General features: G+C 44.1%; 3 protein-coding genes across 7 annotated transcripts in view; 2 read left to right on the top strand and 1 right to left on the bottom strand.

The window, feature by feature from the left end:
* Positions 1-41,461: 41,461 nt before the first annotated feature.
* SUSD3 (sushi domain containing 3) lies at positions 41,462-84,826 on the top strand. 4 transcript variants are annotated; one of them, XM_080625244.1, is made up of 7 exons: positions 57,985-58,138; positions 59,877-59,953; positions 60,945-61,133; positions 62,649-62,796; positions 65,691-65,855; positions 79,246-79,431; positions 84,021-84,826. In XM_080625244.1, exons 1-6 carry the CDS (start codon positions 58,098-58,100, stop codon positions 79,403-79,405), a joined length of 780 nt encoding a protein of 259 aa, XP_080481370.1. In that variant the 5' UTR covers positions 57,985-58,097; the 3' UTR covers positions 79,406-79,431; positions 84,021-84,826. The 4 variants fall into 4 exon arrangements, 3 of the variants coding, with proteins under 3 accessions (XP_080481369.1, XP_080481370.1, XP_080481368.1); XR_013957614.1 differs by lacking the exon at positions 84,021-84,826 and adding an exon at positions 76,750-78,216 and having other exon boundaries at positions 58,083-58,138; positions 79,246-79,378; XM_080625242.1 differs by lacking the exons at positions 79,246-79,431; positions 84,021-84,826 and adding an exon at positions 76,750-78,930 and having other exon boundaries at positions 58,083-58,138.
* A 563-nt stretch (positions 84,827-85,389) lies between these two features.
* On the top strand, positions 85,390-107,625 carry CARD19 (caspase recruitment domain family member 19). Of its 2 annotated transcripts, XM_080625245.1 has the most exons (7): positions 85,390-85,645; positions 89,958-90,229; positions 96,794-96,936; positions 98,850-99,003; positions 102,929-102,988; positions 104,807-104,878; positions 107,249-107,625. In XM_080625245.1, exons 2-7 carry the CDS (start codon positions 90,067-90,069, stop codon positions 107,359-107,361), a joined length of 705 nt encoding a protein of 234 aa, XP_080481371.1. In that variant the 5' UTR covers positions 85,390-85,645; positions 89,958-90,066; the 3' UTR covers positions 107,362-107,625. The 2 variants fall into 2 exon arrangements, with proteins under 2 accessions (XP_080481371.1, XP_080481372.1); XM_080625246.1 differs by lacking the exon at positions 102,929-102,988.
* A 10,902-nt stretch (positions 107,626-118,527) lies between these two features.
* Positions 118,528-132,102, bottom strand: part of NINJ1 (ninjurin 1) — a 21,520-nt gene continuing 7,945 nt past the window's right edge. The window contains exons 2-4 of the mRNA XM_080625247.1: positions 129,268-129,502; positions 124,525-124,686; positions 118,528-121,603 (exon numbers count right to left, since the gene is read on the bottom strand). Of these exons, the coding sequence (XP_080481373.1) occupies positions 124,532-124,686; positions 129,268-129,502 (390 nt within the window). The 3' untranslated portion in view covers positions 118,528-121,603; positions 124,525-124,531. The remainder of the gene's footprint in view (positions 121,604-124,524; positions 124,687-129,267; positions 129,503-132,102) is intronic.

The following is a 132,102-nucleotide window of genomic DNA, read 5'->3' as shown; positions in this document are numbered from 1 at the left end:
GTGGCACAGCTCTCCTGCAGCCGCTTTGTTTCCAGCACATCTCCACTTTGGGGGACATGGAAAGGAACCTGCCTGGGGAACCTCTGCTTTATGACTGATCGAGAACTTTTATAGCTTCAAGACAGCAACTTAAACCTTGTCAAACACTAGCACAAGTTGCAGTGTGAAAATGCTCAGCCTAGAGACTAAACTGAAGCAGTTAATGGTGTGACAGACTGGGATCTGGGTCCCTCAGTCATGGTCAGGAATATGACTGTTGTCCGCATCAGTGGCACTTCTTCGATAGAGACTATTATCTTCTTTCAAAGCCTGATTTAGGTCCTGGTGAAGCTGAAGGAAGAGCCTCTGTTGACCACAGTGGCAGCTGCATTGTGTAGGATTGAGAGAACTCTCATCCTTTTTGAGGCGTGATTCAGGCTTCGGGTTATTCTTTCCTGTTCTTGGGGCATGTGTGTTTCTTTTACATAAACGAATTCAGTGATAACGAAGGTCAAGAACATGATCCTGGAGATTACCGGGAATAATCACTTCATACTTGCTTCAGTCCCAATTAATTCACGTATCCTGTGGCCTCAAGGAATTAAGCTGCTTTTTTCTTCCCTTTTTTCCCTAAATTTATAAACACAAAACAAGGCCTGAGGTGATGTCAGTCTAATTCACATGAACACAAACAGGCATGCCAGTATTGCAGTCAGCTGAGCCAAGCAGGATCCCTGAGCTTCTAAAATCTGCATTCTCCCCATTTAGTTCTGTAGCTGTGCACTCAAAGTATAAACCTCAGTTGATCCCTGGCTGGCAAATGGATGGGGCTTAGAAGTGCTCTGGGAAAAGCATCAGTAAATGTTTCCTCTTATGCATGCTTTTCCCTGCACATGAGTTTGATTACTGTCAGAATTGGGATGCTGGTTATATGAAGCTGCAGTCAGCCTCATTCTTATTCTCTGTTGATGAAACAAGAATATTTTATCTAAACGACTTGTCAAATCACAGAATCACAGAACCACAGAATCCCAAGGGTTGGAAGGGACCTCAAAAGATCATCTAGTCCAACCCCCCTGCAAGAGCAGGGTAACCTAGAGTACATCACACAGGAACTTGTTCAGCCGGGCCTTGAATATCTCCAGCGTAGGAGACTCCACAACCCCCCTGGGCAACCTGTTCCAGTGCTCTGTCACTTTCACAGTAAAGAAGTTTTTCCTGATGTTCACATGGAACCTCTTATGCTCCAGTTTACACCCATTACCCCTTGTCCTATCACTGAACATCACTGAGAAAAACCTAGCTCCATCATCCTGACACTCACCCTTTACATATTTGTAAACATTGATGAGGTCACCCCTCAGTCTCCTGTTCTCCAAGCTAAAGAGACCCAGCTCCCTCAGCCTCTCCTCATAAGGGAGATGTTCCACTCCCTTCATCATCTTTGTGGCTCTGCGCTGGACTCTTTCAAGCAATTCCCTGTCCTTGAACTGAATGAAGAGTTGCAACTGAGAAACTCGTATTGGTCAGTGGGATGAGGGAGATGGTGATCAGTCTTCAGTGTTGGAAAGCAAAAGATCCTGCAAAGACAGATGCATATGCTACCTTAGTGGGATATCTCCATTGCTGTCCACAGACCAGTGCAAAGCATGGGTAAAATCCTCTGCAGTATTGGAACTAGTATAAGACATGATTCAAATAAGCTTCACAGGCATTTGGCTCTAACAAGCTTAATTCTTAGTTTTAACCATTACTTTTGGTACTATCTTTTCTGTCTGTAGTATCTCACAGATCTATGAGATGCGTACTCACTACCACAAATAATTGCGTATGCAGAAGAGGGGGAGTTGTGTTGTAGCTATTGTATTCATATAGAACAGACAAATATAGCACAGAAACCTCCCAGCACTTTCTCTGATCATTGCATGGGCGTTTTGTTGGCTTTGCAGAGTACTTGAAAATAACATGTCAATTCAGACCAACAAATGGCATTTGCAGGAACCCAGAGGTGTATCTGGCATGTTTGTCTCCAAGAGCCACATGAGATATAAAGAAAAGTTTCTTAGAAATCAGTGACTCGAATGGCTCAGTCGTATGTAACAGTCACTCAGAGGAGAGTGATGTAAATGTCAGGATTTTTTCTGATGGTTTCAGATAGGAGAAGGAGATCTCCTATTTCTTGTAGAGGACACTGGATTTCCAGCATTGCGGCTGTTAATGGAAAAGAACTTATGTCAAATTATAAAGCTAAAAGTGTTATTTTATTCTGAAAGAACTATGTTACATCAGTTTGGATCCAGCTCTGAAACTAACAGAATATCTTTCTTCATATATTCGGTTTGCCTAAAGAAAAAAGACAATCAGGTTATCTGTTTATCAGGCACGACGTGAGCTCCAAGACAAGAAGAGATAAACATTATTTTTAGTGGCTCTTACCCACAGGAAGGGCAGCATTAGTTGTTTCTTGTTCTTTGGGGTGACATAACAAAAGATGAGGGTGTTTGTCTGGTTTGCATTCTAACACAGTTCCCAGAAAGAGCTGCCCAGCAATACTGAAACTGTAGATTTAAAGTCGGTGGTTAACCTCTCTGACAGCTGCTTCACTTCCCTCCTTGCCTTTCACCAGCAGCATGGAACATTTAGCTGCTAAATATAAGTGACTGCACATCCTGTAAACAAGCACCTTCCCTTTTTACTTACCTACCATTTCTCTTTATCTGTGCTTCAGTCCATATGGGGCATGGCAAGGCTTATCTCTAGCTTGTGCTTTTATCTGGGTTTTCACTTGGCGGAGTTGAATGAGTGCATTTTGCTGTAAAATGAAATAGTGATAAAACAGGCTTTTCAGAAAGCAGTTGCTGGCTGTCCTCACAGGTGCTGTGTGATTTGTGATCACAGGAGATTAAACTAGAGGAAGAATTCTGTTTGGTATCTCTAAAACAAAGTTTTGAGGAGCTGTAACAAGCTTATGTAGATGACTCCCTCAAATGCAGCAAAATAAACTCAGTCCTCTTTAGAACTGCTGCTAGCATCAACAGTGTGAAAGACTGTTACCTGGACATGGCTCGCCGCCCTCACAGGGAAGAACTTTTTCCTAAGATCTCATCTAAATCTACGTATCTGTCTAATGCAGCCATGTTCAGTGTGAAACTGGTGACAGCAAGTACCAGCTGACTTCTGGATTGGGCTGGAATAATTAAATACTGTCTATGGGACCTGGGCAGGCATTTTTAACTTCACTGTCCGCGTTTGACAGCACATTTTTGTTTTGACAACAGATCCAGCATTGACTCAGATTATACTGAACCTGTAAAGGGGTCTCAGGAAGTTTTAATTTTCAACACTAAGAAGTTGCTTGTGATGTTAAGTTGTAAGTAGTCTGGGTGCTTTGGGCAAATCTGGAAGCATTGGCTTGTTTTCACAGGTAGCCATGGGTAGGAAAGTGTCTTAGGAACTCCAGGAAAGTCGTACATTGGAGATTTAGAAGTCCTTTTTAAAATTACAATAAATACTGTTGAAACCACTCCATGGAGGAGGGGAGTAACTTAGTGACAGAATTAGAATAGGAAAGCCTTTGAGCTGCAAGCAATGTGAAAGGGAAATAAACTCACTGTGTGTTTTGTACAACCCTTAGCGCTAGGTAGGACTTCAGGGATGGTGTTTCAACAGCTGGGTATGGGGAGCAATGATGTATTAGTTATGAGAGAAAAAAATTGTATTACAGAAGAGAGAAAATCTGAAGCCTATTCCTTAGGCTGTGCCAGAGACTCTTTATTTTATTGCTGAAATAATGTTGGGGCCTGTGCACATCTTCACCTGGGAAGAGCAAGGCCTATTCCAGAACTTGAGTGCCCAGAGAGAGGGTATGGACCACGCGCTCTTTAATTTATGTGAGGAAATCCATTCTGATAACCAAGCTCCAAATCCCTCTGTTACCCAGTGTCAAGAAGCATCGAATTCTGGAGTTGTGTGACAGAAGATCTCTCTAAGATCATGTTAAGTGACAGTGTGACATCGGGTTGATTTTATCCCCCACAACAGGCATGTCTGTCTGCATTTGTCAGTAGTTTATGATGCAGTGCTGTGTCCATTTGTGCTGTTGTGTGTCAGCAGAAGGGGATTTGCTGCATTGCTCTTGTTCATAAAAGCAAAGATTAAAGGTAAGGGGATGGTGCTCTCCTGTGAGTGAGGGAGGTGGTGGGACTTCTGATTGCATTTTATACAGAAGGAATCAGTCTGTTGTATCTGTTAATGGAAAAGTTTCTGGCAAAAGGGAGATAGGGCATACCTGTAATCATCTTACAGCCATTGCATGAAATGAGGCAGTAGAAAATAAGTTCCTTGGTTATGTGGATCTGAATCCTCCCTGGAGCAGCTTCATGCTGTGACTGAATGCGTTCTGCAATGCTTGCAGAGAAGGAGATCAAATTGAGCATCTCCAGACAGTGGGTATTCTGCACATGGCCCGATTCTTAAGTCTTTAGTTTTGCCGTGTAATCTTTTCCAAGCAGGAGAACAGTTGCTTTGGTAACTGCAGTAGCAGCCCTCCTTCTCCTCTCTTTACCCTGCCCAGTTATCATGCTGCATCCAGAGCTGTTGCAGTAGCTGGTGACTTTATAAATAAATCAGAGCAGAAGAGCCCTCATGGGGCTGTTGTGTCCATAGCTGGGGCTTAAGGCAGTCAGATGGGAGAGGATGTTAGAGCTGGTGATAATACATGGCACCAGCACCCAGACAGATGTTTAGCATAACATTAGGGAATATATGGCAAAGTAATAAACCATGACCTGACTATGTTTTTTTCTACGGTCTGGTGATCATCCACAATTACTAGAGGCTTGCCTCAGTTTTAAAGCAGCAAGTTCTGGGGGTGTGAAAGTAGAGTCAATAATTAATACACACAGAGAGAAATGAGTTAAACTGAGTTAAACAGGGGCAAAAGAGATCCTGAGGGCAGAGGAAAAAATCAGAATGTACTTGCCCTGCAAAGAAGCTTTTCCCCTTGCTGCAGCCACTGCAAAGAGCCACTTCAGCCCAGTCACGCCCTGAGTAGGTCTGGCCCCAGGCAAGTTGTAAATCCCAGAGCAATCTCCTGCGGAGGTGTGTAGTACCAGGTGTTTTCAGGCAGTGGTAGGCACTGATTAATGCAGCTGAAAGTTAATTAAACACACAATCATTTAGAGGAACATGGCATTGCCTGAAGAACTCCCCATTTTCTGCCACCTTCTTTACTGTCCCAACCTTTGGATGTACCAAATAGCTTTTGTGTTTTTCTAGCTCCTTCTTTTCCTATCCCTGTGGATCACCTACACGTAGTGTAGCCTTATTTGTATGTTCAGTTGAAGGGAAAAATACCATCTGGAAGTGGGAGCAGGAAGTGTTTACTCTGAGCTGGGGATGAATTTAAGTCTCCAGAATCATACCACATTAAAACACTCATTTTCTTACAAAGTGGGTACACAAAATTACATTAAAGTGTGCCTAGACTGTGACTGGAGGATACTGCAGGGAGATGCAAACTGTCTTCAGGTGGAGCAGCATTATTTTAACCACCTCCTAAATACAGTGCTATTGATTGAGGTGGAGTTTGCAGCTGGTCCTACGATCTGTTTGATTTCTCTGCTCAGGAGCAGCTTTCAGGAGCTGGTGCTCATTGGGTTCCTCAAAAGCAGGTTCTGCTCTTACTCCTACTTCACTCTTTTCCATATGCCTTTTCTGTCCTTTGCTGTTGCTTGCTATTGTTGCTCAAACGGAGACCACGTGTGGTGATGGTGACTGGCTGTTGCAGATGGGTGATGTAGACTGCTCAAACAATCACCCTTACAGGTATTTGCAAAACTGCTTTTAATATTGGTTTGTAAAGGTTTGACTTCACGTTCAATAGCAAGGTTCACTCTATTACCTATTACATGAATGAAACACACAAAGGAAAATCATCTTAGAATCAATTTAGAATGAGGGTGTCCCTGCCTGTGGCAGGGAGTTGGAACCAGATGATCTTTAAGGTCCCTCCTAACTCAAACCAGTTTGTGCTTCTGTGATTTGCTCAGAGAACGAAGACACAAAAGGCTAAGGGAGACCCTCCTGCTGAGCTACGAGGTTCAGGGTCGCTTTCTAAGCTGATGGATCTTAGGTGCGGCTAGGACCAATCTTAGTCTCAGACTTGGACAATGGTTTATGTCTAATGGAATTAGCTACACAGATTCATGAGTACTAATTCAGCCTGCTATCCGTCCCTTGGCGGGGATCTGTTACAAATAAGGGTCTCTCTGCCTTGGATGAGAAAGGATCTCTTGGTCTCAGGTAAGATATCTCAAGCCTTGAAAGAACCCTGCTCAAGGGGAGGGTCACTGGCCTGCAGTCCAGTTGCCTTTTAGAGAGAGCTCAAATTGGACTCATCTAAAGATCTGTCATTAGTAGAAAGTTTCTGCGTCCGAGGTGTCTCAGCTCAAGGCGGATCACCACAGCTCTCAGCAGGACCACTTAGGCTGTCATTTATTCATGGGATAAAGTGGTTGTTTCATAGTCAAATCGCATGTGATGGGGAAAGTACATGAGACTCCTTGTATGTACAACTTTCTTTGTTCCTTGATAAATGAGTCTTGGAAAACCCACCTGCTATCCCACTGTTAATCAGATGATTGGTGTTCCAAGCTCCTATGCAGTAATGCTCACTGAGTCATTGCTCCTTTGTGTGTTTCCCAGAGGAGTTCTTGGCCTGGCTATGGCTTGGGCCTTTCCCTCCTTTGAAGCCTGTACCAAACCTATCCAGTTTGGTTAAGGGGGTCAGATGCATCTGTCACACTGAGTTTAAAAAGTCTTTCTAAATATAAGAGGAAGACAAAGAGGAAGATTGAGCCTTGCTGAGCTTAAGAGCTAGAGCCCTCTCAGGAGGGAAAGATCTTCTGTGCAGGGACTTGATAAAACTGTGATGCTCCCCTAGGCAAAACTTGGTTTCTTTAAAAATGAAGTCAGTCACAGCAATCCAAGCAAAGTGAAACATATGTGAATTTGCTGATGAGACAAAGCTGGAAACAGAGATGATGACAAGAGGTCTCTAAACATGCCACATTCTTGCTGGGCTGCCAAGTATGGAAGAAAATGGCATTCTAGCAACAAAACAATAAACATCTGCAGGATGAGCAGGAGCCCAAAGAAAAAGAAGAACGCTTCCAACTCCTTCGGGCTTTTATTTTCTGTCTGCTTTGTCTTTCCTGCATCACTGCAAATTGTTTACTCCCCAGATCTCCTTTCTTGTCGTTTGTCCTGTCCCTGTCCATGAGTTGTTGGTGTACACTCTTGTGCTTGCTGACAAGTGACTGTTCTCATGGGCCTTCCAAAGCTCCCTTGCACAAGGCAGTGACTCCTCCTCAGGTTGACTGGTTCAAATGGTAATGTGTTATGTGGCTCTGGTTTAGTGTCTTTAATGAAAAATAAGCTCTTGTTCATGAAAGGTCTCAAATCCACATCGTGGTGGTGAGTATCTGCTGCTGCTCCCCACCTCATGCCAGCACAAGTGCTTATGCCTGTTGTAAAATGGGAATTCTTCAGGCTGAACAATAACTTTCTTCTCTTTTAACCTGGGTTACTTCGTACCTGATGCTACCACCTCAACAGTGGCGCAACTTGAGTACCTGTGGCCAAAACTGGCGGCTTCTAACTGGTGGTAACTGGTACACCCAGTCTCAGTGCTGTGATATTCATACCCTTAATTACAATAGAATTTCTACTGGATGCCTGGAAGTCATTTATTATTCAGCAGTGTCATCCTTGAAGAGGAGTAGTTGCTGGATTTGGGGGTTTGTGTTTTGACAGTGGATTTACATTTTCAAACTTACGGATTTATCCTACTTAGATCTAGTGAGAAGCAGCAACACATTGTTTGGATATTAATCACAACTATCCCACTGTGCAAACTGACAGGCTGTTTAAGCTCACTCCCTTTTATTTTTATGTTTCAATCACCAACATCTATAAAAATACATCCTGGGCGTGCCATTTCTGCATAGCAATGCTGGAAGTAACTGGCTGCAGTTCAGCTACTTACTAAACTGTGGAGGGGGCTGGAGGGACCATGAATGAAAATGAGAAGCCCTGCCTGCAACTGGGGATGGAGTGGGAGACAGTGGAATGTGTAGGGGTGTGTGCAGCTCCCTTCTGTCTGCATGGAGCATCTCCTGGGGCTCCTGCAAATTCACATGCCTGTTCAGTGGCATTTTCCTTACACTGTATACATCGATTTCTATATGTCTATAGACCCATTACTGTCTATATTCACCCACTCATCTCAGCTCATGTCCTAAAATTGTACCCAGTTTGATTTGTTAACTAAGCCTGCCTGTGGTGCAGCTTGCGATGCTGTGCCGGGTACCACAAGCGCCATCAATAGAGACTGGAGCGGAGGGAGGCTGTGCTGTGCTGCCATCCTTGCCTTGTCCCTCAGCCACCACCTCTGTTCCATCACCAGAGAGGGCCCCAGAGCCACTGCGCTCTCTCACCACAGGGTGTTCTAGTACTTACATGGAGCCTGCTCTCCTAATAAGTCTGCAGATGACACCAAGTTGGGTGGGAATGTTGATCTGCTGGAGGGCAGGAGGCTCTGCAGAGGGATCTGGACAGCCTGGATCCATGGGCTGCGGCCAGTTGTATGAGGTTCAACAAGGCAAAGTGCCGGGTCCTGCACTTGAGCCACACCAACCCCCTGGAACACTTCAGGCTTGCGAAGAGTGTCTGGAAACTGCTCATGGAGAAAGAGCTGGGGGTGCTGATTGATGGAGCTGAACAGGAGCAGCTTGTGCCCAGGCAGCCAAGAAGCCGCCAGCATCCTGGCCTGTATCAGCACCAGTGTGGCAGCAGGGCCAGGGCAGGGATTGTGCCCCCGCACTGGGCACTGGTGAGGCTGCACCTCGAATCCTGTGTTCAGCTCTGGGCCCCTCACTGCAAGAGAGACATTGAGGTGCTGGAGCAGGGCCAGAGAAGGGCAATGGAGCTGGTGCAGGGCCTGGAGCACAGTGTGATGGGGAAGGGCTGAGGGACCTGGGGGGTTCAGTCTGGAGAAGAGAAGGCTCAGGGGGGACCTGATCGCTCCCTACAACTGCCTGACAGGAGGATGGAGCCAGGAGGGGCTGGGCTCTGCTCCCAAGGAGCAAGGGATGGGACAAGAGGAACCGGCCTCAAGCTGCACCAGGGCAGGTTTAGATGGAGCTGAGGAACAATTCCTTCCCCAAAGGGTGCTCAGGCATTGGAACAGGCTGCCCAGGGCAGGGCTGCAGTCACCGTCCCTGCAAGTGTTCACAGCCCGTGGAGACGAGGCCTCAGTGCCATGGGTTAGGGGTGGCCTTGGCAGTGCTGGGGAATGGTGGGACTTGATCTTAAAGGTCTTTCAACATAGTTGATTCTATTATTCTATGATCATCAAAAAATGAGTAACAAGGAAAAATTGTAGCATTTCCAGCCTATCACATATTTATGAGCCAGAAAGCTGCTTCACGTCCTGGTATTTTCTTCATTTGCACCAGACTACATTCTTGAATGTTGCTGTCTTAGGAGCTCACCGATGATGATGATGTATCAGTACAGAAATTGCCAATAAGCTAAACGCTGATTTCCAGTAACAGTCAACAATCTTTAGGTTTAATTACTGCCATTAGCACTTTCATTCTCTTCTTTCTAGAGAGCAGAGTTCTGCACAAGCACCAGATAAATTGAAAAGGAAAAGGAAAAGAAGAGAAGCTGGCAGTGGGAGGATAACGGCTGTGATTAAAAAGTGTTAAACTTTGTTTTGTATTCTCTTTCTGAAAGACATTTTTGTGTACATTATACATAGTGAAGCACTGATTTAGAACACAATTTAGGTTTAATTTATTTTCAGTGGACTAGAAGAAATGAATGCCACCTTTTGTTGAACAGCGCTAGCATTCAGACTGCAGTTCAGCCTCACCAGTTCTATAGTGGTTTTGCATTTCCACACAGCACATGCTGATCTTGTCCATAGTCCACGGATTCAATTCTCCATCATCTCTGTTCAAGTTTCTCTTTGTGTGTCAAGGTTGTAGGAAGGAGTATTTTGGTTTGGGTGGATTTAGCTACGGTGAAGTCTGAATAAGATCTATAAAGGCTGCTTTAATCACAATCTGTATCCTTCTGAGAGCGCTGCAGAGTGGTTAATAACATCTCTAATAGAGCCAATTGTGCATCATTATGAAATCTATGAATGTTATTTTGGTTCATGTAGAATGCAGGGAGTCGTGGAGGCTGCTCACAGTGATAACGGACCAGACTAGGAAAGGAAACAGTTGCTTGGAACCCCACGGTTCAGGTTGAAACAATGGCTTTGTTTTCAGAAATAGGGGGAAATGGAGGTATTTCCCTTACTTACGTTTTCATAGTTTGAAACCGTATCCTGGCTGCTTAGAAAACCAGTGGTAAAATTCCTATTGACCTCTCTTTAGACCTATTTCTATAGAATTTTTTCCTCCCTAGATTTATACAATTGGGTTTGGGTTTTGGGGTTTGATTTTTTGGTTTTAGTTTTGGTTTTGAGGGGATTTTTTGCATATTATTCATTGCAGCATTTAAATTCCTCAGCCCAGTAAAGTGGATACTTAAATATAAGGATAAATTTTCTTAGTCAGTAGAATTACTAACCTGCAGAAGGTTAGACACACAGAATATCTGTGGAGCAGTCGGAGTGTCAGTGTTGCCTATGAACAAGCCTTAGGAACACCCCGAACCTCTCTCTGCCCTTTTCAATCCCTCATGCAACATAGCCCTTGTACAGCTTTGGGCTAAATTTCAGTTACCTGGCTCCTTGCAAGCCCCGTGAATTGGCATGGAGAGAGCCAATCTCTAAGAAGATAAAAAAACCCCACCTCGCTTTCCTCACTAGCAAGTCCTGGTGGGCTTTTCCTCCCCACTGGGGAAAATGAAAGCACACAATAAAAGCTTGTAGATGCTTTCCCAGCTGGTCTTGCAGAGCCTGAAGAGAAGCACAGAGCCAGCCACGTGTTCAGCTTGTTGTCTGCAGCTCTGGGAAATTCACAGTTGCAGGAAGAGCAGCCCACGTAATCCTGCAAATCCTGTGTGTGCCTGTAAGAACCTGTGAGATGTGTGAAATTCAGGCTGAGGCTGAGATCCTTGGAAAATCTATCTTTCCAGTCTCTTTCATGTATAAAGTAAGAGCCCTGATCTAAGCATTGTACGTCCCACAGATTTACACCACCTTTAGGGAGGAATTTATTTCCAGTTCAAACAGAAATGCAGGAACAAAACCTCAGAGATACTCTTTCTCTGGTGCTTGTCTACCAGCCACTCCAGAGACACCCAGGTGCCTTCTCAGTCGGTGTTATGGCATCAGAGCAACGTGAGGGCAGATCCTGCAGTCAGGAAATAGGGTAGTACACAGCACACACCATAGAATCAGAATCGTAGAATCATAGGATCATAGAATCATAGAACCATCAAATGGTTTGGGTTGGAAAGGACCTTAAAGCTCATTTAGGGACGCCTCACACTAGACCATGTCACCCAAGGCTCTGTCCATCCTGGCCTTGAACACTGCCAGAGATGGAGCATTTATTTGGGCAACCCATTCCAGCACCTCACCACACTCACAGTAAATAACTTCTTCCTTATATTTAACCTGAACTTCCCCTGTTTCGGTTTGAACCCATCACCCCTTGTCCTATCACTAAAGTCCCTTATGTAGAGTACCTCATCAGGGATGTCCTTCCATGCCTTCATCTTGCACGGCTCTGAGACATCCAATTCAGTTCAGATCAGCAGCCTGTCTCAGCACACAGCCTGCCAAGTGTGCTTTTGAGCTGCTCAGTAAAGAAGAAAGTCCCTTTTTCTTTTTTCCCTGTGGAATATGGTTTATTTTACTGAACAAGCCCAAGGGGGAGCAGATGATCAAAAGGGGAAAAAATGGTGATGGGTACATGAATGATTCATTGTTTTACAAAGATGCTTCTGTGCAAATCTAGACTTAAAACCCTATGAAATGACCAGTAAGAACCCATCTCCAGTGTCTTTCTGTAAGTGTAGGGGGGTTTATGGATTTTAGGTTTTATTTCTAATTCTGCAGCAATAAAATGGGCATTTTATCACCTCCGTGCCAGCACTCACAGTAGACATTTGCTGGCCAGGTTTATTTGAATGATAACAGTCTGCCCAGAGCAGTGGTGGAGTCACCATCCTGGAAGTATCAAAAAGAAGTGCAGATGTAACTTTTGGGGATATGGTTTAGTGGTGGACTTGGCAGTGCTGAGATAACGATTGGACTCGATCTTAAAGGTCTTTCCCAACCTAAATGGTTCTATGATTCAATAATGCCAATTTTTCAGTAAGAAAAGTGGGTCAGCCAGATCTAGAAAAACGCAGGGGCATAAATGTTGTCAGCAATTAAACTCTCCTTATTGTATGTAACAGCCTGATGGATGCAATCCGTGCCTTGCCTTGTGCAGTGTTATCCCAGCATGGAGGTGCAGAAAATACTGTGAATTCCCACCAGCGGTTGCCCCTGCTGTGTGTATTTGGCTTGAAACCCATGAGCTTTATTCTTCAGGTACCTCTGGACGGTTTTTTGAGGTTACTCACTGCCTGAATTCATCCTCCCTCTCTTTCCAGTGCAATCAAGCAATAGGAATGGTGCTTCCTCATCCAGCATACATGGCAAACCAGCCTTGATGAGCAACTTGATTATCTTATCACCCATCTCAAACCTTCAGCTGCAAAGCAGATGTTGCAGTGGAGGGCACAACAAAAGCTGGATACCTTTTCATGTGATTTCTTTCCTGTGCTCTGAAAAATGAAAGGGGGGGGTGGAGGTGGAATTGCTGCCTCTTTCTCAGTAGGTCTGCTCCCCATGTGTGAACCACAAGTTCTAGACTGCAGAACTCTTACATGTGATTTTTATTTGTACTTTTTATGACTGTTTTATTTTTATAGCTGGCTCTAAGTAGACATCGACATTTAAAATTAGAGGATTAAAGCAATTATTTTTTTGGGGGGGTAAACTTGAACTGAAGCGGTGCATTCATATTTAAAATAAATACTATATATTCAGAACCTTGTGGCAAACTGTTAGACAAGAGATTTGGTTTCCTTGATGTTACTATCTTCACCACTGTTAATAACTCCTTATCTCTTCTCAAGGCCACACTACTGAGACTGAACTGTATCGCCGAATATCTCTCATGTCAGTATGAGTCAAGCTAGGAAGCACAAGCAGTGCATTTTTCATTAAGCTTTCCTACAATCTACTACATTGACAGGTCTCTTCAGAAAACCACTCTAAAGAAAGCAGAGGAATTTCACCAGTTTTCGCAGGCGTTGACCAAGGTAGAACATCTTTTGTGATGCTGTGCTGATACAGAAAACCCATTCATTTTATAATCACAAGAAGAAACACCTTTTTTGATATATAGATTTTTCAGTTACTCCAAGTGTTCAGAAAGTTTTGGAGAGAGCAGAGCTTGATTATGAGTTAACTTTGTTTTAGGCAATGTCTCTGGAAACAAGTCATTCTGGTAACAGCACAAAGGTGGGTCTAAGCAGGTCTTGTTCAACTGGAGGATTGGTGTGGAGTAGGCTGGAGAAAGAGGCCAGAGAGTGATGATTTCTCTACTTATTTCCAGAAGCTTGGTGACTTGTAACAATGCTTCTAGTCTTTGCTTACTCTTCCTCCTTTCTCCTCTTTGTTTTTGAACATGGACCCTCTAGTTTGCCTCTGTCTCCTGCTGTCTATCCTTACGTGCCTCAACACCACCGAGCGTGAATGGTCTAGAATCTTGGTTGGAGTTTGTATTGACATACAATATTGACATACAATATCACAATATTTTGGTGTATTGTATGTCAGTTCAAGTCTAGCCACAAATCCAGGTTACGTCACTAATGTAATGGGGGTGTGTAATACGTTACACATTTCACATTACACTGTTTAAAGGTGAGAGTGGAGCTTTCCTCTATCTTTACAGAAAGAAGACTGAGAATTGTCTGCTTATCTCACTGAAGAACTGTGGAAACCAGGTCAGTTCACCCTGAAAATATCTAAATGACAAAACCTACTTTAGAGAAATCTTTTATGGCTTCTTTTGCTTTTGTTTAAATATTACTGTGAACTGCTCCAGTCGCTTGCTACTAGGCCAAACCTATTTTGTATGTGGTTTCCTTTCTCAGCGTTGCTGTTCTTGCAACCAAATGCACCAAGAAATGCAGCAGGAGACCTGAATCTCATTTACTGTCACTTTATTAATATAAATCCTTTTGGATTCTAAACAATGAATACATTAACAAAGCAACATAAAATAATGCAATAGCAAAAACACCCTCAGAGAGAGGACACATGCTGCAAAACGCTTTTGTTGTAGAGTCTATCTTGGTCTGCGTGGGTTTCCTGTAGCAAAGAAACCACTGCAAGGAGCCCAGGTCATGGTGCTGCCTTTCTCTGAGAACATCACTGCAGTTCTCTGAAGGCTTGTCATAGAGTAGTGTCTAATTTTGTCCAGATAAAAGGGTGGAGGGTCAGGACCTCTTTTCAGGACCTCTTTCTTCATCTTCTGTCTTTTGGAAGGAAGTAAGAGCTTCCAAAGCTGAAGAAATAGGAGTCACAGGCAGTATTTGTCATAAAAGCTGTGAGCTTCAGACTTCCCTTTGTCCTAAAGTCTATTCTTCTGAGTACAGCTTGTTTCTGTGCAGACAGCTGGCACATAAATTAAGCATCGCATAAGCCTTACTGATGCCTTCATATTAGTGTATAAATAAGATTTAAGCTGCTAATAGCCCCTTTCTAGGCTTTGGCATAGAGCTGAATTTTATATGCTGGCCATGATAAGACTAGAGAAAAAAATACAGTTGTGGTAGCAACAGTCAAGTTTAAACAGGAGACTGAATTTAAATGAAGTGTGGATTAAAAGTGCAATAGGCATAGCTGAGATGTCCTGATGTCAAGCACATTTCAGAAATTACACCAAAACCAGACAAGAAGTCAACAACCTTTTCTGTTTGAAAACCACACATGGTGGTCTGTTGAGCTGCACCAACCATTTCCACTTTGCTGGTTGCAACTGGAAAGTAAAATACCTCAGGTCATTGTGATACCAGCTGACAGATCAAGGCCATCAGGCTCTACCTGCCTCAGAGTCACAAAATATCTTTTCTGAGCATGGTCATTGCAGAATAAACCCAAGCTGAGGTGTTCTGAGCTCTCAAGTACTGCAGGATCCCAAAATGCTGCTGCATCTCGGAGCTCAACCTCTTGGATTTGTGACAGCGTGCTCAGTCCTTCCCAGCAGTGGCTAGGTGAGGGTCCGCTGTGACTAGTTGCTAATCCAGTAGGCACTGTCTCACTCTGATGTGCCTGTCACCCCTCGTCTGCACGTAATTCAACTCAAGTCTGTCATTTTTTTCTCTTTTAAAAACAGAGAGTTACAGATGAAGCGGCCGGCACAACCCAGGGTGGTTTCAGGAGGCATTCACTACAGAGTCAGTTAGGTGTACTGACTTGTACTCGTAATAAGCACTGATATGTGATTAATATCATTTCAGCACATTTTGCAGTCTCAGTGCTTTCTGATTAATTTTCCCATTCTGCTAACATGGAGTGTTATGCCTGCAGAAAAGAGAGTTGGCAAAGACAAAAGCACAAACAAGGGAGCTGCCAAGTGCAAGGGCAAAAGGAAGTGACAATGCAAGCAGGATGCAATGAATTATTTATCCCCTTCCCTGGATGTGGGATGGATTTTGGTGGGTGCCTAATTCAGCACATAATGAGAAGCATGGTGATGCAGGTGAAGAGCAGCATGCACTCATGGCTCAGAAAGTCACAGCATTCCAGGAATGAGCCAGCTCCAATTGGAATCTCTCTTCTCCACCTGCATTTGGGCCTTTGATACTGTGCAAGTGATAACCCAGCTCCATTATACCCACGCTGTGATCTTTGCAGCTTGGCCAAGACCCACTGTCAGCACCAAGACTGCAGAAAACCAAACCAGGCACTGAAGAGGGCTTTTTTCCAAGTCACTTTCACCACTTAAAATGATGAAGAGGGAATGAGAAATGTTCAGAGTAGAAGTTATGTTTTTGCTAAATGTCATGTGACCTTTTAAAACCTCTGTCCCCAAATTACTTGATGGTATCCACGCTACCTCGTATATTGTTAGGCAGGTATAAGTCTGATGTGAAACAGGAAACAGTAGGATGAATGGTCCTTGCCTGCTGTGTCTGTTGGGTGCCATCAGGGGTTCTGGGCCAGGTTTTAATAGAGGCAAATGGGACTCATCCATTCAGATGGATTAATTCGTATTCACCTTAATCTTTTATCAAATGTCTAGATTTCAGTGTGCTGATTTGGTTTATTCATTCTCCAGCTCCGTGTTGTCCAGGGGGTAGATGGGGTTCATTTAACTTTTTATTTTCAAAAAGAGAAGAGTGAATCTGAGGTTTTAGGAGAACTAGTGCCACCATTTCAGAGCTTTGTTGTGAGTGGGTGAGGGCTTCTGCTAAACCTGAGCAACACAAGGCCCCAGAGGTGAACACAGTCACATACCTGTAATAGCCCCTGTATGTAAAACTAAAACATGGGCAGTGTGCAGTGCACTGGCAGCTCCTATGTCTCCTGCAGCAGCACACAGCACTGCACCAGCTGCTACTAAGAAGGAGAAAAATGACTGCTACTGCTGAACCCAGGGCACCTGGGGAGCATCACTGAGTATGCCCCAGACACCCAAGGCTGTAAAAAGCTTTTCCCAGGTGTCAGTTTCTGGAGCTGAAGAGTCTGCCCTGCTTACTCATCCCTTGCTGGAAAGCTCTGGTCACAGTTGCTTCCCTGCTTTGGATCTCCTTTCTTTGAAGCTGTCCCTGTTCAATGATGCTCTTTTTGGAGCCGCACGGTGCAGGGGCAGGTACATGTGTTTGCAGGTGGCTGATCACTGGTTTATATCATGGTGTGGTGCCTGTTTCTGGTTGGTTCTCTCCCCCTTTCCAGGTGATTTCTTGTATCCTGTATGTAAACACAATCTCCCCAACATGTGTTAACATTTGCAGACTGATCTCAGCTACTCCATTTAAAGTGGGCACTGGTGTTTTTCAGGGTGATGAAGGGGGAAGTGTTCACAACTTCATGACTGCTGCACTCAGCCTGCTGGCTGAGAGCTTGAGGGGTGCAACAGACAGTTCATATGAGAAAAGAGAAAAACGGAGCTCCTTTTGATGTTCTGCAGTGGGGGAAGTGCTTTGGAAGCCCTCAGTATTTCCCTGCTGGCTAGCTGCTGCTGTGGCCTGGGTAAGTTACTGGTTTTACATTTCCACTCCAGGCTGCTTGTGTCTGGGACAAAGAATTTTTTCTCTTCAGTGTCTCATGCCATTTTGACTGTCTTGATTGATAGTGACACGTCAGCACTTTTGTTGGACACCTTTGTTTCCTGTGTTTGGTCCCTTTAGAAAGCCAGAAGAAGAAATATTAACTGATATCAGCTTCAGACATTTTTGAAGTTGATGCTAGACTCATGTTTGCATTTCCTTCAAGAACTGCCCTTTGCTGCATGAACAAACTGATGATGCTGCAGAGCATCTGCGCAATTATATTTGAATACACTCTGACAAATCCACAGCATGAAGTGAAAAGGGCAAAAGGTTAGAATAAAAATGGCTTAATAAAAGGAATCATTGCAATAATCTGTTCTAAACTGCACAAGGGAAACGCAGCACTGCAGAAAACATTCGCCATGAAAAAGAATCTTGATTTGTAAAAAAAGCTGGTGCAAAGAGGTGGATGTAGTTACAGCCCCATATGTTAAACTAGCTGAGGATCCAGCCATATACCTTTGTCTGATCTTTAAGAACGAGATCATTTTTGCCTCCTGCCAAGGCTTAGATAACCAGGGATTTACCTCATAGCTCTTGCTGTCCCGATATGTACAGGTCTGTGCAGTTGTTCAGTTTCATGACACCATTTCCCTCTTACAGCAGAGCTTATGAGGCTCTGTCATTTCAGACTTGAATTTTTTTCCCCTGAAAACAAATGTGAAACTCCTCCCCCATTTCTGGCTATAGGCCAGCCTGCTTAGTGCAGGGAGAGGATGGGGGTGAGCTGGTACAAGCAGCTCAGAGCAGGAGCACTGGCTGGGACCTGTCATTGCTGGAGTCAGTATGCAGGAGTGGGATGCGCTGTCTGGGTTAATCTCCTCAGCCCCTAGGAGAAGCGTGTAGTCTTTGTTAAAAAACCCAAACTCAGGTCTACGTTGCTAAATAGAGCTCCCAACACTGCAGACTTCCAAGCTGGGGTTCAAGGCTTTATTTTTTTTGATTCATAAGTAGCTGTGAAGTGATTGTCTGTGCTGGCACACAGCTGGTGTGGGAAACCAGAGAATGGAGGCTTCCAAAAGGAAAACCCACCCCTATGTAATCCAATAGAAATTGCTAGCTGGTGTGATAGTTTTTCATATTTTTAATCTCTATGGATGTTGGTTTTCTCTTGCTCAAGCTGATGGTAGTCTGCCAAATTAGCATAAGGCAAGGGAAGACTGCACACTTCTCTTCCTGTGTTGAGTATGATGGTATGCTATGAAGCTGAGGGTGGAAGCAATAGTACCTGGCTATGAATAAAAATCTAATTAAAAAGAAGTTACTTCAATAAACATTTTTTTTCAAAGGTTAGTGATTGATTTGTGGCATTTCATAGACTCCCAGACTGATTTGTGATGGAAGGGCCCTTAAAGCTCATCCAGTTCCAACCCCTGCCACGGGCGGGGACACCTTCCACTAGAGCAGCTTGCTCCAAGCCCCTGTGTCCAACCTGGCCTTGAACACAGCCAGGGATGGGGCAGCCACAGCTTCTCTGGGCACCCTGTGCCAGCGCCTCAGCACCCTCACAGGGAAGAGCTTCTGCCTGTTATTTGTTATTCATACCAGAACTGCTAAAAAAGAAATGATGCTCCAGTTTTCAGCTCATTAGATACTGGTAAAGGCCCAAGAGAGCTGCCTTGCTGTGGTTGCATGTGAAGCTGAACCTATTCACAGCATGTTTAGTCCAGGAAGCTGACGAAAAATCTTGCCAACAAGTATTTTAGTTCAAATTGGTACCTGGGACGGGAAAAGTCATTATTTCACTTGAGTTAAGTTCGAGGACTCTCAGAATAAGAAACTGAGGCAGCTTCAGGGTCTGTCACTAATTTGAGATAAAAGTGTGTTAGGGATGTGGTTACCCACAGGAAGATGTCATTCAGCCAGCCACCTGAGTCCACGGAATTGGAGCTTTTGGGACTAAACTGAACTGAAAACAAGCTGAGCTTAAACAGGACTGTGACGTGATCAAGCTGTTCCTCTTCTCTCAGACAGCTTTAGTTTGAAATTGGGAATTATTACTGAAAACAAAATGTATTTGTGGCCCATAGAGTTTTCATCAGATGCAGGCAAGGGGTCACATCAGTTGTGCCTTAATCTCCAAATGGGAGAAGGCAGGAGCTGGACATGGAGGGCCCTCATCAGGCAGGAGGGGTTGTCCCCCTCTTCCTGTCCTCCTCAGCGTGGCAAGTGACTTCCAGCAGCTGCCCCTCAGGAAGGGGGATGCCTGCTCCCCATGGAGGCATTTAGAGACCAGGTCCTCTCAGATTTCCATTGATCTTTGCCTGTGAATAGCTCTACTTAATTTTCTCCCTCTTCAGTGGGGTGAAATTCCCCTGTTTCAGCAGCGCAGAGACAACAGACACTACAGTATTATTGTGTTATTGCAATAGCCACTTTTTTTTTCTTTTTATTTAATTTCCCCCTTTTATGTCACATTTGTGGTATATTGGTGCTTCTTCCCTGATTTCCAAAGTAGGTACTAGGCTTAGGATTGCAATGTATTACTGTAAGTCTGCAATGGAGCCATCCCTCAGGAAGAGTACACTAATGATTTAATACATTTCTTAGAGATTGCTTCCTGTTGCTTTTTTGACAGGATAAAGCAAATCCAGTGCGCATTATGTGCAAGCTTCCAAAGCAGACACTGGTATCGCATGGGTTCAGTCCTTATCAGAGTTACACAGCACAAAATACACAGAACTTGTTTGACCTAGCGACTTGGCAGTTGCATGTGTGCCAGCTTTGTTACCCAAATGTTGTCCCCGCACCATGGGTTGAGACAGACACGGCTAGAGATGAAGTAGGTCCCAGAAAGTGAATGGCATTTCTTTAGAATCAGAATGACTTACTTGGCATTGGAGCAAGTTGCTCATGTTTCACCTTTGGCTCGGCTTAAAACCTCCTCTAAAGAGAATAAAATTTGTAAAAAGTAATGATTCTTACATGAAAGACTGGGTGTAAAAACATCTGTTTTCTATATTCTAACATTGGAACAATACTTTAGTGAAGAATTTCTGAGAAAATTAAGACTAGTTTTCACCTGGAGGAGAAACTTCAGCCGGAGGCTAGATTGGACAAGTTTTAGGTAGGTAAATCCAGAATATAATAAGAGCTAGTGTCAGGCCTTTCCCTGCAAGAGCCAGACTGCTGACTCAGGCATTTAATGCCTCAGCTTTGTTCCCTCTCTGAAGTAAGGTGGTCTGAAGCTTTGTCCAGAAGTATGAACAAGATATGGAGTCCTTCACTGACCCAGGCCAAGAATGAGCTCAGTGGAAATGCCAGCATGTGGAGGCAACATGGCACCGTCAGAATTTTAGGGGTTGCCTTTTTTTTGTCCTTACGGGCAATCCATCAAATTAGTATTTGCAGAAATTCAGGCTGGAAACAGAATTTGTGCCGGTTGAAGAGGCCGGGGAGCTCATCTATTCTAAAAATACAAAAAAAAATAATAATAACATTGACATTTCTTCTCAGCCAGTGTCATAATGGTGTTTAAAGTGATGGACCACAGCTCTTGAATGAAAAGATGACAGCTTTCCTATATATTATCATTCAGAAGTACTCTGCAACTGAATTTCAGTGGAAGACTGAGATTGCTTGAGGTTATCTGCATTTGCTTTAGAAATACAGAAGTGTTTTAAAGGATGCCTGCAATAAAGTGAAGAACTGCACTTATGGAGGAGAATATCACCTTACTGTTGAGAGTTCATGGTGTCTTCAGTACTTATTCAAAGCAACGCAAAAAACTATTTTCAATTTTAGTAGCAAACGTATGAAAACTGACATTAATGCTTTTGAAATGGTACTCCAAACCCACAGAAAATGGAATCTAGGAAAGAAAACAATGACTAATATGGTTTAGCAAGGTACAAGTGACCTATGTCATGGCACTGCAGGACTATAGAGGCAGGCAGCTCTAAGTATCTCCGTTGGGATATGAGCACCCAGCCCAGTTAGCACAGGGCAGGATTGATATTCCCTACAAAATGCTGAGCAAGGGTTATTTTAGCCGTAAATTTATAACACCTGAGTGGCCATTTGTGAAAGGATCCTCCTGGACTGTATTTAAAACAATGTCTCCAGCTCTTTCAGCACCAGCACCATCTTCACAATGTCATTTATACAGACCGTTTTGAATAGGGAAATACAGAAGCATGTCACAGTTTTAGAAGGCTGGAAGGGAGTATTATCATCATGTGCTTAGGCAGACACATCACTCGCAATGCAGTACTGGGGAGGTGAGGTGATGGCTCCATCCTGCAGCGCTCTTCAGTCACAGAGCTGACACATCATATTCAGCTGTTTTAAAACACGTCAGGCATTGGAACAGGCTGCCCAGAGCAGGGCTGGAGTCACCATCCCTGCAAGTGTTCACGCACTGTGGAGATGAGGCCTCAGTGCCATGGGTTAGTGGTGGTCTTGGCAGTGCTGGGGAATGGTTGGACTTGATCATCTTAAAGGTCTTTTCCAGTCTGGTTGATTCTATGATTCTATGACTTTTCTATGCTTGTGCCATTAGCAAATCCTGACAATATTATTGTTTGTCATCAATGAAAATATTAAATGGCTCCAAGTCTGGCATGGCAGGAATGCAGTGGGAATAGTGACATGACACCCACAATCCCCAGATGCAGCTGCATTTTAGGACCTGTCAGTCTGCCAGCTGTTAATCCATGTTAATCTATGTGGAAGGAGGATTGAGATTCAGGAGCATGGCTTGCTCTAAGAGAGGGGTCACATGGGAATTCAGTGTGCTCTAATTTCTGCACACTAAATTCCTGCCTTTAATGGGTTTCTGTTTGTTTTCCAAGTGTCCCTACAGACACTTGTAGTTGCTATTGACTCTGCTGTGAAATATCCTCTTTTGGGGGGGCTGTGTAGAAGGGGTCTAAGAGAGACTAAACCTGGAGGGGAAGGGGGGCCTCCTGAGCAGGAGATGGAGCTTGATTAAACTTTTGCTTTTGCCTTTGTTTCTGTATAACCAGTGAATTGAAAGGATTCACTTTCCAGAAAATTTATGTATAAAAATGAGCCCTAGAACTGCATCCCGTAGCAGAATAGAAAGAGCAAGGAATGGTTGTTTCTTTTTTTCATTTTCATGTAATGTTGGTTTTTCCACAGTCTCAAGCTTCAGGAAGCATCACGTGTTTGTGCTGGCTTCAGAGCAATTTAGGAGCTACTCAGTTTTTCATCCTAGGGTACTTGCTGTGGCACGGCACACTTTGATTTCTAACTTGAGCTAAGTTAAGATCCACTTGATTTAAGTTTTATTTGAGCTGCAATGTAAAACTTTAATATTTGGACCATGTATGTGCCCTTGAGTGCTTCTGTGTGATCCATTGATTACATCGTAAACATTGTTTTGAATGATTAGTGAAATATTTAGTACTGGTATTGATGTTGTCCACTCATTTGCCCCCCATCAACTGAAATAATTGTTTCATCCTGAGCCAAAAGTATTGCCTTCTCACAAGGGAAAAGAAAAAGTGCATATGTATGTGTGTGTATATTTATGTAAAAAATATATACATAGGCACATGAATATATATATACATATATATAGACACATAAAAAATATATACATCTATATGTATGTGTCAGGTGCTCTCTGTGTGTACATACATATTATGTGTTATATATAATGTGTGTATATTATGTGCATATATGTAATATATACATATAAATTATATAAAATATATACGCATGCACACGCACACACAGAGAGCACCAGAAAGAGCTGATGCACTGAAGTCTTTCTGAAAGATTAGCAAGCTGCTGAGCATGGTGCTCTAATGTCCTGTATAAATCAGCCCCATGCCGAGCGGATGCAGCCATCCAGAAAAATAAGGGAGTTAAATTGTTCAGTGGCTGTCGGGAGGGAAGGGAACCTGAAAGGGAAGCTGAACTCCTTTATGTTCTCCAAATGCAAGGAGGATTTGTAAAACAGAAAATGTTATTAAAGTGCATTATGGGGTGCTTCTGCTCTTTTATGAGCCCTTTTCTGAATTCCTGTCCTGTGTTAAAAACACAATTGCAAAAGTCAACAACCCCCAAGATGACGTGGTATAATACAAAAAAATTAGGGAAACATCTGTAGGCATGACTTAGGATCCCACTGTATTACATGCTGCGTGGGAATGAAAAGCCTATGCCTGGAAGGTTTTGTATTCTACTTAGACAAGATAGCAAATGAGAAGCCAAATAGGGAAAAAGGAGCCACATCACTTGCTGCCTCTGTCATTTCCCTGCTCTTATCATGTTATTTCAGGGCATGAAGCCTGAGAAGCAATTGGAGCATCTTTGGCTGCACGTGACTGTCACTTTACCAAGTGATGCTACATCTTGCAGCTCTGAGGCTATCGCACGTCTCTGGGTTAGACAGTGGCTGCTTCAGGCTGAGTCACATGACTTGAGAAGAACATTTTCCTCCTATCCCAGGTAAAAACCTTGAGTTGGAGGTAAGTGAAAACATAAATCACAGCAGTACATTCATACATACAATGTTTATATAAGCAGAGATATCTTCTTTTTTTTTTTTTAAGGTAAACAAAATAAGTTTATTTTCCTTTTTAAAAGAAAAAGAGGGTCTTAAAGCAGTCTTCCTACAAGAAACCTGGAAAGGAGCTTTGGACAAGGGCCTGTAGGGACAGGACAAGGGGAATGGCTTTAACCTGCCAGAGGGGAGACTGAGATGAGCTCTTAGGCAGAAGCTCTTCCCTGTGAGGGTGCTGAGGCGCTGGCACAGGGTGGCCAGAGAAGCTGTGGCTGCCCCATCCCTGGCAGTGTTCAAGGCCAGGTTGAACACAGGGGCTTGGAGCAAGCTGCTCCAGTGGAAGGTGTCCCTGCCCGTGGCAGGGGTTGGAACTGGGTGAGGTCCCTTCCAAGACAAACTAGTCTGGGATTCTGGAACTCTGTGGAAACTCCCCAGATGCAGGTTTGTTTGAGGTGCATGAGGCTGATCCTTAGCTGAACCATTTCTTTGCTTCTGTTTTGCCTTATCATTTGTGTTTGGCGCAGGCTGCACCTGCTTCTGAAAGCATTGCACATTGTGTGCCCTATGAGAAGATACAGTAAGCCACACTTGAGTGCTCCTTCACTAATGTTTAATCTATTAATGGAAGAGTGGACTTTGTAATTCCTGCTTTTGAAAAACAACTCTCGGGGGGGCTTTCCAAGCCTCCATCACAAAGACCTTGAAGCATGTCTGGCGTGAGAAGAGGGGCACCTGCTATCTGAATGTCCCCAGCACAAGGCTCCTGTGAGTTTCCTCTGAGTTTCTGCTCCTTAATGAGGGATACAGGCACACCAGAGCCATCCCTAAGGAGAACAGAGGGGGCAGAACAGAGATGATGACAGAACACTTTTATTTATAGCTTAACTCAAGCAGTGAGAAGGATCTGTTTGGTGTGTGAAAGGGGAGTGAAATCACACTCCCCCTCCTCAGTCCCTTTGTGCAGAGCAGTTGTAGCTCAGGTTTGGCTCTGCAGAGCTTCCCTATCACCTTAACCACTCCTGATTGCCTTATGAGAGTTCCTACAGTTCTTCCAAGGCAAACATGCAGCCAGACCCTGTGCCTTGCTTCAAAAGTGCAATTTGCTCCTTCAGCTTGCCACTTGTGCCATTTGTATTTTGTTTTTGTTGTTAATTCTCATCCTCCCCCTGCCTGCCAATTGTGGGTTATTGCAGCAGTTTGGAAATCGACTCCTTAATCTTTCATGTTGTTAAGAGAATGCTGGTAACGTCACTTCCCACTTCACAGAGAGCAAGGAGAAAACGATTACTGCACTAAAATGTGATACTTGCTAAACAGGGAGCAGATCAAACCCCTGTCAGCTAGCTTTTCTGCTTCTGAGCTGAGCAGGGTGGGCACACTGAGCCTTTCTTAGCTGCTTTGCTATTTTCTGATGAGATTGCTAATATCTAAAGCTATCACTGGTAAAATACTCAGAGTAAAAGCCATAAATTACTAGTGCTATTCATGAGTTGACCCAGTATTTAGAACAAGCAGTTCTTGCCTAAGCATAAAGAAAACCTATATCTGCTGGTGGACTATACAGAGCTCCTGGAGAAAAGTGGCATGAAATTTGACTAATTGGATCCACTGTGATTCAGATGTACCGGTTGCTGGAGCAGTGACACATCCAGGTGTAAGGAAAGGTAGTTATTTTGTAAGATAAAAGAAAAATGTCCTCCTTTACTACTTCTTGCCACTTCCAACCTAATTGACTGTCAGTTGAGATTCCTGATCTGCAACTAGACAAGTTCCCAGATAACTGTCACTGATAGTAGAGGAATAAAGATGAATCTGAAGCAACTAATAAGTGCAAATAACATGTTTAGGAAGAAACTTTGTCATTAGTGTCTTCTGCCCATGTAGCTGGAAGTAGCTGAGTGCATCTCGATGTTCTTGGCAATATTATTCTCTCTGGAAGGCAGTCAAATGCCTGCTTTCATGATAAGTAATTTCTTTTGTTGCTTATCCAGGGATCTGCTGGAGCACATTACCACCTCCATACTGTGTTTTCAGATTCATTGCGAGAATTAAAATAAGGATGCCTTTAAGGCAGAAATGAGGTGCATGACGCTCTGAGACCGGGAAGTGTAGGACTGTTTACACTAGTTGAGAGCACCCTGTTTGTGAGGTGTATTGGTTAAACGATGCTGGGTTTTAGTAGCTGTATGTGATATTTAAGGTTTGGATTGGTTACGTTTTCCTTGGCCACTGTATGTCCTTGCACTTTTCTTAGTTTTCTGTAGCATTTCATCCAGGTTTGGATGAGGGTAGTATAAGGGAGATGCTGATGAACTGGAGCAAGGCCACTGCAGGACAGACAAGATGGTAAGGAAATTAGAAGAGGCAACCGAGGGAACTGGACCTGCTTGAAGGAGACCTGATGTCTACTTTCTGGCAGCAATGAGGAAGAGCCAGGCTCTTTACTGGTGTGCACAACAGAAAAATAACAGGCAGGGAACATAAATTGAAGCAAACAACCTGAGATAAGGGAAAATGTTTTTCATTTAGGGTGTAATTAATCAGAACAGAAACCCACAGCATTCCAGAGACCTCACTGACCTTGGAAGTCTTCAGCTCCCATCAGGGTGAAGCACTGAGGGTCATGGTCTGAAATCTGAGAGCAGGAGAACTGGATATCCTTCTAGGCTCCTTGCATGCTGGAAGAATTGCTGTTTCTACAATGGTTTATATTTAAGCTTGGCTCTGTTCAGCATCATTCAAGTTTAATTAGGACTGGGGTCAGAGCAGAAGGGAAGACAGAATGACAAATGCTGCTTCTTTCTGGTTTTTGATTCTAATATTATCTGTCTGCCAGAATAAGACAACTTAGGCCACTAGAATAAGACAATGAGGTCACTTTGCTTTAAAAACCTTATGTGGGAGAGTACCTACCTGATGTTCCCACATGTCCTGGTTTCAGCTGGGATAGAGTTAAGTCTTCTCCTAGTAGCTGGTGCAGTGCTGGTTTTCGGCTTCTGTCTTAGAACAGTGCTGATAACACACCGATGTTTCAGTTTTTGCTCAGTAGCACTTACCCTGATCAAGGACTTTTCAGTCTCATGCTCTGCCAGTGAGGAGGGGCACGGAAAGCTGGGAGGAAGCAGAGGCAGGACACCTGACCTGAAGTAGCCAAAGGGTATTCCATCCCACAGCACATCACAGCCAGGATAGAAACTGGGGAGGGCAGATCACTGCTTGGGTCGGGCTGGGTATTGGTCAGTGGGTGCTGAGCAGTTGTATTGGGCAGCACCTTTATCTGTTGGTTTGTGGGTTTTGTGCTTTATGTCTTTCTCTTCTTTTTTTTTCTTTCTTTTTTTTCTTTCTTTTCTCTTTTCTTTTTCCTTTTCTTTTCTTCTCTTTTCTTTTCTTCACTTTCCTTTTCCTTTTCTCTTCCCTTCCCTTCCCTTCCCTTCCCTTTCCCTTTCCCTTTCCCTTTCCCTTTCCCTTTCCCTTTCCCTTTCCCTTTCCCTTTCCCTTTCCCTTCCCCTTCCCCTTCCCCTTCCCCTTCCCCTTCCCCTTCCCCTTCCCCTTCCCCTTCCCCTTCCCCTTCCCCTTTCCCTTCCCCTTTCCCTTCCCCTTTCCCTTCCCCTTTCCCTTCCCCTTTCCCTTCCCCTTTCCCTTCCCCTTTCCCTTCCCCTTTCCCTTCCCCTTTCCCTTCCCCTTTCCCTTCCCCTTTCCCTTCCCCTTCCCTTTCTTTTCCTTATTATTATTATGATTAGTAGTAGTAGTAGTATGTTATAACTTATTTTAATTATTAAACTGTTCTGGGATGGAGTGAGCAAGGGGCTGTGTGGTGCTTAGTTGGGGTTAAACCGTAACACCACATCAGAATCATCATCCCTGTTTTCCTAATGGCAAGATGGAAACGTCATCAACGACTGTGCAAGCGAATTTGTCTTGTTTTGAGAATAATAATACAAATGAAAATTATACATTGAATACAAATGAAAACACATCAAATTCAGAACCAAGGTAACACATTGTGGGAGGAGCAGAGTCAGTCCAATGAGTTGCCTTGGTAAAATTTATCTGAATCTGTCAGTGGGAATAAAGGAGCTGGCAAAGTTTACCTGAAACAATTTGGACAGAAGACCTACTCCTGACCTTGCAACCATTTTGCTAGGAGGCTTGGGTTACCTCCGCAGAACCACACCAGCAGCATTGGGAACTGCAATGTGTAGAAACCAGCCACAGTCTGGGAATTCATCTTTTATTTTCTATCTTCTCCACATGTGAGAGTCTCCTTCCTATGAACTCAGCAAAACAGACATATGAGAGTCATCTTCAAAGAACAAGCCTACTGGGAAGTAAGTTTCCCTTCTCATTGATTTAAATAAGGAATAAAAAGCAGAAGGTCCTGCATGTAGCTAGAGCTCAGATCTATTCTGTCACACACTGTACTACATAGCTCATTAGTATTACATCTGTGAAAGTTTGATTCTAAGATATCAGATCTAGAAGACATTTTATGCCTGTGAAAGCTGGAAGTGACTGTAGTCAACAGAGGAACATGTTTATAGAACCTAAATACTGCCGGAAAATTCTCAAACTTTGGAACATGGCAGGGAATGTTTGCTGCAGGACTGAATCCCTGTCTGTGTAGAATACGGTGCTCTGCGATATTGCCCCAAGTGAACTGCTGCAAAAAAGCTCCAGAGCAATATCATAGGGAGTCTCCTTTAAATCAGATTTCTTTTAATGTTTCAAGTAAATACAGCAATCAAGTGCTGTGGAGCTGCGTTGGTGTGTGTGTTAAGGGCCTGCAATTCCCTCCCATGAGCAAGAAAAATGATTCTAAGTATCCTGTTTTGTTCTTGCATCTTCCAGATGTGCTCTCCTGCCATCCTGGGCGGTCCGGAGAAACTGCCAGATACAGAAAAGCTCCTACAGAAGTCATTTTAGTGTACTTCTCCTCTGTTTTACTGTAGTAGGTTAGTTAAAATCAAAAGAACTCTTCTGGGGGAAATACTCATTTTATGTTCTACTTGGGTTTAAAATAAAAGATGAAATGATCTCTTAGTTCTCTCCAGTTTATTGTTTCTTACAGGTATAGAACAGCATCTTACAGAATATTCATGAGTGAGAGGGAATTTGCTTTTGTGCTATTTAAAAACCTATCAAGCTCAAACCATCACCACAATTACACACTTAATCTAGGTGTGAGGTTTGTATATGATGATGCTACGTGACTATGTATTCATCCGCATGTGCATGTATCAGTCTATAGAAAATAAAAACTTATCCATTTAAAATTTTAGTATTTCAAGCATAAAGGATTGAAACTGATATAAAAGCTAAAGTTGCAAAAAGAAACTGTCTGCTTAGATTTGGGGTGTAGATTGAACCTCCCAGTCTTTGTTGATAAGGACCCTGATTTTGCTGCTATGGAAGCAACATGATTTCTAGCCCAGGCTGACAGTCTGGTACAGCGAGCAAAGATTCTGTTTCTGTCTATATGGGGAACCCTAAGGTTTGTAATTTGGACATTTTTTTTGTACTAAATTTCATGCCAAATATTGAATACAGAGGTTAAAATTACTGCAAAAAACTAGGGACATCACTGTTGTCAGACACAAGGAAACAGGTTGGTTCCGTGGAAATGGCTGGAATTCAATCTCCTGCTTGTGCTCAGTATTCAGGTGTTCTCAGATGGTGGTGAAGCTGCATCATCTTGAAGGTTAAATGCTTCACCAGCCAATAACACATCAATATTTCCAGGGTTAATTTTCACACGTTGATCATTAGTATAATCATCTAGACATTAAGATCATTGAGTGACAGCAATGGGTGACAAATGCACTTGTACAGTAAAAGAAAATGAATATATTCTTGTGTTTTCTTGGGAATACTGTCAGTCTCTTATGTATCTTATTTTAGCTGCAAAGGCAGATGCCTCTGACTTCTGGTTTGCACTGATCTGGGCCCATTTTTCTCAGCTGTCTGTGGGTGTTGCACTCCCCAGTCTTGCCAGCTCTGACCCTCAAGCATTGAGGACTTTGGTGATGTGCACAAACCGTGGTTAAGGGCTGTATAGATTGAGGTGGCTGAAGTTTACTGCTGTTACAACTGAAAGATATCTTTCAGAGAAAACAATGACAACAAAAAGAAATGCTTGCCCAAGAGATAAATGAATACAAGTTTCTTCCATTACTTTTTCAATACAAAGAGAAGAGATGTTCTGGAAATCCTCTGTGGACTTTCTCGTTTGGTGACATGTTCCCTTCCCTGAATTTTTCATTTGATCATATGTACCCTTTTTATTGTTAGATTATGTTTTGCTTTCATCACTCTGCATATTTCTCTTTTCTTTTTTTAAATTTGAAGGCTAATTTAAAAGCATGAGACATCTTTGAACTCCATCAGGTCTACAATTCTGGTCAAGTAATTTTGGATTTGTAGGAAATTCTGTTTTCAGCTTTAACTTTCTCAGTTCAGTGGCAGAACAAGTCAAGTACTTCTCACAACTCTCTTCAGGTTATATTTATTTCCTTTTATGCAGTTGTTTTAAAGATAAGCTAATTTAGGAGATAGGGATCTCAGCCTGTACTCATAATCTATTCCAAGATGAAGCCCCTGTGCTGGTCAGTAATTACTTCCCATTCCAGTTTCCGTTGGGCCAGCAGCTAAGGAGATAGCATATGGCAGCATTAGGGACTATCTATTTTGTTGGCTAGAGAATATACATGGATTTTTTCTATGTCCAGCAGCTAGAACAGAATTTTCCTTCCAGCTGCACTGAACATGAGCTAGTCCATTGTGGTGCTTGTGGTTATAGCTTTAGGATGGGACATCATGGCAAACCAACTCCTACTCAGATCTGTGGGCATGGGGGTCATTTTTAGCCGAACACAACCCACAGTACAATGCAAGTTGATAAACAGATGCAGAAATAAGAAAGTGGGCTTTGGATTCTCAAAGTTTTGTGGTGTTGGCATCAGCAATTTTAGACGTATACTTTGGATCTGAGTTCTCATCTGCTGCTGATCTGGAGTCAGGTTTCTGAATGCTTGCAAGCTTGAGTATACATTTTTTTTCCCCCAGCCTACTGCTAGATTCCTGTTTTGGGAGAATCATGATTTATGGTTCACTTGTGTGAACCCGTGATTAAGTCATTAAGTATGAACACGTATGGTGTTTCCACACACTCCGCTGCCATAACGCCCCAGTCTATAGACAACAAGTACTTGGTGACAAGAAACTCTGGCTGTGATGGGATTGCATTTATTGAGTACAGGATCTCAGTACACAAAACTTCAGCTTTTCATGCCAAATATTGAATACAGAGTTTAAAAGTACTGCAGAAACTCCTAGGGACAGGAGCCATTCATGTATCTGCAGAACAAAAGAAAGATGAATATGCTACTTCACCTGTACATAGCTTTTAAATGGAAACTTTATGATTTTGACTGAAATGTGCTCAGTTCATGTTTTTTTTAGAACATATTCACCTACTGCTCAGCTGCAAACAGTCTCCAAAGATGTGACACAGTTGTACTGCTTTTTCACTTGATGCTGGATATTAAATACTAAAGCAAAACAGACAACCAAGAAATTATGTGTTCTAGTAACCAGATAGCTCACTGTGCTTAGAAAGCTGTCTTGCAATTTTAATACATCCTAGAGTAAAAGCAATTTATAATTAGTTTAAACTGATATAAGTATTTTCCATTGAAGATCACAAGTTGTATATGGGTGTATTTCCCCTTCTTTTCTCTTTCTCCCTTATTTCAACAGTTACAAGAGCTAGTCTCATTATTAGTTGCTAATAAGATACTTTGTCAGTTAAGCTGCAATGACTGTTAATGGCACACTCTGGATTACAATTTTCATTGGAAAAGCTTTGGAACAACTTTAAGAAGACTGCACCCATTTGCAGGTACCTTCACAAAGCTCTGCTGTCTAGGGAAGCCCTCAACAGCAGGAGCAGGAGCATTCTGCACACTTTGGCCAGTTGAACTTTGTGCTCTTCACACTCAGGAAAATATTTGTATATCTGTTTGTGTACTTTGCTACTCAACCAGCTCTGGCTGGCATCAACCTCTAGAGCAGAGCATGGTTGGCCTGAACCCAGCATAGGAAATGGAATGGCAAACCATGGCATATTTTCACATCTTCATTCCTCCGTGTTCTCTCTGTGGCCCCAGTGACTGGGATCCTCCACCCTACGGGGGTTTTATTCATCTGTGCCCTTGATAGCTTTATTACCTGTTATCCTTAATTACTGTGGAGCACTGTCCCAATTAACTTGTGTATTCACACTCATTTCTTCATTACTGGTGTTGTATAAAATCTAACTTTTTGTTCTTCTTGCCAATTCTGTCATTTTGACAACAGCAGTGTTATTTCTTAACCATTTTGGAGCCTTGAGAGATGCCAGCAGGAATTAGTCATTACTTCTGGCTAACCAGTTTGACAGGATAGCCTGGTTGCCTTCTGTGGGAAATGAAGTTCAGCAAATGAGTTCAGTTTTCATTTAATTATTTGATTTTCTTAGCTTCTGATGTGTTATCTAATTCTGTTCACTCTTTTCTCTCTGCTGCTGTCCTTCCAATGTTTAGGTTGGAAGCATCCAACCTGTAGGTGTCTGGCAGAGGACCGCAGTCAAGAAGACCACACCAGTTGAAGCCAAGGCTTCTAATGCTGTTTTCCTTGAAATCCAAGAACAAGCTCCTGGAGGCTGTAGGCAAGTTTGTCCAGAAACCTTTTTTGCTTTCTTCAGCTTTTACTATTTCATTCGAAGCTTTCATATCACCTGCGGATCTGCTTTTTGTATTGCTCTGGTATTAGCATGTTCCCATTTGACTTTTGGGGTAGCAGGGATCAGTTTCATCAGCTGTGATCAGAAGGCTGACCACACATAAGTCATCTTGTAGTGTTGCTGATTGAATAACTTGAGTTTATATTAACAGGTTGGATCTCGTGTTGGTGCTTCCACACATTTATTTGAGAATGGGGCTGTTGGAGGGCTGTAGCCAAAGCCCAGAAATTTTCAATTAGCTCAAAAAAGCCATGATATTGCTTGTAGAAATAGTTTCTGTAAACTGCACACCTGGCAGACGTGGGTCAAAAAGACTGCTGTTCTTGTCTTTTTCCTGCTTGAATCAGATGGACTTAAGGACATCTAGCTTAATAGCCCTTGTTAATATAATTCAATATACAGGTAAGTCTAACAACGATGCACATCAGTAATAGCACAGGATTTTGCTTCAGGCCAAATACTTAAACTATAGTCCTGTTCATGCTCTTACAGGGGAGGCTGTAATGAATGGTTATTACAGAAAACTGCCTGCATAAAGTGTAACTGCATTTTATAGTGAGTAATAAACAGAGAGCAAGTAGATCAACTTGACTTACTCTAGCCACCAGTAAATGTGCAGTTTGCACTTTCAGAAGTTGCTAATGTGTCTCTTCATAACTCCTGTCAGGAATGTGTTTTCTTCATCCCTGTACTCAGGAATGAAGCACCTAAGGTTTCACGGAGGCTTAAGGTACAAAGGCTGAGGTCTTTACTTACTGAAGTAAAAGGTACTAATTATCTGCTGGGTTTGGAGTGCTGCCAGATCACACAATGCGTTTTGGATGACTATAACTCTGGGGGTTAGTTTGTGGTAGGAAAATAAAATTAACATGAATATCCTAATAATTCATTCCTTGTCTGTGAAATCAGATTGACAAATCCTGGGGGGGGAAAGTAACTCCTCTAACAGGCCTTTGCAGAGGTGATGACTGCTGTGCTTGCTCTTGCTGGCATAAATTTAAACTTTCAGGAGTACATTGTGTCTGTCCTGGCTACATTCTGTTTTCAAGAGAAAAAAAAGGACATAGAAGTTGGCATTAATTTTCAGGTTAAGCAAAATAGGTACATTCAGGAACACATTTCATACCTTTGCTCAGAATCCATCTTAGTCTAAAATGTCATGAATGGGTAGGATGTACAGGCTCAAACTCAACTGCAGTTGGAATCCAAGCTCTGTCTGGCTTGCATATGTTTTCATTACGTGTAATGGGAATGAACTTTGCTTATCTTCCCAGGGATAATTATCACTTGAACCTCAAGTTTATTTGTGAACCTGTCAGCATTCTTCTCTTTATATGCTTTAAAACAGGCCACCTCGTTACTGCTGATAGTAATAAGAACCTATATATAAATCATGTCTGTGGCATCGGACTCAATATTCTGTTGGCCTTGCATGTTTTGTCCCACAACTTCTCCATCTTCACCTTTCTACATTTGCTCATGTTCTTTCAGCCCTGAGGCCATATTTGCAGCTCTGAGGAAGAAGTGCCCTGGTGATGGGGGCTGGAAATGCAGAAACCCAAGCTCAGTTCTGAATATTGAGTACAAGGTGTCATTGAGCACAGCCATTGCAATTTCTTCTGCCTCCTTTTTGGTAGTCCATAAGGAGGGAGGGGTTCTCCTCTCTGAGAAATGAATGCCTCCCTCACACGGTAAATTCTGCTGGGAGATGTGCTTCTGCAGAAAGCTGCTTCTGTATAAAATCAGTGGTGCTCTGATTTCCACAGCAAACCTGCTTTCCAAAGAGCTCTGGGTCTTAAGCAGAGAGGAAAATCTCCCTGCTTACTCTTTTCTATTCTGCCATACAATCTCTGTACTTAACACCTCACAGAGGCTTCTCTTTGAAAGTGGCTCCTGATTTTTGGAACTGTTTTCACATCCAGATCTTAAATATAAAGAGTAAAAATCTTATTTGTTAGAACAAGTCTCAGTCTGAACAGTACCCCCAATATCTGAATGTTCCATATTTTGGGGTGCTCATATGAAGGACACCTAATGTGAGTTCAGCTCAGTTCCACATTCTGTGGGAATGCAAAGAGTTTTGTGCTTCGAAATGTCCACCTTCCAGGGAATGGGGGTGAGCGAACCTGAAATTTATCCTTTTCTTCTTCAAGTTCTCCCTGCTGTGTCTCCCAGCCTTGGTGTCCAGGCAGCTCCTATCTGCTCTCCACGTGTTGGCTTCTCGGCTTTGCAGTTTAGATCTTCCTCAGATAAGGGCCATCAGCCCCTGCTGTTTTCTCATCCCTCACTGAGGCACCATCTCATCCCCTGCAACCTGCAGTCAGACACATTTTCATGGACTGTCCTCTGACTTCTCTGTCCTGCCAGAAGCTGTGGAAGTGTCACACGTGCACGCTTCATTTTTTTAGCCACTTGCTGTCTGTCTCTCCTTCCCCAGTTCCTCCCATCATTCTCCATTATTTATTTCCTGTTCCTTTATGTGCGTTAATCCCAATATTGTGTCTCTTAAAAACATCTCTACCAGCTCAAAAGCTGGTATTTGAACTTAATTGCAAAAGTTCAGCAAACCCAAGGCTGCTTTGCAACTCGCTCTCACACATTTGTAAAAGGGCCCAGGGCTGTCAAAGCCCTCAGTGCGATGCAATGTGCATATTTATAATGTAGGGATTTCCACAGGTTTACCATTTATTTTGTTTTCTTATTCCTATAATCAGCACAAACCATTTCAATGGGGAAATAGAATTATCATTATTTGCTTTCCATTATGATGCTAAGAAATTAAAGCTGGAGAAGAAAGGGTGACATACTCCAGATTATCACAGGCATAAAATCCCAAACCAAACATGGATTTGTAAGGCCATGTCTGCTTAACTGTAATGGTGCTGATGAGCTCTGAACAATGAAAAGGTAAACTGCAAACAAAAATGAAAGTATAACCAACTAGAGGCCCTACACCAGATGCACGAAGCCTTATAGCTAATAAAATATGGTAGCTGATAGTTAATGAATTATAAGACTGGCTGCATTCAAAGGATCCAGTCGGGTTCACAAACAGTATGGTTTATTTAGATGCAACATATAGCATTCTTTTGGCTTGCTGGTGGTAAACGCATTAACTGCCGGACAGCTGTATAGCACTAACAGTATGAAATTGTTAGTCACAATTGTTAGCTCACAATCACAAGCTTAATTTCCTGCATAAAACACTTGACAAGAGGGTAAAACACATAGTTGAGGACACGATATATCCCTGCTGGGGAGAGGGAGGAGGATCAACCCACTCGTCTGTCCCTGCAATTTGGTATCAGGTTCTCATCCCCCACTTAGGTACCTTTATACCTCCTCAGTTGTATAAAGTGTTGTGGGTGGGACTCTGGTCAAACCTGTTCCTTGTGGTCATGTTGTACGTCTTCTTTCTTGTAGCAGGTGTATCCAGAGGCAGCTCTATTTGGTATCAGTTGTACAAAACAGTCTTTGTCATCAAGCAGAAGAATACATGGCTTCTGCCCTGCTCCATGTTCCTCCCTGGTGCTGCAGCAACACAATCACCAGATCTCCATCCAACTCTGTGTCTGCTGCAGCCACCCTGGGTCTCACCATCACCTTGAGCTTTCACATCTCCTTCACTATTCTTATGCTTCCAACAAGCAGATAGTTTGTGTGTGAATGTACACAGCAACATTTTATGTTGCATTGAAGACATAAATGGTTGTCCTTAAAATGTTTTTCCAAGCAACTGGTAAAATGGTGTGTATATTGATGCCACTTGGCCTGTTGCACTCTATTTATTCACTTCCATTACAGAGGGAACAAAAATGTTCCCCCTTCAAATTAGCTTAATGCTTTCAGATTCTGATGGGATAAACATAGCTGTGTACTGCTGTATTTTTCTATACTGTGGCACTGCTGTAATACAAGAAAACAGTTCCTGAGCTATGGCCCTGGGCTGAATCCACTACCTCCATAACATCTGGGTACACTTCTTGTGATGGAAAAAATATAGGGTCACTAGCAAAAGGAAAATACATTGGGTGTTTCTTGCAGCATGTGAGCGGGTCACTTATCAGCCCCAAGCTGCATGAGCACAGCAGACTCTGTGACACTGATAGCCCAAGAGAGTCAGAGGAGGAAATAAAATTGAGTTTGGCATGGGCATGCAGCTTGCCCTGGCACAAGTGACTTTCCAGGTCCCTGAAGGCAGTATTCCTCACTCCAAAACCAGATAGATTTTCCCTGTCCTGAGGAGTTGCCATCATCCCTTCTCTCTGGTGGGAAAAGCAGCCCTCTATATTCCCACCTTTCATCACCTTTTCTGTTTGTGCAAGGTCCTTTCGTGCTGTGCCATAGTTGTTAAATGTCCTTTGAGAAGAGATTTTGCTGAAAGTCCTTTTATGAAAACTCACATAGAAAATAAGAACTAGATTTTCCCTATCTTCTGGACTGTTGAGTCTTTTAAACATTTCCAGAGGATTTTTGAGATCTAACTTTCTTATAACACCCATGTTGACTTTTTGCCAGTATATTAAATCTATTGATGTGCTCTTTGATGTTATTTGCTGAAACATTTTCTATTATTGTGGTGGGTACAGATTCCAGGCTTACGAACCAGTAGTTTCTGAGGTCTCTTCAGAAAGAAATCCTTTCAAAAAGCTACTGTTTCGTTTTCTCTATTTCAGGCCTTGGTTAATTAAGAAGATTTTAGGTGAGAGGTTATGAACATCATTAAAATTTAATTTGATTGTTTAATCTTTAGTTTCTTTTGTGCTCTTGCTGAATGCCACCTGCTCTTGTTCTTTGCATGTTCCATGACATCCTTTATCAATAGACCATCTTGTGCATCCTCTCAAAGACGAACTCTGGCTTTTCTCTATACTTTCCTCTGGGGTAAGATAAGAATTAATCTAGCCTTTCTGCTATGACCTTGTTTTATCTGAATGTTTCTTTCAGATCCTGATCAACCCTACTGGCTCTCTGGCAGGCAGACTTCCTGCCTGTCACAAGACAACTTTGGGATTTGTTTTTGATGCTTTTTGAACATTGTTCTTCCACTCTTTGGCCTGCTTCTTGTGCTATTTGCATTTCATCAGCCAGATTTTCTATTTTCCTCATTTGGGCTCATCTTCAGACTTTTCAAAAGGATACCTACTTAATTCTAACAAGTTTTTCTCTCTGCCGCTCAGTCCTTCCAGATTTTCCTTCCTGATCATTCTCAAGCGCTTGCTGACAAGGAGGTCTGTCGTGCACCTCCAGCACAGTGCACACCAACAGTCTCTGGTCTGTTTAGGAGGATTTGACTCCCTTGGCTCTTCCTCAAGGGCACTTTTCTAAGAAGGTCCTTTTAACCAGTTCCCCTGCCTGAGGTCAATGCAGTGATGGTGAATTGTCTGGCTTCTGTTGCTCTCGCAAAGAGGTTGGGTCTCGAGTATGCTGTGGTCTGCAACAGAGGCTCAAAGGTGTACTGATGGAGATGTACTGAGACTCATTTCTTCTCTGGGAGGCTCCTTATACAGCTGCCCCATGCAGCAGCCTTGATTGCATCTGAAAACGCAGCCTCCCAGGCACACCTTTGGCCACACAGTGTGTGGCTGAAGCCATCCGTGATTTGTATCTGAAAGAAAAGGCAAGGGCTTCAGATCCCAGTTTCACAAAGCCTGGGTCTGGGTATCAGACCCCTGCCAAGGTTAGAGGACAGAAGCCACTTTCTTCCCCTGGTTTTGTTGATTTAGCAGGCTTTTCTGGCACACCTTGCTCTGACAGCCAGCAGAAGGGCAGGGATGAAACCTATAGCTGGGAGGAGGAGGAGAAGCTGAGGGGCAGAGTGAAAGCAGCTCCTCCGGCCAGTGGCACACCATTAATTCAGGAGAACCCTGGGGACGGGAACAGTTCTTACCACCCAACAGATTATTTCACTGTCCTTTCTAAGTGTTTAGTTTTCCTTTCAGGATCCTAATTGCTGAGCCCACAGAGGGCTTTCAGCACTAATACTGACACTTATTCCATAACTCTGAGCAAAGGTGGCAAAAAACAAGTTTTGGTGCCTGAGGGCTGAGGGCTGGTGCTTGGCTGGAGACAGAGGGAGAGAAAGGGGGTAAGGAGGAGATGGTCATGGTGGGGCTGGTGAGTGGCAGCGGGGGAGAGAGCCAGAGATCAGCTTCCTGCTGCTGGAGGGCTGGAAAGCCTTAAGAATGCTTAAAAAGTAATTAAAAAAAGGCCTTAACCTGCCAGAGGGGAGACTGAGATGAGCTCTCAGGCAGCTCTTCCCTGTGAGGGTGCTGAGGCGCTGGCACAGGGTGCCCAGAGAAGCTGTGGCTGCCCCATCCCTGGCAGTGTTCAAGGCCAGGTTGGACACAGGGGCTTGGAGCAACCTGCTCTAGTGGAAGGTGTCCCTGCCTGTGGCAGGGGGTTGGAACTGGGTGAGCTTTAAGGGCCCTTCAACCCAAACCAGGCTGGGATTCTATGGATGCTGCCATGGTTGGCAGCCAGCCAGGCCCCTCTGCCACAGGCTCAGCAGGCCCCATCCAACAGGCACTGGTGCTTCAGCAGGATTTGCCCTTGGTAAGCCTTGAGCCAGCCCTAATAACAGGGATTAGTAGAATGACAGTGCCTTAGGGCAGCTGGTGAAATCCAGCAGTTAAACAATCCCTACACAAAGGGTAGGAGTGTCTGGCTGGGGCTGCACAGCTTCCTTGATGCTGATGGTGAAATAGGCGTCCAGCAGAGAAAAACTGGGCTGCAGCACAGAAACTCACCTAATTTTCAAAATCACTCTGTCCTTTTCCATCCCTCACCTTCTTTCCTTGTGCTTGTTCCCACTACATGGATGAGGGTTTTTTTAAATTCAAAGTGTATTTGTGTGGGAGGGGCGGCTTTAAAAGCAAAATCATGTCACAGTTGTTGATGGCAGACGACAGCAGCCTTTCTTGGGCAAAATTCCATTTTACTATGGCTGGATTTTAAGTAAGGATTGTAAACGCCGGGTCAATGAGATTGGCCACTTTCTCCATTAACGTGATCAGCAGGACTTGCCCTGATGGCAGGCATCGAGATGTGTCACCTTCTGGGAGGCTACAGCCAGAGCCAGGGCTGCCCTTTGCCTGCCGTGCTCCAGGGCACACTAAGCAAACCCACCTCTGTCAGCTAATAATTCCCGTTGCAAAGAAAAACTAAATGTTGCCATGAGGGATGTGGGATTCAGATGCTGCTTCTGAACTTGCTTCTGTAAGTGCCTGTAAGGAAAGATTTGAATTGCAACACAGTTTGTTCAACTCTAATTGTATAATAACAGTTGTAGTAACAACGGCTTACGGAAAAAATCACTTATCTGTCTTTGGTATTCCACTGGCTTCACAGACATGAAGGACTTGATTGCAGAAGCTATAGTTTCTTGTTGACTTTAATTAAATTTATGAGCATTTCGCATTACTGGAAATACAGACCTAATTCATGAGCTGCAGCATTGTAAAAAATGTTGTTAGTTTGCTAGAATGTGACCAAGTGTTACTTTTAAAATATGTTTTAGTCGTAGAGATGGAAATAGCAGTCATTTATGTCTGCAATATTTCTATGGACTCTCTGCCAAATAAGCTCACAGGCAACAGTGCTATGTCAAGTAGCAGAGTAGCTGCATCACCACTACCCATGCGTACTATCCCTTTCCATTTGATGTTGCCAGAAGAGCCTTAGGAGGCTTTTCTTAGTCTATTTGGGTTTGGTACATCTTGGAATTTCATCTCTCCAGTCTGCTCCTGCAGACTTTTTTTTCTTCTAGTTCCATGTGAAAAAAATAATGAGAGGGTAAAACAAGCAGAGTGAGTGTTAATAACCACAGCACTCAGTGTGGGCCCCAGCCCATATGCTCAGCACCAAAGAACAGTGTTCCTTCAGAAGAGCCTGCTGTTCCTCCTTTTGCTTTTCTTGGACACACAGTCCAAACCACTGAAGTACTTTTCTGAACCTACTGCCAGTGTCAGCAGGTTAACAGTCTCCCTGAGATTGTTCACTACTGAGACCCAAACTTCCTCGTTGGAGGTAATGCTGCCTGGATAAGGCCAGGATGCGATAAACACAATATACACCCCAGGTGAATGCAAGGCAGTGGGATTCCACTGGATAGTCTGTGCATGTTAGTGTGTGCAACCCAGGTCCTTGGTAGGAAGATGCTGGATCTTGGCACTGTCCATTGAGTTTCGTTTCAGATCCTCGTGATAACAAGTGCAGCTTTGAAGACTGTGAGCTGCAGGTATGTGAGAGATGTGGCTCCTGGCATGTAATTGCACAAAAAGCAGTAGGCAATGTGTTTGGAATAAGATCAGACCCATGAGAGCAGCCCGGGCCCTGGCTGCACTGGGGCCACGGGCAGGCAGCAGGCAGGGCAGGCAGAGCAGGCAAGAAGCAGGCAGAGTAGGCAGCAGGGAGATGCAGGCAGGGCAGGCACAGGGGGTTGCAGGCAGCGGGGTGGTGCAAGCAGGGCAATCGGAGGGGGGTCTGAAGGCAAGTTAGGCACCGAGCGCAGGCAGGGCAAGCAGCAGGGTGGGGTGCAAGCAGCGGGGTGAGGTGCAGGCAGGACAGGCAGCAGGGGGTGCAGGAAGGCCAGGCAGCGCGCCGGTGCAGGCAGGGCCGGCAGCAGAGGAGGAGTGCAGGCGGGGCAGGCAGCCGCATCCCAGCCAGGCAGCTCTGGGGGAACCGTGTGTGAACGGGCCAAGCCCCAGGTGCCGGTGGCAGCAGCCCCAGTGGGTGCGTGTGTCACCGCACGGCGCTGCCCGGTGCCCCGGGGCCGCAGCGGGCGGGGAACGACTCCCGCAGAGCGTTTGCTCCCGCCTTCCTCCTCCCCCTCCTGCTCCGCGGGGCGGGGGCAGCATCTCCCGCGGGACACCGCCCCCTCCGGCCCGGCCCCGGCGGCGGAGGGCGGGCGGCGGCGTCGCGGCTGCACCTGCCGGGGCTCGGCGGGGCCGGTGGAGCCATGCCGGCAGGCACGGCGCCGGGGCTGGACGTGCCGTGGACTGCCGCGCCCGGGCGGGACAGCGGCGGCCCCCACCGATACGCAGGTATGAGCGCAGAACGGCCCCGGGCGGTCCCGAATCGTTCCTCTTACAAGTTCCTCCTGCGCCGCACCGAGGGCAGCGCTGGGCCCAGGGCCGGGTGCGGGACCTTCCCCTCCTCCCCACCGCGTAGGGATGCGGCATCTCTGGACCGAGATGCGTTCCCCGGGAGGAGGCGCGGGACCCGGGCCGGGCTCGCGTTACCTCCCTGCCTGCTCCTTCAGCCGCGGAACCGCTCACCAGGCAGGGCATCCCCTGCCCCTTTCCGTGTGGGCTCCGCTGCCGGTCCCTGTGGCCCCAGAGGGCAGTGGGGAGATCCTCGCCCCCACTCTGAAGTTCTTGGGACACAACGTCCCGGGCGAGTGTCCCGGAGCCGCCCCGAGGCTCGGCGGGGTCCTGGCGGCACGGGCACGGCTCTGCTCGGCGGGGAACGGCGGCTCCTGCGGCCAAAGGCTGTGGTGGCCGCCCCGGAGGTGCGGGATCAGGTGGGGCGGAGGCCGGCCCGGGCATCCCCAGTGATGAGTGTCCCAGCAGGGGAGGCCCTGCCCAGAGCCCCTGTGGCCGGTCCTCTCGGTGCCTCAGCAGAGGGGCTGCTGGAGCCCGGCAGCAGCTTGGAGCAGCGGCTTTGCCGGGGGGTCCCCAGGCAGCCCTTCGCTGCATGGGTCTCTCCGGAGTTTCATTAATTCGGGTGAATAGGAGGCACTGCCGCTAACTGATGGGGTTTTTTCGGGTTACTGGGTCGCCCTTGGGGTGCTGCGGGCTGGGCAAGCATCCTTGCGAGGAGGGAAGTGTACAGCACGGCAGTTCTCTTGGGAGATGCTGGTCCTCAAAGAGAAACTGACTCTGGGCAGATGTCAGTTGACTGGGTAGAAAATTAAGAGAGTGGTGTTTTAATGGAATAGGACAATACACTGAGGAGTGGAATGAAAAAACAATCAAAGCTTTTTCCTTCCTTTTCTTTCTCTCCCCACTTAGTTTTGTTATTAAATTTGATCCTGTAGATCACAACATCATTTCGAAACCTCTGACTTGAATGAACTTCATCCCATTTACTTGATGATGATGGGAGCTGATAGGGGGTTTGGCCCTGACATGGGTGGCTGTGCTCACTGCAAGGGGCTGCAACCCCTCCGGCAGCTGGCTCCAGGCAGAGGCAGAGCTGTGGCTACCAGCAAGCCTGAAGCAGGAATGCAGGTGCATGAGCAGCCAGTGAGAGCTCTGGGCAGCTATGGGTGAGCAGTTTCCATAGAACTATGGAATCACAAACTGGTTTAGGTTGGAAGGTCCGTAAAACTCATCCAGCTCCAACTCCTGCCACAGGCAGGGACACCTTCCACCAGAGCAGGTTGCTCCAAGCCGCTGTGTCCAACCTGGCCTTGAACACTGCCAGGGATGGGGCAGCCACAGCTTCTCTGGGCACCCTGTGCCAGCGCCTCAGCACCCTCACAGGGAAGAGTTTCTGCCTAAGAGCTCATCTCAGTCTCCCCTCTGGCAGGTTAAAGCCATTCCCCTTGTCCTGTCCCTACAGGCCCTTGTCCAAAGCCCCTCTCCAGGTTTCCTGCAGCCCCTTTAGGCACTGGAGCTGCTTTAAGGTCTTCCTTTAAGAAGCCTTCTCTTCTCCAGGCTGAACCAGCCCAGCTCTCACAGCCTGGCTCCCTGCCCAAATGCACATAGCAGTGTAGACAGGGTTTTTCCCTGGCTTCAGCACAAGCAGGTCTGGGTGCTCCTGAAATACAGGGGCCCCTTCTTCCAACAGGCTCTGTGACTTAAAGTGCTTATTCAATTCTAACAGACTTTATCAATGACCCAATTTTGTTGTGTTGATAGAAATGAGCAAATGTGTTTGGGCTTAAAGTGTAGCAGTGCTTTAAATTGCACACACTGAATGTGCTTAACTGAGCATTTAATTTGAATTTAATATGGCAGTTAATTTTAAAAATGCAAGACAACTTCTGGGGAACCTGCTTAGAGAATTAACAACTCAAGCACAAGTGTAGACCCTGGTGCTCTGTTTGATGCTAATGTTACTAGTTATTGACTTTTTTTCTTTTGTAAAATCACATATATTTGGCTGCTTTTATTTGCTCTGTTAAATTTAGATGTTAAATTAAGGCAGGGTTTGCCCACAATTAAAGTGAAGTTAGAAGTGGCATTCCCGTGTTATGCTCAGCCTTTCTGTTCCTGCCTTGGCTAATCTTGACCGTGTAGATCCATGGCAAAACACCCAGAAATTCATGAACTTCAAAAAAAAATTAAAAATAAATTTGTCGTTCAGACTAGAAATCCACCCCCAGTTAATGCTGCTGATCTCTACAAACCTGGCCTCTCTCAGCCAGGTCTCCAAATAGAACAACAAACAGAACTTTTTCCAAGCCAAGTACACCAAAGCTGTGGAGCTGTTCTCAGTGAGGTGCTCAGTTGGACTACGAAGTGAGTATGGAGGATGAGGGCATGGCTTATGCCTGCCTGTGGCTGTTGCATCCGCTGTAGGACCAGCAGAGATGCTTCTGGCACATGGGGCTTTGCCAGACCTTTGCTGGGTGTCATGCTCCTTTGTCTCCTCTCATTGTCCTGCTGCTTTCTGGAGGTTTGTCACAGCCTTCACCATCTGTCCAGATTTCCCCTTTGTTGAATATGCACTTGTTACTATGAATGTATTGAGTTAGGTGGACGTTGTTGGTGATCAGTTTTCATGCTGGTTTGATTGAGTGCACCCCCCCTTGTAAAATTTCAGGCCTCACACATTCCTTTTGCAGAGAATGAAAACCAAACATGGCAAGATTTCCATTTGAATCAACACACGAATGGGAGAAAAGTTAGAGGAAGTTCCCCGGCACAGCCTGTAGGCACTTAAAGGGTCTTGCAGCTTTCTGAAGCACAGCTGTGAAACTCAGACACCCTCTGCTTCTCCCATGTTTTGAGGTTTAAAAACTGCATAGATGGGGCCTTCAGTGACATGGGTTAGTGGTAGCATTGCCAGTGCTGGAGAAGAGTTGGACTTGGTGATCTTAAAGGTCTTTTCCATTCTGGTTGATTCTATGGTTCTATGATTGTATGACTGGTTTCTCTCTCTGACAGTCTCACCCTGAGCAGGGAGAACTATTCCACCCCATGCTCGAGGAGGTTCAGCTAGGAAAAGGAGCTATAGGAGCCTGGCTTACATCTTGGGAAGCGCAGCGTGTGGCTCAAATACTCTGTATTAGAAGGGCAAATGTGCATGGGGTGGGGGAAAAGTGCAGCAATATATCAAAGCTGAGAAGCCTTCTTCAATTCAGTCTCTTACATTTTTAAATGATACAAATGCTTTTATGTGTTCCATATCGTACTGTGGTTGTTTTGCTGTCAATGGCAGCATTACAGTAATATTGCCTTTCTGCAGTAGTTCATTATGGACAGATACTCATCGACCATCTCTTGCCAGGGTCATTCTATCATCTGGAAGAGCCTCTGCAGTTCTGAAGTGCTCATGTCAGTGGTGGCCAGAATGCTTCCCTGCCCTGTGGGAATTGCCATCAAGGGGGTTTGTGGCCACCAACCCAGCATTGCCACTGAGTTGCTGTTGCCTCTGAGATGCTCAAATTATATTGGGAGGTCTTTGGGTGCAATAGGAAAAAGAGGAACGAGTAACAGAGATGTATCATTGCTTTTAGCCTCTGTGTTGCTGAAGCTGGGGGCTCTGGCACTCTTTTTCCAGGGTGGTACCTTGGGTTTTGCTGTGATTCCCCCCTCATTCCTTAAAGCAATCTTGCAGCTCTTTTAGACCAGGGCTGTGCATACTTCTTTAAACATCTAGATGCATGTACAGACATCAGTGCAGATACAGACAAAGGGAATATAGGGAATAAATGTAGAACATGACAGAAACAATCATTTTGCCAGGTTGTGAATTCTTAGGTCTGCTGCTTGGTTGTTGTCTGTAGTTGTGGTTCTGCTTTGTCCCTCTGCCTCCCTCTACCAGGGACAAAGAGAGGCTGCCTAAGGCGAGGTGGAACATGCTGCAGGACCCTGTGAATGCTACCCCAAGACTAAGTCATGGAAGAAATTATCTAGCAGACACCGTTTAAGGGAAGAGACATGATCTCTGGTTTAGGACAGACACAAGCTGCATTTTGCTGAAGGGTGGAAGAGGTATCACTATATGTTTGCTTGGTTATACTCTGGATGACTGGTAGTAGCCGTGGTGGGAGGTAGGTACCAGGATGGGTGTACCCTTGGCATGACTTGAGGTGTCTGTTCTTTTGTTATGAGCAACTTTTATTTTCTGGAGTGAGTTTCCTTGCCAGTGCAGAAACAGTAAAATCGTGACCCTGAGAACTTACAGTTTCTCTTCTAGGAAAGCAAAAGCAAAGTTGTTTTTCAAACCCAAGAGCACTGCTGCTCTGCAGAAGTGCTGCCAGGAGGCTTCTCACATTGTTCCTGCAGTCTTGAGGCACGGCTCAGTTTTTAGGTTGGGGAAGAAAATATTGATCCTGAGTTTTCAATTCCAAGGGTAGGAGATGGCACGTATTGGAATATATGGACTTGTGGCTTTTTTCAGGGTTATTTCTCCTTCCTTCTTCTCCCATGAGATAGAAGTAAAACTTTTTATTAAATAGGGTAAAAGAAGTGACAGTTGCAGAATTTCAGCTAATTGGTTTTCTCTCCTGTACTGCAAGATGCTAATATTAGTGGTTAGGCATTTGCACCAGGCATTGTTACTGCTTTGAGGGAATGATTTTTGTGCTTGTAATGAACACTCTAAACCAGTACAAAATAGAAAAAGAAAAGAGTTATTAGGTCTTCTGGCACATTCTTTCACAGTGCAAGATTGTTCCCTGTGGTTTTCTTCAACACTGTGTTCTAGCTACTCTTAAATAACCTAGGTTATAGAGATGAATTATGTCTAGACTTCAGAATTTCAGCTAGGGAACAAAAGGAGCTGAATGTTTTGGCCCCAAAACATTGATATTTCAAAAATCAGAAATCAGCCTTAAAACACAAAGACAAAACCACCCAAATGGCAACAGATAATCCAGCACTTTCTGGGTTAGTTGTGACCAGAAATGTGGTTCATTTTAAAGAGCCAAAACACTGCTGATTTCGCTGTTTCCGCAGTGACACAGCGAGGAGGTCTTTGGATGTTTCTTGTGAGAAAGTGAAGCCTCCCGTCACATGTCTGCAGCTCTACAACAGAGAACTTCAGCTGTGCTGAAATTAGCACTGCTCATCTTATTTAGTCATGATCACCACTGACTTATATGCCTGCACAAAGAGTCTTGCCTTCAGTAATCTGATGGAGACAAGCCAACATGTAGGACAGTTGTTAGTTTTCATTTAGGCGTATTATTGACATGCTGTCTTTCAAATGCAGTCACAGATAACCAAGTAGGTTATTCTGAGGAGCAGTTTTGACTAGCTCAGTGGATCTAAAGATTGACAGACGATTTTGCAGTCTTCATGGAAGTCTGCTTCTTGCATTTTGTTTTGGTTTAAGATGACAGTGAGAAATGCAGAACTTGCAGAATGAGCAATTGCTCACCAAAATAAATTGTAGAATCACAGACTGGTTTCAGTTGGAAGGGACCTTGAAGCTCATCCAGTTCATGCCAGAGCCTCAGCACCCTCACAGGGAAGAGCTTCTGCCTAAGAGCTCATCTCAGTCTCTCCTCTGGCAGGTTAAAGCCATTCCCCTTGGCCTATCCCTACAGGCCCTTGTCCAAAGCCCCTCTCCAGGTTTCCTGCAGCCCCTTTAGGCACTGGAGCTGCTCTAAGGTCTCCCCTTCAGGAGCCTTCTCTTCTCCAGGCTGCCCCAGCCCAGCTCTCTCAGCCTGGCTCCAGAGCAGAGCTGCTCCAGCCCTCGCAGCATCTCCATGGGCTCCTCTGCAGTCGCTCCAACAGCTCCGCGTCCCTCTTGTGCTGCTGCTCCAGAGCTGGATCAGGGCTGCAGGGGGGGTCTCCCCAGAGCACAGCAGAGGTGCAGGATCCCCTCCCTGAGCTGCTGCTCAGGCTCTGGGGATGCAGCCCAGCACACGGAGGGGTTCTGGGCTCCAGCACATGCTGCCAGGTCACGGAGCGCTTCTCCAATCAATTCCTGTATCTCTTGAGGGTCTCCGAGATGGGGTTGAGCTGATGCCTAGTTTACATACCAGCTCTTGCCACCAGAGTGGAGCCTGTCTGCAGATACAGGGATGCTGGCCCCACAGCCCCCGGCTGCATGGAGGGGCTGCGCTTGCTACTGCACCACTGTAAATTGGAGGAGTAGTGGCTGTTAGAAACCCTTGTGGGGAAGAGGATGTGATAACAGCTTGCTTTTCCTCTAATCGACTTGGGAGTGATTATGAAGTTATTTCTGGGATGAAGTAAAGCCAAACACAGTGCTGCTCACACGTACAAGTTGCCTAAGCAGAGGGTCTTTGAGAATGATTTTGATGGGGACAGAAGCTGGCTTAGGAGAAGGGAAAGGATGGTGTGCAAAAACCCGAGAGCATGCATGGGATGGGAAGCAGTGTTTGGGAAGACATTTTGGGCTGAGATGGCTGGAAGAGGTGCAAGGGGCTAGTTGGTTGTTTGATTCTTCCTGTTCAGGAAAGCTGAAATCTGTGCCATCAGAATTATACCCAGGAGAGTTTCTCCTCAGAACTGCAGTAATCTCCAAGACCTTTGCTTGTTGGTTGGGTCAGAAGAGGCACCTGGTCTGAACGTGTAGGTTTTGCTTTGCTCTAAAGAGGTGCCCCATGAAGTCACTGGCAGTTTTGCATAAGAAAGAAAGCACTCTGGTGTTTGTTCAGTTACCAATAATAAACACAGAACTACAGATTGGCACAAAGTTTTTCACTTTTTGATACAGTTTCCTGCAGCCTCTTCCTGGAGAAATGAATTTGTTACAGTCTGGACAAGTGGTCCGTGTAGTAGTGGGAGCCGACCGGCATCCAGAATGTGGTGATGAATAGCTCCTTGTCAAACTGGTGACCTGACACAAGTGGGGTCCTTCTCAGATCCATATTGGGTCCAACGCTGTCTAGTTTCTTTGTATGCACAAGTGTAATGAGGAACGGCTGAGGGACCTGGGGGGTTCAGTCTGGAGAAGAGAAGGCTCAGGGGGGACCTGATCGCTCCCTACAACTGCCTGACAGGAGGATGGAGCCAGGAGGGGCTGGGCTCTGCTCTCAAGGAACAAGGGATGGGACAAGAGGAAACGGCCTCAAGCTGCACCAGGGCAGGTTTAGATGGAGCTGAGGAACAATTCCTGCCCCAAAGGGTGCTCAGGCATTGGAACAGGCTATCCAGGGCAGGGCTGCAGTCACCGTCCCTGCAAGTGTTCACAGCCCGTGGAGACGAGGCCTCAGTGCCATGGGTTAGGGGTGGCCTTGGCAGTGCTGGGGAATGGTTGGACTTGATCATCTTAAAGGTCTTTTCCAGCCGAGTTGGTTCTATGATTCTGTGTGCTCTGGAACTTGGGATCAGGTGTTACCTGGCAAAATCTGGTGGTGATACCAAACTGAGTGAGAAAGTGGACGCTCTGTAAGGGAGAGCCACTCTGCAGGATCACCTGGATGAGCTGGAAGAGTGGGCTGACAAGAATCTGATGGAGTTCAACAGGGACAAGTGCAAGGTCTTGCACCTGGGAAAATCCAATCCAGGAGTGCAGCACAGGCTGGGATCTGCCTATGTGTGGAGCAGCTCTAGGAAAGAGACCTGGGGGTCAAGAGGGGTGACCAGAATGCAGCTGCAGCACAGAAAGTCAACAGGACATGGAGTTATATCAACAAGGGCATCACTCGCAGAGATAAAGATGTCATTGTCCCACTCGGTGCTTGTCAGGCCACCCCTGAAATACTGTGTTTAGTTTTGATCCCTGCTACAAAAAAGATGTGGACAGGCTGGAGAAGGTCCAGAGAAGGGTCACAAAGATGATCCAAGGGCTTGGAAGCCGAGTGAGGAAAGGTTGAGAGAGCTGGATCTCCAGGTTCAGCCTGGAGAGAAGAAGGCTCAAGGGTGACCTTATCACCATTCTCCAGTATTTAAGGGTTGGCTACAGAGAAGATGGAGACTCCCTTTTTACAAAGAGTCCCATGGGAAAGACGAGGGGTGATGGGCACAAGTTACTCCTGGGAAGATTCTGACTAGACATGAGAGGAAAATTTTTCACAATGAGAACAAGCAGCCACTGGAATAATCTCCCCAGGAAAGTGGTGACTCCCCAACATTGGGCACTGTTAAGATTCACCTGACAGGGTGCTGGGACATCTAAAAAGTTGGACCAAATGATCCTTGAGGTCCCTTCCATCCTGGTATTCCCTGATTTTATGATTTATTCTCATTTTAAATATTAATTAGAGATTATCCTTGCACCATATTCTGGCCATCCGTAAGACGCCAGTGATTTAGCTGAATTATCTGATGCAGATCTTAGTTTCTTAGACAAGTGCAGTACAAGAGAGTAAAGAGCATGCAGTCCTTTGATCTACTCACTTAAGCTACTTCTGCATATAACTGACCTGCGATCATTAACTTTTTTTAATGGGAAAAACTAAACACAATGGCCTGGTTCCCTGTCCTTACACTGGCATCCCTGTCTATCTTCATGCCATCTTTCAGTAATCCCTGTGGCCAAGTAGGCTGAAAGCAGATGTGCTGATGGACTGGCACCGTTAATCATTGCTGCTCAGGTGGTTTCTGGCAGGATGCTGCGTGACTTTCACACACTGCAGTTTTGCAGGTTCCTTTTGTGTCTGTGGCCAGGCTCCTGGTTGCAGGCCCGTCTGCTGTCACGAGTGAAGCACAGGAACAGGAAAGCCAAACCCAGCAGCTGAAAACCAGGAATCAAAATAAAAGTGAGATAACCGCAGAGAAGGTTTTTAAATCTGGCTGTTGTTTCTCAGTCCGTGACTGATTTCTAGCACCATAATAAACACTGGTACTGCTAACTCGTTCAGACTGGTGTCTGAAAAAATCAGTTATTCACAGAAATTCTTGCTGACAGTTGTGAATGCCGGGTCACAGCTCTGTGATGTGCATTTAGCAGCTTAACACAGCAAACCAAGTACAGGAGCAGCTTCGGGTTGCTGTTGGGAAGGAAAAAGGACTTGTAGAAGCTGAAACAGGCCAGCCAGGGAGTCAAACACAAGCAAGGTCTCTAGCATTCAGGTTGGTTTTGCTTAACAGGATGGTTGGGAATTCCCCTAGAAATCTGTATTCAATAGTCCATTTTAAAACAAGAAAGTAATTTCAAACAGAAAAGGCTGAAAAGTTTCTATATTTTTTACAAATAAGTGCTTTGTGCAAATGCAATTTCTACGTTTTGGGGCTTTTTGGCCAAAAAAGAGCGTGTAACCATCAAGTAGCAAGTATTACTGCTCCAGCTAAAATTTCACATTGAGGTGAATTTTCCAGTGCCTGAAGCAGTTTCTGGCCAGCTCTGGACACTTGGACATTTTTTGGTCCAGGTAGCATGGGTACAGTGCTCACTCCATGTCTCCTTCACTGGCAGGGATTTCTGCTGACCATAGAGGTTGTGCCCACTCTGGCAACTGTTACACAGAAGCTAAAGGCCACCAGCCACATCATCGGGGGACATCTGCTCTTATCAGTGACAGCCATTACCCAGTGTGTTTGCACACTGCTGCACACAAGCCAGCCCAAACAGTTGCTGCAGGCAGATAACCCGGAGCTGTCACTGGCTGTACAGAGGCTGAACACCCAGCAGGGCTGAGCTCCCTAGTGCCCAGGTTAGTGGTGAGGAGTGACAGCATGTCAGTGTATGGGACATTACTGAAGGGCTCTCCAAATGCAACGCAGGGCATCCTGTGGGACACCCTGTCAGATTGCATCCTTCGTCCTACCTCCATCTGTGGCTCCTAACAGACATATGCTTTCCCTGTGAAAATAGGAGTGAGGTTTTCTTTAGGCTTCTCCAGTGGCTAGCTTTTCAATGAAGCCCTGAATTTCTACCCTGTCTATTGCAAATTAAATAGACTATTGAAGAAGGACATGGAGCTGTTGGAGCAAGCCCAGAGCAGGCCATAAGGATCATCAAGGGGCTGGAGCACCTTCCATACAAAGGCTGAGAACATCGGGGTTGTTCACCCTGGAGAAGGGAAACTGTGTGGAGACCTCAGAGCAGGGGGCCTACAAGGATGCTGGAGAGAGACAATAGGGTCAGGTTTTCCAGTTCAAGTTCCTATAGGCAAGTGCCTGCAACCTCCTCCATCCCCCTGAAATGCTGATCATCACCTCTGTGTGAAGGGAGAGTGCTTGGATAGTTTTGCTATTGTAAGCATTTGTTGGTTCTCTCTCACATCAGGTTCCCGTATGAGTGTGGAGAAGAGCTCGCCAAAGACAGACTGCTAGTAAAACTTGAATGTTTTGTTCTTGGTACCTGCTCTGTGTTAGCCAGGTGCTAAATATGGAACTGGATGCTGAAATCCAGATTTCCCAGAATCAGTGGCCTTCTGTAACATATTTGTTAATTTTTACTTGTTTGCAATGATTGTTTTCTTGCAGTTATTGTGATAATGACAAATGCTTTGAGCATTGGTCCAAGGTAATCTCTTATCTTGACTATGGAGAAGGGAAAATTTTAGCATTTCTGGTCAGCACAGTTTCCAGTGGATAATACCTAGGGTCTGCTGAATGGAGTCCACATATAGCTTTGCACCATGTGCAGGTATGTTACGATCAGCTGCACAGGTTTAACAAATGAGAGGTTATTTGTGAGTACTGGGGAAAAGTAATGATAAAAGTCAAAAGTATAAACTTGCAGACTTCATTGATGTTTCATGAAGTACACTTCCACCAGCAAAGATATGCCTCTCAAAACCTGGCTGAGGACAGATAGTGACCTGGCAGCAGAGGGAAAGTGCAGGGATGCTCCTAATCTTTGTTCTCCCGATTTGAAAATTTCAAATTCAGAGTTGAGCTGATGGATTCATTTGTCTTGCTTTATGTTTCTTATGTCCCTGATTCTGCTTGGCTTTACCTGAAGACGGGGTGGCAGATCCTGGGATAACACTTGCATCTTGCTTTGGCTTTGAACCTCTCTGGAAACTGAGGATGTAGAGATGCATGGGGGAGGCTGAGGACCATCTGTAGAAGACTCTGGTATTGTGTAACTAGTTACTTCTGTCCTCCTTCCTGTGAATACCAATGCTTATGCAAGAAGCACTGCTAACAGACTTTGGAGGCAAGCAGAGCAAGGGCTGGATCTCTCACTGCCTGCTGGGGTCAGCGTGCTGGGACTCAGCCCTCTAGGGCTGTGGATTTTGGCTGCATCCTGGTGAGATAACCTACCTGGTGACCTGTCTGCTGCAGGACATTTGATACAGCCAGGGTCCCTGCTAAAGTGCAGGTCAAAAGCTTATTTCAAGTTACTCCTCTTAATTTTATTCTCTTTGTTTATCTTTGTTTTACAAACTGGGCCACAAACTCTGCATTGTGTAACTATGTAATTTATTTATTATCTGCTTAGGATGACAGCAAGGGGAGACCATCAGCAATATTAGCTCCATTCACTAAACAATCAGTGACAAAAGCAACTGTTGGCATCACTTCCCATGGATAATTTTTAATTAGGAAATGTTTGAATTAAGGCGTAATTTGGGTGTGCTTCATAATGGAGATACATATATAGATATAGATACATATATAGATATAGATACACATATAGATATAATTTATTTTTTTTTAATAAGAAAGTGATGGTGAAGAGATAAATAGGACACTTGTAATTTGCTTTAGGTTTAACAGGTCCTTGCTGTTCTCGGCAGCTGTACTATTAGTAACTTTTCAGAAGCCTCATAACCTGGTTTTTTTTGTGTTGCTAAACAGACTAATGAAGCAGAACCCATCTGTTCTTGCTTTACTGAGGACTGCATCAAACACCTCAGTTTTCATTTTGTTCTTATTTCTTATCTAATTGTTCTCATAAGAAGAGAAATGCTCAGTATTGCCCCCATTGCTAGAGCCAAGAGTAAAATCTGCAGATGAGAATAACCTGACTGTGATGTAAATTGACAAAAAAAAAGTCACTCATGGAGATGGCAGCAGGATCACTGGAACAAATCCTCTCTTAAAAGAGTAACGTAAAATACAATAAGAATCTTTTTACACCAATCTGCCATGTTATTTATGTTTGAAATAGGAGTGCATTGCACACATTGTAATCAAACCCTAATCTAGCAATTGGGCAATATGTACTTTGGATTTGACATGCATTAAGATTGCTTGCAACATTCTGCTATTTCTGAGTAGAGTTGTGAAGTGTTTAGTGCTGACTCCTCAGAGTTGCTACATCCTGTTCACTACACTGAGCTGTTTGAAAGCCAGATGAAAATACTGGGAGACAGAAAACAAAAAGGCTCGGTATTGTAAAGAGCGATGTACCTAATTTGTTGCTTCAGTTTTGGATGTGAGATCTCACAGCAGCATAGCACAGGGGTTTCTTTTGGAGATGAAAGCCAAGAATTTGCTGACCCTGAGTCATCAAGGACCGTGCAGTGGTCAATACATCACTATGTTTTCCCATCTGGATGGAGGGATTGAAGCTTTTTGGAGCGAGTGACCTGCAGCCCTGCATGATGTGGGTGCAGCCATCCAGTGGCTCTGGACAGCACCATCCCCTGCTCTACCTCCATGGTGTTGATGGGGTGATTTAGTGCTTTGCCCGCAACTTCTTGTCAGCTTCCCATCAGTTTTGTCCAGTCAGAGCATGAGGCTCAGGAGATTCAGAGTTCCACTGAAGTGTCCCCAGCATCCTGCAGTGGTTGGGTCTGGGGTTTTGCTCACTTAATCTGAAGTCGTGTTGGTGAGTGATCCTGCCCCGCTGGTGTTCCAGAGCTGCTTGGCGTTTCACACTGCTGTTTCTTTCTTTTCTCTGGATGCATTTGCTTCTCTGTTTTCTGTATGTGCACCCTTCCTGCAGATCCATTGCATGTTGTTAATTACGTTGCAAGCAGTGCATTGAAAAATCAGGTTTATCTACAAAATGGACTGCATGAAAAAAGGGGGAAGTCAGTAGGAGTGAGCAGAAGGTATCTGCTATAATATACACGTGAGCAGAGAGCTCGTTTGTGTAAACACAGGAAGAAACTCACCACAAATACTAGTTTTTTCCCTCCTTCTCACTTAATTGCATGGAAATTCCTTCTCAATGGGAGGATAACCTTTTTTGAAAAGGCATTTCCATGAGTGGTGGCCTGTGAGAACGATCAGAACTTGGATTATCTCTTTCACCATTCTCAATAGAAACCCAGATTGGTTTTTAGGAAGTGTTCTCATTTGGAAATGCTGAAATGGGGCAGATGCAGGACCCATGTATGGTCAACAAGCTGCGGGGTTTTTTTTCAGACCACATGCTTTGACAGACGTGTTCTGTAGGTACCTTCAGGTTTCACTGTCGGTAGCTGTCCAGATGGCTCCTCCATGGGACTAACCATGGAACAGGTACCTGCAGGACTGCTTTTGCAGTTGTTGCAGGTCTCCATCAGACCCTGGAGTGTGAAGCTCCCTCGGGCAGTGGTGGCTGAGCTGGGAGGTGGTCTTACAGTGATGTATGTGCAAAGGGATGTGTTTTGGGGCACAACCTCCCCCGGTGGAATAACCTTCTAGGGCCATACCCATGTGTTGAAGGCAGGCAGGTTTAGAAGAGCTTTCCAGCATCTCAGCCTTATAGTGATTCTCTGAAACCAGTGAAATAGGTAGGAAAAGTCAAATTGTGCCATTGCTGATGTGTGCTTTTGTTAGAAAAGACTGAAGCAGGCAATTACCTGGTGCCACCAAGCAGTGAGAAGTCTCCATAGTGCTTCCCAGTGGCTGCATCACAGTTGGGGACGTTGTACATGCTCTGCAGCCTCAAGAGCCTGGACCTCCCCTGCCTCTTCTACTGCTGGGCTGTTGTCATATTTGACACCAGTTTCTTCAGAAGCCATGCTAGTGCCTGGATTTTCTAGTGGGAGGATACGCTCCTCCTGGTAGCCAGTTGATGTTGCAGGACTTGATGCATTTGAGAGCCCAGCCCTGGCAGAGTTCACAGCCAGCACTGCAAGGGAGTGGAGGCTCGGTTGCGAGGGGACCGATGCCAAGGCCTGGTTTTTTCACCAGCACAAGATGCTTTACTACATCTGCTTTCTTTCATAGTTCACATTTCACTTCTAGCTGCTTCACATTTGGTTTTTTGACATGGCGAGCTCTTCCAGCAGCCCTTCTGTGGGGCTCCTGTGCATGGTCAACATTATGCCTATGACTTCAAGGAAACTAATTTTGAAGGCGTGCTTCTGTAGGCAGAGAGTATTGCACAAATAATATCAGCATGTTTATTTCCTGCAGGGTTTATAGAACCTGATGTTCTGTCTCTTCCTGGCATCTGGTTATTCCAGCATGTTTTAGTTGCATTAAATAGTCAACAAGAAGCAACACAAAGACTTGAGTTATGTGTGTATGGGAATAATGAGGGAAAGTCATGGATTATTTCCTTTCGGCAAAACCTGAGTGGCAATCTTGATAACATGCTTTCAGGTAATTATTGCTGTGGTTTAGAGCATTTTAGTATATACTTATGTGGTGTATTTGATTTTTTTAGTCTATGTTTCACTATGGAAGGCGCACAGGGAATGTTTAATGGGTAAGCATGTCTCGGTTGCTCTTTCATTTCTGTTTTCTTATCAGCAAAATATAAATCCACAGCTTTCTGACAATGAAACCATATGGTAACTCTTTCTGACAAATCGATTTTGCAATACAGATAATCCTGGCTGTACATGAGAAGAGATATTTCAGATTATTTTGCCTTAATTCTTGCATTACTATTTTATTTTTCAATGCATGGAAATTATGTATGTGGCTATTTCTGAACCCAGAGGATTGGCTGAATTAAGAATTTATGGAGTATGCTACACTGTAGTGTCTTTACCTTGAGGACAGTTATTTTTCATATGAAAAAATCTGTTCATTTGCTATAGCCAATCCCCTTCTTCTCAGCTGGCAGACAGTAGCAGCAGGTTCAGATATTTTTTGAACGCTGGATAGCATCTTAGTGTGAAGCCAAGCTAAGAAATGCATTTGTATAAATCAAGTCTTGCTTTACCAGGAGCTGCAGAGGTAGCTGCAGGAACTTGAAGTGACTTGGGCAGCTGATGGCTGAGGGCCATCTCGGTTCGCCAGAGTGAATGCTTTATGTTGACATGCTGCACAGAGGGGACAAGGTAGTTTGTTAATCCTTTTCAGTGAGTAAACTAAACAAGGGAGAGTCCTCACAGCTTCTGTTGGACTTCAAAATAAACCAAAAAAAAAAAAAAAAAACAAAACCAAAAATATATTTCCAGCCTTTGTTTCATAGGGATGTATCAGCAAGGGAGTTTTCTTCTCATGTTTGGGAGTAATAGCCACTATCTGGAAGCATAAGCAGAACATGAGCTGGGAGTGGAGAACAACAGTGAAGAGTAGTGGGAACTGGGTGCTGGAGACACCTATCAAGTCTAGAAACCATGCCATGAAGCTACTCAAAACTGAACAACACATCATGAGGTTTTGTGGTTATTATAAACTATATAGAAATGGCTGGTAGGCTGTTAAGTCCTCAAGTGTTCCTCCTAGCTTTAGGTGCTGGCTGTCAGACATGAATTGGTGGGGGTTGAGATGTAGCTATTGCAAAAGCTCTGTGAGCAATAATTAGGGGGTTTATTCAGTTTTACATTTCTGGGTGCTAACAGTTACTGAAAACCAAGACCTGAACGTGATGTTTTCTAGATGTTTAGAAAAGAAATATAACTCAAGGTGTAAATCCAGCCAGCACAAATGCAGTATTTGTGTTTCACTTCAGGAGGCAATGTAGCCTCCACCACCAGCCTCAGCTGACACCAAAAATAGAAACATACTGTATTTAAAGAACAACAATGGAATTCTTGATTGTACCAGATATAATTAGATAAACATGCCTGAAGAGTTGTCATGGTTTAAGCCCAGCCGGTAACTCAGAACCATACAGCTGCTCACTCACTTCCCCTCTTCTTCCCCTCCTCCCACTCCAGGAGAGATGGGGAGGAGAATGGAAAGAATTTAACTCCCACAGGTTGAGATAAGAACAGTTCAGTAACTAAGGTATAACACAAATCACTACTGCTACCACCAATAATAATAATGATACGGGAAATAACAAGGGAAGAGAATACAACCGCTCACCACCCGCTGACCAATACCCATCCTAACCTGAGCAGCGATCTAGCCCTTCTGGGTAACTGCCCCCAGTTTATATAGTGGGCATGACGTGCTATGATATGGAATACCTCTTTGGTTAGTTTGGGTCACGTGTCCTGTCTCTGCTTCCTCCCAGCTTCCCCTCCTCCCTGGCAGAGCATGAGACTGAGAAAGTCCTTGATCGGGGTAAGCACTACTGAGCAACAAGTAAAAACATCGGTGTGTTATCAGTCAGCACTGTTCTCAGACTAAAGTCAAAAACACAGCACTGCACCAGCTACTTAGAAGGAGAAAAATGACTGCTAAAGCTGAACCCAGAACAGGAGTATTCAATGAGTAAGTCTTTCTGGAACATGTGCTTAAATATGGAGGCGGAAGCTTACCTAAACAATGATTTTCTGGAGATGGAAGGGTAAAATTAACCTAGCACAAAAGTGAATGCAGCAAGTAACCACAAAAACATTATAGACAGTTAATGGCAAAGGATGCTAGAGCTTACAGGAGGCATTTTACAAAAGAGTTATTAGAAGACTATCACTGGTGAAAATAAGGGCAAATTTTATCCAGAGATATTTAATCCGAATTTGGCTGAAATTCACAAAGTCAAACCAGCAAACATCCATTTGTGCATTGTAATAAAAGTATTTGTAAAGTGCAAAAAATAGTGACAAGGTTAATGTTTTGACTTTAGTGTGAAGAGGAAGAAGAAATTATATTTCTGCTCTGGCCAAATGCAGGTATGTAATATGCAGTTGATGAACTTTCAGCTCATCATCTGTGTAGAGCCAGGTATAGAAGCTTTCAAAAGCTGATCTCTCATTAGCTGTCATTAGTGAGAACCTCTGGGGGTCCTACCCCAATTACATTCCTATGGGAATGATCCTCTGGGGACGACATAGTGCTGTTACAGCCCTGGTCAAAGCAGGGAAATATCCATGGTTTCATGGGACATTGACTGTTGGAAATCTTTGTAGTGCTGAAGTGAAGAAAAATATATTAAAATCTACAGCTGAGGAATAATGCTGACAATGGCCCTGACATTCAGAGATTTTAATCACTCAGCATACACTGTCATGGGCAAGGACAGTGCAGGAAAGGGTCAAGAGCACCTGAACCAACTACAGCTGCACCTATTACTCAGAATGGTCAATGCTAGATTAGGTGAAATATGTCTTGAAATAAAGGATCCTGTTCCAAATGATCATTTCTTTGGAGAGCAGAGGCTGAATAATGAGTCCAGGTAAACTGGCAAGTCTACTGTAAGTGTCTAATGAGGGCTACTAGGGTGGCTAAGCAGATGGGCTTTGAATCACATTTAGCCCTGACTTACCTTCTGCATCTGGCGCATCTACAAGTGTCACCAAAGTGAACTCTAAGTGTGTGATCTGGTATCTAAAAATGGCCTTGAAAGTGTAAAATGTGAAAAGGTAGATACTTTGAGTCTTAGGACAATGGTTTTTCATAGGAAGTCTCTGAGCCATTAAAGTAAAAAGAAAAGTTCAAACTTGTAATGCTCATCTATAGTGAGGAGGAGGTTGTCCCATGCACGCATCCCATGTGTGCCAGTATCAGGATGTTGGAGGGAAGGACAAGAAATGAAGGGAAATGACCGTCTAGAAAATATTTGCTGTCATTGAGGCGAATTGCTGCCATAAGAAGAGACTGAAAGAAGTGGCAAAACACACAGAAATAATCTACATGGAATTAAACCAGGCATGGTTTTAAAAGCTAGACCTCAATACATATTTACTTAGTAGATTAGACCAAAAATTGTCACTGTGGGTTTTGCTTCTTCCTCTGCTGAGATTTCTTTCTTTGTTTTCCAGCGGGTTGGGGGTTTTAGGAGAGTAGATTGAAGATGAGCAGTCAGCATGTCTGCTGTGGTTTCTTTGCAGCAGCTTAATATTAGTGAATGACCAGGGGGAGATTTAGTATTAAAAATAAAATACATTTGCTATCAACATGTGATTCTGTCAAGATATTCTCAAGAAGGCTCTTAAAAATTTACATTTCTTCTTGCTTGTAAGTGTGGGAATCATCTTTTCCCCCTTTAATCTTTTGTGTGTCATCATAGTGTTTGTAATTCTGGTCGTGCAACTTCAACGCAGCTGCCTCTCAGTCTGCTGAAGTCATCTGGAAATGCAGTGCAAGGTAGGGAACCCGGGCTCTGATGCAGAAGCAGTGCTGGTATTCAGAAAATGTAGAAAAAAAGAAAATATTCTGTGGAACAGTTTGCAGATCATGTCACTGCACGTGTGCAAAACCAGACCCTGTATTATTGTTGGTTTTGAAGTATATCTGGATATTGGATGTTGTCTTAAAATCTGTGTTTAAAATGAGTGTGAAACAAGGAATGTTGTGACAGTCAAACTCAATGTATAAAGTTAGTGGCTGGTATTACGTGGCCAGGAGGAGAAGAGCTCCATGATTCAAAGGGCAGCAGTATGAACAAACAAAGAAACAAAAAAAGAGAAAAGCTGAATGAACAGAAATGTGCTAAAAATGCCTGATACACTATAAAGCAGAGTTTGTCACTAAAAATGGAGGTAAGTTGAATATAGTTCTGCTGTATGTCTATGTTTCTGTTCCCTCTTTGTGGCTTTTGAATCTACTGGCTCATTTCAGCCAAGACTAACAGAGGTGTAGTCTCTTGAAAGACAGGAAGTTCCCATAGGACCAGGAAAAGATGCTACCAAGTAGATTGACATCCTGAAATATGTGATCAGTCCCTCAGAGCTTGCAAAGCTGGCATGGGGGAAGATGTGTTATGAATACTTTCAGTATGGAAGATGCCAGCCTGAGTGCTTAATTGAACACACACTGTCCAACAAGATGGGAATCCGTAGGAGACCATACCACTCCCAGAATGACTTTTTAATAGTTTAATGTGTACCAGCCTAAGCAGATGATGTTGCAATACAAGTAAAACCCCACTTTGTGCTGGGGGTCAGGGTAGGGGAACTGCTGAATGGCACCGAAGGGGGTTTGGCCTTGGGCTGGTGCTTGGCAGAGCCCTCAGCATCACCCTCCCCGAGGTCTGTTATTTGTTTTGACCATTAACTCAGACAGATTTACAGTCTGATAGCAATAAAACTGAAGTGGCTCTGGCACTGCATTGTCTCACTTTGGTTTTGTTCTGCAGGGCAGTGCAGCCACATCTTCCCTCCCCAGCTTGGCACGCTAAACATCCTTCATGGCAACGGCACAGCTGTGGGGACCGTAATAACGTTCCAGTGCTCTGCTGAGTACCAGCTGGAGGGACCTGGCTTCATCACCTGTGTTTGGAAAGGGAATGGTACCCAGTGGACAGCCGGAGTGCCCTCCTGCCAGCGTAAGGTTCTTTCCAAACCATTCCCAACCCCTTTAGGCTGCATTGTGTTTATTTTGCCCTGCCTATCTCCTGCATTAGGATTAATTCTAGACATCTGGGCAAAGAAAAAGGCAAATTCAGTTTCCTTCAAAGTTGCCCTCACTGACTATAATTGCGCTCCATACGTGTGCTGACATAATTCATTATCAGGACGCAGAAAAGACTCAGTTGAATTTGTGCCTGATCTCATGTCACCAGCTCCCACAGTGCTGCACCCAGAGTAACTGTGGCTTTGTAGCTACAAGCTGTACCATTCTTTAGAAAATGTGTAGCTATGAGCAGCTAATGTGCAAACATATTTGCAAACCCTCTAATCTCCTGGCTTTCTTTCCTGAAGATATTTTTGCTGCAAAAGAAATGCAGTGATACTTTTTGAACAATTCAAGGTTCTTGCCTGTGGGCAGCTGCCTGGGAAAGTTACCACATTGACAAATCATGTTTGAATGGCATCAGGATTAAACTACCTTTCATGCTGCGTTCCTTCTTATTTAATATAATAATTTAGTTATTACTAATTAGTTAGTAATTTGACTAGGCCCAGCAAAACATGGTACCTCTGAGCTTTGAAAATCTCAGTCTGCATCTCAGACCTTGGATATTTTAAATCACAAGTAGATTGATGGCTCCTATAGACACTTTGTGCTTCCTCTCAAACTCAGCTATTCTTATATCTTATTTGAGAGATTCCATTAAAGAAAAATGAGAGAAATCTTTCCTTCTAGAGGCTGCAGCAATATAACGCTTTGTGTGGAGCTCAGCTGAACCATTTGTGGTGCTGATCGTTGTGGTGTCGGAAGTACTACAGTAGTTACAAAGCAAGACCCACTTAGTGCTCCAAATGAGTTGGCAGAGACCTGCTTTAGCTATGCCACACCACATTCCCACTCCTCCTTTTGTCTGGATAACTCACTTCTAGCATCAGATCACTGTGAACACTCAGCCCTGCAGATGTTGTCCCTTCTCCCATCCTGCGTCCTTCCCCAAACAGAGGAAGAGCTGTTGTTCAGTGCCTGCAAGATGGAATGCAACTACATGGAACTGTCCCTGCTCCAAAGGACAGTTCTTTAAACCCATTCCCCCTTCTCAGTATTTGGTTTTGCAGCTCCAGTCCTTGTTAACAATTGCTTGTAAGTGCTAGCTCAACTGCATTTGAGATGCTGACAAAGTTGTGCTTTTTAGCTACTGCAGCACTCAAGGCATTGTGTTTAATTAATTACAGTGATTAAATACTTGTGAACTATTCATTAGTAGCTTATAAACCAGAGATTTTTAAATACCCTAACTGGAGGCTTGCATAGCTTTAAGCCAAAGCCAAGGTAGTCTGGTATCTTGGCACAGTCTAACATGAAAGTCCTTGCTGAGCTACTATTAGCAGAAGTGGGAAGCAGGTAGGTTTCAGGATGGTTTAATGAAAATGTGGATGATGAATTCATGGCTTGACCTGAGAAACATGCTTCTGTGTTTGCTTTGCTGCAGCCATATCAAAATATGAGAGTTTTGGATTTAAGGTTGCAGTGATTGCCTCCATCGTGAGCTGTGCCGTCATTCTGCTGATGTCCATGGCTTTTTTAACTTGTTGTCTTATCAAATGTGTGAAGAAAAGCGAAAGGAAGAGGACTCAAAGGTATGTCAAGAAAAGATTTTTAAACCCAGTGTAAGACTGTACATTAGATGGATCCCACTGCTGTGATAGCAGAGAGCTTCAAAGGACTTGATGCTTGCAACACTGCAATGATGTTAATTACTTAAAATCCTTAATTTGTAGGTCAAGCATTAGGCATAGAAAGACTTGGAATTCAAGCGTATTTAGGCACCTAATGTCTGTTAATATCAGATAACCTCAGTGGGCCTGGGCAGATCTGGATTTATCCAGGATTATGCAAAAGCTGAACATACAAGTCTTATTTGCTGGCCCAGTCTTTCTCTCCTAGAATTACTTAACATTGGCTGCGTTTTCCCTTCTCTCTCTCTTTCTCTTTTGCTCTTCTTGAACACTGCTGCGAAAATTAATCTACCCATGTCGAAACCATCAAAGTCCTAACTGCCTGCAAAGCTGTCACAACATTGTGCTGGAAGGAGATAGGATTTTGTCTTCTGGCTTGAAGTGCAGGATTAGAAACAGGCACAGGAAGAAGTAAATTTTACCAGTTCAGTCCATTATAAAAAGTCAGTGTGAAGTGTGGCTGCATGACCACATCTGGCTATACGCTAAAGCCGAGCCACTGTTGCTCATGTGAGCATCCATCCAAAGTGACCTGCTGCAGAATGCTTTCCATGAGTGCCTCTTTTTGATTTTCCTCTCACTTTTCCTGCTCGTTTTCCCCGTGTCTGCAGGTAGCTCGTGGAGGTGGCTGCACCAGTCCTGTGGTGCACACAGTAAGCTGAACTCTGATTTTCATAGATTCATAGAATGGTTAGGCTTGGAAAGGACCTTAAGATCATCTAGTTCCAACCCCCTACCTCTTCTTGCTTCCGAGAGGTGTTTGGAGTGAGGTAGAGTAGCACTGGAGTAGAAGGAGATGGAGGAGGACACAGTGAAGGTCTCTGCTCTGAGCTGTGTTTTATTTAGAGCTACGAGGGAGCCAGCTTAGGGGTGCAATTCTGTCATATTGAAATTTGACTGTAGATACAGATTTTCCCTTGAAAGGATTTTGTGAGACAAAAAAAAAAAAAAGAAAGTCTTTGGTGTCATGCATGATATTAGGTAGCATGAAATAACTTTTGAAATGGAAGGGTTGATTGGCATTTTTGGAATTGCCCCTTTTTGGTAAGACTATTCATATCAAAGTCCTTGCTTTTCATTTATTTAAAATGAAGTTTTGTCAGTTAGCCATTCACATGACTTGGATAACTTGATATTTTTCTCTTATGAAAGAAAAGCCCTTCACACAAGGCATTTTGACATGGTTCTGTCATCAGACTTAATGCGATTCCCTTCGCTGGGAGCTTCTCCATTCCCTTCTGCTGTCTGTCCTCCCTTCATTGTCCCATGAAGGAACTGCTCCAACACAGCCCGTCCACAAGCTCTGCTCCTGGAGGGGTGCTCTGGGCACTGTAGACATTGTGTGGCTTGGTCTTGGTGTAGAAAGCACCTGAGATAATGTAGAAACTGTCCATGTCATGTGAGAAAGAGTAACGCATCCCTGTGTGTAATATGCTCGATCTGAAACGTACCAGATATGGTGGTAGCATCTCTTTTGTTGATGTAGGTGGAAAATGTGGATTGACTTTTGGATGCACAAAGCATTAATCTGAAGAGAAGCTGCAGGCTTGGTAACTTAATACAAAACGAGAATATTTGGTAGGGCATTAGTTAAATAAGTGTCTCTTAGACCATCTCTAAAAAGAAAAGGTAGTCTGTACCCGTGGAGTAGGGAGGATGTCCTCACCTTGCTTTTAGCTTTGAAGTCTGCCTGTCTACTTTTTCTTGGCTCTTTGTCTTTGTCTACTTTTTTGTTGGTCTAACTAGAAGAGATCACCTCTGCCTACAAACCAGTCTTTCAAGGTATCTGCTTGATGATCTTTAAAGTGCTATCTTATGTTTTATTCTTGCATTTGGAGAGAAGAAGGACAAAGGCTACTGAAAATCCTCACATAATTTAGCCTCTTCACAGACCTTGTCTCACTGCATGAGCATAGCCACTGTTTTCTTTGGTAGGAGCAGGATTGCATTCTGAGAGGACAGAAATGACACCAAAGTCAGCATTGCCAGCTCTCACAAGTTAATCTTGTCCCATCAGCTGGTGTGAGTGTCTGTGATTGTGGGAATCTTAGACTTCTTTTACAAACAAGAAAAGAAATAGTGATTCCCCCCTCACCCCAAGTTATAGAGAGCAGCATGAAAAGCACCTTGAGTGCTTCCAAAAGGAAGTTGAATAAGCCCTGCTCTTCACAAAAGCAACATTACTATTTTTAAGTCAATTCATTTTTTCAACCTGCCTGGTGATTTGAACCTCAGCAACAGCAGAGCTGCAAAGCATCCCAGAAAAGACTTTTTGGGTTTTAATTCTGAATAATTTTTTCCATAAAATGGGGATGGGCTGAGGTCTTTTCACATACACAGGATCTGCCCTGACATGTGTCGCCGATGAAGGTCCCTGAGAAAACTGACACATCACACCTCAGGTGACTTTCGCTATTAGCTGTAGTCTCAAAATCCACTGAATCAAATTGACATCGTTATTGGGGTTTTGTCCTTGAACTGTCCACAGGTGCTTTTTTTGGTTTATTTACACGGAGGTTTTTTTGAGGAGTGGTTGATAATACTTAAAATACCACTATTGTACAGAATAAAATTGATGCTATTTAAGAACACACCACCACCTTAAGGTATTTAAGCAGCTATGTAAGTCACTGGAAGTTTGCCTTGCAGTTGAAGTTCAGCTGTGTTTTAGTGCAGTCTTCAGTAAACATGGATGTAGATGTAAACTCTAGGGAGTCAGGGCTGTGGTCAGATAAAAGCTCAGAGATACAGCCATTTATCACAGTAATGTATTGTATCCCTTGCTTTATTCACAGAGATATGCAGCTGTGGTACCAGCTCAGAGCCGAAGAACTAGAGCACATGCAAGCTGCTTACTTTGGGTTTAAGGGAAGAAACAATAACAACAATAAGAAACTCAGGAATAAATCCGTATTCGATGATGTGACTAACATGGCATATGAAAACCAAGGCTTCTACAGGTAAGGCTATTAAAATACAGTGGGTTTGAATTAGTTTGTTGAACATATTTTAGAAAGACACCTTGAAAATGTACTTTAAAGGGATGCCCTGAGAGAGCAGCTGATGCCAGGGAATTGTCAGGTCTTGTTCTTGAACTTACCTGTCTTGTGGGGCATTAATGTTGCTGAAAGGAGAGACAACAGAGAAGCTGAGCCTGACCTCCCTTCTTAAAGCTTCTTCCATCTATCCCCAGTAGTGCTTGGTGAAGCCTGCTCTGCAGGGAAGGTTGTACCAGATTAAATGGAGACAGGTTTTTAATTGGCTTTGTTAAATTGATGCTAAACTCCATCAGGAAAGTCACCACTCTGTGGGGGTTAGTGATATCAAAGTGCCAGCTCTCCTAAGAGCCTTAAGGGAGGAGGCAGCCCGGGACACTTTGGGCTGTGCTAAGCTCAAGGTGAGCGCTGGGTATTACCCTTTATCCCTCACTGACCAGGAATGCTCCCTTTGAGCAACCCCGTTTTGTTACCAGGGTGTGCAGGGCAAGCACAGCAGGATCCTCACCCATGAGGCAGAACGAGTGCCCACGGTGAGAGAGACCAGTCCAGCCCCTGGAGGATTCCAGGGAAATGTCCATGCTGAGATGAAGTGTGCGTTGATGGTGGCTGATGCAGGCATTCTAGGGTCAGTTCAAAATCACCTCTCAAGGTATCCCAATGTGTTATTCTGGCTGTGTTGTTGCCAACAAAAAACTGAAGAAAAATTATAAATCATTGAATGGTTTGGGTTGGAAAAGACCTTAAGATCACCCAGTTCCAACCCGCCTGCCATGGGCAGGAATACCTCACCCTAGACCACGTTGCCTAAGGCTCTGTCCAACCTGGCCTTGAACACTGCCAGGGATGGAGCATTTACCTCTTTTTTGGGCAAACTGTGCCAGCGCCTCACCACCCTCACAGGAAAGAACTTCTTCCTTATATCTAACTGAACTCCCTCTGCTTAAGTTTAAACCTGTTACCTCTTGTCCTATCACTACAGTCCCTAATGAAGAGTCCCTCCCCAGCATCCTTGTAGGGCCCCTTCAGACACTGGAAGCTGCTCTGAGGTCTCCATGCAGCTTCTCTTCTCCAGCCCCAATGTTCTCAGCCTATGGGAGGTGCTCCAGCCCCTGATCATCCTTGTGGCCTTCTCTGGACTTGCTCCAACAGTTCCATGTCCTTTTTATGTTGAGGACACCAGAACTGCACACAATACTCCAAAGTGGGGTCTCATGCGAGCAGAGTAGAGGGGCAGGATCACCTCCTTCAACTTTCTGGTCATGCTTCTTTTGATGCAGCCCAGGACATGGGTGGTTTCTGGGCTTAAGCGCACACTGAAGCTGGCTCATGCTAAATTTCTCGTTGACCACCCCTAAGTCCTTCTCTGCATAAATGTGAAATTCTAATTGCTGTTTTGCTATCACCATTCCTATAAACACAGTCACTGCGTCTTTTATATACCTTGGGTTCTACTTTGCCATCATGTATGACAATATCCTTGTTTGCAATCCTTGTGTGCTTTTAATTCACTGCTGACTTATACAGCTTTTATGTAAACACATCAGTATTTGTGATTTCTAGCAGTTGCCTGCAGAAAACAATTTTATGCAGATTTTAAGCCTACTTCCATGTCACAGTGCAGCTGAAAATTATATTCTAATGGAGCACTTGCACACAAGTCTGATGGCTGCTGAATCAGTTCCTAGCTTTGGGTGATTGCAGAAACATGTGTCCAGCTCATTAAACACAGTTTATAACCTAAACAGCTTTTAGAAGACTCAGGATGCAGTTTTTAATTTAGGGTAATTTCAATCTGCTACAATGTTAAAATGTTTTGTGTAAGTGTAATCTGCTTTTAAAACAACATAGATAAAAGAGCTATAAACGGCTATAACCAGAGGTTAGTGCTCTGCTGGAGCCTCAAGCTCTGATCTGCAATAAGATACCAGACCAAGTGGTTCTTATCTGCACCGCTCCACGGAGCTAAGGCTACTGTGTTATGTTTACAAACTTCTGTACACCTTTTCTTACCTGCAAGTAGCAGGGAATATGCAATTCCTCTGGATAAGTAGCTTCAGTCAGGCCCAAAATCAACAAGTTTATTATTTCTTTAGAATGTATAAACTTCAGTGGGGAACAATACACCTGATGTGTTAAATACTGGTGCCCCATCCCATCTCCTGATGGGTGAGGGCTGCTATTAATCAAGGTCTACTTTATCTTCACTGTGCAGAGGGGATGTGATCCTGGCTAATCACTACTCAGAGCAAAATTCCACTGGGAGAGCAGGTGTATTAGTCTCTGCACCCCAGAGCCATTTCGCACGTGGAGAACAAGTGCTGCTTCTAATCAGAAGTGGGAATGGCACTAAAACTGTGGCAGACTGAATATAACTGCCTTGGAATTGTTCTAGGAATGGGGGTGACCTTTCATCAGTTTGTACCTTCTTCCTTTTCTTCACTCAAATAATCATCTATTTAATCAAGGGTAGTAAAAGATGTTGAATTTCTACTGCTTAATTCTGTTAAGTGGATATATGCTCAGGATGATGTGGGAATGCTGCTAACCTATTTCACGCTAACTCTTGCAGGCAACAAATGATCTCTCAGCTTTGTGTTTCACTTGCAAGGCTTATTGTTTGTGTGTAGCAAATTAGGCTAAGTCTCTTCATCCTGTGCTCATCCAGGTTACTGGGAGCAACAGGGCAGTGTAGGCAAATCCCTGGCTTATGCCGGGAAGACGAGTGTGGAAAGGTACATCCACCAGCTGGGTTACTTCTGTGGTGCCTTTCCCTGTTTAAGGTGAAGTGGATGTGTTGGCAGCCTGTACTTGGGAGAAATCTCTAACTGTGGGAGTGTTGCTATAGTGGTGGAGCTGTGATAGTATTGATTGTCCGAGGAAATAAAGGCATGTGATGCGGTTGGAAAAAAAGCAGCAAACCTGAGGGAATCCAAAGGAAAGATTCTGTATATCGCTGTGTGCATGTGAGCCAAAGTGTGTGTCCATGGTCACAAACAATCCAACAGATAATTTAACCAAGGCTCCTCAAGGAATGTTCAGACTTGACATTAGGAAGCATTTTGTTACAGAGAAGGTGTTCAGACACTGGCACAGGCTTTCTGGAGAGCTGGTTGATGCCCCAAGCCTGTCAGTGGTGAAGTCATTGACTCAATGCCCTTCATAACATGCTGTAACTTTCGGGCATCCCTGAATTGGTCAGGCAGTTGGGCTAGATGATTGTTGTAGGTCACTTCCAGCTGAAATCTATCCTACCCTATCCTGTTCCGATCTGTTCTGTTCTTGTATTAATGTTTCAGACATTTGGAGGACTTTGTGCAGTGCATTGCTAGACCTCTGACCAAATCAGAAAGCCTAGTTTGTTTTTCTAATGAGGAACTGTCCTAAGAAGCATGGGAGCTGATTGTTTTCTCCCTGCTTTGTCAGGGCTGCAGTATATGTTGTTCTCTGTGATAGAGCCATGGGAAGTGGCTGTGCAACCCACTTAGGAAGGGAAGGCTGAGAGATGAGTGGTGCCTTTGTCTGAGAAGGGAGTGGGTGGAAGCTTGGCAATTTCAGTCGTTTTTACAATAGTATTTCCTTTTCTTAAAGAAAACTGTTTTGCTACTTCTTCATGTAACATATAAAGTACCTGGAAGAGTTAGAATTCCTCCACCCTTGAAGAAGACCATTTTAAGTATATCTTAGCCAGTTTTTGACTAGAAGAGGATGTAGGTCATGCTGCTTTTCAGACTTAATAGGAATATATTTAGAGATTAACTAGAGATTAACATTTTGATTCACCACTTCAAGGATCAAAGATACAAAGATCACGTAAGACAATAGAAAATAAAGGGAAAAGCCAATTTTTTCAGACAGGTAAGATATTTGTTATGGTTTGCAGAGTCGTTTAGGATTAAAAACCTGTCATCTGTTAAAGCAGTGCCTTAGTATGCCAATGAGATAATTGTGGCTGAAACAAGGTGACATAACGTGGATGCAGAATGCTGATGCATACAAGTTATAAATAATGTAGAAGCCGAGCTGTTGGACAGTAAGAAGCTCTGGACCCGTCTGTCACAAAAAGATCTTTTTCCCCTCATGTTTGAAACATGGAACAAGTGTGATGAATATATAGTTTTGCAGGGAAATGTTGAATTTTAGTGGCAGCTACTCTAATTATAATGAGCCCCATTCTGTCTTCTTGGCTGCTTGAACAAATTGCTTAAAAATGCTGAGAAATATGTCTACACATACCTGGGATTGTTAACTACAGAGTGCAGTCACTGTTCATGGCAGCTCTTTCATTTGGATGTAAGGAATCACAATGAGGATAAAAATACCAATTTTTGGCAGAAAGTCTTACATGCGCTGCAGGCATTTACAGCATATCTGCTCTTTTAGAATATTTGAAGAGCTAACTGATGTTGAGCAGGGAAAGACAAGTTACAAGGCATGGGGCCGCTGGGAGGGATGTGTTTTTGCCAGTGTTGCTTCTCAGAAGTTGAGAGCATAGAGCAGAGATAGCAGGTTGCTGTATGATGCAGAGGTTTGAGACAGATTAGCTGAAGAAAAGGGTCTGCCAGCTGTGGGAGGAAGATTAGCTGCAGCACTGGGCCACAGAGTTAGAGAAAAACAATGTGCATGAACCTCCAAAACAGCCCCTGGGAGGATTGCTGGGCAGAGGCAGGGCTTGTCAGCATGGGGATATATCAGGAACAGCTCACACAGCCTGACTGCAGTATGTGTCAGGAGAAAAGCCTAAACTCAGGAAATTGTATTCTTCTCCCTTTAACAGTTTAACATTTAAACCACTTCCCAGTTCTGCATGGGAATAAAACCAGGACTATTGGCATCGTTCTTCCAAAGTGAGAGACCTCTTCCAAAGTGAGAGAAGAGCGCACCAGACCAGAAGAGCAGACCCCAGCCTGCCTGGGGTCAGATGGGCACCAGGGATGCCCAGTGTGGCACAGGAGCTGACATTTGAAATGCTGTGCTGTGTTTAAGAGGGTTTTTAGAGATGGGCGTGTTCCTGAGCAGGATATGTTATTTTTGGATCAGTTATTTTCTGATGAAGAATCTTACCTGGCCCTGCAGCAATCCGCCTCTGGAATAATTGCTTGGGCAACCACCACCCAAGGCAAACAGCCCTCTTCTTCAGCCATGGGGGAGAGCTTCGACTTGGTCAGGTGCCTGAGCAGGCAGTGACAGGCACAGGGCAAAATATCCATAAAGAGAAGGTAAATGACAGCTGTCCTTCCTCTGTGCCAGTTTGAGTAATGTCTGAGTAATCTGGAAATGTCTGAGAGATGAAGGGGAATGACAGTGAGGGATGACATTAAAGAAACTGATGTTGAAAAGAAAAGCGGGGTGACCTTAATGCAGGCATTGGGGTACATCACCCTGTGGATCAGCCGTAGCTGTTCCCCAGGTAGATGGTTGGTGCAGGTGGGTTGAGGCAAGTTTGAACCCCCTGCCTGGAGTAAGCCTTGCCTGAATCCCAGACTGAATTAGCAGCCTACTTTTTTCCACTGAGTAGTCCTAGCCATGCCTCGAGGAGAAATCATGAAAATACACACAATCTAGTGTAAACATTGTGAGGGCAAACAGCAAAGCATTTTTTGGCATGCAAAGGCATGAAAGAACTGGGCATTCCACTGTTTGAGCCATAGCATATTTATACATCTGCAGCATGTGCAGAAAGATAACTGTCCCAGGAGAAACCAGATCACTAGTAATAAGATAAAGCTGAGAGCTCATTTCACTTTGCATCAGCTTCCTCATTATAGTAAAAAAAAATAGCCACACATCGGGAAGCCTCTACTTTCTTAGCTTTTTCAGCATAACATCCCTGTAACCTGTCCTGAAGTAGTTACTCCCTTGACACACTGAAGTGCTGTTATTTTGCAAGGGAGAATTGATGGCCCAGTATTTTCCACCCACAGGAAGAACTGAGTTTAGCCATGGACTAACTCCTTTTCATCCTCTGTCAACTAAGATGACAACCAGAAAGAAAGTAGTCCAGCTTGAAAATACATCTGAAGGCAGCACAGAAATTTGATAATTCCTCCCCCCCACCCCGGTGTTGAAGCATTTGGAATAAGTTGTGCATTCAAAATTTGGACTGTTTTGAGGTGAATTATTTTACACAGCTCTAGGCCAAGTTATAAAACATTCTCTATGATGTAGCTGATCTGACTGCAGGAGTCAGCCCAATGGAAAAGCCCATGTCTCGGTAGGTTTAAAGTCCAGCTTTCAGCTGGAGTATATTATCAAGAAGAAAAAAATCTCTCTTGAAGAGAAACAGGAGAGTGTGTTCTCCCACAGAGATATTTTTAGTACCTGAAATGTTTGTACCAGAGCCCTTTCTGACTACAAGATGCATTACAAGTGTACCTGGCAAAAAGCAAGTAAGGACAATCCAACAACAAAGATGTTCATGTGGAAGAGTTTTGGAAAAAAACTCCAAATCTGGATGCTCTTAGGAGAGGCACCTCAGCATTTGCAGTCAGTCCAAGAAACCATATGCAAGGTTTGTGAAATTAGCTCATAGCTTTGGCCTCCACAGTAAACTGAAATGTGTTTTCCTTTTCTCTTTGATTTAGTGGCTATAATGGTTGCAATTTTCCACTGTCTTGTGTAAGAGGTTGCAAGGAAGGTGCAAGGCAGAAACTCATGTTGCTCTGAAAAATGTTCATGTCTGTCCAGGCTTGCTAAGGAGCATGGCTGTAAGCCCAAGGACTGCCTAGCAGTATGGGTAAGATGGGATGGAACACTTGGCTGCATTCCTACCTTGCCCTGTGCCCCCTTGAGGCCACTTTCTCAGCTGATTTTCTCCTCTGAACACCTAAGTAGAAAAGATTTAAAAGCTGAAGGATCTGATGCCCTTCCTAGACATAAGGCAGAAGTTCTTCCCTGTGAGGGTGCTCAGGCACTGGCACAGGGTGCCCAGAGAAGCTGTGGCTGCCCCATCCCTGGCAGTGTTCAAGGCCAGGCTGGACACAGGGGCTTGGAGCAACCTGCTCTAGTGGAAGGTGTCCCTGCCCGTGGCAGGGGATTGCAACTGGATGAGCTTTAAGGTCCCTTCCAACCCAAACCAGCCTGTGATTCTATGGCTCTATGTAGATTTGATTTACCATGGTGAAAGTCGACAACACTTGAAGAAATACCTTTGTTGAGAGACAAGCTGCTGCAAAGCTTGATGGAAAATGTAAACAGAGCAAGAAAAAACCCACTAGGACACCTAGAATATCATCAGAGGGAGAATTAAGGTGGCAAAACATCTTCTACAACAGTGACTTAGTGCAAGGCTGTTAGAGGCCCTGGAGAAACCACTTTGGGTGGTTTTGAAGGCCAGTGGTCTCACAGAGAACTCGACACTTCTCTCCCTCCAGAAGATCCACCCATTTGCTTTGATGATTGGCCTCCCTGTCAGAAGTTGCTTCTGTTGGTCTGGAAGCTCAGGTGTGCAGAGCTCAGCACCATGGGCTCCTGGTGCCCAAGGCTGTGGTGCATGTGCGGGACTGTTTGTGCAGGTTGGATATGGCCACCTCTGATCAGCTTCAGGGCTTCAATTGCAGAGAGCCACCGGCATCTGCTCCCAGGGCTGCAGGAGGAGATGCGGGACCCATTGTCACTGTGGTGTTTAATACTTCTCTATATAAAGCATCCAGTGAAATGGCTGCAAAGAGCAAATGACCCATTTGATACAATTGTAGTTAATTAATACAGTTCCTCACTCGTGTGGTGGTTGATTGTGTGGCACCTGGGACAGGAGAGGGGCAGTTTTCCTTTTCAAGCTTTCACGTAGATCGTCCCATCCTGTGAGTTGTCCCACCCTGAGCTTCTCTATTCATGGAGGATTTTCTTCCTCTAGTTTGTTATTACTGTGCTCTGTGTTCCCCACCGCCACCTTTCAGAGACTAAAATCTTCCAGCACCTTCTGACATGCATGTTTCAAGGACAAGTCAGGCAGGGGAAGTGAGCTGCGGTTTAATCTCGGGGCCCTCTCACAATGGGTGGAAGAGCAAACTGCTAAATAAGACTGATTCCTGAATTCTAATCTGAATTGTCATCACAGTGCGCACGGAGGGGGTGTGCACAGCAACATGTGCTTTTCATAAAGCTTCTATTATTATTTTCATAATGCTTCCCCCATGATTCCCCCAGGGTCCTGTACAAAGTCACCAGACATAGAGTAACAAAAAAAATCCCCTCCCGTCCTCCACTGTAAGAATCTGTGCTAGGACCCCGCACCAGCACGGAGCAGCGTTGTGGTAGCCCCAGTGCTGTGAGTTCTCACGCTTCTCAGATGTCCCATTAACTGTGTTTTCCCCTCCAGTTAGGAGCAGCTCTCAAGTAACCAAGCAATATTCTTGTGAATCCTCCAAAGCCTATTGACTTTGGAGATGGTATGGTGGCTGTTCTTCTCCCTGGATGGGAGCTCCGACTTTATCTGTCAAATAAAGTCTGTCCTGGTCAAATGTACTGTTCACCTAGCACCCTTGGGTGGGTTTGTATTTCCAGATAAGAGAACAGGGAGGTCTTCTAATCCTCTTACCATGACATTTGAGATAGCTCTGGAAACTCCTGGAAACTGGAGTTCAAGAAAGTTGAAGCTCTTATTAAAAAGTACAGAGCTCTTGAGGATGAAAGTGCAGACTGAAGGCCAGGTCTGACTGATAGCCTTGTAGGCAGAGGAGAGCTCACTGTGTGCTCATCTGTCCCTGTTGACACTTCAGCCCTCTTAATAGCATTTCTTAACCTCCACTTAGGTGAGACTCTGCTGACTTCACTGTCCCTCTGACATCAACAGGGCTCAACATAGTGCAGTGAATGAAGGGTGCCTACTGCCACCTCATCCTAGACTTATAGTTCCCGAAATGGGAGGAAGAGGTTTCTTAGGCAGGAGTATAGTTGTCCTCCAGGCACAGTTTCAGCCAGTCTGGGTTTTTGAGTTGCTGGTGGATTGTGGATAATTGCAGAGATTCACAGTACAGAGTTTTATAGGAGAAAGAGTCAGAATAGGATGAATTTTGCTTAGGTAAAGTATATTTATTGCACCATAACCAGAACACCTACATTTGAACTATAATCCTGGCAGGGCTGGTTGCAAAGGCTGGGGCTATCCCATGCTAAACTTCATCCCAGTTCTTCTCCCTGTACAAGCTCTTCTGATTTGATTTTTTTTTGTAACTACTGATACCACTTCAGGAAGACAGAACTGAGCTCCAATGTACTATTAAAAAATAAGAAATGCGGAGTAGCAAGTATCTCAGAAGGTCTTTCAGCAGTGAGATCTGCAGTGTACCCTCATGTAGCTTCTTTTCCCTGACGGCAAGGCACAGGGGTATTCAGATAGGTGTTCTAGTGTCCAGCACAAAGATACCTGAGGGCTTTGGTGCACCAAGAATAAAAGACAGTTAAAACAGTGCAGGTCAACACAAAGTGTGCCAAGTGACCAGGCTGGGGTTTTTTTAAGAAATAGATGAGTTTGTCGTTGTCCAAATTACAGGTGGGTAAATTGTGTTCATCTGAGCACCACCTTGATAAGTATATTGAGACTATGCTGATGACAGCGCCTTCTTGCATCAAATGCAGAGGTGCTTTAAGATGCCTTTGCACTATCTGACTGTAGCTTACACCCCAGATAGTTTTGTAATACAGCTTTCCAGTGAAGAGCAAGATTCATTCTCCTTTACAGGAGATGTATCTCCACTCAGTACCAGAACAGCAAGACCTTGGTTATTTGGTTTTATCTTCTGTTATTCCCCTGTGGTTTCTATATATGTGCACTTTTTGTGTATGAGCATTTCTGCTGGCTGGCTTACTGCAGAATGTAACTTGTTTCCTGACCAGCTTTACACGTACAAAAGGATAAGACCACCCTGTTCTGGCTGCGCAGAGTGTGCAGGCTGCTGTGCTCAGTGGTGTCAGCGTGGGGCAGGCAATCTCAGCATCTGCCCTGCATGCAGGCAGCTGCTCTAGAGTAAATGCTGTTTTACAAAAGCCCACATACTCAGACCAGAGTCATCTGGCACAGACCCCAAAGGGCTGTGTCTTACCTGCTTCTGGTCCACAGAGCCATGTGCTTAAAGCCCATTGTATCTAGCATGCCTCCAGCAGCAGTGTGCAAGCACAAGCTGATCCCACATCCCGTTTTCCTGTGTGTAGTTTACTGAGCATCTTTTCAGGAATTCTGCTGTCTCTGGCTGCCGCTGCTCTGCCCACACCATCCACTGCTGGGTGGTTTGCTGCCTGGGGCTGCAGCCTGTCTCCCCACTGCTGGCAGACCTCCTTTCCTGGTGTGGGAAGGATTAGTGACCACCAGAGCTGCTGGAAATGCGGAGTCTCAGCCTGCAGTCCCTTCTGGGAGGGCCAGGCAGTAGCCAGACTGGGCAGTCAAGGGTTAGCACGAGGCATGATGTGACTGCACTGCATCAGCATCACTGGCAGCTCTGCAAATAACACCTCAAACCCTGCTGAGCACAACTGGCTCTTGTGATCCCAGCAGTGCTCTGCTAACCAAGCATAGATTTTCCTTCTACACCAGTCCCAGAATTCAAGTGTTTGTAATATTCTGCAGATAGCATAGCATTAAATTGAAGCTGGGGACTCATTTGATGGAAAGCAAACAACATCTGCCTCAACCCCAAATAATATCAACATCACAAGTCTTCTCAAGGTCTGCATCAGCTTTTACAGAAACACAGTCATTTGCTCCACTGCTGCCAACTGGTTTTAATGCTAGGAGAAGTGAGTCCTTACGTTACAGCATAAGGTTTGCAAAATGCCTGATGTGCAAATGAAGTGGATGAGGAAGTTCTGTATCCTCGCCAGAGCAAATGAAACAGAAATAACTTTTCCTTCATGCTTGCAGGTTCCAGGAGGAGTGGACTGGGGACATCATAGCTCCTGGGTGTTGCAAAGACAACAATCATCCGCCAAAGTTGACCAGGAGCAGTAGTACACTGATGAAACAGGCTGTACCAGGACACAACACTGCAGTACAGACAGTGAACTCAATACTTCTCGTTGAAGTCCATGGACATAAGGACAGTTTTAACAAACTGAGCTGCCAGATACCTGCTGCTGTCTGAAACACAACTGCTCCTTTGCACCCAAATGAAATTTGGATAGAAATATGTGCCTTAAAGACAACATAGAGAGTGAATTATTCATATGAATTTGAAAGTTTTCTATATTCCAAGATGGTTATTTAATAGAAATGCTTCAAGTTATGATACAAATGAAAAAAATGAATGTTGAGGCTGACAGTCCATTCTCTATGGTGTGCTATGTCTTGTGCCCATGGCAAAACCAAACTCTTCCGTACATCCAGAGAGAAATGGTAGCCAGTTTGTATATTTGCCTCATACAAGGTTATTGGTAATAATTACACATCTGTAAGATTGCAACCTTCTTTTAACCAGTGGTTTTTGTAAGCATTTCAGAATGAAAAATCCCTCATATTTTTACACAGTAGTATAATAGAACTACAATAAAACTGTTTCTAAGTAAAAGCCCCAATTGTTTGGTATCAGGAAGGCCTTTTTGTTGGATCCTTGTGCTCTGCATTTCAAGACCATGCGTGACAGGGTGCAGCCAAGGCCCAGCTCTGGATCCACCAGCCTGTGGGACGGAGGAGGTGCTGGCATGGGCACTGACGGCCGGTGCAGGCCTGCAGGTGGAAAGGTGGTCCAGGGCATCACTGCAGCATCCCTGTGAGAGCACTGAAGGGTGATCCAGTTTTGGGAAAATGTCCTGGGTTCAGCAGTAGCAGTCAGTTTTTCTCCTTCTTAGTAGCTGTTGCAGCACTGTGTTTTTTACTTTTGGCCTGGGAACAGAGCTGATAACACCGATGTTTGGTCTGACCAAGGACTTTGTGAGTCTCATGCTCTGCCAGGGAGGAGGGGAAGCTGGGAGGAAGCAGGGACAGGACACCTGACCCAAACCAGCCAAAGAGGTATTCCATACCATAGCACGTCATGCCGGGGGATGTAACTGGGAGCTACCCGGAAGGGCTAGAGCACTGCTGGGTGGGGGTGAGTTATCGGTCAGCGGATGGGGAGGTGTTGTATTCTCTTCCTTGTTATTTCCTTTATCATTATTATTGGTGGCAGCAGTAGTGATTTGTGTTATACCTTAGTTACTGGACTGTTCTTATCTCAACCCATGGGAGTTTCATTCTTTCGATTCTCCTCCCCGTCCCTCCAGGAGCAGCGGGAAGAAAAGGTGGGGGGAGAAGTAGACTGCATGGTTCTAATTTACGGCCTGGGCTTAAACCACAACAGAAAACCTGCTTTCTTTTCCAATTATTAATCTGTTTGCTGTGTGAGGAAACAAGGTAGGTTTTTTTCTTGTTTTGTCCATTTTGAATAGCTAAGTAACTGATAGGGCTCTGATTCTGCTGTTTGTATGCACACACATATGTTATAGATAGTGTACTGTTATTTTTGTTCAAGTTGAAGCCTTATTTATTCTGTCATCATCTGTCTAATGGGTATTGTCACATACCTGTCATGATGGAAATACAATCTTATAGCAAGCTCCAGTAACTGTTTTATTGTATATCCTGCTTGTTGTGAATCAGGCATCCTATTAAGACCTTCAGTTCTGAAGTTTCAGTTTTGAAATTCAAATTATTGTAATTTGCTGTCAGGCCTAAAAATGCCTTGTTCCATCCTGGCCACACTTGTCAGAGATCAAAAATACATGGTTGAAAATCAGCTCTGTGGAAGTTGCAGCAAAGGAAGGGTTTGGGTTTTTTTCGTTCCTGTAAGCTCAGTTCTTCTATACAACAGGTTGTACCCCTGCAATGCACTTCTCAATATGTGCTGTGAAAAGGAGAATGGAGATAGTTCTCAACACTTGTTCCAGTTAAGTTCTCAATTCATTAAATCAATACTAGCCAATGATTACCAGGAGATACTTGTGCTGTGAGCCATTTGCCTGCAGTGTTTCGGAACCCTGCCAGACCCAACCAGCTTCTGTACCCAGATGTGTTCCTGCATCCCATGTGCAGCATTTGCTTCTCCCTACACAGGGCTGGCACCAGCTCCACTGCCTGTACCCAGCTGCTGGCACCCAACACTCAGGGTTGCTGCCAATGTTGGGGAGGATGCAGAGGGGTCAGAATGTTTTTGAGAAGATCACAGAATCACAGTTTGGTTGGGTTGGAAGGGACCTTCAAAGCTCATGCAGTCCAATCCCCCTGCAGTGAGCAGGGACATCTTCAACTAGATCAGGTTGTACAGAACCACATCCAGCCTGGCCTTGAGTGTCTCCAGGGACGGGGCATCCACCACTTCCCTGGGCAACCTGTGCCAGGATTCTACCACCCTCATTGTAAACAATTTCTTCCTCACATCTGCAGGGATATGAAATGTCTGCATAAAGCGATGCACTCCGACTGCACAGTGGCAGCTGTTCGTCACTGCTGGTGTCAGGCTCTCTGGCAGAACAGCTGGGAATGTCTGGGAATGGCTGGGCTCCACAGGAAAGCACTCTCGGTCATGTTTGAGAGGAGGGCTTGAATAGCAGCAGTGGTGAAACTTTGCAGGTGAGTGAAAATAATAATAAAATGTGTGAAAGGAGCATAGAGATGAACAAAGGCTGGGAAAATCAGCCAAACATCTGAGCTGCTCTTATACACACGGCTGGTACATCAGAATTAAATGCAAAGGAGTTAAAGACTTTCCACATAATGAAAGGTACAACTCAAGAATTATTAAGTGCTTGTGGAAGAAATTATAGGACTAGTATCTTGGCATGGTAAAGGATAACTTGTTCCAGGTAGGACATGTGAGAAGAAAGGTCTGTGCACTCTGAAGTTCAGCATGAGGTGAAATGCTCATTAATGGATGTCTGTGGTTGGAGAACGAAGGGTAAAGAAGCATGGAGCACGGGATGCTGAATGATCCTGCAGTTAGGAGAAGGAGCTGGGAGAAGTCTACTTGGGGAAATAACAGAGCCACCTTTAATACTAGGTGATGTTATTGGTCTAATTCTCTGCTGGAAAAGTGTACAATCATTAGGAGTTCAAATATATGTCTTGGTGACTGCTTTAGCTTTGAACATGGTGGGGAGTGGGGTCACAGTTGCTTCTGACTACACCAGGGGAAAACTTGTTAAAATCAAAAATGGCATTCGGTGAATGTGAAAATAAGTGACATCACATTTTTAAGAAAAGGGGGAAGAGCAGCAGAATAAGGAAAATGGACTTCAAAAAGGCAAAATTTGACATACCAAAATAACAAGGACTTGCGCAGAAACAAGCTGATAGATGGTGTGCAGGAGAGCTGGCCATCACTAGCAGAGGCTATTTAAAGGAATGCCAGAAAGACCCAATGCGGACGACAGCAAAGATCTGATACAGCTGCCTTAAGAATGCTGAGAACATGAAAGAGTGGAAAAATTCAAAAAATGGAAACATGGCAGATGATTGAGGAGCAGCACCAAAGGGGTGGGTAGAGCTGTTCAGAAAGGTCAGAGTGACAGTTACAGCAAGCAAAGGAAATGAGAGAAGATAAAAATACAGTGGAAGAAACAGAGTGAAACTACAGGTAAGGAATTTCTTGGGAAGAGCAAAAATGGACTCAGAGATGACTGCCACTTAGTGCCTATTTTGGATCAGGCATCACTGAGTTCACTGGTTAATGCAATGAATTTTAACTTGGGGCTAGGATTGCAGTCTCAAATAAAGCAAGAACACCACAAATATTAAGATAAATTTTATTCCATGATGAAATTCATCCTAAAGCACTAAAGGAATTGGCTAAGCAATACTTGAAACATCATCGATACAGCTTCAGGAAACTGAAGAGACAAGGGAGGTCTTAGAAGATGGGAAAGGGCAAATCTAATTTTAATAAAGGGAGAGAACCTCAAGTACCAGAATGAAGGTGCTTCTCTGAAACCCAGAAAGAGTGAAAGCCAAATGATTAAACAATTGATTGGCAAAGAAAGCACATCTCAACATAGGATGAAACAGAGTTGTAGGCATGGGAGGGAGCAACTCTGTTCTACTAGTAATATGCCTCACTTTTTAAAAGCAGATGAGTGTGAAGGGTGGCCCAGTTATGCTTCGTCCTGCCTCTCTGAGCTCTTTTGAATTTCCTTCCTCTTCCACATCTCTGCAGTTACATTAATCAGATTTCATGATTTAGCTGCTGGTATTTTGATTTTAGTATGTGACTTTAAAATAGAATAATACGATTGCAAGTCACTGAGTGAAAGAAATTCACTTGTTGGGATGCCTGAGCCAGCACACTGTGTGAGAAGGGAGACCAGTTACCCTGATGAGGCCAATCTGAGTGATGTCTGATGGGAGAAAGCAAAACCTTGAGGTGAGAAGCACATTGATAGCCATGGAAAGCAACAGAGAAGGCAGGTAAATTTACTGTCTCTGTGCCAGAGCCTCAGATTACTATCATTTATTTAGGCGTCTAACACAAGAGGCAGCAAAGTTACAAGTTAAGGAAACAACACCCATACTGTATTTATAAGATTTGTGGCTCAGATCCCTCTAGGTCTGTGCTTAGTTTATGACAGCTGCACCCCCTGAAGCTAGCTTTACTGTTCATGTAAACAGTACTTATTGTCAGAAGGAAAATAAGTACTGTGCAGGAAGGAGATAAAATCAGCTGAGAATCTAAAATAGACATTTTAAACCTTGTATTTATTAAGTTAACCCTTAAATGTTTGCCAGCCAGTAGTTTCAAATGGATTCAGGCTCCCATTTCTGTTACAGAGGACTCGCATTTCCTTGTGTATTTTATGGAACTGGTGGCTTGCACTTAAAGAACAAGTTAAAACGCGACAAACTGCACAAACAAACACATGACAGCCCCCTCCGTGCAAAGATTCTTATAATTTAATCAATTATGTGACAGTATAACAGGATAATTCTTCACAGGTTTAAAAACTGGCAACAGTGTTTATCAAAGGCATTACTTATTTTGCCTTCCCTTAGGTGTATCTGTGTGGTATCACAGAGTATAATGTTGCCAGATCCTGGGAGTTTTGTTACAAGTCTCACGACATTTCTTATTTTCTTAAGCCACAAATGGTGGAGTTGGATGAATAGGTGCTTCTATTTAAAACTGTCTCACACTTGCATTTGAAGGGAGAAGTTTCAGTCCTGAAATGTCAAACAACAGAAGAAACCCACAAGTTTCTTAAGTTTCTTTGATGTTAATGACATCAAGGCCAGGTTGGACAGAGCCTTGGGTGACCTGGTCTAGTGGAAGGTGTCCCTGCCCATGGCAGGGGGTTGGAACTGGATGATCTTAACGTCCTTTCCAACCCAAACCATTCTGTTGATTCTACGACATGGTTTGGGGGAGGCCTGACTCATGATTCACCAATACTTGAGGCTGTGAAATGTTTGTATGATCTTGACACATCTTCTATGGTTGAGAGAAAGGGAAAGACTACATTTTGATCTGGATGGAACAATAAAGCTTGGGATGGACACCAGAGTATCTGCCGTAGAGTTAACATTGCTTTCATGAAGCCTTACCCATGGACTTTTAGCCATGCAAGCCTTCTCCTGGACGCCTGCCCCTTGGGTATTATCCTGAAAGTCTGAAGATGTTTTCCTCATCATGTTCTGCTGCTGTCAGTCTAAGTTCTGGTTAGACTGCCACTGATGGAACATGATAACCTGCAGGAGATAGCCAACACCATCTGAGGTGGCATGGCACAGAAAGGCAGAAGCCTCTGATTACTCCAGACATTTGCTATAAGAATGGGATATAAATGACTGATGGTTTGGGATGGAGAAGAGGCAGAGATCTCCAACAATTTTTCTTCCAAAACATCTCAGTCATTAGTGATGTCTTGGAAGTGGAGTAACTCACTGAATCTGCTATAACTTACTGTCAGATGTAAATGGCTTTTACAACTATTCATTTATTTTAAACAATGTCATGCAGCGCAACTTTTTAACAACTTTAATTAAATGGCAGATGCAATTAATTTTTCTGCTTGGAAGGACCAAGAAGAAAACTTGGTTAGATGCCAGCTGGTAGCTTTTGGGATGACTTACAGTTGCATCCATTCATAACATCGATAGCTCAGCAAGAAGCTGTTAAACTGTGATACATATTTTATTTTGTTGAGGGATTTCTTAAGTGTTCCGTGGAAATTTCAGAAAGAGCTACATAAATGCTACCTGATAGCATCTAATACAGTTTTTGGCTGAAAAATTTACACTGTATTTACCATAGTGCAGTAGGTTTTGTGCTCAGAAAAGACACCTGAAGAAAAAGAAGAAATCAAAGTCACAATGAGCACCTTGCAGTGGGAGGACCTCCACACAGGCCTGAGACCTGCGTGCTCCTCTGGCTTGCTTCAGAAGGGTGGCTTACACTCACTGACTGTGTCTATAGGACTTCAGTACATTCAGTTACTGTTGAGAAGTTTAAGAACTTTTTCTGAGGTTGGGAGTAGGGTAGGCTAACTCACAGATGAGAAGTCCAAAAAACCTACTGATACATGCTTCAAATACCCTTGGGACTTTTTTCACCAAGTCAGACCACAGGCAAGAGCTGTGAAACAAGCTCTAACAGGAGTCAAGCCAGGTTCCTCTGTGGCATGTTAATAAACTCTTGCTGTGGGGTGGAGCAGTACCTTTCAGATTTTTGAAAGTTACACCTCATAATACATGACTGTAAAATCTGGTCAAGTCCCGCTCCCCTAAAAGTGATCCAAGGAACCTCATTTGTTTCTCCCTTCAGTAACATGAGCAGGGGATCCTTTGTACTTATTTTTTAACAACTATTATGAAGAGACGATTGACAGAGCCAGTGTTGAAAGACTCATGTAATCTACAACCATAGCCATTTCTATTGTCACTGCACCCAGAACCTATCAGCTGGTGGGAACACTGTACAGTCTCCAGCACCCTGCACATCAAGATGTTTCAGAAGTCACTCTCCATTCCTAGCTAATGCTCATGCAGTGATGGAAATACGAAACTCCTCTGGCACAGCAGTGAGGCACTGAAAGTTCATCTGGTGTAATGCAGAGCAGAAGCAGCTTGTTCCCCAGATCCCTCATGCTATACTTATGTATGTGTGTGTTCAGGCTGCTCTTGTTTTCAAGGTCAAGCTTAAATGGGAATAGTGACAGTAGTGTTTCGCACAGGAGGCATGTTGCATCTATGACCATGAGTCTACAGTGGCTTCTAATCCATGCTCAGATGCTGGCCTTGGATTCATGAAGCCCATGGATTGTATGCTGGCTGCACACCATCCTTTCTGCCCTTCCTGGCCCATGGTAGTCAGGTGAGGCACTGAACTGGCAGGGAGGTGGCTTCCATGTGAGGACACTGTAGGCAAAGTGGCTTTGTTTTCTCCCTGGAGCTCTGTGAAATGTCAGTTTGTCAAATCTAGCAGCTGTTTATTTACAGACCTGTTTTAACAGGAGGATGCTCAAATGGCTTTATTTGCTTCCTACCTTCAAAGAATTTCAATGTTTTGGAGTTTTTTAGGGAAAAAAATTAGTTCAGTATTTTTTCTCTTGTGTATAATTTGATTTGTACTTCACAAGGGATCAGATATTAAGCTCAGTGTGGTTTTGAACATGTATGTGAGGCTGGATTTTCATTATCTTAACACAGTGTCTTCTGTAATATTTATCAAGATGATCTATGATCAGTATACAAGGGCTTACTCTATAAGCTGACTTTTCCATTGTGCCAGGAACAAGAGGTACTCAATTTTCCCATAATTTGCATCACCGTCTTTTTTTACTAGTGCTACCAAAATTTCCAAGGATGGGGTGACAGACAGCAGAATCAGGGTGTGTGTAATTCAGTCATGTAACAAATACAAGGGATTTCCAGACCTGAGGATGCTCCAAGCTATGATTTCACCCAAGTCAGTTCTATTCATATCTAATAGTTTTGCTTAGCTGGTCAGGAATAAAAACCTGAGAACTTGCGGCACAGCTTCTGCCTTTGTGTTTGGAGTCAGAGAATTGTTTTTCTTCCTCTCTTTCTAACTAAAAAAGAAATAAAAGGTGATTGTCATGGAACTACAGAATCTCAGACTGGTTTGGATTGGAAGGGACCTTAAAGCTTGTCTAGTTCCAACAGGGACGCACCTTCCACTAGAGCAGGTTGCTCCAAGCCCCTGTGTCCAGCCTGGCCTTGAACATTGTCAGGGATGGGGCAGCCACGGCTTCTCTGGGCACCCTGTGCCAGTGCCTCAGCACCCTCACAGGGAAGAACTTCTGCCTAAGAGCTCATCTCAATGTCTCTCTGGCAGGTTAAAGCCTTTCCGCTTGTCCTAGAATACCAACTGTAATACTATGACTATATAAAGGAGACTAGAAAATTGCCCATTCTCTATGCAAAGCAATCCTAAGGATTATTAGCACACACACACCCCAAAAATACCCTCACAAAACAAAACCAAACAAGCACAAAGAAACAACCAACCAAAACCAAAAACCAAACGAAAAACCCAAATCCATCCCATGACTTTGACTGAGCCAACGTCTTGGGTTTCAGAGCGGATGACACGTCCCTTAAAAACCGCAGCAAACTGCTGCTGCCCAAGGAGCCGCCACGCAGCAGCGCTGACCCGGACGCGCCGGGAGGCCGCCGCCGCCTGCGCACAGCCGGAGCCGCGGCTTCCCCCTGACTTTCGCTTCTCCACAGCACCAGTAACTTCTGCTCCTGCGGGCGCGGCGGACAGCGCTCCGGCTGCACGGGCACCGCGCACCCGCGGACCCGTGAGACCTATGGACCATGCTCTACAAGACATGTAAGTGCGTGTTGGTAACGAGGAACTTGGGAGAAACAACTGGTCTGAAAAGTCCGAATCTGCAGAAACAGAAGTGCGCAGGCAGGAGAGGCAGCGGCTCCGACGGGAGTGGCCACCCAGTCACTGCCTTCCCTATGTTTTTTCCTTCTAAGAGTCAGTTTTTCTAAGCGATTAGCTAAAGCTTGCTGAAGGGAGCTCAGTGTGTAATCTGAGCTTTTAAGCACTATTTCATTGTATTTTCTTAGACACAAAGAAAGACTTTGTTAAAGGAACTGCATGATCTGGATTTAATTTGTTGCTAAAGAGATCCAGTCCTCTTCAGCTGTGGGAAAATAAGAAACCATATTGTGATTTAACAACTAACAGACAGACCAAGAAAACACTATGTGCCCGTGCTGCCAGTAGAAGGGTAATATTTAGTAAATCAAATCATTCACTCAAGTAAACAAATGGTTGGTTCAGCAGGGAGGAAACAGCAATGGCTTTGGGGTTTAGCTAACCAGGAAATACAGCTGCTGGCCTTTAGAATACCCATGGGCAGAACCCTCCGCTCAGCCACTAAATTAGGAGAGAGAAATCTGAACTGAATCACCAAGTTCAGAAAGGAGTTCTGCCTGCCATCAGCAGGAAGCGGGGGCTTCGCACAGTGCCGCTCGATCTGTGAGCAGTTTCAGACTCAGCACCATTCGGCTCAAAACGTGTAAGGGTTTTGGAGTGCTGTGTGTATACACTCATTGCTGTTACCAGTACCAAGCAGTGCGTACTGAATGTCACGGATCATTCCATGGGAGGCATTCAGTGGCCCAGCTCCAGCCAAGTATGTGCCTCCCTGGGGACGTGCCCCATGTATGCAGATGGGTTTTCCTCCTGCTGCCTCTGCAGTGGCCGTGTGACTTCCCTAAGATCTCTCTTTCCAAGGCAAACCAGGCAGCAATACAGTCTTGTGTGCCATGGGCACGAGGAGATATATTTAACCCCTGACTTTTGTCGTTATCTAAGTCCATAGGACAAAAATATCTCCAGGCAGTGTGGTGCACAGTGCTGCACACCGGCAGCTCTCCAGGATGATTTATTTTCACTCCCATTTCACTTGCTGTGCTCAGAAACGCCATCTGCTACAAAACAGTTAAGATTTGTATTAGAGATTTCCTTCTGTGTCACGTTAAGATGACCAGGTTTTCAGTTTTGTGGTTTAGATTCTGGTAGTGAACTTTTCAGAGGAGCACAAATTGCAGTGAATTCACAATGGCATGAAAACAAATCCCCAGCATGCCATACTGCTTCTCAGTACTAGGCAACACCTCTGCTGCACTGTTTTAATATACATATGAAATAGTCTTAAAAAATGTATGATAAAAGGAGTTATAAAATGGCAATTTCCTTTCCACAAGGTGCCTGTTTCTGTTTCTACAGTACATTGCCAAAAATCACACTGATGCAGGCATGATCAAGGTTTCCATGTGCAATGAAAATAATTGAAAGATCTATTTTCATGCTGTTCAGAAGATCTGGATTCCTGAGGGTAAAAGGAATAAACTCAGGATGTTTATTCGTCTTACCAAGGACACACACCATTAATGTCACAGCATTTGACAATACTAAAAATATTGTTATGCATTTTTTTACCCATTTTCTTACACTTTTTCTAGACATAAAAAAGCTGCTTTCATTTGTAGTACGGAGATACAAACCAACATTTTCAAGAAGTGTGAGGATGCACGTATCTCATTTGTTAATCATAGAATAGCTTGGGTTGGAAGGAACCTTGAAAGCTCATCTAGTCCAATCCCCCTGCAGTGAGCAAGGACATCTTCAACTAGATCAGGTTGCTCAGAACCACATCCAGCCTGGCACTGAATGTCTCCAGGGATGGTGCATCCACCACCTCCCTGGGCAACCTGTGCCAGTGTTTTACCACCCTCATTGTAAACAATTTCTTACTCAAGTCTAGCCTGACTGTCCCCTCTTTTAGTTTAAAACCATCACCTTTTGTCCTGTTGCAACAGGCCCTGCTGAAAAGTCTCTCCCCATCTTTCTTACAGGCCCCTTTTAAGTACTGAAATGGAAATGCAGTGAGTACTTAGTGTAGGTGCATATCCTAGTATGTTACTGTAGTGCTGGCTGTGCTCACCCGAAGGGTCTCCATGATGAGCTCCTCAGGCCCTGCATAGAGAGCACAGTGGTGTGTGACATGGCACTGGGGTGGGACGCAGCTCTCCTTGGAGAGGTATGCCAGGATAGAAGCCTCACCCTGGCAAGGAAGGTCAGACACTGGCAACAAAGGCGAGCTATCAGAGAAGTTAACCCTGATAGTTAACCCTGCTAGTGAAATGCTGCCCCGGGACGTGCGAGAAGCACCCTGGCACGCCCCAAGCACCATCCCTGAGGTTGTGCTGGATATGAAATCCCTCCGTGAGACCGCCAAGTGGCAGCACTCGCAAACTGCCAGCAAATTCTTTGTTTTCGTTGTTTTAAACTCCCAGGCTCGCTGGAGCTGTCTCTCCTATGAGAGTGTGCAGTGTGTATCCAAGCGCAAAGTCACACCCTCACCAAACCCTTTTTTACCTTCCATTTGGTAACTGGTGCCTTCCCTGCTGGCTTCAGAAGTCCCAGCCTGTCAGCCAGGACCTGCTGAGTCCAGCTTCAGTGCTACATGTTCCCAAGACATTGCATCACTCCAAGGGGCCATACATTTTGTTTTCGCTGTTTAACCAGTCCCAGGATACTGGTACAGCTTTTCCGCATGCTGCGTGTGAGCTGGTATGAAGGCAAAACAGGGCAAACCTTTCGGGATCTTGTGGACTAGTGATCATCCAAGCAGTGATTGAGTTTCCTTGGTGCTTGGGGCTTCCTGCCTAAGATAGGCAAACTGGTTTAATAAGAAATGCCTGCGTGAGGAGAGATTGAAGCCTTTTGCGTACCAGTCTGCTACCAGTTTGCCTATTGTGATTTTAATACCTCCTGAAGCACGGAATCAGATTTTACAACTCAGAGAGAGTTATAAAGCAGGTATGTTTATTACAGCGCAGGGTGCAAGGGGGTTCGCTCCTCCTAACTTGCACACCGAGGGGTTAAGCAAGCAGATATTTATTACACACAAACATGCATATTCATTAGGTTCCCCAGAGAGCGGGGAGGAGGTTTACAATTACTTTAGGTAGTCATTATCATAAGTCTCCTCCCTTCTGGCACTTGCGCACTGCCCTCTGATGGCAGACCCCTCGTGGGCAGGGGTCTTCAAGATGAACTAAGCAGTCTTCCTCACGGTGCACTTTTCCCCTTTGACACAGTTGGGTGCCCCAGTAATCACAAAACTAGCTGAAACCGGCCATATCTGTAAGTTTCTGATAGCTGGCAAAGATTCAGAACAGTGTGACCTTCGTACAAAATTTATTGCAAGCGGAACAGGATGGGCAGACAAGGGGTATCCCAAGCTAGCAGGTGTTCGGGAGTCACTGTCTCCAAACTAACTGATAATTAGAAGGATGGTAAGAAATAATTCACTTATTAGAAGCATGGAAAGAAATAATTCACTCTTTTTAGTAAGACTGCTAAATTCTGTTATCACACCACAGACTTACAACACAGTTACACCTAAGTTCAGTTAAAAGTATCTTAACCCTATGTTTTCCAGGCACTTGCTTTCCTTGTATCACTCCAGAAGATTTCTGTTCCTCTTCAACACAACCATTTTCTTCATAGCTTCAAGACAAGTCATGATTATAGATCACCCTGTGTCTTTGCCATACTAGAAATCTGCCTTTCCCAATGCATTATAAAAATACTAGTCTTTGCAGTAAAAAATCTGCAGTAATAAATAATGTATCTCTTTATCACAGTTTGCAAAGCTAAGGTTCAGCTTCGCTCCCCTGCAGCAGAAGGGTGTTTCATCTTCCGTACCTCACCGAGTAAATGCAGATGAGATTTTGTGCAGATGGGAGGTTTTAAAACGCACGGATCTCATTGTACTGCTTCCCTCGTGAAGTTAATATAGTAATAATATTAATTAGATGCTTCGCCACAAGCTTTCCTCTGACTGAGAGAAGTTGTCCCTGCTCCTTGGACATGAGTCAAATTTACCTTACGTATCATGCATGTAAAGAAGTGCACAGGGCTGCAGCACAGGATAAAACTGTAAGCTGCATAGGGATATTGCAAAAATGCAGACAGGGTATTTTGAACAGTTATATTACTTGTGGGAAATTAAATTGCTGCATCACTAATTATGGATTGTTTCAAACCCCCCAGATGTGTGAGTGTAAATTTATACTTCCAAACTGCACAGATAGCTCAGGCCTTCTTTTCGGTGCAGGGAGCTGGAACTGGATGAGCTTTAAGGTCGCTTCCACCCAAACCAGTCCGTGGTTCTCTGGTTCCATGATTACAAACGAACGTGTTTACCCCTCGGGGCTGACAAGGTGATGCCTGACCCGCCACGACGCGGCCTGGAAGCCCCAGGCGTCACTCCGGGCGCTCCGTTCCTCCGGCGGCGCCTCCTCCGGGCCCCGCCTCGCCCCGCCCCGGCCCAGCAGCCATCCCCACAGGAAGGCCGCAGCCCGCGGGCGGGCCGCGTCGCCATGGTTGGTGAGTGTGGGGTGGGGAGGGCCGGGGGCGGTAGCGGGACTGGGGGCTCCGCCGCGGAGAGCGCCGCGAGAGGGGACCGGTCGCCGAGGCGGTGCAGCAGAAGGCGCCGGTGCGCAGGGGGAGTGTTTTACTGCCGCCAGCGCCCCGTGCTCGGTCCGTCAGCGCGACAGCTCCGAGGCGAGTCTGTAACTGCGTGGTCCTGGCCTGCCCGCGGGCCCCTGGGTTGGGGAGCGGCCCCACGCGGGCGGTAGCGCGGAGGAACCTGGCCCTGCAGCCCCCGACCTCGTCGCCGGTTCCGGGCAGCGCCGCGGAGTCGCTCGTCCCGACCGGGCGCCCGGCACGAGGGTGATTGCCACGGCAGCGAGCGGGAGCCGGTCCCCGGGTTCTGCGGCCAGCGAGCGTGATTGAGTGTGTGTGTGTGTAACAGAGCGAGAGCGTTACCCACCGGGGCAGGTGTTGTGTTAATAGATCACAGAATCCCAGCCTGGTTTGTGTTGGCAGGGCCCTCAAAGCTCATCCAGCTCCAACCCCCTGCCACAGGCAGGGACACCTTCCACTAGAGCAGCTTGCTCCAAGCCCTTGTGTCCAGCCTGGTCTTGAACACTGCCAGGGATGGGGCAGCCACAGCTTCTCTGGGCATCCTGTGCCAGCGCCTCAGCACCCTCACAGGGAAGAGCTTCTGCCTAAGAGCTCATCTCAGTCTCCCCTCTGGCAGGTTAAAGCCATTCCCCCTTGTCCTGTCCCTACAGGCCCTTGTCCAAAGCCCCTCTCCAGGTTTCCTGGAGCCCCTTTAGGCACTGGAGCTGCTCTAAGGTCTCCCCTTCAGGAGCCTTCTCTTCTCCAGGCTGCCCCAGCCCAGCTCTCTCAGCCTGGCTCCAGAACAGAGCTGCTCCAGCCCTCGCAGCATCTCCATGGCCTCCTCTGCAGTTGCTCCAACAGCTCCAGGTCCCTCTTGTGCTGCTGCCCCAGAGCTGGATCAGGACTGCAGGGGGGGTCTCCCCAAAGCACAGCAGAGGTGCAGGATCCCCTCCCTGAGCTGCTGCTCAGGCTCTGGGGGTGCAGCCCAGCACACACTGAAGCCGGATCATGGGGAGCTTCTCATCACCCAACACCCCCAAGTCTTTCTCCTCAGAGCTGCCTTTCTACAAAGCTCAGAGGACTGGGAATACCTATAAGCAAATGTCACATTCTAGTATCAAGAGCATTTTAATATTTTGCTCACTGTTTTGTTATTTTTTCTATTTTGAGAAGGTATTTTAGGTAAAGATGAGTTACAGAACTCTGCAACTACCTGAAAGGAAGTTGTAGCAAGGTGGTGGTCCATCTCTTCTCCCAAGTAACAAGCGATAGGATGAGGGAAAATGGCTTTAAATTACACTGGGAAGGTTTAGACTGGAAATTAGGGAAAATTTCTTCCCCAAAAGAGTTGTCAGCCATTGGAAGAGGCTGCCCAGGGCAGTGGTTGAGTCACCATCCTTGGAAGTGTTCAGAAACCACGTAGATGTGGTGCTTGAGACATGGTTTAGTTGTGGACTTGGCAGTGCTGTGTTGATGGTTAACTGTTGGACTGGATGACCCTAAAGGTCTTTTCCAATCTAAACAATTCTACATTTCTGTGATGTGGTGTAGAGACTCGACTTCTGGTTCCTAACTTGCTGGTAGCACTAGCATGTGGCAGTGGGTGAGTGCAGCCAGGGAGGGGACACATTGTCTTTTACCTCTGTATCACTGCCTCCAGTCCAGAGGAGCAGACCAGCTGCTCTTCATCTAGGATGCGTTTGGTAATCAGTGCAATCTGGTCATCTCAGACCCTTTCTCTGCAGACAGATTCCTTTTTGAATCCTCAGCAATCCCTTTCTTGGGCTCTTGAAAGGGAAAAGTCAAAAGTTAAATTTATGTTAAGGTAACATTTTGTTGAGAGAGACTTTTTTAAGCTCTTACCTGAGGGACTTCAGCAAGGAGTTTGCATGGACACATACAAATGGCAGGTCATGTGCTTTCAAGGTCAATTTACCTTTATAAAGTTAATGAAAATCATCCAGGAGCTTTACAGGAAGCCAAAGCTTGTGTCTGCATTGCACAGCACATACCACTGAGGCTTCTGGAATGGAGGTTTAGAAATTATGTGTGGTGTTATGGAGAATGCCAGAGAGATATGTCGGGGTTTGTGTCTCCTGTATTTGAATTTATCAGCTTGTGATGATCCTGTCTGTTTGCTTGGTAAATCGAAGGAGGCTTTTACAGGGAGCCTTAATTCCATGAGCAGAATATATTTTGTCAGCCTTAAAATGCTAGCACTTAGTATAGAGTCTGGGTCATTCTGCAGCCCTTGCCAGAAACCTAATTGCCTGTTTGGAAAGAACAAATGAGATGTGTCATTTTCTGAAGGGTTGCAGGGAGGGTGATTTTTGCCTGCAGGTAAAAAATGATGTGTGTTGCTTTGTTACTGTCATTTGCTACTTGCACTTTCCTTATCCCTGATTTTATGTATTTTATTCTGTCTGAGGAGCAGCTGGCTACAAATAACCAGTAATCACTTGCTTTTCTCTAACTCTCTTAATCATACATGTACTTCCTTTCCTTCCATGTGTGGTCAGGTGCAGGCTGTGTATGTCAGCGAGGTGTGCATGTGCTGTATGCCAGAGGCCTTCTGTACTTTGAGTAAGAGAAAAAAGTGGTCGTGTATGATGTTATTGCCTTACAACTGCTATAAGCCTGTTACACATGGAATTATTAGTCATGTTTTCCTTGTGGCTGTCAAAGACTGTTTGAGTTTCCTGTCTGTCTCTTTAACAAGTTTACAGTTTCTCGTAGTAAGGAAAATACATTTTTTTAAGCTTAAGTGGCATTGTATCCAATCTCAGCTGTATTTGCTGCTTCTCTTCACTGAGCTCAGTCCAACCCCAACCCTCCAACTCCTCGACTGCGGCTGCATATTTGAGAAGACCTGAAGGTGCATCCAAAACATGTGGACAGGATTAAGCCCTGTTAAATTGTTGTTCTGACAGAGGCGAGTGTGCAACTGCAGTAACATTAAATGACGAATTTGGAGTTAGATACTACCAATGTGCAGTCTGGGGGTATAAATAATCATAGAATCACAGAACCACAGACTGGTTTAGGTTGGAAGGGACCTCATCCAGTTCCAACCCACTTCCAACACCTTCCACTAGAGCAGCTTGCTCCAAGCCCCTGTGTCCAACCTGGCCTTGAAACCTGCCAGGGATGGGGCAGCCACAGCTTCTCTGGGCACCCTGTGCCAGCACTTCAGCACCCTCACAGGGAAGAACTTCTGCCTCAGAGCTCATCTCAGCCTCCTGTCTTGCAGATTAATGCCATTCCCCTTGTCCTAGCACTACATGCCCTTGTAATCTCTGATGCCCTAATGCCTGATAGTGTCATGCCTGTACTGTAAGCTGTGATTAATCGACCTCGCCTTCCAGTGCTGCTGTTCTGAACTTTCTAGGCAACTACTGGCTGACAGCACCACTGTCCTTTTAATGCTGGGGTGACTCGTGCTTGGCAACAGATTCTTCTTAACATAAAGATTTCGCATTTTTCTTGCAATAACTGTTGTCTCTATGAGGCAGTGAGATAAAAGGTCGATATACAAAACATCCTAAACAACCACTCCCTTGATTCTTAAGTTGTGACAGCACATCAACTAGCCTTGCTGCGGTTGTGAAGTTGCCTTGTTTGGGGTTTCTCTTACTTTAAAACATAAATAATGAGCATGTTCAATACTGAAAAACTGCCGTGATTATAAAACCTCATGGCATGGTTATGTTTGTACGCCTGTAACCAAGCAGTGGCTGGCAGTGCATTGAAGCAAGTCTGTGCCATAAGAAAGGTGCTGGGGTTCCTGGGGCAAGCTGGGCCTAGGAGCATCATGTGGCGACTTCGAATTGTGCACATGTGCTTTCCAGATATGCTTATCACTCCAGAGCAGGGTCCACGATCCAGCCACCAGGACTGGTGGAGCTTTTTTGTTTGTTTTCTTTAAGTTTAGTAGCTGGGGCACAATTCTGCACTGGTGTCAATTGGAAGGTTCACTCCTCTGGTCTGCCAGAAGGCAGTCTCTTGTGTGGTTTGAGCAGAGATTTCTCAGAGTTAAAGGAGAGACAAAAGATTTCAGAAGAGAGAAGTGAGATACTTGAAGGGTGAGATACTTCTGCTCTACTTTTATTGAGCTAGTGTTGAGCTTGAGAACTGCTCTTCAGGCAATTTTAAACCTTGCACCCCATCCTAAATACTTAAGTAATTTGGAGGACGTGAAAGTGCAGGCAGGCAAAATGTGACTGTGGGAATGTGGAAGAAGCATGCTTCTTAAAAATGGAGCATCCCCTAGGATGTGAGAAGTTTCTTGCAAATGCCTGAGCCGGGCGTAAGACCTGTCTATGGCAGGCTCAGTTTAGCAGTAGGCGGAGGGGCCAAAAGCATCATCTCATTCTCCTCTCCTGCCTTTTGGCTTAGACGGGAAGAAAACACAGCCAGCCCTGAAATCCCAGAGAGGCTTCTGCCCCATTAGACGTGCACTGGGAGCCAAGTTTCAGATGACAGCACGAAGCCCTCGGTAAGACTGGTAGTGGTTTAATGAGCTTGTGTAAATGAAAGTGCCATGAGGACATGGAGCACTCCTCACTGCTTAGAAGATGTTCTTGGATAATTGTAATCTTCAGTTGTCACAGTTAACTTCACTGGTGTAATTGATGCTTGTGCACACTGCCTATGTGGGGATCAGTAATGACAAGGCAGCAGCAAAGCCTGAACCAGGGAAGGAGGTAACACTTTGAGCCTGCTTTTATTTTATTTTGTATACTCCTTCTGCCAGAATTTTGTCATGCTTTTAGCACTTGCTGGGGTTCATTATCTGAAGTTTGATTGCTCTGCTAGCTGTAAGTCCCTGGTTTAGTGCACTTTCTTTGTAAGTCTTCGGAAGGTACAGTGTTGTTGGTGACACTGAGAATCACTACAAGTCATGGAGCAGATGGAAAAGAAGGAGGAAGAAGTTGCAGGGACATGAACAGACAAAAGTTCACAGTTTCCTGGTCCTTGACAGAGCCTCTTGTGTATGCTAATGTATTGATTTGAAGAGGAGAAGTTTGATCTCAACCTTGACTCAGATAACATACAACTTCTTGCAAAAAAAGGGGGTTGCACAGCAAGTATGTCAGGGCAGGATGTTTCTGGCAGTACAGAAGAAAGCTGCCTTGATAGTGGGCTGTTGAAAAGGAGGCATTAGAAACACATGGAAATAATATGAGGTTTGTATAAAAAGTAAGAATTTATCTGAAATGCTGTTGTGCCTGTAGAATCACAGCTCTCTTGGAGTCTCAATAGCTGTGTGTTCTTGTTTGAATAGGGGTGACACTGGCACTGGAGAAGTTACAGTGCATGGTGGTCATAGTGAGAGGTTTTCCTGAACCCTTTCCTGTAAATACTGTTAGTGCTACAGAGATACAGAAAAAGGACAGTGTAATACAGAAAACCCCCAGACATGGTACAGAAAGGGCAAGGGCTGTGCACAGGTGCAGTGCATCATGGCAGTTTCCTGACTCTTCTTCATTCTTCCTTCTCTAAATTGCAGGGCACAAAAGGCTTATGGTTGTGTATTTTCTGGTAGCCAAAATACCATAAACCTGTGCATTTGTTTTACTTGGGGAATATGCTGGGGGTGCAGTGGGGGTGGTTTGGTTTTGTTTTCTATGCTGCTTGGTTATAAAGTGGTGTACTGACATTCTAGCACTTACTTCAGACAGGGTCATAGACACTCCCTTTCTAAATCTGATACAGGCACAGTTACCTGTGGAACCAGTCTGTCCCTGTCTTAATCTAGGGACTGTAAACAAGGAGCTATAGGGAATGCTATGCTGCTGCAAAATCCATTGCTATTGAATTGGAAAGGATGCCTGAAACAACAGCAGGTCTGGATTTCTGTATTTGCAGAGGTTTGCGTTAATAGAGAAAGATGTGTTTTAACTGTATGTTTATTTGAATGTACTTCCGTGGCAAAAATTTACTGCTTTTGGACTGCCTTTTCTCCCCACTCCTGTAAGAAGTTAAGGCTGATGTCCTTCCCTAAAAAGCTTGATGGCTCTTTGGCGGAGATGCTGTTCCTGATCTTCCAGTTCTGTTTCAGTGTCTGATTTCATATTTACATCAAAAAATTTATAAGACACATTAGTTTAAACCTCCATAATCTGACTCCATAAATGATAGAAGGTTCATCTTCAGTGATTTAACAACTTTAGGGCTGTATTTGATTAAATATCCCATCAGTGCTTGACACCTAAGTAGTTCAGAACCTTCTCTCTTTGGACAGAGAAAGCAGCGTAAGTGACCAGCCAGGAATTCAGATTTGTGCCATTTTAAGTGGATGGGTTTTTGAAAGCACGTGGCTATCTTCTGGTTCCCTAACAGATAGTTCAGCTTTCTAAAATTATGTGATGGTGGTAATTTTATTTTAGCTATTTAACCACTGTTAGGAAAATTAAATGTGCAGAATTCAAAAATGGCTTGCTAACTCACTGCTGTGGTTTGTTCTTTGTATTATTTTATCTCCAGATCAATCGTATTGTCATCGGCTGCAGCACGACATGTACTTTCTTACAAGCAATAGCCGACTGAATGAGCAAGTAGTTGACAAAATTATTCTGCAGCTTAACAGAGTCTACCCCCAAATTCTTACCAATGCAGAAGCAGAAAAGGTAAATTGATGGATTTTACTGTATCTCTGAATGTTGCATTGTTTTTAAGGGTCAGTAGCTCAGCTGCCCTCTTTCTGACTTGACTCTTGGTGCCACATGCAGCCAATCTTCCTCACCAAATTACAGAATCATAGAATAGTTAGGGTTGGAAAGGACCATAGGATTGCATAGTTCCAACCCCCCTGACATGGGCAGAGGCACGTCACACTAAACCATGTCACCCAAGACTCCATCCAACCTGGCCTCACTTCTTACTTGCTGACCAGCTGTATCTGGCCTCTCATATGAGAGAAGTCATGGGGCTGGCATATTCCCTGTGCCAAGGTGCTGTGAGAGAGGGCACTCTCTTCATCAGTAGTTTAATGCCACAGTTCCAGCCATGATGACTGACACTGTGTGTGCAGACGCACGCTATCTTATAATCACTCTGTGGCAGGATTGCACCCATCGTGTGACCAAATGCCCTGCATGCCTGCCTTCTCAAATGAGTCAGTGTGAGCCTTGTCAGGTGATCTGTGCTGTATCCAGCTGTGTCCACAAAATCATCTGTATTATCTTAATCAGTTTTAGTTACTGATTAATGTGATTAATAACTCTGAGTAGAGATAGAGAAAAGCGGCATTAGTCCCATCTGTAAGTGTGGGAGTTGTGGGACATGAATGGAATTAGTAGCACCTTCCAGCGATGGCACTATGTATGGAGAAAGGCCGCTCTCCCTTCACTGTCTGCACAAGACTCGGGGTTTTGGCATAGCAGTATTGTAACTCTAGGAAACATAGGTTCAGCTTTGTCATAATCAAACTCCATGAGGATGAGTAGTGTTCTGATGGTGCAGAGCAGTGCTAGATTGTCAGCTGAGCCAGTCTAGCCACTCAGTTATGATAAACAATGTGACATGCACAGTGAGAGATCTCATTTCCTCAAGAGCTTAAAATGCATAAACACATAAATCTGTGAAATGCAATTTGGGACTTCTGCATTTAGCAGACAGAAATGAACTGCTTTCGCAGAGGTCCAGGGAAGTTTTTGTCAGCTGTGTTAAGTGTTTAGGAAGCTTCCGATCTCAGCTGTATCCAGTACACCTTGTGGAATTTTTGGAATTTTGTCAGAATAAGGAGTATTGTATATAAGGTATCTTGCATTTCTGTCCCCGTAGAGCAGGAGTTGATCATAAGTATACAACAAAGGTTATCTACTGTACTGGTCTGAAATACAGTGCTTTGCTGAGAATGGCTTTGATCATTTTCCAGATAAACTGAAATCGATTTGATATGTGTAGGGTAAATTTTTACTTTCTCATTGTGAGGTCTCCTAATATTTATCACATTTTGGGCTATATTAAAAGGGTACTTTCTTCTGCAGCTGCTTGCCATGTTGCCTGAGTATTGAGAATTCGTACATGTTGCAGTATTTAATTGTGCAGGAAGCAGTGAAATGTACAATATTGGAATAATGAACACATATTAGGACAAATGTAAGCAGTATAAAACTACCTTTCTGGGTGATCATTACTAGGCAAATACAGGAAAATTTGAAACCAGAAAACTTGATTGTGAGATCTGTTAATGTTTTCTATCAACAGCTGTCAGAATCAAACTATAGAATAGTGAGCACCATGTTAAGTTTGAACACAGGGAAAACACATTCAAACAGAGAGTAACTCACTTTATCAGGACAGAAAAAGGAATGAGGAAGGGCAGAGGCAGTATGCTCTCTGTCAGGCAGTGCTAACCAGACGTAGCTCAGTGTCCTGAAGACTGCTGTGCAATACACGTATATCCTCTTTAGGTTCCCCTCACTTTTTGACCCATTCTTTTAGCAAAACATAAAATAAGCTCTGTATCTTCACTCCCTGGCGTACTGTAAAATGATGTGTTGTCATCTGTCTTCTTACAAGTGTTTTTCTCTTACAGTTCAGGAATCCAAAGGCATCACTCCATACCAGACTTTCAGATCTCATAAAGCACCTTCAAAAGAAAGGCGAGAGACACTGCCAAGAGTTTTACAGGGCTCTACAGATCAATGCTGAACAGCTGTATGATGATCTGCCAAGCAGGAAAGTCTTGAGTAAGTTGATTTATAAGTTGTTGGAGTTGTGGATTTCCTCATCGGTGTACTACAAAACCTCATTTCAGATGAGGTTTAGATTATTTAAATAACCTGTCTAGGTTATTTATGTATTTTTTGGGGTATACCTTAATTTCTTCTGACTGGAATTTTCCAAAAGCTGTAAGGGGATTTGACTGCATAGTTCTTATTTGTTGACTAGTGTGGGCAGATCCAAATGCTTTGATTGTTTTGAAATATGAAAGATGTCTTTAAAAGAGTTTAAGTGCAACACGTAAGACAGAAATTTAACTCCTATGAAGTACAGTTTCTCTTTTCATAACCATTGCTTCTTAATGGCTTGTTTATTTCCTATGTGTTTATTTTGACTAGTAGCACATGAGAACATTACAAAGCTCAAATTTGTTAAGCTCAAAACTCTGGTGTCCCAGAAGCTTGACTTTCCCTCCATCCATATATCTCCTAGTTGTATCTAGTTTAAAGTGGAACAAACATTCATGGGCCCTTGTCATGATGAACTGTGATGTTAGGCATTTAGGGTTTGGTTTGTGCAGCTGACATCTGAGTGATGTCCATAAACTGCCCCCCCCCCCCCCCCCCCCATGTATGTATCTACTTCAGGAGGACTGAGACTCAAACAGATTTGATTCTGTACTGCAAAGGAGCTGCTTTCTTCAATGGAAAGTATCAAGCCTGACTTGCCAGGGATAATGCTTGCTATGTGTTGGTGTTTCGCAGTTGGTTTGGTTTTGTTTCCTGCCACTCCAACCTAATGAACTGGAGAAACACAACGTTCCAAATGGATGGGAAATGCGTTCAGGCATCTTGTGTACTGAAGTGACTCAAGGAGCTTGAGGGAAAGCTCCCACATTTCAGTTAATGAAGCTGCAGAGGGACTGCAGTTTAAGAAATCCTTGTAAAGTATCTAACAGCTCTAATACTTCACCAGTCACTTGATTTCTAGTTGTAAGAAACTTCACAGTTAGGTGCCAGGGGCTATTTTAGACACGTGAGTCAAAAACTCCATTGAGATTCAAACCTTTACACCAAAAGTCCATAGGTTAGACCTCTTTTATTTCTGGAGTGAGAATAACATGTAAATTGTAATTACCTTTGAAGATACGCATTGTCTAGCTTCGTTTCGCCTTTCATTTTGAAGGAAGAGGTTTGCTTCTACTCAGCACAGATATGTACCAGTGGAAGACTGCACCATCGTCCTGCCTATACAGGGAGGCTGCAAAGTTACCCAGGTCTCCAGATCCATACGTGAACTTTCTTGAACTGGGAAAGTTGGGGCCATCCCTGTCTCAGACTCTCAGATGAACATGAATCCCAGTTGATTCAGCTTTGCAGCAGCTTTAAGATAGTGCCTTTGATCTGATACTCACCTTGCAGAGGTCATGCCCTTTGAGGGAGCAGGCTCTTAAATCAAATAGTCTTGGATCTATTACTTTTACTCAGGTAGAGCTCAAGAGCAACAAGTTTGTCTGCCAGCCTGACTAGAAGGCAGCAGACAGCCTTTATTAATGGAAAACAACTTAACAATCTTAGTGTAGTCACTAAGAAAGGAACTTAAAGAGTGTGTTGATGGTGTAAGAGTTTAAGCCGTGTTAAATGTTCAATAATACCTTCTACAAGCCATTTCTGAAAATGTGTATTAACATACTGGTATGCAGTAGCCAAAGCCTGACTACATCCCATATAGATGGTTTGAATTCAGCTGGGTGCTAGAAATAGCATAGCTGTGACCATGTTGATCTGCATGTTGTTACACTCCCTTATGTCACCATCCTCAGAACAGTGAGAATTGTTTAAATAACCAAGTGAAAATACCACTACGTGCTGAGATTCTGCAGTTTCCTCATATTGACCTGAGGGGGAAATAGTGAAATAGTTGTGTTAATATGTTTGTAACTAAAACAGATGTCTGCATTCCGGGTTGGTCAGTAAATGTGCAGCATTTTAAGCTAAAACTACAAACACTTTTATTCTTCAGGAAAAGCTCTCATTTTAATATGAGGTGCTATTTCTCATTTAAGTGAACTTGGACAATTTGATTATTGAATGCATTGTCCTCAGACCGCTAACGTACAATTTTTATGTTACTCTGATGTTATTCACAGGAGTAGTTATTAGTCAAATGCAGCATGGATGTGCCCAGCCTGGCCTTGAACACTGCCAGGGATGGGGCAGCCACAGCTTCTCTGGGCACCCTGTGCCAGCGCCTCAGCACCCTCACAGGGAAGAGCTTCTGCCTAAGAGCTCATCTCAGTCTCCCCTCTGGCAGGTTCAAGCCATTCCCCTTGTCCTGTCCCTACAGGCCCTTGTCCAAAGCCCCTCTCCAGGTTTCCTGTAGACCCTCTAGGCATTGGATTTATTTTTATTTTTTTTAAAAGCAACTTTAAAATTTGTGCTAGAACAAAATTTCTTTGCCTCCAGTTTAATATAGTGCAAGTGAAGTGTTGAGTAATGTCTCAGAATTCCACTAGAGGGTGGGTAGGGCCCATGGTACGGGCAGCTTCCAGGCTGCTGGAGCCAAACAGGATCATTCTAGTGACTCAGAAAGTGTTTTTATTTCTCTCATTGCTGACATAGACTAGAAAGATTAGCTCCGCAGTGATAGCCTTACAAAAGTGCAGAGATTTGGCTGTGCTGTGAAGTGTGAAGATTTCTTAGCTGAAGTACATAGGGAGGCCATGCCTCAAAATGGGTAGGCTGTGTAGGATTGCCATTGATCTCGGCTGTGCCGCGGAGGCTTTGCATCAATTCTTTCCCCTTCAGTGAGTCTCAGCCTCTGCAGCAAAGTGCTTCAGGTGTTTCTGTTCTGCTTGAACACCATGTGCCTCATCCCCTGAGGGGATGCATTTAGCATGGGAGGTAGATGTTCACCACCAGTGCTGGCTGGCAGCAGGTCCCCTGTGCTGACTTGGTGTCCAAGGTGGTTTTCCAAGGCACCTTTCCTAGCTCCAGATTGTCATGTAAAAGAAGGAGATCAGTTGACGCCAAACAGTCTCAAATTCTGCCCTGTTGACTGCCAGATTTGCAGCTCTCACTTCTTAACCTTTTTTTTTTTAACCCTATTGACCACAAAGAGGCTTGGCTCAAAAAGTTGTGCAGAGTCATGATGCATTAAAGGAAGATCATTTCTCTACTATTTATGGTGACAGCAGTGTTCTTCGGTGCTGCATACATTCTGCAGGTAGTTATTTCCACATCTATATGGCAAAGGCACCTCTAAAAGAGCTCCATGTCTTTCTGTCCAAAGCAGAAACTCCTTAATTGCTGGGAACTACTGAGCGCTTTTTCTTAAGGTCAACCTCCTTTTCTACTAGAATTTGCACAGAGATAGAGGCAAAAATTATTTGCGCCGGATTATCTCCACCTGGAGCCTGCAGACTTTCATAGATGCTGAATGTGTCTTTAACCAAACCCAGAATTTAGATCAATAATCTGCACCAAGCATTTTGTTCCAAGTGCTTTATCTGCAGGTGCATCAATGCCCAGAGATTTACTCAAGAACAGAAAGAATGGCAATGCATTGAATTACAGGAGTGTTTTCAGATTAGCACATATTAACAGATCATTAGTATTTATTACAATGAAAATTTCTGGCACTCTGAAGGGATTGGCTTCTGTTTTCCTCATTTGGGATCAAGTGTAACGTTACTTATGTGGTTAGTGCTTTACCAGATCAGAGTTGTTGCTGCAGCTTTTTATCTATTCAAATGACTGTGTGCCTGTGTCTTTTGATCAGCGCATATCCAGATTTAACTTTAGCAATGATCTACCATTGGAGGGGCTTATATGTCATGTCCAAATTGGGTATTTTTCTGAAATGTGTCATTTTGCACTGTTTTGCATGTACTGATTATGTTTGTTTGCTTGAGCCAAATACTAACCTTTCATGTGTTGCTTTTATTTCTAGAAACCACAGATTCCACAGAGATAGACACTGACAAGGAGAAATATATGCTAAATGACAGGGGTAAATAAATGCAAACAGTGTCGCCGGATGGAATGGCTTTTCAGATTATGATGCAATTTATTTTATCATGTAATTTGCATTTCATGTAACTGTTTGTTTTATGATGCCTTTACTGTCATATGTTAAGTGGAAGTAATGGAGGAAAATGCACTGAACTGCAGTTGTGGAAACCAATGCCAGGAAATTCAAGAGACTGTAGAGCTTAATCAATATTTACTGTTATAGCTAAACTCATAATTTTCTATGATTTGTTCAGGACTTGAACAGCAAGGTCTATTCAGCTGCTGCTGCTAACATTTTGCATAAGGCCATCAATAATTTTTTAATGTAAATTTAAACATTCTTAATTTTTTTTAAGTTTTCAATATAAGTACAGATAATTTGAAACCAGAGATAGAAAGGAAGATGAGCAAGGGTGAACTTAAGTACATTTTCCTTAGGAAAACATGTTAAGTTTTTCCCTTCCTCTGTTCAGTGCCCAGATTATAGAGGCAAATATTTTATTCACTGAAAAATATTTTGAAAAGGAATTAAACTTCTGAAAGTGGGAACATTTTCAAAATGTATAGTGAACAATTTTGTCGTTGAAGTTTAATTGGTGTTTATGTAGTAATTTGGATACAATTTTGAGAGACTAAAAGCACCTTCTGTGCACTTTTTTTCTGTTTTCCCCGAGATAAAACTGAAACGAGGGGCAGAAAAACAGTAACTCAGTGTATATTTTTGCCTGTGTTGTTGTTGCTTTGAATATTGCACCAAACTGCTATTCAGATTTTTCACATTGCTGTTGCTGACTGCAACATAACATTACAGGTGAAACAGAGAAAGTAGTTGGGAATAAGAAAATGAGATCATTTCTGGTTTTACTCATGCCAGTGAAAGAGCTGTCCCCAGACTGGCGGTCATCTGGCTGGTAGCCACCCTCGTTGAGAGATGACATCCAAAGGAACAGCCACATCTTTGCTCCTTTGCTGTTTCCTCCGTGACCTTGACCATATGGTCAGCTCCACACATTTATCCTTAAAGTGTCAGATTCAGTTCAATTGTAGCTATATTCATAGTGAAGAAGTAAATACAAACGGAATAGTAAATAATAAAGAAGCAGTTATAAGTCTATGATTTTTTTTCTGTGGAGAATTATGAATTAGAAAGGTTTTATTGAGCATCAGTAATGAACATCAGTGTTAAACTGCATGTAATTCCAGGCAAGCACATGAAGGAAACATGGGAGATTTGTCTTAGGGGTGTGTGTGTCTCTGCATTTCAGCATCTAGAGAATTGTAAGCAGGAACAAGAATACTAGTTCTTGGCATGAAGGTGGCATTTGTAATACATATGTAGGAAAAAACCAAGACCCTAAGAACCTGCTTCTGAGGGACTGCAGTCTCCTGTGATGTGCTCGTGCCCACAGGCAGTGCATTGGCCCAGGGAGGCTATTCATACAGTAAATCACTACACTGTGTGGTGAGGTCCCAGCTGTATGGTTAGTATTTTGTTGTAGAGTTTAAAGGGATTTTTGCACAAAGTTTTAGAGTGAGAAAACATCTAAGGAAGCTTTCACTTACATTTCAGAGCGTATAGCTAGATGAACTGGAGCAAACAGTGTTTGGTGTCAAAGCAATGGTAGTAAAATTGATTACAGTGTAGTAAATGTGCTTCATACTACACTAGCTACAGAACATACATAATGATGGATGTGTTAGCTTCATCTGAATAGACTTAATTGTGTATATTAATAGGCATTGATGATTTAGGAACTGAGCTAAACTTCCAGTGCTCTCTTGTGTCTCAGTGTGTTTCCTTTTTCGTTTCCTTTAGGTCCGGTATTTTTCCTCGCTTGCTTTAGCGTTGCTGCGGGATTTGCGTTGTTCTGGTATTGCTGTAACTCAGGTAATCTGCTCCAGTGGTTTTTGTTGTGGTTGCCTTACTCCAGTGTGGGCCAGGAGAGCAGGATGCCTCTTGGTCTAACGTGGCTTAGAGTGAGTCAGCGTCATCATTCATTAATGAGGTTGGGATACAAATTGCGCTTCAGGCATGCTGAGATATAAATAATGAATAGTTTCCCTACAGAGGATGCCATGAATAGGGGCTCTTTTTAAAGACAGTAGTCACGTGAACTCCTGTTGCTATAGCAATGGGTCATGATTCCCAGCTGTCATGAGCATACATGGAGCTGTTGGAGCAAGTCCAGAGGAGGCCACAAAAATGACCAGGGAGCTGGAGCACTTCCAGTATGAAGACAGGCTGAGAACATTGGGGCTCTTCAGCCTGGAGAAGAGAAGCTGCATGGAGACCTCATAGCAGCCTTCCAGTATCTGAAGGGGGTTATAAGGATGCTGGGGAGGGACTCTTCATCAGGGACTGCAGTGATAGGACAAGGGGTAACGGTTTAAAACTGAAACAGGGGAAGTTCAGGTTAGATATAAGAAAGAAGTTCGTTACTGTGAGGGTGGTGAGGCACTGGAACGGGTTGCCCAAAGAAGAGGTAAATGCTCCATCCCTGGCAGTGTTCAAGGCCAGGCTGGGTGACACGGTCTAGTGTGAGATGTCCCTGCCCATGGCAGGAGGTGGAAACTGAGTGATCTTAAGGTTCTTTCAAACCCAAACCATTCTATGATTCTGTGATTCTATGAGACAGACCCAAGCCTTCTGGCTTCCACATCTCCTGGGAGCTGGTTGCAGCATGACCCACTCACAGGGCTGGAGGACGCTGGCTCAGTTTGCTGAGCTGGAGCAGCTACAGCCATTGCCTCAGTGTCTGGCTTGGGGCGTTAGCTCTCCCTGTCAGCTGAAAGTCACCTGCTTCCTCACAGCAGCCGGGCTCCTCCTCACAGTCCTACCTTCTCACCCAGCATTGCTGTGAGAGTGGTGGCTCGTAGCAGAAAGTGCGTTGATGCATCCACATGGATCACTTTCAGCAAAGCAGTGGGTCAAGGCTAGTGGGAGAGATGCAGGGGAAGAGGGTAGCTGATTCTAGAGGTGTCACTTCTCTAGAACCTTTGCATGGTGCTGGGAGAAGTGCCAGTCTCCACACAGTAGGTGGGGACCAGAATCCAAACTCCATTTTGGTTTGGTGCCTTCTGCTCCTCATACCCAGGTACAACAGTTACAGTTGGACATTGTTCTTTACGGTTTTTCTCTCAGAGCTGTATGCTGCAGTAGCACCAGTTCAGGTTCTTTCAAACCCAAACCATTCTATGATTCTGTGATCCTATGAGACAGACCCAAGCCTTCTGGCTTCCACATCCCCTGGGAGCTGGTTGGAGCTTCAGGTGATGTGAGAGACTGGACTGTGTTAGCCTTCATCCACAGATTAGAGTCCCTCAGCTGAACTGTTCATGGAGTCAGGGTTTAAGGCTGAAATGGAACCATTAGACCTTTGAGGCTAACCGGTGTGTTTCCTTAGCTGCCATCACTTCCCTTCATCAGGTTCAGTCACCAGCATTTAATAGGAGCATTCTCCATTCAGGGACTCGTACAAAAAAAAAAAAAAAACCCACAAAAAATGAGAAACCATCACTTCATAGAATCAGCTAGCTTGGAAAAGACCATCAAGCTCAACCTTTACCCCAGCATTGCCAAGACCACCACTAAACCGTATCACTGTGGGCCTCATCTACATGGTTTTTGAACACTTCCCTTGATCCCAGTTAGTTGTCCGTAGTGTCAGAAGTGGGTGTCTTTTCTCAGGCTGAACTGGTTTCAGCTCCAGCCTACCACTTTTGTTAGGACTTTCCCTGCCAGGCTGCAGAGCCCCTTACCCACTTGTTCGTAGCTGACGTTTCATATTTCCTTCCCGTGGAGGTCCTTGTGCCTCAGGCCAGCTCACTCTTTATTTTAGCTAAAATCACTGACCAGTCTGTCCAAGTGTTTTATGCCAAGGCTTTTTTTTTTTTTCCAGTTTTTGAGGCTCTTTCCCGTATCTTTGCAGTATCTCAAAGCCCCATGTGTAACAGGGCCTCCAGACCTGTATGTGGTGCTCCAGGCTTGCACCATCTGGTGCCATGGTCAGTGTAAAGCTGCCCCTTCCCCAGCTCAGCAATCTCCTTTTCATGTGTCTGACCTTGCAGTGATGCATCCAAACAGGTTCATCGTTACCCTGTCTTGGCAGTTGATGTGTACAGTATTGAAGGAAGTGGGCTTTCCTCTAGAGTGCTTTTTTAAATTGATTTTTATTTCCTGTAGATGCTGCTGATGAGCTGGAATGAAACTCATGTGTGCTCACTGTCTCTTTTTCCTCCCCTCTCCATTCTGTTTTAGATACGAAAGTCGTAGCGAGAGCCAGGAGAATCTTGGGCTTTTCTCCTATTATCATAGGAAGACACGTTAGAAATATTTGTATGTTGTATCTGGAAGACAGATCAAGAAATTAAGGAAGAGCTGCCTCTTCACTTGACTGTACAGTATGCCTGCCAAGGGAAGACAACGGTGCATGAATATTAATGTACTATGCTCTCATACCAAAGATTTTATTAACTAGCTTCATCAGTAATTGTGTTGCCTCAAGATGTATTCAGAATTTCAGCTATATATGTCCTTCCTTATGGGAATGGACTATTTATTTTTGTAAATGCTTATTTTAAAATATTTATCATTGGGATAAAAAAAATATTTTTAATACAGACTTTAAAATTACATCCTAAGTGATCATGGGTCTTAAGCCATGTTTGCTTATGTGTTTTATACTGGAATGAAGGATCACAACTGTTTAAAGAATGCTAGCCTGTCTTTTGTGATAAGTAACTTAAAAAAAGCACTTAAAAAGAAACAAATGCACTCAAAGCCTTACTAAGAAATGGATTTCCATCTCAGGATTGTCTGTTTTGTGTAGATGCACTGCCTGAGCTCAATCAGGCACTAGCACCTATGAAGTGTATCAGTGCCAGTTACCTCTGTGTATGCCTTATACTTGTGTCTTTTAATTCTCCTTGTCTTGCCTCACCCCAGCCTGCACTGTTCATGTTTGCACTCACCTGCTGGCTGTGGTTAGAATGTGCTGGAGCTGGTGCAGACCTAGTGCCCAGCCCGCAGAGGGTCCCAGGGGCTGGAATGTCTGATCTGAAGCACTACCAAGAAGATCTTTCAGATGTATTTAGCTTTTCCAGTGAAGTGTTTTGCAGTCTGTGTATTGAAGAAACTGCAATGATCCAAGATACTGTGCAGGAACTTCAGTGCCATGACACGGGGCTGTTTTGTGGCCAGAAATACGTCTGCTTGAAGAGCCTGAGGTTGTTCACAGTGTCATTTGATGATGTTGTGTTTTAATTCTGTGAGTTGAAACCTGAAGAATTTGCAGAAGCCATTGTTAAGTCTGAAATTCTTAAGGGGGATGCAGGGAGCAGGGCTGCAAGTGAAGAAGCTTGGAATTTCTGAGCTTGCTGTTGCCTACCTCAGTACAAATGGCCTTCGTCTTCTAGCTGGGAGGTGCAGTAGTTCTGAACTGGCTGTGAGAAATCACCTTTTCAGTGGATAGTTCTTCAGTTACCACCTCAAGAGCATAAGGAGCTTGGGGAAACCATGATCCTGTACTTGGTGAGAAAGATGCTTTGTGGCTCTTCATTCACTGACTGAACAAATTGATTTCCAGATCAGATCAGATGTCAACTCAGTAGAGTTTGCAGGTCCATCACAAGTTATTATGCGTTGGAGGATTGCAGGTGAAACTTTCAGTCATTTGGAATGGTTTTCTCCAAATGGTCAGACTGAAAATTGTCTTCCAGCTTTGAACTTCCTTCATGCTATGAAAATACCATCATTCAAGGTGGGGTTGGATGTGGCTCTGGGCAACCTGATCTATTGAAGATGTCCTTTCTTACTGCAGGGGGGTTGGACTAGATGGCCTGTGAAGGTCCCTTCCAACCCAAACTACTCTATGATCTTCTCCAGAGCAGGTCATCTTGTAATAAGTGTATTTCCTGCCAGGACAACACTTGCCTGATGTAGTAAGGAGCATTTAGTGCATGGGAAGAGCTGGGTACACAGCCAAATTTTCAAATAAAAGACTCAAAGAGTATTTGTGGGAAATGTCTTGAGAAATGAAAAAGGGCTCAGAGGACCCTGATTTTACTCTTCTGATAAAACATTTTTACCTGTGGCACTGGGGTGTGGTTGGGACATGAGCCAACCCCACGTGGAGGCAGCCAGAGTATGTTAGGTCTCATCTCAGGAACAGACGTCTTCATGGCTGTCGCCGGTGTGAGTGCAGCTCATCTTGAAACACCCCAGTGAAATCAGACAGGCTACAGGGATAACACTGCAGCCATGCTGCAGGTCAGCGCGAGCTCTTTGGTTTGTGTTTATTCTGACCCAGCTGGTCAGATGTTGATCCAGTTGCTGGGTTTACACTGCGAATGGTGCCTCTACCAGCCACATTAAAGCTGGTCTGCCTGTTACTGACACAACTACAGCCGCTCCCCAAGAGAGTTTTCTGTGCAGACCTGCAGATGTGCCCCAAGATCAGCACCAGGCCAGAGATATTATAAACACTTAATAGCCTGATTGCTGCAGTGTAGAGCAGTGAGACAAATGCCATGTAAACACAATAGCAACCAGCAGAGCAGCTGATTTAGATTTCTTTTCCATTGCTCCTTCCCCACCAGCTCTTGTGTCTGTTCGATCTGATCTCCACAGGGATTCTTGGTAGGGAGAAAACCGTGATTGGGCCGAGTGCATTTCCCATAGCATTGGCTAACAGTGAGGCTTGGCTGCCCTGCTTACACAGCGAGCTGCTGTTGTGCTGCCTTCATCTTGGGGAGGGCTTTAATTACATTCTGTTGTTTATTCCCTGCCTTGCCTTGTGTTTAAGTTGACAACAGGTTGTTGTTTTTCTCCAGCAAAGCAGCTCTAATTTATAACATTTCAAACGAAATGTTCCTTTCCCCGCTGCTGCTTCCCTCCTATAGCAGCTCCTTTTTAAGGGACTAGGAAAAAAAAATACATCTGAAATCTAAATGGGGTTTTAAATCTTTGCCTTAAAGCCAACTTTGAAACCTCATTAGAGGAATGGTATTCCGTTTTATACAAAAAAACATAAGTGTTCAGAGTAATCACACCAGTCACATCTCATCCTGAAGCAGAAAGAGGCCTTACTGCTGCTGAGCATATTGTTTAGATTATCCACCATGCTACCCTTTGAATACCAGGTTGCAAATTGTTGTGGGCTGGTACTGAAACCTACAGAAGTTACCAGTGCCTTATTTAATCTGAAGGTGAGAATCTGCTGTACTGACTCGTCCAGGGGTGCCCCTTTGGGCTGAGGAACCTGCCTCAGGAGCACCCTGGCTGTGCATGGTCCTCCCAGTTCCTTTACCAAGTGGCTTTTTTGAGCCTTGAAGACCATATGGAGTAGGATTGTTTATTAAAGGTTATGGCTGTTTTTTCGCTTTCTGAGATTGCTCAAGATAAGGATGCCTCTCAGGGAAAAAACAAATGATCAGGATGAGCTATTCAGGGTTAACGCAGGGTTAGGGCTGGGAGGAGAGGGGGAGAATAAGTCTAGTCAGTCAAAGGACCTGATAGCAAAGAGTAGAAAATAGTCTGTTCCTTTACTAGTGCTAGTTGTTAATTTAAAAAGTAAAAGTCAGGTTAGTCATACAATTGGCAAGTGCATAGGCTGGAACATGTTCTTTTTCTTGGAAGGTGTTTCTTTCAGAAGCAAATGCCAAGCTTTAATGCAGCTCTCCACAAACACATCTGTGCAGCGCACGCAGGCAGCACATGAAGTTTTAATTCCATCTTCAGTTCCTGCAGAAGCCTGTGTGTACCCACCTGGGAGTTGGGTCTTCCGAGGCAAGCAATGTTACTTACTTGGAAAGAAATCAAGTAGGGTCTTGGATGAGCCTGTCCAGCTGCAGAATTCCAGATTCCCTGTCAAGTCAAGGATAGCTTGGCATTTGCTGCTGAAAGTGTACTGGTGTTTAGGTAAGTGCTTTACTTCATGTGCGTGGAAGTTGCCCTGGCTATGTAAAATTCAGTAGGTGGTTACGTGTGCAGATGTTAGAGGCCGTCCATGTGGATGCCATGGTTCTCATGCTGCAGACTGTAGATGTACAGGAGCTAATAGAAAGCAGCCGTGCTTTCAGCGTATCTCCTCACCTTGTGCAGCACTGGCTGAAGAAGTAGAACGTCTTGTTTTTCCCTGCAGCATTGTGCCTTTAGATGCATTATGGGCAAAGGAGCCAAGTGGCTGCTGTGCCAGCGATGCTCCTGGAGGGCTGGATGTGGCTCTCAGCAGGGGGCTGAGCAGGGGGGAGCTGAGCTCTCTAGGAGTGTGCGGGTTATCAAGCAGTTGGCTCCTTTGCCAGCCTCAGCCGTGCTCCACAGAGGTGCCTTGAACAAGGACTTGCTGCAGCCCCCACCAGGGACTGTCCTGCTCTGCTGTGCAGCCTGTGCAGGAGTCTCAGGGGAAGGAGAGGATGAGCTCCTAACACTGAGCATCCACTTCCCTGGTGCTGGGGTTTTAAATTGCCAGCGGGCTTTTTGATGTAGGGTGAAGCTGAGCTGCCTCCCAGCGCCTGGGGGCAGCGTCAGGGCTGGCCAGATCCAAGGGCAGGAGCTGATGGCTGTGATAACCCCCAAGCAGAGTGTGCGGGCAGCTGGCCCGAGCCATGGCAATAGTTCAGGCAGTGTGAGGGGCTCATCTGCGTGCAGAGGGAGCTGGGAAGCACAGTGACAGATCATACAATGAATTTGCACAATTCCATTTAAAGACAGGCTGCTATTTAAAGTACTTCAGTGAAGGGTGATGTGCCTGCGAGCTGCAATGAAGTGATGATTCACTCTGGGACACACTGGGCTACTTTACAGCTGCCGGCTGGAGATTTCAAGGCCAAGCTACTCATCTTTTCTTTTCTCTTTGACTTGCGGTTTTTCTTTTTCCTCGTACTGTAGTAAATTGAAAACATATGGTCAAAATTTGCAGTTGTGAATGCTTTTCACTGCTGTCCTCTATGCACAAATGTTACTTGAGAGAGATGCCTGCCTTAGCTGTGTAATCAGCCTTGCTGTAAAAGCTTGCTGTACTTCAGGGCCCTGTGAAGGACCCCTGCAGGTCTTCTTGAATTCTATACAAATTAATCAAAGGGGTTTTTTATAGGGTGAAGCTGGCAATTAAACTGAAATAAAATCTGTACTGATAAAACAAGACTGCTGTTTTTCTCGCATAGTTAATGCTTTGCATTTCCTTCCAGAAGCACCCCTCAGTGTGTTGCTTGCCCTCCCATGTTTTCCATCCCCCTTTCTAGGACATGGTGTATCTTTTCTATGTCATGATGGATGATAATTGGACTCCTTTGCCCCTAATCCAGCTTTGTTTTAGCAATTGATTCAGGTCATCGTGTTGCAGCAGTATTCTCACCAGTGTGAGGTTCAGTCCGGTGGGAGTGGACAGTAAATCTTGATACCATGTGCAGTTCGGCTGGAGAAATTGGTGAGTTGTGACAGGAGCTGAGTAGTTGAAGTGGCATCCCATAATTTTGGTAAAATTATAAATACAGGTATTTGAGTGATTGCTTATATCTACGGTGTCTAAATACAGAAACAAACACATCCATTTCCAACATACAGCAGTTTCAGAGTTCTCATCAGGATACAATCATAGACTCAATAGAATAGTTAGGGTTGGAAAGGACCTTAAGATCATCCAGTTCCAACCCCCCTGCCATGGGCAAGGACACCTCACACTAAACCATGGCACCCAAGGCTCTGTCCAACCTGGCCTTGAACACTGCCAGGGATGGGGCAGCCACAGCTTCTCTGGGCACCCTGTGCCAGCGCCTCAGCACCCTCACAGGGAAGAGCTTCTGCCTAAGAGCTCATCTCAATCTCCCCTCTGGCAGGTTAAAGCCATTCCCCTTGTCCTGTCCCTACAGGCCCTTGTCCAAAGCCCCTCTCCAGGTTTCCTGTAGCCCCTTTAGGCACTGGAGCTGCTCTAAGGTCTCCCCTTCAGGAGCCTTCTCTTCTCCAGGCTGCCCCAGCCCAGCTCTCTCAGCCTGGCTCCAGAGCAGAGCTGCTCCAGCCCTCACAGCATCTCCATGGCCTCCTCTGCACTCACTCCAACAGCTCCAGGTCCCTCTTGTGCTGGGGACACCAGACCTGCACACAGTGCTGCAAGTGGGGTCTCACGAGCAGAGGGGCAGAATCACCTCCTTCAGCTGGTCACTCGGGTGGGGGTTTTTAACTTCTCTTCCCACCCTGTTTGGAGCTGCCCTGGGGGTTTCACAGCGCCCGGCCCTGCAGCCCCTGTCTGCAGGATGCTCGGTGCCATCCAGCTGCTGTCCCACAGCGGCTGCGGCCTCGGCCCCGGCCTCCAGCGCTGCTGGTCCCTGCGCCTGCTCCCCCAGCTCCCGTCAGCAGAGAGGGAGAGATCCAGGAGCGGTTTTTTTCTGCCTGCTCTGAGCAAATTCACTTCCAGTTCTCAGCTGAGGCTGAACCCAAACGCCCGCGCCCCCGAGCCAGCCCTGACCCACAGCATCCGTGCGCAGCTGCGCTGGGCTTCTCGTCTGCGGAGGGAAAGAAAACGCCCACCGAGACTGGGTTTGCAGATCCGGCTGGGGCCGGGAAGCACGCTGAAATCCTGGGAAGAGGGGTGCTACCTGCTCCCGCGGCTGCCCAGGGAGAGGGGGCCCCTCTCCTGTCCTTCCTGTGTCCTGGGGTGACCTCTCCCCTTGTCTGGGTGTTTCACTGTTAACAAAGATTTGCTGGAAGGATCCCAAGCACAAAGTGGATTCCAGGTGCTCAGGGGAAGGAGAACAGGCAATAAAGCTGCTGTCTCCATCCTACTAATTCCAGCTTGGAAAGACAGTGCGTTCTTGAAGCTCACAGGTGTCAGAACCGAAGGGCTGTTCCCGAGCAGAGCTGGTGCTTCCTGCCCCTTTCTGCACCCAGCCAGGCTGGCAGGAGGGCACAGAGGGCTGCTGCATGGGGTGCTGCACAGGGGGCACAAGGCAAATAGGCTGCCTTGCTGCAACAGCTCCACTCATGCTGCTTCATGCGCACCAGGAGAGGGAAACCCAGATTACATCACTGCTTTCAAATGGAAAACTGGACCCGTTGTGCACAGATGAGCACTGACCAGTCAAGAGGCTGTGCTGGATGCCTCTCGATTTGGTACAGACCCCCATGGGCACTGTCACGTGCTGGTGGTAGCTTTGGCTCCCTGCCTCACACCTTATAGAAGCCAGCTGTGTCCTGGTGGATTGAGGGCCCTGCTTTTTATCATTGCTGCGAGCATGGGGCTGGACCTGCTCCTGACTCTGTCACCTGGGAGGTTTCTAAGTACAGGAGCTTTTTCTCCCACCCTTAAATTGACACACCATCGTACTGCTTTGCTTTAGTTTTGTGTGGTTTATGGTTAAGCAGCAAGGTGCAGTTAGAGCCTCTGGAGGTGAGTAGAGGCTCATCCTTCATGCTGAGGTCCCACATCTTGGAGCTGGCTCAGAATCACCCTGATTCATCACTGTTGCTTTTCATGGCTCTGGAAGAAATTCATCCTGCAAGGAGCTGTGAAGAAAGTTTACAGCAGGTAAGAACCAATTAAAAGCAGAAAATTATTAATAATAATGATAATGATAGTGATGATGATGATGATATGATGATGGTGATGATGATAATAATAATAATAGTAGTAGTAATAATTTAGATAGCAGTTTGCTATGGAAAAGTTGTAAAGGCATCTTCTTTCAGGGTATTCCCAGGCAGGGAGCACTGTGGAGCACAGCTGAAACTTGTCTGGACTAGCACTGAGTCATGGAGAAAACAAGTAGGAAGGAAACTCCTCATTCAGAGCTGGTTGAAATTCAGCCCTGGATGAGTTTAGGCTGGTCCTGCCTCTGGAAACGTGAACAAGACCGCTCATTCTTTGATCACACCCTGTCTCCGCAAGTAAAGGGAACTCACACATTAAACAAAATACTAAGTGACATCAGGTTTAAAGATGCTGGCATCTCTATTTGGGAACTGTGGTCCTTTCAAACTCTTGTGATGAGACCAAGCAGTATGACTGTGGGATGTGGAGCTTTCAAACCTGTTTATTTATCAGCGTGGGTTAAAAAGAGCTTTTACAGAGTGTGAAGGAGAACCCTGATCCACACAGGCCTGTCCTGGCTTGCTCTTGCGCTGCCCCTTTTCATGCCCTTCATACAGTTTGATTTGTTAAGAAGTCACATTCCCAGAATTTGAATCCCCCTGAGCAGAGGAGAGGGATGGGAAGAGCACAGGAAATGCAGTCATTTCTTCCCTGAGCAGCGTTCTTCCTGATGTGCCTGATGAATCGCGTGTTCTGACATAGATGAAAATAAATCCTATTTCAGGTCCAATGGTTTGAATTGTTTTCATCCTTAGTGCCAGAAAACTGGGGGAATGTTGGGTGGTGACAAAACCAATTTATCCTCAACTATTTTTGGCACAGTGAGAATGGCTGGCGATGTTTCAGGAGTACTGGTGTGGCACCACTACCATGGTGCCAGGTTTGACACTCACCTCCCAACACATTAAAAACTGTACATAAAAAGAGGGTTGGGGCTGCTTCTGAGCTGGAAGGTTGGAAAATGAAGGAGCAGAGAGCATTGTGAAGGAGGCTGGAAGCAGAGAGAACCAGAGCTTCTGCTGTCTCTGTTTCTGACAAAGCCCAGCTTGGTGGATGGCATTGGAAAGGCTCTGTTCCCAGCTGTGGTGTTCTCCTTGGGAAGGCAGCTAGGTTATTAAACAGCTGTTGTTATGAAATAATCCAAGGGGGGAAAACCAGACTTTCACATCAATAAACAGGAGGAGGGAAGTGCGTTCAAAATCATCCATTGCCTCCAATAGCACGGAAGGTAATTTTTTGTCACCACCCCATTAGGAGGCTGGCAAATAATTAGTTAGATGTTACTCCTGAAAAGATTGTATTGTGTGTCTTCCACTATTTAACACAAAGTATCCTGCAGTGACGTGTAGGCAAGGCTCCCTTGGGCACAGCCAAGGGCTGTTAGAATGGTGGGGCTGAGGACGACCTGTTCATTGGCACAGGGTGCCCAGAGAAGCTGTGGCTGCCCCATCCCTGGCAGTGTTCAAGGCCAGGTTGGACACAGGGGCTTGGAGCAACCTGCTTTAGGGGAAGGTGTCCCTGCCCGTGGCAGGGGGTTAGGACTGGATGAGCTTTAAGGGCCCTTCCAACTCAAACCAGTCTGGGATCCTATAGTTCTATGAGTGTGTGCGTTTAATACAGAGTAAAGAATTCAATCAGTATGAAAATGTGAAATTTCTCCTTGCAGAAGCCTTTAAACACATTTTTTCATGTCAGTCTTTTTGCCTTTGTTACCATGTGTGTTTTTCATGTCAGTCTTTTGTTATCATGGCCAGTGTGCGCTCCCTGGCGCAGCCAAGAGCCCTCTGCCCATGCTCCTGCCCTCTCTGCCCTTGCATGGCTGTTGGATGTGTTCACATGTCAGGATGTGAATAAATGATGTTGGGGATAAGGGTAAAATGCTGGGTACAGCTGACACATCGCCCTGCAGCATCTTGGACTGAACATAGCCTCTGATGAAAACTCAGCTCTAGGAGCCTGCTGTCTGTGCAGTTGACTATGTCATCCTCAGATGTTTTCTGTCATTTATTCTATTTCCTGCTTCCTAATGGCTTGTCTTAGCTTTTGACTCTGTTCCAGCACTGCTGATCACCTGCAAACATTAAAGAGTTGCAGCAAAACCCCTACATGACACTAGGGTGAATGGGGTCCTCCCATCAAGGAGTTGAGCTTGGCTCCTCTCCTGCTCCTTATCCATTCCAGCTGTAAAGCAGGGACCTCTCCTTTCCCCAAGGGAGAAGGACAGCCTGCTTCTCAGATGTGCAGCTTTCCGAGATAAAGGCAGTGGGAATTTGGGACACAGCAAACATTCTTCTCTTCTAGCATGCTTCCAAATGGGTAGTTAGCTTGAGCTGAGTAGTAGCCATGAGATGGAGTGTGCCTACTCAAGACTTCGGACCGTGGTGCCTTGTGCTGTTGTATGTGAAAGCTTCTAAAATCAAAATGAAGTGCTGAAACGTTATTTCACAAAGCAGAACATAATCTCATTTCACTGTGGGAGGTTTTGTCCAAGACACTTACTGTCCTCTGGTAATTCCTTGGGGCAAAACCTGAATCTGAACATATCAAAGGTGTAGCCTTTACAATGTGTGAACTTCATTTTAAGATCTTCAGATCTGTGTGTATTTAAGTGATGTTAGCCATGTTCCTTTCTACTAGATAGTAATTTACAAGGAGCTACCATCTGGTGCTATCTGGGGCACCACTTGTTTCCGGACTTATCTAAGGGAAATGTGGTGCTTAAGCTACTCTTTTGCAGCATCATTTCCTGGCTCTTGGTTGAACAGTGGTAATACCAAATGGGTTGTTCTAAGAACTAAAGAGGACTCCTGCTGCTCTGCCCTATCACTTCCCTCCAGGCAGCCTGGCAGAACTGCTGGGGGTATTCAGAAGTTCTTGGTTTAGATTTTAGTTTCTTAATGGCAGTGTAGGGTTTGGGGGTGGGCAATGCAAAGGTGGGAGGCTCCAGCCCTCACATTTGGATATTCTTGTTATGTATATAACATGCAAACAATTTCTTTCAAAGCAAACTACTGTCATTGAGAAGCAATGTGGCTTTTTCTTGTGTGCAAACAACTAAGGAGGAGAGCCTGTTTCTTTTCAGTCTCAGTGCTTCTATATGCCATATGCTGCCTCTAACCTTATGGAGATTTGATCATTTATTTTCAAGGAGTCGTGTGTTTAAGCATGCAGGTTATCAAAGATATGTTACATGTATGAAAATATATCATCTTCTAAGTTGCCCTGGTTCTCACTATCCAACAGTCAATAAATGCACTTTCAGTAGAGCCTGTGGTTTGACAAAATTATATAGTAGAACAAAGATCAGCTTTTGCCTGGCTTGGGGTTTGAAAACAAACTGTAAAATGGTGCATAAATTGGTACCATGTCTAGCATTTCCTGAATCAGAGACAGCTTATAATGGCAACAGTTTTGGTAAGCTAGGAAATAAGCAGAACTTAGCATTTGGATTCTGTCACTTGTTTCTGATAGCTCTTTTGTAAATATTTGAATGAGCAAGGATACAATGTGATGAGCTTTAAGGTCCCTTCCAAACCAAACCATTGTGTGATTCCATGATTATGCTTTCTAGTTAAGCCCATTTCATGTAATGCTCAGCTGCAGAATAAGCTTCAGCAGTGACCTGGTTTAGAAGACAAACACTTAGAAGTCAGTTCCAGTAAATATAGTTGTTGTCACCTGCTTCAGTAAGTACAGCTACACGGAGAATTCCAACCCAGTCAGTCCTAGATGCTGAAGGGACTAATGAGAACAACCAGAGCAGTCTGTGTAATGCTTACTCTGCTTAGCAGCTTATGAAACAGGAGTAAACAGGTGACCTGGCATGAACTGTTTCCTGAGACAGCCTGTAAAAGCTCATCTCGCTTCATTACTGATGACCTCTTTGTAAGTGAAATGGCTGCCTACAACTAAGAACTCTGCAGCAGCACAGCAAACCAAAGAACTAGTTAAACTGATGCAGCTGTTTGCCACTCCTAGGAGATACTCACTAGGATTTTAAACAAGCACCTGCCTTAAAAGAATAATAATCATGCGATTAAATTATTTATACTTGAAACCAACTTGCAGATGCTTTCATCTGCTAAAAAATATATGATCTCTGAGGGCTTCAGAGACTGAAAGTACAGATTGCATGTCTGAAGATGTTTTGCAAATCTTAATCACAATAAAAGAGATGGTAATAAACCAGCATCAGTTTTATTTAAAAAGACATCCAGTTCCAAGTTGAATACTGCTGTCGCCCAGTAGAGCCTTGTAGTCAGGTGCAAATCCGGTTTTCTTGTGTTTAGAAGCAAAGAGACCAGGCTCTTCGAAGCGGCAAGTATCTCTGTTGTGATGCTTTAGTCACACAGCTCAGGAGGCAGAAGGATTCACAGCAGGTTTTTTGTTGCTGTTCTGAGCCTGGCTCTGGTAGACTTCAAGTGAACAGACACCTACCCCCTTAATGCAGACCTCCACATCCAGCTTTTGCCTCCCAGACTGTGTCCAAGTTTGAAGTAATTTTTCTTCAGGAGGAAGGAGATTAGATTGTCTTGAAAAGTCCGCTGGAGTACAAATCATCTCCTGGTGCTTGTTCCCTACCCTACTGCTCTGTATCCAGTTAGTTCCACAAGCCACTGGGAGATGGGACATACAAGCCTTAGTAGTTTTTGTTGGACAACAGTTTAGCAGCAAAGATGCTATAAGAACAGCTTATTTTCCAGGAGAAATCTACTTTAACAGCTTGTTCACTTGACTGACCTGAAAAATTATGGTTCAATAGAGGGAAGTAAAATGTGAAACGACCTGGTATGTCTGTCCTCCACCCTCCTCTGACTGCTTTCACGTGTTTCAGTGCAAGACAAATGTGAAAGCTACATTCAAAATTCAGCCAAATCACCAAGTATAAAGACAGTAAACATCAATAGAGCCGGGGCATCTGTTTGCATCTGCCTTTAGGGTAGTAAGGACAAGTCAAAAAAGTGAGAGGATTAGCCACAATCACAGTTCTTCCTATTTTTATGTCTTGCTTAAAAAAACAGAAAGGTGCAAATCTGGCAATGAAAAATATCTAATATTCATATCTAAGTTAAAAGTAACTATCCTTTGGACAGATTATGTATTTGGGAAAACACAAAGCAACTACTTCAGACCTTCTAGCTTAGGTAGAACGCTTCCTGTAGAGAAGAGAGGAAGCTGCCTCCAGAGAGCCTCTCTAGACTGAATCAGATGTACTGATGGGCAAATATTCCAATGCAAGGTAACAAAGCCGGTACAGTCAATAATCTTATTGCAATTACTGCCAGTGGCAAGGCACAGACAAAATAATTCCATGCTTGGAAGGGCTCTGCCTACATCACCTCTGTTCTCCAAAAGCAAGCTTTCTAAGGCTACTTGGCAGTCTGATTCACTACACTACAGCACCAGAAGTGCGATAGCACAGGTGTGTATAAGTTCATACATACTCCTTCAGAAGTTTGCTGGTTTGTAAAAAATAAATATGGAAAATTGTCCCCAGTACCTCCTTAAGAACTTGTTCTGGGCTGCGTTTAACTTAGTCCAACATACACCATTAAAACTGCTGCTTACTAGATACTGGTTAGATACAAGTCAAGTTGGAAATGAAGCATCAAAAGACAAATTAAAAAATAAAAAAGAATTTCTGTTCCATTATTAATCACACAAGTTTCTGAGATTTGTTTTCGGTTAGTAATTTTTACAGGAGGTGTAAATGCAGATCCGGTGCACCAACAGGCCTCAAGATTTAACAAAAGAAAAATGTCATCAGTAAAAATTGTAAATGAGATGAGACACATGGAGATCAAGCTTCTCTTACTATGTGCAAGGGAGCATTTAAAAATTAACAGTAAGGAAAAGTATTAGTACAAGTCTGCATGTACAAGTTAGCACAATCTAGAAAACTAGGATTTTTGTGATTGCAGATTGTGATACTTCAGAAATAAAACAACTGAAATGCTTTTTGTTATAGAAATCTCTGTAACTTACACCATTATAACAATAGTGTGTTTAGAAAAAGTGCCAGTCCCTGAGCCAGCAGGTAAGAACCTAAAAGATATTTATATCTCTCTAAATATATTTAAAAATAAAAATTAAGACATTAGTTAAGCTTTTAGCCATAAACACATAAGAGCAACTAATCAATCCTGGGAAGAGAAGAGGGAAAAGTAAGTTACAGAGGGATAAACTTCTCTCAGTTCGCTACTTGAATTGCTGAAAGGCGCTCGCTACCAGTTTGGCAGGTAAAGTTCACCCTGTGTCCCCTGGTCTTCCAAATGGTTTTCCAGCTGGGCCTAGAAAAGGCAGTGCTTGAACAGGGTTTCCAGAAACATATATAATACACAGAATACAGAGTACAGCAGTAAACAGTAAGAAACTATTAGCAGTTATTTGTGTCTGTGCACAAATGGGAGGAAATTTTAAGTGAGGTCCAGAAATGAAGAAGCAGGACAAATGAGTGCCTGTGACCAAAGCTAGACAAAAGATAGTCTACAGCTTCTGTTTGTCTCACCTTTGCTTTAGCTAGAGAGGAGAAAAAAGAAAACAAGGCACAGCTATCTCTGCACACTGCAAAGGAAGACCACTGTTGTGCTGTGGAGTACATTGGTTTGGTGCCAAGCAAGTGAAATAAAGGACAATGTGACCACACCAGAACGGAAGGCCTGATGTTTCATACCACAAGGAAGTGGTAACTTGCCACAAAAATAAAAGGCATGGAGACTGGGAAGTCCTGTGAAGTGCCACCAATTGATAATACCTTCTTCGATGAGCCCTCTGAAAATCAGTTTCTGCAGAAGTGGAAATGCCAGTATTCCAGAAAACCAATACCCTTGAGTTAAAATCAACCTTAGATGCTGAAGAGTTTAAATATTAACACATGGGAAAATTCCAGGTACACAAATATGCTGCTTGTTGGAGACTAGAGAAAGCTGCTTGGTGTGTCCAGCTTCTTCAGAGTATTCCCCCCCGCTTCATTGTGTCCAAGTGTAACTGGCTCAAGTGCAAATGGCATCTAGAATGAATGCTTCAGGTCTCTGAAACATAAAACAAAGATATTGAGATGTTAGTGATACAGGAATTATAGTAGATGATAAATTTGCCTTAAAGGGGGAAATGAAGGTGAGGTTTTTTTGAAGTATGCATAATAGTAAAGGTAAAGCCAGAAAATGCTGGCCACATTTCTCTCAGGGCTTTGAGGAGATTGTGGACAGAAAAAAGACTTATTTTTCAAGTTGCATTAAGGTGACCAGGTGTTTTTAGCAAGAGCAGTAACTACAAATAAGCGAACAACAGATGTAATGTTCCAAAGCAATAAAGAACTACCACATTTAACAAATATGGAGCAAAAAGACAAGGTCCCAGACACCACATTTGGCCATTTTATTAGGAAGCTGCCTGTGTGAGAAGCATGAAGGCAGGATCACACAGCTGCTGGTTTTGTACAGATGTAAACTTGTTTTGAACATCCTTTGGTCTTGTCTCTACCTGAGGTTACAGCTACCGGTTCTCCTTTACTGAGGCACTGCAAGTTTATTAAACCAATTTCAGCAGTAGATACCAATCACATTCATGTGTGTGAACAAATACCCTAGCTGTGCACAGCTGTATGTAATATATGATAAAGAGCTGTACGAGCTATTACCATCTTCTAGGCAGAACGGCATTTCATACTGTGGTGATGATCTCAGTTACATGTGAACTGGTTTCTCATGTAAGACCTAGCTTTCTAACTAAGGATTCCACAATCCTAGTTATAATTAAACCACAAACCCCTTGGAGTTGACAGTTTATGGAAAACAGAAGGAACAGTAGAGGAGAAATGCCAACACAAATACTGTGAAGAGCCTCTTCTTGCCAGATGGTGCCAGGTAAGCAGTAAGACATAGCATAAAACCACTGATGTTTCCATAAGACTTAGCCACATATGTATGTGAAGTTAGGGGAAAGTATACAAAGTCCATCGATGAGTGGGAGAAATTTGCAGGGGGATACACTTCTCATGCTTAAACCTCAGTTACAGCTGCAGGGCTCTTCAAAACACTTTGGTATTGAGGTGTGCTTTACATAAATACAGCAAGAGATCAAAAAGGGAGCAGAGCTGGCACTGGTACTGGGGAGAATCAGTAAGGCACCTCACTAGAGAATGCAGTACTAGTAGAGAAACAGCAGATAACTGTGGGTGAGCTCATGCATCCAGTATCTTGGTAAGGCAAGGTGTGTCACACCTACCTCCTGCATTTTGGCTGACTTCTAAGTATACCATTATATTAAGGCACTAACTGACTCTGGGTTGGACTGTCAACTCGTGTTCCTCTCCACCCAGCATATACCAGTATGATAAGCAAAATCTGCTTCTCCTCTTTTCCCTCGTAAGTTTTTCTTTCACTGTATCAAAAAGAGGTATGCTGGGATTCTGGTATTTCACCTTGTCCACAATTTGAATTTCTCAACGCCTATTTCAGATTCTTGTCTCTGCCTCTGTTCCTGGCTATTGTGCATGTTTTTCCTGTGAAGACAGCTATAATTCCAATAATCCTTCATTCAGTTCTCTTGGCTTTGCCAGTGCAATTTTGAGGTTAGTGTTTCAGTATTGTTTTAATGTGTACTATTGAGATGGATGTTCCAGATATAATTGTGAACATATCTGAGATAAATCTGTGTGCTCTTTGCTACTAAAATTAAATATTTATAAGTTTATTTGTAGAGACTATGGCCAGAAAATACAATAAAGCAATCTTGTTTCAATGCCAGAATTTCACAGATTTTGGTTAAAGCAGGCAATTCCACCTTCACCCCAGAATAAATGAATTTCATTCTTCATCTTTCTAGTAATTTTTTGCACTGATTTGCCCACATACTGTTCAGAGTCATGATAAATTTTAACCTGGTTTCAATTCTTGCACAGATTTCTGTTTCACCATTCATCTTCAGATTAGGGCCATGTTTAAAGGCCTTGTACCTTCATTTTCATGGAGAAAGGCTTTCATTTAGAAGTTAACTCAAACTAATAATGTTACACGTATGGGCTGTCAGCCTAGTAGCCAGTGTACCGTGGCATGCTAAGGAAGTCAAGTAATCCCTTCTTCAGCAGGTCTTCTGAAATATTGGATATTTGGAAGATAAAGAGCCAGGGCAATGTTGGCACACACAGACTTAGCAGTGCTATTTTAAAGGCAGATGTTGAACTATAGCACTTCTTGGGCTACAAGCCTACAATTTAGGTTTATCTCCTCCAAACTGTTCATCACAGGTATGATGCTAGGAAGATACCCATTTTGATTCCCATAATTCATACATTTATTCTTCTGCATAAGTAAATGCCAAACTTTAAAATGCAGGTAGAGCAAACAGTATTGTTCTAAATGACCACATGTATCAAGTAAAGCAATAGTGCATATCACTTTGGGCTGAATTTCCCACAGGGCAAAAGCCCTGCAGCTTGGGAGATCGAAAAGCCACACTATCTGCATAGGAACTGAAGGGCTTCAGTGATGTGTATTATATGTTGGACTTAATAGCCCTAATTACTTGGATAAAGATTAAATCTTCAGTCTAACAGGCTGAATGAAGTATACGGCAAAACTTTCATAAAAGAAGAACAGGCATTTGGAGGAAGCAAAACAGTATTATTTGCCTTCTCAGCTTAGTCAGCAATGAGGAAAAGGAGTGGCTAAATGAGGACAACTTTTACACTTCCTATGCACGACACATGCAACCCTGACAAAATAAGATGGTGCCATCAACTTCTGAACTCTACATTTACAAAAACACTCTAATTACATAGCAGTCCCTAACAGCTTCTGCTTTTGCAGCAGTCAGAAGTAAACTCCTTTATCTGTGAAGGCTAGAACTGTATAGATAAGTTGGTGGCTATTTTTAAAGCTATGCTCTAGCATGCAAAGCATTCTTGTATGCTATGCCCTACTACCTGAGGGTGCAGAGAGACCATACTCACCTTTTACTTACTGTCTTGATGCTGACTCAGCAGCTGGCTTCTGCACTCCAAAGGCAGTGATAAAAATATTCACAACTACTATAATGAATACTAGTCCAGTTGCAAGGTTGTTGAGGAAATTCAGCTTTCCATGTTTTGCAGGGTTGTTAAGGTCATATTTTACTTCAAAGATAAAGGGAAAAAAAAGCTTTAGTTATATGTATTATATGTTTAATTATATGTATTTCAAAATACAGAATAAAAGTCTTCACTACTCATGCAGTTCAAGAATTTCTCTTACACTATTTGCACCAGTCATACTTAAAAGGGAAGTAAAATTCTGCAGTGTCAGTAAAAGTGCTAAGCAGAAGATCTTTAACCACAAGGAGCCTATTAGCTTCCAGTAATTAACATATAATCTCTGTGGACGCACATGGGAAGTAACAGATACACAAACGTCACTAGAAATGTTCTGAGTTCTTGATCTTCTGAAATCTAGTTTTGTTGCAGACCTTAAGCACTTAAAAATTCTTTCAGTCTTGAATACACGAAGCTTGAAGTCCTGACCGGATAGAATGAAGTTAAATTTCCTGCAGGTTCTTCACAGAAAGCCCAATCTCTCTAACAGTGCTGTAATTATTTTTTTTTTTTTTGGTGCTGGTGCCCTTCCCCAGCTGTACTCCCTGCTTTTGCATTGATTCTGTTTTTAGAAAGCAAGGGCATTATATCTGCTAAACAGAGCAGTGTAGCTGCAGTCCTTTTTATGGAAAGCATCAGCTGTGTAAACATTTTCTTCTGTTTCTTGCAGTTGAACTGCTAATGGCAGTGAGGGAGGAACACACAAGGGAGATAGTATTAATTTAGTTTAAGCTTTGATTCCAGGCCTTGTGAAAACATATAAATGAGTTACACTGGACTGATAATAGACTTGATGATAGAGTAAAGCATGTGTCTGTGTAAGACAGTCTGGGGTGCTTGCCTGGCATCGTGCAGAAACACAAGATTTTCCTCTGTTTCTGCTTTCCTGCATTAAGGGCTCTGCAGCTCAGACCTTCTGCTAAATTTGATGCTGGTGGAATCAGTGCCAATGAATTCTGGAGCTTGTTTTGAGAATAGTTTTTGCCTATTAAAACTCCTAGTTCTTCCTGGAGTCTGCATGTACAGGACACGTGAGAGAAAGTTTATACATAACAAGTTTTTATGGCAACATAAACCTTTGAGCTCTTTCTGACAGGCACATACACAGATGTGTAGCTTAAGACCCTACTGCAAGGGATCAACTTTGTTATTGGGTTTTTGACACAATGAGCCTCTCAACGCTGCAGAACTTAACCACAGAACCATGACTTGCTTGTTTGCTGAAGCAGTTATATAGAAGTAGTGACAAACAAACTCATGATGTTGAAGTATTAAAAGCGAGGTTTACTTGCTCCCTAATTAGGAAGACTAATGCTGTTTTGGTTTCAAGGAATTCCAGGCACCTGTTCAGGTCCTGTTTGCTAAACCTCTACAGTCAAACATCACAGGCCATGTGGGAGAACTACCTTTGTAGGCATGAAATAATTTAAGCTCAGCAGTATTTAACCCTGAAAATGAGTTTATGTATGTCTGTAAAGTATCTGGAGCTATGTGGATGTTTGTATCTCAACAATACATAGAAAGACTCCTGGACTGTCATGTGTAGAATAAATGAATATTGAATCATTACTCCTAAAGTATAGGAAAAAAGCATTTCAGAGAGTTGGTTTAAAAATGAAACGGTAATAATGGCCTAACGTATTTTGTGAGTTAGAAGAAATCATGCTCAAAGGAGAACTGACAATTTCAGAGCCATCCCTTTGTCCAAGTAAGGGTCAGAGAAGACAATATTGCTGGTCAGTTTAGGCAGTGCTCTAAATTTTGAAGTAGAATTGCAGTCATCCTATGTTATGATTATAGTGCTTAAGATGAGGGTGTTTGTGAAAATGTTCTTAAGAACAGTTATTCTTTAAGTATTTTATTATAGTGGGATTAGATTACTATGATTTCATGCCACTTAAACTATTTCAAGACATTCTTTGCTTTTTTCCCCAAAAGTTAGTATTACCAAATCACTTTCAAGGACAAGTTTGCTGAACATTTTTCAAATTGTTTTTGTGAAAGGCTCTTTTGAAAGGGGAAAAGCTCTTAAGCACTCACAGAGAGCAGTAAGAACTGGTAACTCCTGGGATAAAACTCTGTCTCAAGGAAAGAAACTGGATGGTTGCACAGGCTTTTGTTTGTACTTGTGACAGCTTGCAAGTGGCAGAATTTTGTGGCTGGACAGAAAGGCAAACTGTTCCTGCAGGCCAAAACTACCAAATACACACTGTGAAAAGCAAATTCTTGCTATGATGCCTATATCTTTGTACCTTCATATCCTGTTTCCTATCTTCAGTACTACTGACCTTCGCATGGCAGCATTGCTCCAGCAATGTACTTGGTACACTGAACCTCCAGCTGCTGCTGACTGCAGATCACAGGCTGAACTCCAGATGCATCTCAATGTTTGCTAAGTGGTCTGTGATCTCTACCTCAGCCCAGCTTCGGAGTAGAGGCTGCTGGGTATGCCCTTTGTTCTCAGTGTGACAAAGATAAAAATGACAGGAATAGAAGCCATTTTGGCAATGTCTGGCAGAAGCGAGCATTAAAAAGCCACGTCTCAGTATATACTGAGAAATTATTGCCTAACAAAAAGCAGGAAACTTGTTTAGAGTCTCAAAGCCTGCTCAACTGAAACAATCACTAAGGTTGGAGATGCTTTCAACCTAGAAACATAGAATCACAAAATCATGGGATGGTTGGGTTGGAAGGGACCTTAAAGCTCATCCAGCTCCAACCCCCTGCCACAGGCAGGGACACCTTCCACTAGAGCAGCTTGCTCTAAGTCCCGTCCAACCTAGCCTTGAACACTGCCAGGGATGAGGTCTACTGATTTTTGTGTATTGCTGATTTCTCCATAACTCTCCATGACACATCCCTAGTATCATCATGTTGCCTTTCCCAGTCCCTTTCTGTAATCTCCTCTGAGTCTGGATGTTGCTCTTGTACTGACCCTACCAATGCAGGGACAGCTGTATTCTGTCTCTTTTGTAACAAAGAAAAAAGCTACATCAGCTGCATATCAATATTATAAGCCTTATGTATCCTGGTTTCCTAGGAACTTCCTCCTTGAACACCAAGTTGTTTTTTCAGTTGTGCTGAAAAACAGCATGCTGAAAGACCAGCAGAGATGCCAAAGGTGGCACCTATAACTTAGTAAATGTTGTGTGAATTCTGGCTGCCATCTTCAAGGCTTTTCAGTTATGGTAGACTTAAGATCTGCCATCCAGTACCCACTGATTTAATGGGAAAGATTTAAAAAAAGTTATGAGAGTAAGTGATCATATATTACTAGCAAAAGAAGTGACACATAGCTGTTTCCTGCTAGTGAAGGTGTCATTTAGGTGTTCAACTGACACTGAAACCTAAACATTTCCTCCGATTCCACAGGTCTTTGATCAACTCTCCAAAGTTATGGTCTAAGGTTTGGGTGCTGCCAATGAACACCGCAGGTTTTCAGTAACTTTGCAAAATGCTACTGGGTTCTTTTTGCATTTTGCCTTGCAAAAGCATGGGCGAAAACATCACAGTAGGATAAGATAGCAAAGAAAACCACTGAAGACTTGTTTAAGGTCAAAACAGAAATCTCAGATTTCCAGAAGAGTTTGGATAATTCATACTCACATAGTGATGACATTATTTTGGAAATAAGCCTGGTTCTATAGCTACTTAGATCAATATTCTGCCTTACAGAATAAGGCAGAGGGTGCAGGACATATGTGTGCTACTAATCGTAGAATCACAGAATGGTTTGGGTTGGAAGGGACCTTAAAGCTCATCCAGTTCCAACCCCCTGCCACGGGCAGGGATACCTCCCACTAGAATATTGATTTAAAATACCTTATTTTTAGTGATAAGTACTGGTTCTAGTGCCTTATGGCATTGTACCTATTAATACTGACTAATGGAACGTCTATTTTTGAGAACAGCAAAGATGTTGCATTGAACATTGAATGTGAATGTTTATCATTCACCAAATAAGTCTGAAAGTAGAGAATGGGGAAGGCAGGGAGCAGGGAACTAATTCTACACCTGTCTCATTAAGTGTGCCCAGAGCACACACTAACACAACTCCTGTTTGAACTCATTCTCTTGAAATGATTTCAAGCATATGTTAAAGGTAATGCATCATATTTCTTTGGTAGAAAGTAGAAAAGGTTTCCCTAGTGATAAGCAGAATTCAAGACAATCTGGTTTTAGTTCCAGATTGCTACTCATGTTCACAAAATATTCTTAAAATATTACTTTATAATAATTAACAGGATTAAGTAACAGGTCTTGCCAGAAACAGTATTATGAAACTGGGAAGGCTGCATGATTCTGTCTGGCCTATTAATGTTTCTTTTACAGTATTTCATCATTTTCCTTCCTCCTCAGGCCTTTTGAAAAGAAAAATATTCATAAACTGGGCAGATGAGGAAGTTGATCAAAACTGAAGATTCCACATAAAGCTGCCCTTCCTCCTTTGGATGCAATATTTCTAAGGTCTTAAGAAAAGACCTCAATCAATTATGAGATAAAGCCTTTCAAATATAACACCTCTTTAAGAATAATTAGGGAGTCTATATACCATTTTATATACCATCTTATAGGTTGCATCCTATAAGAAAAATACATGTCAATGGTTTTGTTGTTGCTACATACCAAGGAATATCAGGAGTACTCCCACCATAACTTGGAGTGTGAGTGACAGGCTGATAAGAATAATAAGTGGGATGTAGAAGGAAAAAGAAGGTCCTTGCTCTATCACGGCTTTCAGCTGGGATGCATTGGCCATCAGCAGGGCAATGTCCAACATGCTTTCTGCAGCACTTTTCTTGTTTGCGTAGTGGTTGATATTCATAGGTCCATTTCTTTGAAACCATTGTGATGTTCTGTGCTAGAATTGGGAGAAAGGAAAAAGATTATTTACATCTCTCTTAATTGGCGTAGTAAGTGAGAGATCACTTGGCACATCAACTAATTTCTATATTCAGACTGATAAGAGCAATAGTGGTACTGAGACTTTCAGTGCATCTTTTTCACTGCTACTACAGCCCTCCATCTGACAAGAGAGCAGTGAATAGTGCGTGTACTGCACTTTGGCAGATACACTTTTTCCAGCTTGTAGGATCAGTCTGAAGAGTCAGGATGTTTCTATGCTGGGAAACGGAAAGATTGAAAAAGCTGAAAGGCTTGCACTGCGAAAAGTTGCTGCAAAGCAATCAAGCAAACAATAAATTGTTGTAACTAAGGCATACTTAAAACCACAAATATTTATTAAGTTCATCCTCTGTTATCACATAGTTCCTTAATTACTCATGAATCTTACCTGGAGAATTTATGTGGAAATTGGCCACTGTATGAGCTTTGCTTAACTTCTTTCCCTGCTGCTTACTCTGCCATGTCCCTGTCCAGTCCCACCCATACACAGTGAACTGTTTTTCCACTTTAATAGCTTATGATCTGTGGGTGCCAAGCACTACCCAAGCACAAGGGCAACTTTTTTTCCATTTTTCACATCAACAGGTTTTCATTTTTTTAAATTGTCCTACAAACAAACAGGAAAATAAAACCCAACTGCAGGGCAAAACCAGAGTTTGTTAACCTGGCAGAATGAACAAAATCTCCTAACAACGATTCACATGCCATTTGACAGCTCATCTCCCAGAGCTGCCTATTTCTCTATGGATTAGATGCAGCTTAGTGTAACTAGGTTAGACTTAGATGTCTAACTCTGTGATGAGGAGAGTAGGTAACCCTCATTTCTGCAGTCTCTGAACAGGTTAGGAATTTACTTATTTCTGCTCTTCCTTCTAGAATTTTTTCCAAAGTAATACACAAATATACTGGAAGTAAACTTATGCTAGCTGACTTCTCTAAACCTGCTGACTTCTCTAAACCTGCTTCTTACAGAACTTTTTCATTGCACAAATATGTTCCTGCTTGCCAGAAAATACTGTGAGGAAAGTCTCACTTTGAAGGTTAGTTCAAATGCAGAAAACTGCCCCCTAATTACTCTCTCCAGCAGCACTGAGAACTATCAAATCTCCAACTCCAAAGCCAAGTTTGCCACTGTACAGCCCTAAAAGTGTCCTCTTAAATAGGACAGATATTAATGCATAGCAAACACACTGCCAGTTTTTCCAGGGCACTCAAATACCAAACTTTACCCATTTTCACCAGACATGTTGTAATCAACCACAGCCTAAATATTTTACTCAGTGAAAAACGGCATGGGACAGTAGCAGACTTTCTTCCTACAAAGAGAAGGAAGCCATGTAAACATAGCTTCACGCAGATGGCTTCTTTATTGAGACCAAGCTGCTGAATAAACTGGCTTTGAAATGAATGCTGACTTCAGTCAGGGAGATCTCAATACTCATTTGGTTTTGTTTATATCCCACCACCTAAAAATGCAATTTGGCTGGGGAATCTGTCCTACATTTGCCACTTTTTCTCTCCCCAAGGAGAGCCTCCTCGTCCCACCTCCCTGCCCCATTAAACCACTGTAGCGTTTGGATGCTTTGAAAAAATACTGTAATTCTAGCATACCATCCACCGGAAGCACTAAACCAGGTGTGGATGTTCATTTCCTTATGGAAAGCAGCATGGAATATATTCTGGCAGTACTCTAGAAAGATCCAGACTAACATTTTTCACTGTTTAGTGTACAGTAAAAAGCCAAATGCACACACTTAGCTCTTGGCTATGTAATGCTGTCAGTGTACAGCGGGATGGGGAGCTTCGTGTGTAACAGCAGAATGCAAATTCTAGGCATGAATTTAAAAGAAATTCTTCTTACTAGACTATAGAAGTAATATTTTATCACGAGTTCTTAATAAAGGAAACACTTCCCTACATTGACTAGCTGATTAACTCCTTCCTGCCGAAAATACTGATGTAGAAATACCTGTTGGGGCTACAAAGCTGCAGCATGCAACACCATCAAAAACTACATGGGTAGCTGTGACTCAGTTCTTAATCTTGATGGAAGGGGACTGCAGTGAAAACAGGACAACTAGTTTCTTTGTTTTCATTGATGTGGGAATGTGATGATGTTTGACATGGTGGTATGCTGGGTTATTTTAACTTCACAAAAGAATAGTCTGGCTGCATCTTCCTTTCAGTTACCTCTGTGACTACAGGATGTAAGACAGTTTCTACATAAAAAACAGAATATGATCTTTTCTTTCTCCTGGGGAAATGTACTGCTGTACTTTTAGGACCTTGCTGTTTGCTGATTTTCTGTATGGTCAGGTTGCGTGTGGAAATAGGAGGATATAGCATTTGAATTGTGGTGAAAGCAAAGGGGTTTGAGTCGCTTCTGAACTCCAATAAATTGAGAAGACTTTTCAAAGTAGGGTGCTGCTGAAGCAAACTAAGGCAAAACTTCTTATTCCTGGCATGACAACTCAGCAATTTACTACGTTTAGATTCTAAAAACTGATATTTTGCTCTGTTAAGAGACTTTCCGCTACCAGTCCTGAAAGCAGACCA

The sequence above is a fragment of the Psittacula echo genome, assembly GCF_963264785.1.
Source record: "Psittacula echo genome assembly, chromosome: 9".
Taxonomy (NCBI): domain Eukaryota; kingdom Metazoa; phylum Chordata; class Aves; order Psittaciformes; family Psittacidae; genus Psittacula; species Psittacula echo.
The sequence above is the reverse complement of the archived record's forward strand: the minus strand, read 5'-3'. Positions and strand labels throughout refer to the sequence as shown.

Bases quoted from the DNA above. Each gene is read 5' to 3' on its own strand.
- SUSD3 (XM_080625242.1), top strand. From the start codon at position 58,098: ATGACTGCTAAAGCTGAACCCAGAACAGGAGTATTCAATGA. The intron at 58,139-59,876 runs GTAAGTCTTTCT...GTGTCATCATAG, and splicing joins AGAACAGGAGTATTCAATGA to TGTTTGTAATTCTGGTCGTG. The intron at 61,134-62,648 runs GTAAGGTTCTTT...GCTTTGCTGCAG, and splicing joins CGGAGTGCCCTCCTGCCAGC to CCATATCAAAATATGAGAGT.
- CARD19 (XM_080625245.1), top strand. From the start codon at position 90,067: ATGCCTGACCCGCCACGACGCGGCCTGGAAGCCCCAGGCGTCACTCCG. The intron at 99,004-102,928 runs GTAAGTTGATTT...TTTTATTTCTAG, and splicing joins GCCAAGCAGGAAAGTCTTGA to AAACCACAGATTCCACAGAG. The intron at 104,879-107,248 runs GTAATCTGCTCC...ATTCTGTTTTAG, and splicing joins CTGGTATTGCTGTAACTCAG to ATACGAAAGTCGTAGCGAGA.